Source organism: Phalacrocorax aristotelis, chromosome 1 (assembly GCF_949628215.1).
Source record: "Phalacrocorax aristotelis chromosome 1, bGulAri2.1, whole genome shotgun sequence".
NCBI classification, from domain to species: Eukaryota; Metazoa; Chordata; class Aves; order Suliformes; family Phalacrocoracidae; genus Phalacrocorax; species Phalacrocorax aristotelis.
Window position 1 is genome coordinate 98488022 of NC_134276.1, and position 138397 is coordinate 98626418.

General features: G+C 44.4%; 2 protein-coding genes across 2 annotated transcripts; one reads left to right on the forward strand and one right to left on the reverse strand.

Annotated features, from left to right (window-relative positions):
- Positions 1-24402: 24402 nt before the first annotated feature.
- LOC142052989 (uncharacterized) lies at positions 24403-32853 on the forward strand. The gene is made up of 4 exons (XM_075084000.1): positions 24403-24580; positions 25559-25705; positions 27096-27245; positions 32714-32853. Exons 1-4 carry the CDS (start codon positions 24403-24405, stop codon positions 32851-32853), a joined length of 615 nt encoding a protein of 204 aa, XP_074940101.1.
- Positions 32854-44440: 11587 nt separating this feature from the next.
- ABCG1 (ATP binding cassette subfamily G member 1) lies at positions 44441-97044 on the reverse strand. Its single transcript, XM_075099298.1, has 15 exons — positions 96928-97044; positions 93505-93748; positions 61648-61765; positions 60763-60895; positions 59292-59342; positions 55378-55523; positions 54593-54716; positions 53402-53516; positions 52576-52724; positions 52293-52394; positions 50174-50342; positions 49348-49448; positions 48718-48876; positions 47194-47312; positions 44441-45793 (listed from the first exon to the last, which is right to left on the reverse strand). The coding sequence occupies exons 1-15, from the start codon at positions 96967-96969 to the stop codon at positions 45565-45567; spliced, it is 2001 nt and encodes a 666-aa protein (XP_074955399.1). The 5' UTR covers positions 96970-97044; the 3' UTR covers positions 44441-45564.
- Between the last annotated feature and the right edge of the window lie 41353 nt (positions 97045-138397).

Below are 138397 nucleotides of genomic sequence, written 5' to 3' on the forward strand. Positions count from 1 at the left end.
AATGGAAGCTAAGCTTCTCCAGAAACTGATTACTTCATCGCACTGTGTCTGCAGCAAGAGTGAAGGGAAAGATGGTCACCTATTTAAGGTTTCCTTCACCTCCTCCTCCTGCTTCTCCCGCAGCAGGAGGCTGCCGTCAGGCTCTGCATCCCTGCCCCTCTGTGGCTGTGTGTCCCCACATCCACCCACACTACAATAATCCCTGCTTTTTATAGTGCCTCCTCTGCAATACCCCTAGATCCTCTCCACCTCTAAAGACCTCTTTCTTGCCTCACAAGCCCTTTGCTTTCTCCACCCCTCTGTATCCCTAAATACCCATCTTCCCTCCCCTGGCTGCCCCTCACGTCCGCTGCCCAAGGCATTTGGCTGGGCAGGAGGCAGGACAAGCACCAGCCAGCCGGTCAGCCCAGCAGCCGACCCGCTGATGCCAAACCAAAGCCTGAAACCCCCCTGCTTTTCCTTCAGTGACAACAGTCATACAGATCTCTTTCCTCCTTCCAGCTGCAAATTTGCACAAAACTTGTCAGAAGTTGGTATGACTGTTTCCATAGTTTCTCCTCCAGCTTCTCTCTCAAATTCTTTAAAATATCCAACACATTCAGGAGTCGTTAGGGGACTGGGAAGCCAGGCAGGAGGAGGGCAGATGTGCTGCCTGCTTGCAAAAAACAAGCAAAAGCCTACAGGTATCCCGCTACCTTCAAGCTTTCATTGGCTTCCAAAGGTGGGAAGGCCTTCCTTCCAAAGGCCCCTCCTCCTCCACAACCCCTCACCCCCCTGGGGTGAAGCCTCCTGTCATGCTGCCCCTGCACTCCCATGACAGCCCCATTCTGTCCTTGAGCATCTTTGTGCTTTTGCCGCCATCCCCTCACTGGTGCCGCACGGGGCAGAGCCCTGTGCCCTGCTCCAGGGAGAGGGGCCGCACGCATCCCCCGTAGTGGCTGTGACGTCTGCGCATCAAGCACCCCTCCTTCCTAGGGCAACTGCAGCCCTGCTGGCCACCTTGTCCTTCAGCCTCGGGGAATTGAACATCTGGGGTGTTTGTCTTCTTGGGTGAAGCTGAGAAAATAATGAGTCCTCAAAAAAGCATATAGGCTTGAAAATAAGCATAAGTCAGCAAACAAGCAAAACAAAAAAAAGCCTTGGAAAAGTTCAAGAGCTTTATGGTGTGGTTCATTTCCAGCATCCCTCCAGGATGTTGCTACTACCCCCAGTTCACAGCCACCTTCAGCCCAGGAGCACCCCAAAGGGTGTGTTTGGTGAGATTGGACTCCACAGATAAAATCAAGCCCAGGTCAGTGGCTACAGAGGCAGAGCACATCTCACTGCCTTGGGCAGCTATGATGACCCCCACGGCAGCACCCCAGCCTCTGTCAGAGGGTCTCGGAGCCATTGCTCTCCCCGCCAGCAGCAGGCAGAGCAAACTGGGAGCATCCCAGTTTACACATTGCCAAATGCAGAGCCTTTTTCACTGGCAGCCCTGCCTGCTGTGTACTGCCAGGTACACTGCCTGTGATGCTACACTGGGACCAGCATTTGCCACCTTTCTTAATCTGAGAGTCATTTTAAACAAAGCTATGGACCATCTTGCACCATGCAGCCAAAATGATTTATTTTTTTTTAATTTACAAGTAGAGATGCTTCTTTAGTTATGCTAGTTTCCTTTTTCTGTTCACCCACCTGTACACATCGGCATGTGTTCATACTTATAAAGATATTCTTTTTTCTTTATTTTTGGCAGCTGCTGTGCAGATCACCTTCTGGTCACTAACAGAGTGGGACAGGAGGCTCAGAAATGCCACTCCAGATGATTAATTAATTCCCCTTCGTGTTGCAGTAGGACAGCAAGCAAATGCTGACCACTGGCTCCTGTGGGACTTGAAGCTGCTCATCCCTGCCTGAGACGTGTAAGCTGGAGGGGAGAGCGGTGACTGCTGTTCCCGGCAGCCTTCTGAGCACTACCAGCATCCCTTCGAGAGACACCAGGGATGCCTGTCGACATCCTTCCCATCTCTCCTTATGGAGACCTGCATGTCACAGGGGATTTGTCACTCACTAGAATTGCATAAATGATACACACACTGAAGTGTGAAGACTGTGGCTGAGCAAGGACAGACCTGGGACCATCCCAGGGGAAGGGCAGCACCCATCTGGAGCTCAGGGAGAGCCCCCAGCCTGCACCACTGGTTTTCCTCCAGGAATGGCTCCTGCAGCCCTGCAAGGGCTGCCTGCACCCAGCACAACTCCTCCACCTACGCTGCGTGGCAGGCAGCAGTGTCACCCCTTTTACTGCACTGACTTCCCCAGCTCTGCAGTGTTGGCTGAGCCTTTATCGGTCCTTATGCGTAGCATTTGCAACTGCAATGAGTGTAATATTTTAAAGGCCTTTCTTCATGCCCTGTTGAAGTTCCCAGGAAGGAACAGAAACCACAGACATATGTGGGAACCTGACTTTTTCCAGACTGTTTTGCTGATGTTGTTTTTGCAGCATGAAGGGGAAGTGCAGCTCCACCTGACCCATAGTCCCAATTTTCCCCAGCGCTACAGACAACCTGCGTATGCTAGCCAGCCAGGCAGTAAGAGCTGGAAGTGGAGGGGCTGCACAACAGCTCCCCCCATTCACCTGGAAGTATGTATCTACCAGACACTGTTAAAAGAAAGGAGAGGTAATAACAAGCACCTCTACAAATCCATTTGCATTTGGCTCTGTACTTATGTATGTTCCTCACTAAAGAAGAAACCCCATTTCTTGCTTTTTTTCTCGGCCCTTGCAGACCCTGTTCATTTTGTCCCTGGATGGAACATTATTTGAAGGCTCTTCTTTGCCTGCGTAATTTAAGAAGTAAATAAAAAATATTGCTATACACACACATAAAAGCACTGACTTGGTGATTCACCATGTTGAACAGAACTTATTTAGCGACTGGCAGAACACACACCCAGTGATAAATGAGAGCTGGGCTAGCGCTGGTGAGAATGACCAGTTTGATGGTTGAACTCCACTACCACACAGACCTGACACTGAAGTGGGTATCTTTGCCAGCCTTTGCCCAGGATCAGCAACCTGCCTGTTTATGGGACATCAAATGTGCTAACAACATGTTAATCAAGAGTGGCTAAACAAAACTGCCAGAAAGCTCTTCTTTAGGCAAATGTAAATTGGAGTATTTGGACAAACACAACTGATATAAAATAAAAGCCTCAAAAGCAGCTTTTTTCTGTGGACACACATCCTGCCTAAAGTCTGCAGATGGAGGACAGCCATGCAGAAGACATTGTTCTGGCTCCTCACCACCTCACCTAAGGCCATGGGGCTTAGCATCTCCCCAGAGAGTAAGTGCAGGAGTTTGTATATCAGCATTCAGCAGTTGTAGTGGGTGTAAAATCAAGCCATCTGAGCCTATCCTGTGCTGCTAAATAACATTTTTCATAGGGAGCTTGCTTCATTATCAAGAAATACTAAACATTGAGTATTATGCTCATAGGTGTAAAGCTATGTGCAAAGGTAAAACATAGTTCAGTACAGGATCATGAAAGACATGATGGACACAGCAAATTATGACACTTTCAGTGTCATTCCTGTCAGAATGAGAGAAGGGAGAGATTGGGGCACCAATGATTATATTCTTTCAGCTGTGGTAGCACAGTCACACACAGATCTGCTTTTCCAGCACTGCTGCTTTTTGATCAGCCCAAAACTAACATTTTTCTGAATCTGATCAGGAATTACTGCACCTTTTTTTTTTCCTCTTTCTTGAGTTGGTGAAAAGCAGATTTAATTTTGGATTTAAACCACGCTGCAGCTCAGAGGGAGCACCCCCATTCTACTAGCAGAGAATCAGGGAGTGAAGTTATGTAGCTGCTTTCAAACTGTGGATCGGTGCCTCTCACTCCATGGTGTACGTGACATCAGGAAAAATAAAGTGGCATTGAGAACATCCCTACAGGATTACATTACAAAAGTTCTAATCAATTTTCATTTCCTAAGTTAAATGAACTCGAAAAATGAGCCAATATTCAGAAGTAAAAGAGATTTTCTAAATGTTTAGTTAATCTAGCATTAATAATATAAGAAAGATGCATTTAAATAAGTTTCTTTGGCATCATTCTTCAAAATCCTTGCTGTACAAATCTCAGAAATGTTCCTTATGCAGGTGCTTTCAGGTCTTCTGGCAAAGGAGGAGTATAAGAGCCGCAGGGTCAGCCAGAGAGTCTCTCAGGTGTCTGCAATATGACATGTAAGGGCAGTACTCTACGAAATACAAAAAAAGTATTCCTGCTGGGGGTGTTAGTGCCCACCCAGGCAGAGTGTGACAAGAGTCATGACTCAGACTTTCTGGTTTGGCCTCTGGTCCCTAGGGCATCCTCAGCGAGGTGGCTGTAGCAGAGCATTTCCAGCAGATGGAGGGGAAAAGGCTTGGCTTTGCCTCAGAGGGGGCTGAAGGCAGGTACCCCGCTGACCAAGACCACCGTTGCTGCCACACTGAAGCTGAGATGTTTTGCATGAACCCTCTTTGCTTTTCACATGGACCATCCCTGACACATTGCCTGCAGTGTCAGTGCAATTGCTCTTATATTACTGCTAAGTCATTCTCTGCTTCATGTTTACACCTAAGCAGCTTTTAATACCTGAGGTTTACAACCTGCAACTGACATCAGGAGTCTGTTTCCAGAGGGAAGCAGAGCAGCAGTGTCACCCCCCTCACAGTCTCCTCAGGGTGACTTTTAGAGGAGTACCAGTTTGCACAGCAACGTTACGGCCGTACGCACAGATAGGTGCTATGGACTAATGTGAAGAGAGAGCAACCATTAAACTGTGAAGATTAACATATTCCACTTGTGATAGCAGGCCATGACCATAACCTACTTCACTAAGCAGCCCGTTGCTTAGAGGATTGACCTGTGTTGGGCCTATTTATAGTGGAAGGCAATACACCCCTGAGTTCACAGCTATTTTTGATATTTGACCAGGCAGATCAAATATCAAATGCAGCCCTGGAGTGGCTGCATTGATTAGTTAGGAGAAATTATTTAGGTATCTCTATGCTTTTATATAAATGTATATATGTATGCATATGTTTGTGTGGCATATAGATATATATACATGTTGTTTAGCTTATACTTCGCTTTAGATAGACTGTAACCAATTTGGTGTGCACCCAAAAGCGGGGGAAAACCATGGGGTCAGAGTCATCACAATGCTTACGACAGATGTGTTGCTTTGACCCAAATATCCTAGATGTGCCCTGGTGCTTCAGACCTGCCTCCAGGTGGTCAGTATCCACCAGAAACACTGCCAGTTCTCCTTAGTTTTTAATGACAGGCCTTTCTGTCCATGGCTTTCTCCTGGACCTGTGCTATGCTGAGGGCTCAGCACTAGCGCATCTGCATTTTAAGGTCCATGCTGGACCTTGCAGAATGGAGCTCAGAGTCAACTAACATCACTCCAGCTGGAGCTCTGTTGCTCTCTGGTTGATAGCACAATGCCACAGGCTGAAGGAAAGCAGTATGCAGTAGAGGGACATGGTTTAGTGGCTGACTTGGCAGTGTTAAGTTTACAGCTGGGCTCAATGACCTTAAGGGTCTTTTCCAACCCAAATGATTCTATGTTCCTATGATATAGATATATGGCTGGCTATCTGTCAATGTGCAGAGCAGCAAGGGCAGGTATGACCCTGACATGAACAGGGGCTGAGAGGCTGCTCCTTCCCCTCCCTTGTGCTGACGCTGGGGCCCTGTGACATGCAACCTTCAGCTCCTGCCAAAGAGACAGCCTGTGGTGTGGTGCAGCCTCGGTGCCTGATCTACCATGGCTATGGCATGGGAGGAGGCAGTTGGGAATACAGGGGAGGCAAATGCCACTGCATGCCGATAAAAAAGATCTCGTCCTCCAAGTGAGCACAACTGGGGAGCAAGAACATGTGCTATGGGGAACTCAAGGTTATCTGTGTATTGGCCCAAGCCAAAGGGAACCAATTCTATCTTGAGGCCTTTAAGTGCACGAGCTAAGTATAATTAATTGATTTCTTTCTCTTGCAGCAAGCTGGAGCGCTGTGGGGCAGCTCAGGCATGGGTGTGCTCAGCTGGTGGTGGAAGGAGGGAGAAGACGGGGGAAACAGGAGGATGACCTTTTGGGACCTTTGGTGCGTGGGTTATGGGAACTGTTTAAACAAGCAGCATTGGGTCACCAGTGTGCAGCAACCATGACAGGGAAGAGAGGCTGAGGGCTGGATTGCGTTGCTTACACCTGTGTGTTGGGTGCCCTTATAGCAAACCTCCTGTGTCCTGTGTGATACAGACCAGCACCCAGGAGTGTCGTAGGTGCCATGGGTTAGTGCAGCTGGCACTAGGGGTGCAGGCAACCAAATAAAGCCCTGATGAAAAACTCACAGGGACTCTGGCACGCTCAAAACCACAAGCAAGCACCATCAGGGTCATTCCCCCAGTGCAACCCACAGAGTGGGGTTTCTGCTTAAGACCCTCCCACCAGGGTCTGCACTTAGGCAGCTGGGGCAGGAGGCTCCTATCAAAAGACAGGCAACTGGTCTCCCTTGCAGAGAGGAGCTGAAGCCCCTCTAGGTAGGTGAGGAGCTGGGGAGAGCTGGGTTGACAGCAGCAGGACTGAGAGGGACTCAGGGCAGGTAGGATCCCCATTGCCAGCACCTGCAAGCAGCTAGCAGCCTTTCTGGAGGGGACCACAACCATCACCATCCCACCTCTTCCTCCCTCTGCACACCCATATGCCAGAAGAGGGAGTGCAAAGCCCATTCACAAAGCAGGGCACAGTGCTTTGGAAGATCAGCGCTTCCTAGGTTAAAATGTGCTCAATTTAAAAAGAAAAAATAAAGACGCCTATTTCCAGTAATTAGTCCCTTCTTATTTTCTGTCTCAATATTGCTGAAGAAGAAAAAGCAAGAGGAAAATATGGGTTTTGCTATTATCTGCCCTTCCTGTGCAACCCTGAGGGCTGGCAGGGCAGAGTGTCTCTCCAGAGCTGTAACAGCTCTCCCAGGTCAGGGACGACCAGGGATGCAGGCACGCAGGGACAGGCAGGGAGGGTCCAGCCATGGCTGGTGCAGCTTCAGCCCTTCCTGTGGCTCAGTTAAAGCTGAACTTCTGCCGCTTGACCCGTGATCACTTGTGTTTTAATGGGAATTGGGGAAAAAAGGTTGAGACACCACAAGGAGCAAATTGATCTGCTGACAGCCACAGAGTTTGGGAGCCTGTGGTCCTGGCTGTGCTCTCTTGCAGGCAGCAAGGTGTTGGCACCAGCCAAAGGCTGGAGCAGCAGAGCTGTGTGCTGGCTGAAGGGTTAAACCTGCTGAATACAAACACCGTGACCCTGTCTCTCTCCATCTCCTGCAAGGATCTTGCATTTCAGAGGGGTTTGCTCCTGTGATTTCAACTCCAGATAATTAATGCTACCCTAGATCTAGTGGAAGAGGATTTGCTAACTTTTAGGCCCAAGAGGCTTTGAATGGAGGACCAGAGAGAAAAAACATCCTCTAAGTTTAACTGCATGGGATGGTGGTGGGGTAAAGGAACTGCTGAAAGGATCTGCTTTCCTGCTACTCCTTTCTTGCAGAGGGGGCTTGTCCTCAGAGCAAGCTGGGCTAGGCAGGACCTCGGGCGGAAAGGCTGACACCTGAAGCTCAGGGAAGAGGGCTGATCCAACATATGCGACCTTGTTTCTTCAGGAACGAGCACTGACACAACATGAATACAGGGGCTTGAGACACTCGTACTGCCTCCTGGTTTGTGAAGGCAGAAGAAAAGTGACTGGCTATCTAAGTCTGGGGCTGCTGTCACATCTCCCTGGATGCTAGACCAGGGTGCATCAGGTTAAAAGCCACCAGCCCAAGCAGGAGCAAGCCAGCAACATTAGCATAAGCCTAGGCTGGGCTGTTTTCCCTGGTGGCAAGGTGCAGTCACATCAAGCCCTATGAAGCCATTGCTGGCCCACACTGAGCTTCAGGTGATGCAGCTGGAGGTGTAACCTGTAGTGCAACCAGGAACCTGAAGCTGTTAAAGCAAGTATTCACTATGGTATGTATATTTTTGATTGTAAAATGTCTATAAAGGTAAAAGGATACTAAGAAGAAATTATTTCCTTCTCCTAAATCTATTCCTCCTTCCAGCTGTGTCATGGGAGGATAATGAGTTAATGACAGGAATGGCCTAAATACTAGTGTAACAAAGCACAGGATTTAAAGCACATCTGCTTTGTAGAGGTCTATATGCCCATGGCCACTTTGATTTAACCAACTAAGAAAAGAAAGAAAGAAAACAAAGGAGAGAGAGAAATAGACAATATTTAAGGGTTTATTTTCTCCCTATCAGTCCTACAGGGAGATGACTCACATTTCTATATCATGGAAGAACATAAAGATGACAGATAGAGCATATAAAGCTGCTTGTCCTCATCCACCCGTTTTGCTACGACAGGAGCACAGGAATTGATCTCTTCAAGAACACATGTACACTTGTTTTCTTTCTTTCTGTTAAAAGCTGAAGAGAATGAGGTCAGGCCAGTAGCAGAAAGTCCTGTTGGCACTAGGATGACCCACCTAATGTGAATGGGACCCAAACCTTCATTCCAAGTTGAAGCCCTGACCCTGGGACCATTAAAGCCAGCAAAGCTCACCTTCCTGGCTCCCTCCATGGCCAGACAGGCTTTTTCAGAAAGGGAGGAAGCGTCATTGACAACATTACCCTCTGCAGGACCTCCCAGCTGTCCTGATGGCCTCTCCCACTTGAAGTCCATTTGAAAGTTATTTTTTCAGGGGCATTTTAGCTGAGGGTATCTCACCAAGGTCACTACTTTGCAAGGTCACTACAGACCACCTGCAGGTCTGTGTTTCCCAAGGGCCAACAATAGGGGTCATTTCACAGAATCACAGAATCACAGAATCACAGAATCACAGAATCCCAGGTTGGAAGGGACCTCAGGGATCATCTAGTCCAACCTTTCTGGGAAGAACAGAGTCTAAACAAGATGGCCCAGCACCCTGTCCGGATAACTCTTGAAAGTGTCCAATGTGGCCAAGTCAACCACTTCCCTGGGGAGATTATGCCAATGGTTGACTGTCCTCAGTGTGAAAAATTTCCCTCTAGTATCCAATCGGAATGTCCCCAAAAGCAACTTGTGTCCATTCTCCCTTGCCCTCTCCATGTGACTCCGTGTAAAAAGGGAGTCTCCATCTTCTTTGTAGCTACCCCTTAAGTACTGGTACATGGTGATGAGATCCCCTCTGAGCCTTCTTTTCTCAAGGCTGAACAAACCCAGCTCTCCCAGCCTTTCCTCCCATGGCAAGCTTCCCAGTCCTTTGATCATCTTGGTGGCCCTTCTCTGGACCCCTTCCAGCCTGTCCACATCCTTTTTGTACAGTGGGGACCAGAACTGTACACAGTACTCCAGGTGTGGCCTGACAAGTGCTAAGTAGAGTGGGATGATGAATTCTTTGTCTCTGCTGGTGATGCCCTTTTTGATGCAACCCAGCATCCTGTTGGCCTTCTTGGTGGCAGCAGCACACTGTTCGCTCATGTTGAGCTTTCTGTCCACTAGGACCCCCAGGTCCCTTTCCACAGAGCTGCTCTCCAGCCAGGTGGATCCCAGTCTGTGCTGCACTCCTGGATTATGTTTTCCCAGGTGCATGACCTTACACTTCTCCTTGTTGAACTTCATAAGGTTCTTGCTGGCCCACTCCTCCAGCCTATCCAGATCTCCCTGCAGAGCAGCTCTCCCTTCTGGAGCGTCTACTTCCCCGCTCAACTTGGTGTCATCAGCAAACTTCATCAGGCTACACTTGATGCCGGTATCCAGATCACTTATAAAGATGTTGGATAACATTGGGCCCAATATCGATCCCTGGGGGACTCCACTAGTGACAGGTTGCCAGTTTGAGAAAGAGCTATTTGTTTGAACACTTAAAATTTCTGAAACTAGTGTAATACCAAAAAATTCACCAAATTAGCCCTTAAAGTAGCAATCATTTTGTTACAACATGCAGTTACAACATTGGAACAGGCTGCCCAGGGAGGTGGTTGAGTCTCCGTCCCTGGAGGTATTTAAAAGAAGGGTAGACGTGGTGCTTGAGGATATGGTTTAGTGGTGGACTTGGCAGTGATAGGTCAGCGGTTGGACTCAACGATCTTAAGGGTCTTTTCCAACCTTAATGATTCTGTGATTCTGTGATTCTATGATTCTACAATGGCTAAGTTTAGTTACAGCATGGGAAGAAAACCTCAGACTGAAAATTTCTGATCAGCATTTTGGCTTCCATAACTGGGCAAGGAACAATCTAATCAGAGTTTGTATAAAGCTACACTTAGGAATGGCAAACAAAGCATTTACTAAATAATAGTTATTCTGAATAGATCCCAACACGAATATCAGGGGCTGTATAGGTGGCAACAAATAATTTTAATTAAATTATTGGCAGAACTTTTTCTTACTTAAGTAATTTCACTAATTAAAAGTATTTTAAAGGGGCAAAGGGACCGAGCCAAGGATTTACCTCCAGTCCAGGCTAGAGGAGAGAATGAGGGAAAAAACCCAACCCCAAAACCTTCAGGTAAGGGCACCTAGCCAGGGCTCCCAAATTCTAAGGTTTCGTTCCGACTCATATAGTTCCCCTCAGTTTGTCCCCTTGCAGGTGGCCCTCCTTAATGCAAACAATTAAATGTGCATTATATGAAAGTGGCTGTTGCTATTGCCTAATGAGAAGGACATTTGGCAGGAAGGTAAAGGCACCTGACTTGTTCAGAAATCAGGCCCTTTCTTACAGAGGCCCCATGTTCTCCACATTCCTAAAGCTCTCCTTTGTTATCAAGGAGATGAATAAAGAGGTTTTGAACCTCTCTGAATAAAGTCCAGCTAGCCTGAAACTAAAACCCAGAAACAGTGTTTGTAGAACAAAATAACAGTGGGTTCCAGCAACCAGAAACTCATCATCCAGTTTATGTGCAATTAAGCCTTGCTGGCCCTCCCATCAGCAATGGGTGCTGCCATTGCAATACCCTCAGCTGCAAAGTGCTGTGCTCCCATGCGCTCATAACCAGCTCAGGATGTGACACAGCTGGTCTCTAGGGGTGTGGGAGGGGGGCATTTTCCACCAACTGTTTTCAGTGGGGCAGGACAGGTGAGAGGGCTGGCCTGCTTTCCACTGCCTGCCTGGCATGAACATCCCTGTAATGAATGGGTGGGCAAGAACCTGTTCCTGCTTTGGGAAAACTGGTTTTACTTTGGGGAAAAAGCAGTCTTCGATCTCCAGCTGGTGAAATGAGAATTGCCATGGGCTCAGCCTGAAGTCTGCCAGGTTTGCATGAGGTTCATGAATGGCAAAGCCTGCCCTCTGTGCACATGTGGTTTTGAAGATGTTGTTGCTGAAAAAGGCCATCCAGAAGCTTCAATGACCATTACAACAGGTCATTCACTCTCACCAGCACTTCTTGTCTAGCCTGGATGTGGTTAACGTGCCTTCATCTATGAACAAAGTGCAGCGGAGGACTCTAATGCCAGATACCACAGGTCCTGGGGACCAACAGGAAAAGAGTTGGGGACAGCCAATTCCAGCAGTGTTGTCTTCCTTCAGCCCAGGGTGCAGGTCACCCCCAGCATCCCTATCGTGTGGGGTAGCCCCAGGGAAGCAGCAGCCCCTGAACTCCCAAAATGCCTCCTATAGAGCTACAGCCAAGCCAGGCTCAGGTGTATGCTGTCATGAAGCAGCTACCTGTTGGCGACTGCCAGGGTGGCCAAGTGTCACTGGAGGTAACAGAGTGTCCAGGACAGTCTGGTGCTGTGGTTCTGTATTTGTCTTTACCCTTCAAGAGGGATCTGTGAAGTTACCAGATAGTGATGCCTGGTGGGATGGTTTACTGTCCTTTTGGTTAACCAAACCCACAGATGCAACCCCTTCCTTAAGAAAAGGTAAAAGCCCACAGGACATCTCTGATTCCTTCATTGAAACCTCTCCTGAAGTGGCATTTGTTAGCACTCACACCAGCATACGCCCAGCCCTCTCCATTCCTCAGCCTCTCCACACACCAGCATCCAGCTGTCTGAAACAGCGCCCAGCATACTGCCTATTTCCTTTTTCTCTCTCTTCTTATTTGTAGTCCCTTCATCATTAGTTCCCTCAGGACTATCAATAACATATTTTTCTGAAATGGAGAGTTTCACTGCTATAAATTCTCCACAGCCCATTGAATAGAGACTTTTTAATTAGGTTTTAGAATTTTTCCATTAGCAGAGAGACATTGAGAATTCAGGTCTCACTTCTGAAAAGTAAAACATGATAGACAGGGAAGCTGCTTGATTTACTGCAATATTAACATTTCCTTCCCTGTATTTATGGGCATGGATCAATTGATGTCTTACTACTGTGGACAGAAATGTGTTTGACAATTTACTTTATTGTGCTACAAATGAGAGGTTTAATCCAGTGATCCAGCAAGAGAGCCCCCCTGGGCTACTCTACTGTCTGCGTGACATATACAGAAAATGTGAACAATATCTTTTATCATAAAAATTTGATTGCTTGCCTATTTGCATCCAAAAGGCTGTATGTTACCAGTATTAAAGGGTTTTTCTGGCTTTAGCTCTCATTCTGCCTCACAGATCTGAGATAGGTCCTTATATGAAAGGGGAAAATTTTGAGTGGGTGCCACCTCCTCGACAAGTGTGAAAGAGCTGCTTTTGGCCCTAAACACCAGCCTCTATGGTCATAACAAGAAGGCAAACATTCATTTTGAGTATACTCCCAGCTGCTGGGTATTCCTGACTCAGGGAATTCTTGAACCAGCTGTGATATTTTTGGTTTTTTAAAAGCCAGTGGATGGATTTTTCCTTCCAGGAACCGTTGCAAATGGCTTTTTGTTGAGCTGACAGAGACCTCTCTTGCTTGTTGCCTGTCACATCCCAAAACACATTCAGGTCAGGAAGAAGTGTCACGGTGGTGTTTTGCCACTGCAGTCCTTGCAGGCATCAAGTTTCTATTTCAATCTACTCATCCTAACAAAACTTTATGTTGAAAAAAGTCCCAGCCAACTCTAACAAGCAATGTTTTGATCCTGCTGGGTACATTTGATCTAGTTCTTCCACCGCAGCTATAGTCCAGTGTGTTGCATCATCTTTTGTCAGGTCACACTGGGTAAGCAGGATGCAGCAAGGGCAGCCTCAGGTGCCATTTCATCTACTGTGGCATCCTTCATCCCAGCTGAGACCTCCAACTTGCTCGCCTAGGCCTGAGCTAAAGACCTTTGTGGCTTCTGCAATGCTCTCACCTCCAGTAACATATTATAAAAAACACAGTAAAGAAAAATGGTCTTATTAAGATTTTATAGTTTCAAGAGAAGGAAAATATTTTTTCCTTTTCTGATTCTTGCCAAAACTTTACAGTTCACTTTGTATGCTCAGTCTCCTTAAAATCCTTAAAAGGAAGGTTTCAAAGAAATTGTATAGCCAGCCTTTTTTCTTTCAAAATTTCTAGATTTGTTTCTATTTTCTACTTTTTTCTTTCATTATTTTGTTAACTGCTTTGAAGAATTTAACTATATAGAGAGACAGTTTTCTTCTGAAGTGGGTCTCCCATTAATCCTCACATACTGTTGCTAACATTAGGGCTTAATATTTCTCTTTCTATTTTTAACCACATTTAACTCATACAGAAAAAACACTTCCTGGCCAGTATTTCTTGCACTCACTGTCATCAATGAAGAAAGCAATAACTGAAACTTGTTAAAAACAGCAATTGTCTTGACTCACTCCGCTACCACAGTAAGTAATTTTTGCTAGCAGCTCAGATGAGACAGTCCACTTTCTGCCCTCTAATATTTTTTACAGATCCTGCCACACTGCACCTCCCTCTGAGCCTTCTCCAGTCTTCAGTGTTATTTGGAGAGGGCAGTTTAGGCACTGTCTGTTTACTACCCTATTTTGAAACTCTAGGGTAAAACTCTGAAATGACCTTTTCCTCCCACATGATTTCTTAGGCTCACTTATTATTTCCTAGTTTTCCTGGTTCTCCTGTTTCTCCTGTTTCAAGAACTTCTCATTTGTATTTATCTCTTCAGCTATTTGTGCCAGAAGTAACCTTACAGCCCTTTGCCTGCATTGCCTGGTTTTCAAGGTTTGATCACCCACTGTTCCCATAGTAGCAAATAAGAACTACAGATTTTTTTTTCTCATGTGTCCTGAATAATGTTGAGCCCTTGACACATAAGGTGAAAACCACAGTTCACAATCTGCTCTAAGAAGCTGCAAGAAAACTAAAAGGGGAACATTGGCCTTTAGCTTGCAGGATTAATGGCTACTAACCCCTGCGTGCTCCTATTTCTGTTACCACCCGCTCTGACATTAATGAATGAATTATGCTGAAATGATACAATACAGGCAATATTTATCAACTCTTCCATGCCATTGCCCTCAGAACATCAGTGTTTGGAGCTGCCAACCAGTCTTGGTGCCTGTCACAGGCACAGGTGAGAGGTGTTGGCCTGCTCATACCCTTTTTTGGCTGCACTGCAGGCGATGCATTTCCCTGCACCTGTGAGCATCCCTCCCCACTTCACAAGCAGCTCTAGATTTGGGTCTTTCTTCCAGAAGTTGCAACCAATGCATGGGGGGTGGGTTTGCTTTGGGTTTTGGTGAGTTTCAGAAGCATCTGTGAAACTCCACCCGCAACAGCATTTTCCGTTCTCCAAACTGGGACATTTTTACCAGATTCAGAATTAAAAATAAACTACTACTACTACTACTACTACTACTACTACTACTACTACTACTACTACTATTATTATTATTATTATTATTATCTCAAAACATTCACCAGGTGATTAAACTCATCAATTTGGGAGAGCTTGAAAAGATGCTTCTAAAAAATGATGAAAATCAAAAGACACAATCATAAGATCGGCCAGACTAAGCTAGGCTAAATCCATCCTCAGCCCCATTCCCCATGCCATGCATGGCCAGTCACAGTTGCTTACAGGAAAACTTCAAGAAGGAGTACAGAGAATATAGTCACACACTGTATTATTCACGAAATCACAGAATCGCAGAACGGTAGGGGTTGGAAGGGACCTCTGGAGATCATCTCATCCAATCCCCTGATTGAGCAGGGACACCCAGAGCAGGGGGCACAGGAACGCATCCAGGCAGGTTTTGAATGTCTCCAGGGAAGGAGACTCCACAGCCTCCCTGGGCAGCCTGTGCCACTGCTCTGGCACCCTCACAGGAAACAAGTTTTTTCTCATGTTTAGCTGGAACTTCCTGTGTGCCAACTTGTGCCCATCGCCCGTTGTCCTGTCATTGGGCACCACTGAAAAGAGTCTGGTCCCATCCTCTTGACACCCACCCTTCAGATATTTATAAATATTGATAAGATCCCCCTTCAGTCTTTTATCCACGCTGAACAAACCCAAGCCTCTCAGCCTTTCCTCATAAGGGACATGACCCTTATCATCTTGGTAGCTCTCTGCTGGGCTTGCTCAAGCAGTTCCCTGTCCTTCTTAAACTGGGGGGCCCAGAACTGGGCACAGCACTCCAAACGTAGTCTCACTAGGGCTGAGTAGAGGGAGAGGATAACCTCTCTCGACCTGCTGGCCACACTCCTTTTCATGCATCCCAGGATACTGTTGGCCTTCTTGGCCACAAGGGCACATTGTTGTCTCATGGCCAGCTTGTTGTCCACCAGCACTCCCAGGTCCTTCTCAACAGAGCTGCTTTCCAGCAGGTCAGCCCCCAGCCTGTACTGGTGCATGGGGTTGTTCCTCCCCAGGTGCAGGACCTCACACTTGCTTGTGTTGAATTTCATCAGGTTCCCCTCGGCCCAGCTCTCCAGCCTGCCCAGGTCTCGCTGGATGGCAGCACAGCCTTCTGGTGTATCAGCCACTCCTCCCAGCTGGGTGTCATCAGCAAACTTGCTGAGGTTACACTCTATCCCTGCGTCCAGGTATTGACCAGGACTGGACCCAGCACAGACCCCTGGGGAATGCAGCTAGTTACAGGCCTCCAAACAGACTCTGCCCCATTGATTATGACCCTCTGAGCTCTGTTGTTCAGCCGGTTCTCAATCCACCGTTCTCATTTACAATCCCTGCCTCATCATTTAATTGAATGTCTTCTGGTTGTTATATTCCGAGAAATGATTAGTAACATTAGCTAAAGTCCAGCCAGCCAGTTTCTTGTCCTCAAGAGCAGCAAGAGTAGTCATATGGGCAGTGACACTTTCACAGAATACTCTTGCAGCCTCCAGTGATTTGCAGCTTAGCCATTTCCTGAGATAGACCTATAGTTTGGGGATTTAATAGCCCCAAACAATTTTCTTCAATTAGCTCATCCAGTTGTTTTTCAGATCTGTGTGAAGTTTTAGCACCCACAACGTCCTGCAGAAGGGAACCCCACAGCTGAACTTCATCGTACCCATATGCTCAGTGAAGAACCATCTTCCTTCATGTGCTTCTAACGTGCCGCTCAGACTTGTTTTAGAGGAGACAATGAGCTCTGCCTCCTGTGACCTGTGTAGCCCTCGGAGACTGGAGAGACCTAGTGTATGTGGTCATTCCTGGTGTGGATGCTCTCCCACACCACCGTCCCCACCACAGGACCTCCTACAGGCTGGAAATTGAGAACAAGGCATGGAAAAAGTGGACACTGCATAAGATGGCTAACAGTGTGAATCTGTGTGATTCTTTATCCCTTCCCTAATAATTGTTAACCTGCCATTTGTTTTTCTCATGGTTGCTAAGCACTGAGCTGGTGTTTTCATAAAACTGTCTGTTATCCTCCATGTGCTCATGTCATACTTATATTGCTTTTGCACATACCTGAGCGATCATAATCAGCTCAGGGCCCATAATTTTATTTGAAAAGGTAGGATGGCTCCTTTCCCAGGTGTGCATCACTTCATATTTATGGACATTAAACATCACCTGCCATCTTATTCTGCAGTCATTCAATTCTGCACAATCCATCTGAGCAATTGGCTCATGTCTTTGCCACCACAGAAATATTGTGTTGTCAACAACTTTTACCTTCTCGCCTCTTCTTCCAGATGGTTTATGAGTTTGTTAAGCTGCAAAGGTCCCATTGTAGCTCTCTGCAGGAGCCTCCTCGTGACCTCTCCCCCCAGTGAAAACCATCCGCTGGCTCCCACCCTCTGCTTGTTATCCTGTTATTTATCTAGGAGAAAACTTCCTTACACTCGTCAAAATCTTTTTTCAAGGCTCATTGCTCCCATGAACCAGAGGGCTTTTCTCAGCATGTCTTCTAATTACACCTTCTCCTTCTTAACTTAGGGCAACCAGAACATCACAGAATGATGCAGGCATGAGAGCATCAGGGATTGCAGCAGTATCAAAATTATGTTTGCCGCTCTGTACTCAGTCCCTCTCCTAATAACTGCTATAACTCAATTTGCCTTTTTGACACTTTGAATATTCAGTTGGCATATCCACAGTGATGCAAAGCTCTCTGAGTGACAATAGCTAATTTGCAGCCCATCTTTGTGCTTGTATAATTAGATTACTCTTCCTCCATGCACTTCACTTTGCACTTATCCACTCCGCCTTTCATTTGCCATTTATCACCGAGTCACTCAGTCTTGTAAGACATTTCTGCAACTGTTCAGTTACCTACACTTTTGAAAAAGATGAAAAATATTCTGAATCATAGGCATATTCATCGCCTCATTATTCACCAACCTTTGCTGATCATTTATGAGTATGTTGAACAACAAAAATCCTCTCCTCTCCGTGGTGATAGCTGACCTTTGTCTTCCATCTTACAAGAAGTTATTTATTTACCTCTTTATGGTAGTACAGGTTTTTTTTTCTGTTTTCTTTATTTGACTTTGAAAAAAAAAGTCTTTTTTTTCTTCTAGTACCTTCCTTTAATCTGCCATTTACTTATGCTGGGTCTATATGTGTGCCTGAGGACATCCTTTTCATGTTTTTTTTTTTGGTGGTAAATATTTACTTTGGGTCTTTCATATTGTGACTTTAAATAGCACCCTGCTCTTTGCAAGCATTTCACCCATTTTACTCTGCCTTTAAGTTCCATTTAATAAGTTTCCCTGGTTTATATATTTCCCTTTTTAGAAGGTAATAGATCAGGATTTGGGCTTTTTTTCTTGCTTGTGGCATGGTAAGCTGGAATACATCACAATCACTATAATATAAGAGGCCGTTAAATGGCCACATCTTGAACCAGATCCTCTGCATTTCTCAGGCTGAATTTAAGAGTTTCTTCCCCTCTCTGGGTCAGTGCAAAGCGTAATGGAGTCCAGAAAAGAGATTAAGGCTACATCTTTCCCTGCCTTGCTGGTTATAGCCAGTGTGCCCTTTTCCCCACAGGCTGGTCCGCACCTCGTCTCAGGGACGATAAGCATTTTCTGGCACTGCTCTGATGCTCACAAAAAAAAAAAAGGCAAATGCTGCCAATGCAGGTATCATGTGCTGCTTGGAGAACCCAGAAGCATTAGGAAAAACTATATGCTTGGATTTGCATTTCTAAGCTGGCACTGAGCTGTACAGTTGCAACCAAGCCTTTTTGCAATGTATTGGATGTTGAAATTCAGGCTTTTAGGTCTGGCTCACTCTGAGTTATATATTTGATTAACTTCAGGTAATTAGTGTTTTCATTTTACCTTGTGCAAGTATGTTAGTCACAGAAATGTGACAAAAGCCTGCCTCTGGTTTGTAGAAATGCCATATTCTTTAACAAAATTCCTCTGAAGAAGTTTGTACACACCAGCTTGAAGTTGGTTTTTGACACCTGCATTAGTATATCTCAGGCAGGTATGTTTATCAAAGTGATGGATCTCAATGGTTACTTTGAACTGTTCATTCCCAGAATTAAGATGTAGGGTTTTCTCTGTTTTTTTGAACCCACATCGTTATCTGGTAGATAGGCAGATAACGTCCTGAACTGAGGGCTTTTGTGTGCTAACTCATGTAGTTAAAATATGTGGGAGGCTAACGGTTGTCTCTCTTATTGACACCAGAACTGCCAGGGTTTTCCACTGCTCCCAAGGCATGGATCAACACACCTTACACAACAGGTCATCAGAGACCATACAGTAGCTCTTATCCCTACTACTTTCTTCTTTTTCTTGTTTGTTTGTTTTTCCTTTACAGCTCAAGGCTTCTTTCTCTTTCTGTAGTTCATTCTCCAGACCTGTTCAGATTTCAGTCCCACAGAAGGTAAGTTTAGCAGTTTGGGGGGACAAGAAGTGCAGTGGGACACTGCCTGCTGCAGTAACCTACATCCAACTTAGGCGTACATGGGGGTCACAGAGTTCTGCTCTTTACCTGATTCCTCCTGACTCACTGCCTCCTCTGTTTTCGCTGGTGACGTATATCTGTCCCCACTCTGATGGCTGATGTTTCTATGCAAGAGGTTTCTCTGTAGCATGGCTTGCAAAAGTAAGCCAGGCAGCAACCATGCAACTGGAGTGTTGCAAAACCTTTGGCTGAACTCCAGGGGCTTACATATATAAATGAATGTTTAAATTTTACCAAAAATCCTGGCTGTCCCATATTTCAATGTGCACAGGTTCAAGCTTTAGGGTCTCATGCACTATAGTTAGGCTGTGTTTTCCCAGATGTGGTATTTCTAAGCTTCCCTTTGAAGCATTGCTTGGCTGATTACTTCTGAAATGGGGGCCACCCTGAAAGAAAAAGGGAAAGTTCCAGTCCATGCCCAACAAGGGTGACCCAAGCGAGTGGCACAGACCATACTGCTTTGTCCAGACACCTCCAAGCTGCAGCACAACCACTGCCTGCTGTGTGGGAAACAAAATCTTTGAGCATGTTTTACAACAGACCTATATCTAAAAAAAAACATGGTTAGACACCTCCCACGCACACTCAAAATATTGATCTTTTGAGCTTCAAAAACACGGGGATTTCCTACGTGGGCTAGAGAATAACCTCTGCTAGGGAAGCCCAATACAAATCTGAGACCATGATGCTTGTTACTGGCATTGAGCTGCAAATCTTAGTGGGAAACTCTTCCTGGTATTTTTGCTTCTGTTCAAATGCACACTCCTGCACAATCCCAACAACCTTGCTGACCTCTTGAAAATCCCATTCCCAGACGTGTTTGGCACAGAAATTAATGAGTACAGGCTCAGAACAGGAAGGAACTATAGGAATGAACTGCAACTTCGCTTGCAGTTTCCACTACAAGTTTTTCAGCCTCCAGGTAACTCTAATTTACACCAGGGTTTGGGGAGGACTGGAATTATTTCTGCCATTAGCCCAGGATCCCTGCTGCATGCAGAAAATTGCAGTTCCAAATCCAGCTGCCTATTTCATTTATCTTTATTTAATTTTCTCTAGATTTTAACAGGAGCAGCAAGGAAGCTCATCACTGTACCATGCCTTGCAAAGACAAGTGGTATGTGGGAACATGCCTATTAAAAACACAAGGGTCCGCAGAACAGTAGCTGGAAGAGACCCATGTCCCTTATTCTACAGCATCTCATCCAGAGATGCACGCTGAGATGAATGTTCCCACGCCGGGGTCCCAGACCCTACCCACAGACGCAGCAGCTGCTGGCTGCGTGGGTACCCTGTGTATACGCATGCATGGGCAATTTGCATCGGTGCCTATGCTGTGTGTGGTTTGCCCGCTCACCTCCTCACCCACTCCCCTGGGCACCACTGCCACACCCTGCGTGGGGGGATTACCTCACCTCCTTATTGCAAAATTAAACGCCAGGTCCCAGTCACAGACCTGCTGTGTGAGCCAGTGGCTGGGACCTCCCAGCACAGGGACAGGATGAGCCCAGAGCACAGGCGTAGCACAAAGCCCGCGGCCAGGACTGCAATTCCCTGTATGCAGTCCCCAGGAGGGGTAGGGAACCCTCGGAGCCCCAACCCCTCACTGTCCCCGCCCTTGCTGGTGTCCCTGCTGCCCCCTTTGCACTAGGACAACACCACGTGCTAGCCGTCACTCAGGGGTGCCGTCAGCCTTCGCAGAGGGTCACACAGATCCCACGGGGCTGTCACAGGCATATCAGCTCCTAGACCTGCTCTCCACCTCGATAGAGTCATCACAAGGACCCCATGTCAAGATATGCCTCTCCGCCTCCAGCAGTCAAATGCCAAAACCTCCATACACAAACCACCCATATAACTCGTCAGGGCAGAGCAGACCTATGGCACAGTCCAAGGGGCTCCAGGGAAAGTACAGCCTGAAAAATACACCCTTCAAACATTGTGGTCCTACAGGCCATACCGTGGGGGAGAGCAGGCACCTGCACTACCTGTTCCCCACACCAACTCCTGTGTCCCTGCAAATGGGATGGAGGAAGGGAGATAGAGCAGGGCACCATTGGCTGTTGGAGCAAGGAAAACAGGAAGCCTAACAATAAGGGAGGAGAGTACTGGTCATCGCTATGGTTTCTAAAAACACTCTCATAAAAAAAAGGGTATTGCAGTGAATGAGAGGCATGTGGTAAGGTTCACCTAAGTGGTGGTGTTAGATTCTCCCTGCTCCAAGTCACTCCTCCTCCTGAGTGCCCCTTGCACAGCCGGAAGAAGCAAACTTGCTGAAGACTCCCTCCTCCTTCGTCTCTGAAATTTTCTCTTTTATGATGATTTACTTTAGGGAGCACTCAAAACTTGGGATTTGTTTTGTTGGGCTCACATGCAGTGGTGTCGGCCCAAGGACAGATTTCTCAGGTCAGCATTCATATTGTTACCCCAAAACAAAATTCCCTTTAAGACAAAAAAACTCCCTTTAGGATAAAAAACTAATTTGTGTTGCTGGTTCTTTGTTTTTAAGTGAAAAGAAAAGAAAAAAATACCCACATCTTTTAAGTACCCACATCCTTTAAAAGTTCTGCAATATCAGAATACAAAGTTGCAGCCTGTTATTCACCCACAGCAAGAAGGTCATGGCCAGCCATGGTAATTTCTCATTTCCTTGCTGGGAAAGATGTGAGAACACCACAGCTCGGCTAAAAGCCCTCTGGGACCAGAGGAGGGTGGTGAGGGAGAACACAAAGGATGGAGAGGAGGAAGGAGCCCTTCCAAGCCCCTTCTGGCCATGGGCACTTGCTGAGCCTGAGAACCCTATGCTGAGTTACCAAGAAGTCTGGCTAGGTGCTGGCCTCAGGAAAGGAAACACATTTGCAGGAAAACCCCAGATAATTTTCAAGGCTTTGCTGTACAAACATATTAAAGATATTAAAGTAATCCACTGGCAGAAAGCAAGAAGCTTATTTCTTTTGGTGTGTTTGTTTTAAGATGCCAATCAAACGCTCTTTCCGCAGCAAAAACTCAGGGGTAGATTTGCCTTTGTGCACACAGTTGGGATCAGGCCCAAGAGGTGACAGCTGGCGGATAAGGACTTAATTAATGTCCAGTAAGAGGCAGGCAGGAGGGACAAATGTCATTGGCAGTTTCACCCAATTCATCTGGTGGGCCGATAATTTACTGAGAACTTCTATGGAGGTCTGAAAGCACCATGGTCCCCCTCTCAGGTTCACTGCTTTCCTTTCATGCATGGGCAATCTCAACCCCTGCACTGTGAGAAGAAAGCTGGTGGAAAAGCTGCTAATGACTTCACTGGACCACACATCACGATTTGGGAGTACTGTTGATGTTGCACGTAAGGAGAAAAATGGATTTTTAAGTTGTAAATCTTATGTTTTCTCCCAGTGATGGAGGTAAAAGGCATGATAGGAACTGCTAAGAGCTCGAACACAGTCCTCTTCTGCCTGAAGCTTGGTGTCTTGTGAAATGAAGGATACACAAAATGTTTGGCTTTTGAATCATGACTTTCAATGAGAAGTGCCATGAATATATTGAATAGTGATAGGCATAAATAAAGTATTCAAAAAGTTAAACAGTAGGAAAATGAGCTCCATTATTTTTCCCCTTGTAGACCAAAACCCTTCCTACAGGGTTCAAAATATATTTCAACAAATAAGTTACCTTCAAAACACGACCAGAGAATTTAAAAGTTCTCGCTTCAAACTTTGCCAAAGAAAGAGGCACAAAACAAACTCATATATAAAAATCAAAGGCATGAAGGCTTAATTCTGTCAAAGATTTTTAAAAAATGCATTGAATCCCTTTTCTGGTGAGGAACAGAAAGAATTCCCTGGTAGTTTTCCCATCAGAAAAGGGACGCTGCAGAGCACCACAGGGGCTGCAGCTGGCACTGCCCGCTCTGCAGGTCCCTCCTTTGGGGAGAGTGAAGAGCTGGTCCCACCATCCACTGCTTGTGTCCCCCTCCCTGGCACTGCTCTGCTTGTGTTCAAGCATTTGGAAGTAGCTGGAAGTTAAGCAATGTTACAGTAAATGGTAGAAAAAGATCCAAAAGAGAGATTAAAACCTTACCAGTTCATACCAAGTCCCAAGGCCCGTTGTCCTGACACAGGGCAAAAGGCTGCAATGACCGGCCACCTTTGAAACCAGGAGAAAAGCAGTCGGGAAATGAATAGGTCAAATGTGGTGCTTCGGAAGTTTGGTTTTGGCAAACCATGTGCCTGTGGTGTTGGACAGGTTGCAAAGCAATACTCTGCTCTGGGGACCAGGCAGAGGGGATGAGGGCAGCCCCCACTGTGGCCTCCCCTGGGGCAGGACCCGCGGGCTGGGAAGGGTCTGCTCCAGGACCCTGACCTTCCTCTCTGTGCAGGACCTCGAGTCCAAAATGTTGGCTGAGGCACTTGGGTCTGAACCCCAGACAAGCACAATGCTTGTGGGTCAGGCTGAGATCATACATAAACTCTCCTTTCCTCTTTTGAGACTCTTTATGCTGTTGCCTCTCTTGGTCTGGGGGTTTTTTTGTGTGGTTTTTTGTTTTGTTTTGTTTTGTTCCCTGACCTTACCCTCTTTTCCTATTCCAAACTGGTTTAAATTGCCTCATGTGTGTAAACAAACAGTGGCCTCAGCTGGCCTCAATATTTCATGGTCACACCTTCCACTTTCTCTGTTTATGTACTTCCTCAGGCCTGTAGCAGTAGTTCTTGGTTCCCCAGCATCTTTTGCCGTGTGGTCTCCTGAAGCTCAGAGGTATCACACCTCCAGCCCTCCTGCCTTACCCATTTCAGAGTAAGCATAACGAAAACCTTAAGGCCAGGAGAAAACTCAGGCAGGAAAGATACATTTAGTTAGGAAACATATGTATATATTTTTCAGTAGTGGCAAACATCTGAAATACTCTAATGGCAATCACATCAGGTGGGGCTGCCAGAGGCACCCAGCAGCATCCAATTAATAGATTACAGGATTATGTAGTAGATATGTATCTATAGGTATGTAATAGATATGTGTTCAACAGATCATGGGAGCCTAGAAATTTATCTCAGGGATATTAAAATATGCATGGCAACATTTCCTAATTAAACAAAAACCCCACAACCTCTGGGTGAAGCATCGGATGGAACAATGTTATCAGACCTTGCTGGGCAAACACAAGGAGTGTATAAAATGAGCTGCTCCAAGAGAGAGCAGCACCTCTCCTCCACCTTTCTTCCAAGAGCAATGGATCTCAAAGTGATCAGCGTGCTCTCCATCATCCTCGTTGCAGGCCTCAGCATCTTGGCAGAGGGAAAGACATTACCGAGTAAGTACATTTGTCTGCTGTTGCTTTCACAGGTATGTATGTGGGTCTGAACCTTCTGACCATAACTGCAGCAAGACCGTGTCTCCCGTTTACATATCTGACAGCGAACATCTTGCTCTGGTACTATTACCAAAGTTGGAGTCTATTTTTCAATTTTTTTCAGAGAAATCTGTGGCAAAATAAAAAAGGCTGCAGGTGAGCTCTTGTGTTGGTGGAATAACCAGGAACCTGCTACAAATATAGGGGGACAGATATGTCCAGGAGCCTGTTAGAACAGAACCAGGACAGGAACAGGAGATAGCTTTGTCTAGCCTTCTGACATTTATTTTATGCTACTTTGCCATATGAATACAATTTCAAAGAAGTCTATCTGCCTTCTCAATAAAAAACAAGGTATTTAGGCAACTTAAGATTTGGAAAGCAATGGCAGACACCAAGGAGATCTCCAGATTTTCTTGGCTGTAGATGATTGTGCAGGAGACTTCAAATTTTAAAAGCATATCTGCAACTATTTGCATGCCATCCTATGTTTTTATAGTCACCTGACTATAATGCAAAGATTTTGTACGTTTATACCTGTTCAAGTATCCACTGGACCTTTAACTCTTTCTTTCTTCACATGGGATGGGCAAAGCAACAAACATTTACTAGCATGACATGTGAAGTTAAGAGTTTTTACCATTTGATGTGGTGTATTTGGAGTCCAGAGACATCACTGTGCTGGGCTCTCTTGGCTGCAAGTGAGACCACAGATTCTCAAAGGGTGGAGTACAACCCTTACTGAAATCGGTGGGACTTTGGAAGCAGCTTTTAAACCATACAAGTTCTGCTCTTAGCAAGTGACAGAAAAGGTACGCTTGCAAAGACGGATAGAGCCTAGGCAAAGATCATTGTTCCCCATGGACACCTGATAAATGCGCCTCCACTAAAAAGCGTGCAAACTGACATCAAGGAACTTGCTACTTCTGTCCTGAACAGCAAGATGCCAGTGTAAAGTGGCCCCCAGGGAGCGGAAGGACTGCGGCCACCCAGGAATGTCGGCAGTGGAGTGCAGGAAAGCTGGGTGCTGCTTTGACGCTTCAGTCTCAGGCCTTCCCCGGTGCTTTGCTCCTAAAGCAAAGAAAGGTAATATCTCTGCTAGAAACACCAATTTACCTAGTGTTTGATTATGCAGAAATGTGTACAACAGGGAGCTCTGCTTTTCTTCTTAGGCCAACAAAGTGAGCACAAACCTCTATTAGAAGACCACTGGCACTAAAATGCAAAGTCAAGCCTTGCTTACCCATCAGTCTTCTATCTCATCCTCTTCACACAAGATATTTCCTCTTCCTTCAGGCTTCTAGTTATCAAATAACCTGTGCTGATTATTTAAAATCTGCCAGTATCGCTGCCAGTTGTGGTCTTGTTCATCAGTGGAGCAAAGGATCCTCAGCACTTGTTTAAATGGGTTTTCTGTGTTGCTCGGGTGGACTTTAGCACTGCATGTGAAAGAAATCAGAAAGTCCTGAGTAGATGGGTCCATCTGTAGTTGTTTGACACCTGTACAAAAGATAACAGACATGCCATAACTTGTAGGCTTTTTGCTCTTTTTTCCAGCCTGTTTTGATCATCGCTACTTCCTTCCAGTTTCCCAGCATAATTCCACTTGGTAGTTCTTATTTTCTCTCCCATTTTTCCTCCCAGTCTTCATGCAATTAAATTTCCAAAACAACCCAGGGGAAATCCCTTTCTCCATTAGATTTTTACTTCTAAAGCTTCTAAACTCATGCTTCTATTTTTCATCTTTGTTTTCTCAGAGAAGGTAAGAGCTTCCCTACCAGTCCTTCAAGGACTGGGTGTGTAATGTACGTAACTGCTGAATGTAAGCTACATTTGTTGGGCTGACTGTGCGGCTCCTTCTTAGGAGAACTTCAAGGCAATCTCAGCAGCTGCACAGGTGAAATGAAAGGAAGTGAGGGCGCAAAGGCAACATTACCCAAGAAAAGAACTTGATATGAATCAAGATTGATTGACAGGGCTCAGGATTGTCAGAGGAAAAAAAAATTTTTGCTTTTGAACCCTATTTGCATTTCATTAAAATCTTGAAAAACAAATGGCAGCAGCTTACAGTGTCATTTTCATAGAACTGCTTTTCTGAGCAGGACTGTTTCAGGACAGGAAAACTGGGTTGGTCAGGCCAGGTGGTATAACCGCTTTATCTGTGATTTTCCTTTTAATTGTCTGGATGAACTGTGCTTTCTTCCTAAATGACCTACCTCCTTTCCATAACTCAAGCTGGCATGCAGAGGAGGCTGCAATTCCTCACCCCTTGGTATTTAGTTTTGCCTAACAGGCATGGTAAGGATTTGGGTGAACTTGCTGCCTGAAATCAGCGTGGAGAAGGCCATCGTGGCTGTCATGCCTTCTCACTGACCTCACCTTTGTGGCCTGCCTTTTATTTGTGAATTATGCCGCCATGTAAACGGAGCATAAAGTAACACAGCCTCCTTCCTTCCCTTGTTTTTGCTTTACACAGTTAGGAAAGTATGTCCCAACAATCCTGACAGCAGGAGGAACTGTGGCTTCCCCGGCATCACGGCTAAGGAGTGTGAAAGGAAGGGGTGCTGCTTCAGGGCATATCCTGCTGGTGTCCCCTGGTGCTTCTACCACCGCGTGGTGGAGCAAGGTAATGTCCTGCACGAGAGACATCATCCCTCGGTCCCTGTGGACACACCACGGCTCGTGGCAGGGTCCATGCTGGACCTGTGCTTGGCATGCTGTGCCAGCCCAGTGTGGCAAGAGGCCGTGCTTGAGGGATTGAGCAGGACAGGGTGTCCCTGCCTTCCCATTGTGGGTGCAGAGCTCAGCCCTCACCTGGGGCATAAGCTGGGAAGAGGTGGCTAAACCCTTTAAAAAAAAAGCTTCTTGCACAGAGAGGTGAGCGTTGGCAACACATCTGAGCCAGGGACTTGTTGGCAATGTGGCTGCACAGGTAGTCTGGGCTCAGGTGCGAGCTCAAGTCCTCAGCTAATGTGAAGGTAGAGGTGCAGCTACCAAACTCACATCTACTTTATCACAGGAGGTAAAAGGCTTTGCTTTAGAAATGTGGAATGAACCTTACAGAAATATCTGATCCCCTACTTCCATTTTTTTTAATTAGGATTGACCTTTCAGCATATCTAACGTAGATAATTGCCTCAGCCAATTCCCACACACCCCACAGTGTGTTTTGTGCCGGAAAAAATTCACCATAATTTGGTTGTACTGATCTGAATCGTAGTTAGGAAACACATGTACGGATGGCGGCAGGGTGGGCAGTAATTGCTAAAAAATTGCCTTTTTGATGTCCTGCATCTAGGCAAAACTCTTCCTAGCATCTTGTATAAATTGTGGAGAAAACATGTCCCTTAATCAGCTTCTCCTCTTTCCCTCCCCAGCTTGTTAAAGGAGAAACTGCCACCGAGAACCTTGTGATCTTTGGACCTATTCCAATGGGAAACAACAGCCGGAGGCCCCAACTCAGACTTTATAGTCTGTAACAGCTATGATTTCTGTTTTTTATCTTTAATTGAGTCCTTTCTGATGAAAGCTACTTGCAGCTTTTATTCTTTCAGTAGGCTAGTACCGTGCAGGTTTTCACTGTAATAAAAGAACTAAGACACAAATTCGTGAGTTCTCTGCTGCCTTTATTTTAAAGCTGTGTGCTTCTGTTTCCCAGGAAATTCAGCATCTTAGCAACCCACTGCTGAGAGAGTAGTCTCTAACACTTCCAAAAAGAACATAGCACTTGGCTTTTTATGTTAGTTACACTTCACACTTGCAAGTGACTGCTTGCATTTGTTAGCTGATATGTAGCTTCACACAGGCCACTTGTCCTTCCGAATACTGAAAATATTCAGTGTGTCCCTTTATATAGCTACAGCTATGGGTTTGGACTTTTTTTTTCCCCCTCTCAGGACATAAGGAAGGGTACCTTTGTTAGCTGACCACCAAGCTGGTCTGACTCAGACACCGCCTGTTGTCTGCATCACCATGTCTCTGGTGCTGCCAATCCCTTGTTGCTGCTACCAGCGGGGCATGGAGCAGCTTGGGAAGGCACGTACCCACCTGGCACCCTAGCTGGTACCCTACCTAACCCAGCATGGGCCCCGGCTGCTGATAAAAACACAGCGGAATCACTGGGCACTGTCACTGTTAACCAGCATCCCCACAGGTGAGTCCCGTGGGTCATGCTCAGGAAAAGGCTCTGCAATGCTAAAAGCAAGGAACAGGTCCCCCTGGCCCTGACCTATGCCTGAAATATAGCCTGCTGTGTCTTACCGGACACAGGAGAAGCTCCTGGTCCCCAGGCAAGTGTTACTGCTTTCTCCTGGGTGTTTTTAATGATCAGCACTGCAGCTTGAATGCTTCCCAGCTTCAGCTGAGTGGGAGCACAGAAAAGAGCCTCTAAGAGCACCGCTGGGAATAAAATGGGTAACACAAGAGTGCCACGGCAGCCAGCTGTATTCAGGGCTTAGCAGTTGTGCAGGGTTGTGCTGCAGGGAGAGAGAAAATGGTGGAGACACATGCCTCCTTAGAGACTTCTCCAAGTACACCTTTGTGATGAGTAAGTTTATCCAAGAAGGTAAAAATCAGTCATTCACAAAATTTCATTATCTCACACTTACAATAGGCTCAATAATATGATTTGAATACGGTAGAATATTGGTTGCAATATGAGCAATAAACTGACAAGTCTACTGAGGGTGTTTTAAGGTCTTTGCTAAGGAAGGTTTGGCACTGTGGTCCAGGTGAATTTGGAAGGCCTAAGCACAGCATAATCATGATAATACTGCAGTGCAAAATCTGGTGCACAGCTAGGTACATTCACCAGTTAACAGGGCCTTCAAAGGGTCTTGTTGGGAGAAAGAATGAAAATGCAGCCACACTGAAAAGGGTAACCTGAACAAGTGCTGCGGGAAATCATATGCAGGGACTGAAATTAGGCTGCCAGAGCCAGGTTTCTTCTGGGGCAGAGCTCTCACTGAGCCACACATACTCACCAAAAGGCTTTTCCTTCTGCAGAGACATGTGCCAACGTGTGCAACACAGAGTGTAAGGGGGAATGTGGGTATTTCAGAGGGACAGTCTCAGATGGATAACTGCTTACTGCTCTTGTTGCACCCTCTCAGATCTCTCCACTGGGCTGTGACAGGGAGGCAGGTTCAGGCCAGTGATCCTGCTGAGCTTCCCCCACCACTGCATACTGGGGTTGTATTTGGCTTTGCAAGAAAAATTATGATCAGAAAGGTCTTAGTAAGGGTGTGTGTGTGTGTGTGTGTGTGTGTGTGTACTGTGGCATCCTCTGCTGCAAAACCTGGTTGGGAAACTTGGCCTGGCAAGGCACAGCAGCTGAAACTCCTGGGAACTGCTTGAGCCCCTCTGTTGATATGGTCTGCATGTTGCCATGGAGAAGAACAGCTGTGATGGTGCAGGAAAGCCATGCTGACAGCAGGAAAACCCCAAAGGAATGAAGCTGAACTTGCTTACTTGCTGTCCCTGGGCATGGTGTCCCCTGCAAAAACCATTAACTGGCGTGTGCTGACCAGCAAACCATTCCCAACAGCATGCTAAGCCAAGGCACTGGATCATGCAGTTGCTCTGTACATTTGAGGTTATAGATCAGAGTTAGTTGCTCATAGCACAAAGAACTATGACCTAAGGATCTGTCATCATCAGTAAGTCCTAAGGGACAATGGCTATTCTGGGAATTTACATTAAGTAAATGTTTGAGGTCTCTCTATGTACTGTTATCCCCACCCACCCAAATGCACTTGGAAAAAAGTGCCTAGAATTCTTAAAATTAGCATCTTAGGTGAGAAAACAAGTTCGCAAAAACAGGATCAAGGTCACAGCTGCTGAGGATTTGAAGATGGCAGGCAGAGCCAGGGTAGAGCAAAGTGAGACCCCAAAACAGGAATGCACACCAAAGAGTGGTGTGCAGGACCTGCAGAGATGTGGCTGCAGAAGGAGGGACCTTCCTCTCCTCACCTTCAGGGTCATGCTGTGGGCTCCACAGACCTGAGTCAGTCATCACGGGCCCCATTCAGAGCCCTGGGAGAGGAAAAGACACTTCTGGGCTGAAAATCATTTGGCTAGCTCAGATGTCCCCTGTAGGGTGAACTGAACTGCCCAGAGAAGCCTCCTCCCTGCCAAGCTCCAGGTGGTGTCTAGAGAAGCAGCTGTATGTATCTGCTCTCATTCCTTGGGTTTTCCCATCAGTGCCTGTGGATGCTGGAGAGAGACACTCAAGGGACGGTGGGGGAGAGAGAGATGGGGAACACCACTGCCCTGGCACAGATTTCTGACTTGATGCTAGCTTTCCTAGCTGACCTGGTGGCAGAGGCCCAAGAAAGACAAATCACTGCACGGGAATAGAGGTGTCCTGCCTGCTGGCAACTGACTGCCTTTTGGAGCTCTCAGTCTGGCCAGCAGATAGACACAAGTAGATATGCACAGCTCATTCATTTATTTTGCATCAATAGATTGACAAGCTTCACTAGTTAACATGACTGAAATAGCTTCACATTATTAGATTGCATAATCTGTCCTTTCCTGTCCCTTCATCTTTTTTGTTTCATTCTTTTTGCCTGTATGTAGCTCTATCCAGCACTAGGAAGAGAAATTAAAACAGAAACTTTAAAACCATTTTTAGTGTTTCAGGCTGGTTACTTTACCCAATTAATCTGTGTAATGGAAAGAAATGTGAGTGCACCCACAATGCCTTGAGACTGATGGGTGGCCACACTGGGTCATTTCAGATGTCCATCTCGCCCTCTGTCCGTCAGGGACCAAAAGGGCTGTCAAGGGAGAAGCGCAGGATAAGTATAAAATGAGGCTTCTAACAAAATGCAGGACCATCACAAATGCAAATCAGTTTTAACAAACAAATATAAGAAGCCCAAATGAAGACTTACCCTTTGTATCTCTGCTTGCACACCCACATCACTGTACAGGGAGTGCTGAATAAGTAAACAAAGTTCTGAATATTTTTCTGTACAGGGACTGCTGAATAAGTAGACAAAGCTCCGAATATTTTTCTGGGGAAAAAAGTAGGTCAGCTACATGATTTCCATCAGCAAAGGTGCTGCCATAACAGGAATCAATTCTCTGTGACTCTCTCTGTGCTGATGAGGCTATTACGTGGGTAGTGAATGACGTTTAAAATCACGAATGCCTGATAGTCCTAAACTGTCTGTAATCATGACGGCTGTGTGAAACCAATGCTTCAGCTTCTAATAAAGCCTGAACAGAAAATGCTTGACACTGCAGATTGATTGCCTGTGTGGTTCTTCAGTGAGTGAGGATATTCTACTGTTTTTTAAAGCAATTGCAGCTAAGGAAAAGGTCTCAGAAATCATTCATTTTGAAGCAGTGAAGGAAAGCTGTATTTGGCTGACATGGAGAATTAACGGGAGAAAACTAGGACAGACAAGCAGCTCAGAGCAGATGGGTGCTAGCAACAAAGAACAAACCTGAAGCAATGTGGAAAAGGGATATAACTGAAAACACCTCAAAAATGTGTGTTTTAATGTGCTCACTTACTTTAGATCCCATTCCCAAACATCTCTGGAAAGGGTATGCTGCCTGCTACAGCTAGTATCACACATCTCCTCTGGCAAAGCTCCCGTTCAAAAGGAAGGTTTCAGACAAGGTGCTAAACCGAAGTGAAAAAAGAATACCAAAACTGAAATATTCCTCTGCTGAGAGCAGCTAAATCACATAGTTCTGCCACAAGCCTCTAATGAGCTACTGGTTTTACTAAAGCTTGAAAACTTGACCATGATGCCATTAAACAGCTTAGAAAGCAGAAGGTAAAAGACAAGAAGCAAATCTGATTCCCTGTGTTAAAACCAGGCAGAATGATGATCTCAAGACCCAGATTCAGTTTCCATGAGGTTTCCCTCGCTGACAGGCTGAGTCCAAAAAGGGGGGCTCGCTGCTCCGAGGTGTGGGTTGCAAAACTTCCCTTATGAGCAAAGTTCAGGTCAGAGTTTCAGCTCCCAGGTGAGAGTTTCCCAAGCAGCTCTCTGCTAGAAACAAAATCCTCTTTGGGCAGAACGGTCCATTATTACTCTGTAGACTTTTTTTACCCCATCTAACCTTCTTCTAAAGGATATGAAAGCTGCCAGTGTCAGTATACAAAACAGCAAGCTACGCGACTACCTGCAGCATGCACGGTCCCTGTCCCAGTACACTCCACCAGCTACACAATGGGAAGACGAGACTACAAATGTGTCCTCAGTACTAGATGACAGTGGCCAAACAGATAGATTTTGCTTTAAAATATGTGTGCTGTAATGCATAATACATTCAAGTGCTAGAACTAAATAGTAGCACTCACAGATGCTATCGAAGAGGATGCTGTTTTGTTCAAGTGTTTGCAGTCATTTGGTGCTACTGAATGGTAAAATTTCTGTGTGCCTATCCGAGGTGAGCAGGGTAAGAAAACAAAGTGTTCTGCAGGAGTCTAGTATACCTATTCATCTCAGCTATAATAACTTCTTGTGCTGTGAGAACCCTTTGTGGTACCTGGAAATTCCCCTCACAGAAGACACTAGACAAAGACAGGTTCTTCCAGGGTCTTGCTCTTACCTGTCTCCAAGTTAAGTCTCCCAGGCTTCCTTCAACATGCACTTCTGTCTCTGAGTGTAACAAAAGGTTGTTTTGGAAAACAGAAGCTTAAGTTTTGAGGGATTTAGTACTGAAATACCACAATTAAAATGAAACTCTGGAAGTCTTGAATCAAAACATTTCACTACAGCTGAGCCAAACACCTTCATTGCTGAACTTGTTGCAGAAACTCGAAGAAATTCCCCAGGTTCAAAGCCCATGATAGTTAGTTGGCTCTGACTAAACACAGGAGTGAAGTGAGTTGTTTGAAAGCAGGTATCATCAGTTTGATGATTTTGGTCTGTGGTGTTTCCAGGAAGCTTCATGAAAGGTTAATTTGTTAAGTAAAAAACAGCCAGGACACATGCTCCATCCTGCCACAAAGTAGGATTTCCCCTGCTTGTTACCCTTTTTCAGACTTGGCATCATGCCCCATCCAAGGGATGCTTCACTGTCCTGGTTTCAGTTGGGATAGAGTTAATTTTCTTCCTAGTGGCTGCTATAGTGCTGTGTTTTGGATTTAGTATGGTGGTTCAGTTGTTGCTGAGCAGTGCTTACACTAGTCAAGGACTTTTCAGCTTCTCATGCCCTGCCAGCGAGAAGCTGGGAGGGGGCACAGCTAGAAAACAGCTGACCCAAACTGTTCAAAGGGATATTCCATACTATATGACACCATGCTCAGCCTATAAACCGAGGGAAGTTGTCCAGGGGGTCGCAGCTGCTGCTCGAGGACTGGCTGGGCATTGGTCAGCGGGTGGTGAGCAGCTGCATTGTACATCACTTGTTTTGTACATTCGATGATTATTATTATTATTCCCCTCATTTTCTGTCCTATTAAACTGTCTTTATCTCAACCCATGAATTTTACTTTTTTCCCCAATTCTCTTCCCCATCCCATTGTGGGGAGGGTATGAGCAAAGGGCTGCATGGTGGTCAGCTGCCTGCTGGGTTAAATCACAACAGGCTTCTTTAGAAAGTTGCTTCAGAAAGAACGGCTCCTGAGGTACGGAGATGACGGCAGTGCTGAGTACAATCACCACAACAAATAGTTTTATCATACCATAAGCCAGTGTTACACACTACACAGCAAAGCGGTAACTTTAATCCAAGTCCCAGAGGTGACAAACAGCACATAACTACTGATACAGTATATACAGCAAGTGTTAGGTAACACAGCTCTGAGAACAAGCAGAACGGCTCTGAGAGCAAATGAATCAACATTGAGACCAGTGACTATTAAACTAATATAGTGAATGCTTATCACAAACTTGTTTTAACACATTCTGCTCAGATCTGTTGTTATCTCAAACCCTTTGTGCCCCACGTTGGGTGCCAAGAAGAACTGTTATGGTTTAACCTGGCAGGCAGCGAAACACCGCACAGCCATTCGCTCACACCCTCCCCACAGTGAGATCAGGGAGAGAATTGGGGGGGGAAAAAAAAGTAAAATTCATGGGTTGAGATAAAGGCAGTTTAATAGGACAGAAAAGGAAGGGAAAATAATAATAATGATGATGATAGAATATACAAAACAAGTGATGCACATTGCAATTGCTCACTACCCGCCGACCAATGCCCAGCCAGTCCTCGAGCAGCAGCCGCCACCCCCTGGCCAACTTCCCCCGGTTTATATACTGAGCACGACACCCTATGGTGTGGAATATACCTTTGGCCGGTTTGGGTCAGCTGTCCCTCCCAGCTTCTTGCTGGCAGGGTGAGTGGCTGGAAAGTCCTTGACTAGTGTAAGCACCGCTCAGCAACAATGAAACCATCAGTGTGTTATCAACATTATTCTCATACTAAATCCAAAACACAGCACTATGCCAGCAGCTAGGAAAAAAACCCCAACCCTCTATCCCAGCCAAAACCAGGATATTCACCAAGACTTAGGATACAGGTTTCAGCAAACAGAAGGAGCAAAATCAAAAGCTTTACTGTAGCTTTTGTTTCTTCTCTAACTACTTTGGGGCTGCTTTCTGATTCTTACACAGAAGAAACACAAAAAGCACCTGTAACACTCCTGACAAACCCATGAAATCTCCTTAGTATTTGACTCTACAGATGCCAGCAGGGATGAGCAAGGAGGTCCTAGGAACTGGTGGAGCTTTAGTCAACCTGCCCAGCAGAGCAGATGAACTGAGAGTGGGACAAGAGAGTGACCATGTGGTAGAAAGAAGTGGGAAGCAGTGCAACTCTAAGGGATGTTTGTGCATTCAAGAGGCTGACAATGGATCAGCTTCATGTTTTGGTAATATTTTCCATCTGTGAATCAGATCAAGTATTGACTCTCTTCTCAGCCTTCCTATGTGTGCGTGGGCACAGGCACAAAGCTGAAATGTCAGGTATCCAGCAATGCCATTGCACAAGTTTACCATTGCACAAAAATTTCATAGATCTTGAAAAAATCTTCAAGGCACAGAAAAAAATGAAAGAAACCAAACGAGGCTATGAAATTTGAAATAAATTGATGCAATTACTGCCAATTCAACTAATCCAGCCCTTGACAGCTTTTCTGCCCTAAACAGAGCTTGCAACATACACTTCCCCGCCCAGCCCTTTATTAAGGCTCTCCCAAGATAAGACGTCAGTGCTAGCGACAGACAGCACGACGGCTGCTCACCGCTCACCTGGGCGCTGCACAGACCCTGCTACCCTCCCATGCTGAAAGAGGCCATCATTCTTAGCACAACAGCTTCCCTGGCCTCCAGTGCCTTTCAGCCTGCATTACGAAGCAGGTTTTAAATGGATAGCTACTAGAAAATATAATGTAGTGGCCTTTACTTTCCAATGCTCTTTATTTTATGAATCCATTTGGAGTAGTGGATGGTAACTGCATGTGAGGCATATTAATTGTTGCAGCATTGCTAATTTGAAGTTTATGGTTGGCTTATTTCATAGCATTAACTGTAATATAAAAAGCTTAAAGTAATTTACATTGCCACTCAGGCTATAAAGGACTCTTGTTCCTCCTCTTCCCTTCCTGTCTATGGACAGTTGGCATGGGAGGCATCTAGTTTTTGGGACCTTAATTCCTTCAATCTAGTATTATTTGCAGGTCTATAAAACAGAACATGAAGTATTATCTCTTAGATAATCTGATTAGAAAACTGTCTTGACATTAGTTTTGAAAATGCAATCCTATTGCATCTGTAAGTTAATTTATCCTTTAAGCATCACTGCTCACGTTATCTGGGACTGGACACTTAACTAACTTGTACAAGTTATGGCTGTTGTTCTTGGACTGCGGTGACCAACGCAGGTATTTTGTTGCTGTAGTGGTCAGGAGGGACGGCACAATAACAGCGATGTTGTCTAGACTTGACCTTAAGTCCAATACACAAACAGACAGCTTAACAGCATGAAAAGCCACCCAGCCAAACAAAGTGTATGGCAAAGTAAGGGATACCTTCACTGAAACCCCTCTTCTGACACTGCTGTTCTTGGGGCCTTACACAGGTCGAGTTTTCTGCCCAAGAGTTTTCCTGCCGGTGCAATAGGAAGCAGCAGTCCCAGCGCCTCATGGACTATATTTTGGGAGACTGTTCGGCATGGTAGAAGCAGTAAGCATGTCACTTCTCGGACAATGCGGATCTTCAGGAGAAACACGAGAGGAGAAATACTGGCTTTTTAAACTAGCTGAAGAGACCTCTCACGATGACAGAAATGCACAGAAGGCTGCAGAGGAACGCAGCACGAGTGTTGTGGCTGAACAAGGGGCAACAGTGTTTTGTAACATGGGGAACGGACAGGTGCGACTGGCAGAATAAAACATGGTTTCTCTTTGGCTGGGAACAAGGGAGGAAGAAATCTCTCCATTCCAGAGTGCCGAGGGAAAGAGGGAAAGATCTTTTACTGCCTCCTGTAACACAAGAGCATGGGGAACACCTGCTGACACTTGCAGGTCGCATGGTCAAGATGAACAACAGGTTAAGTCTGGGGAAGAAAAATCCATCCATCAAAGGCAAGAAAATAGAAAGATAATCTCACTGGCTCAGGAAGTCCTCAAATTGTGTAGGGTTTGTCAGGGAAGCACCCCCTGATGTGTGCCCTGTTCTGGCACTCCCCCCTGTGCGGTGCTGTTGTTTGCTGTCAGGTACTGGACAATACAGACCTTTGCCCTGAGCCACTGTGACTGCACTTATGTTTTTAAAACTTTTTACTGGATGGATTATTTCTGTAACCTACCTGTATTGGGAGTTACCTGAAACCACCACAATGTACATCTGAAACAGGCAATTTGATGTCCTTGCTGGCTGCTAGAACCTAGGTGCAGGCAGTGAAAACGTATCACTACCAACACACCTGTCACTTCCCTTTGAGAGAGAACAGGGACAAAAGCATCTGTCTGAAAATAATAACACTTTATTTGATTTTTTTTTTTTTTACATTATCATAAATGTTCTCTATTCTCAGAAAACAAAGCCCTAGTTTGGAAAATAATGCACATACAAATCTCTTCTTACTGGTATTAAGTATACAGAAATATACAAAGATGTCTCTATTATTGTAATACATCATCAGAATGCCCCACATCCCACATTTTTACTCAGGTCCACTGTACCAGTAAAGGTAAACTACAAAGGTAACAAGCAACCTGAAAAAGACATGGTTTATATAATATAATTTTATATATACGTGTGTATATATATATCTACAACAGTGCAAATATATCACAGCGTGCAGGCAGCAATAGTCTCTAGAGAAGCATAATAAAATTGATTCATAGTAATGCAAATGCATTACAGAAACAAGAGACAACATATTAGATATACAGAATATGCACACTTTAGCACGCTGATTTAGAATGATACCTTGCATTGACTCTTGCTTTAAAAACAAAAGAACAAATGTTATATAATTCAATAACAGATTCAAGGGCAGTATCTCACAATTAAGTAACTGACTTAGATAAAATATTTCACAAATCTTTACTGACACAGGTAAAGGCTTTGCTATGCTGCAGGACTTGTCTTCTTTTTAGATATATCAACGTAATCTTTTTCTTAAATTTCGTTTTACTGTAATTTAAGACATTTTTTCCGTATTTTTTTGAATTGCTCAACATCTAATTCACATTTGTTAAGGTTGGTACAATTATCGTTGAGGCCAGGAAAGCTGGTGTTTGGAAGTAATAGAAAGGAGTTTGCATAATGATTATTCTAAATGGGCTACTAAAATAAGCTACAATGGGGTGTAGAAAAAAAGACATCACAGATGCCACTGAAGTAGAACACCCCGTCAACTTTAAAAGGACTTCCATGTTGCCTTGCAATCTGCTTGAAAAGACATTTTAGATTTTTTTTCTTCTTGAAAGAGTAAAGTAAACCCACAGATCCAGCACATTAGGTATTCAGTAGCCTGAAGAAGTCTAAAAGTCATCCCTCCACTTCTACCTACCTCTCACTGGTCCCAAGCAGCTCATTTTTACACCCCACGTGGACAGCAACCAACAAATATCTAGCAGTAAGCACACAAGCAATTGGTAAGCATGGGCTGAGCTGCACGGAGGCCCCCGAAAGAAAATGGGTCAAAAAAAATCGTGATTTATCTTGAAGGCAGAAACAACGCAGAGAATGCAGGCTGGCGGGCTAAGCCACAGGGATTTCTTGTGCCAAAGGATACGTATTTTCACTGGTCACCCTTTGTTACAGTGGTGTCAGCGGGTCTCAACAGAAATCTGTATCTCCTAAAGGAAGGTTCTACAGCCGACAACTCCATAAAGTTATGATTCATTCTAAGATTTCAAAATAAGAAAAACACTGAAGGCATATTTCATATTCTACAGTACCACTACTCCTTCACAAACTCTACATGAAATGTGCACAGAAACAGAAATACGCTAACATATGCGCAGAATTAAAAGGAAACTTCTTGTGCTTGCAGGCTCAACCTGCAACTTTTGGACATGTAATATGCAGAATGATATCTAGGGTTATAAAAACCACTCAGTGAGATGCTTTACAACAATCTCTTTATATATTATGAAAACAGGTATTTAAGAACAGGGCAGTAGGAGTATCTGATCCCTGAAAATGCTACTGCCCCTGTCCACAAACAGCAGAGCTCACGATTAACTTCAGTGACACCACTTAATTTATGCACTCACTAGTGTTGTGTGGCAGGATTAATAGGACCTGTGTCACTGGCACAGCAAAGATCAGCCTGTCACAAACTGCTATAGAGGACATGACACGGTGCTACAGTACCCACAATGCAAGACTAGTTTTAACAAGTTTCCATTTTAGCAAGGAATTGCTTGAACTTCCAGCTCCAAAGGTCTAAGTGCCAAAACATTTAAACTCTGAAGCGTCCATGTAGAGGGGCTCGCCTCCTCTAACCTGATGTGTCCAGAGCAGGTAGGCAGACTATCTAAGGTACCTTCCTCAGCTCCCTCAATCCCCAGTGCAAGAGTTACGTACCTCCCTGAGGGCAAACCATACTTTTTTGTCACATTACCTAATGCCAAATCTTCTGCCAGTGCCCGAAACACATGCCTAAGAGACCACAAAGGAAATAGTAACTTCAGGGGGAACGATTGCCTCTGTAACTGCCTGCCTAGTCCCCATTAACTAGAGAAGGAGCTTGAGAAACCAGAAGAAACGCATCAAGTACAGCTCAGTACGTCCAGTAAACTAAATCAGACTGCTAACATTTCAATTTATCCACTTCAGGTCTGTTGCAAAAACTGGAACCACACTGGCAAAATAAGGATCCAGTCCTGCTCCAGCTGACATTTACCCGAACACCCCTGGGAACAGGTGTGACCTTCAAATGTGGCAAATACTATAACAAAACTCACCACATAGGCCACAATTCAAGTCACTAGGAAAAATACCTACCTCACAAACTATGGAAGTACCTTGGGTCCATTTGTCCTGGAGATGGCTGTTTCTTTATGACAGAGAAAAGCAGATGATTAACTTAGACTGGGCCTCTTGTTTTTAGACAGCTATGGTTCTGTGAGATAAACCATGTCCAAAAACACTAGCCAGCTGATGAAAATGAAAAAGAATTTAATTTCATTGGCCAAATCATGGTATCCATAGTTAAAAGCAACGTGCATGTAATTTCCTCTTACTCCACACCTGGATCCTAAGAAGTAGGCCAATGCTGCAGCTGGCCACCTGCTCCCGGAGCTCTACCCATGCATTCAGAAGGAAGATCTGCCTTGCTGCTCCTCCTGCAGCTGATGTCCTTTTCAACACTGTTCATACTAACTCACAAAGCCTGGCCCAAAACAAATACAGGTCAAGAGACCGGTTCTGTCTGGGAAAGTGTTCGAGCTTGTGCTTACATCCCGCTCAACCCAAGAGAGCTGATGCACTTCAAAACCCTCCATGAATGAGGATACACCAGAGTAGAGCCAGTGCAAGGCAGGGACAGAAAATGCAGTGCTCAACCCCCATGAAGAAGACTCCAAGCCAGCTTCTGCTTCACTATGAGCAAGGAGCATCAGAGCAGATCCCACAGGTATCAGAAACTCCCCACAGAACTACCTTGACCCCAGTGAGGAGCTGATAGCCAACCCTGCAGTGCTGGGGCGCTCTCCTGCATTACGCAGGACAAACGCGTGTGACCCTCTCTCCCATACAGCCACCAAATGAGACTGGACCTGAAGGTCAGTGAGCAAAGGCAATGTGGAAGAAGGTGCATCAGGCTGCAGAAAGAGGTATGGCATGCCATTTGCACCCTCCTCACACACATTTTCTGAGGAGCTGTGTTTGGAAATATCATCGTTGCACCTCAAGCCTCTCCCTCTGCTCTTTGTTTTTGTTCCCGAATACGATCGTCACAGAGCAGAAGACAAAAGAATAGAAAATCATATTCCAATAAAAGTTAACATGGAAAAATAATTAACTAAGATCCCTTCCTGCTTAGTTTGGAAAGAAAAAATAAATGCTGACATTGTTCGAATGTAAAGCAGTCCTGGATTGGCATTTCTAGTCCAGAAAAACAATAGAAAGTAACTTTTCTTTACCAAAACCATGCAGATAACAAAAGGAATTATGCAAAGCAACAGTAAATACACAGAAAAATATACACTCATCTCCATGCTTGATTTTCATTCTCCTTTTCCCCTCAGAAGAAGCATTTTGTGATTCAAAAAGTTTAATTCAAGAGCACTGTAAAGTTGTAATCTCCTAGAGAGTAACCCAAAGCAAATGGATTTTTCAGTATAGCCTCCAAGTCTCTTTGGACAGCCAACATCTCAGTCTTCCTGTGCAATACAGCCCTCACCCAGCAAAGCACTTAAGCCTGGACTTCATTTTAAAGACATTAGTCATTCCTTTTATTCACAAGGCAATGCAGATGTGAGAAGTTACTAAGATACTTAAGCACTTTGTTGGAACAGGGCTTCAAAGGATCCCATTAGAGTCGAAAACATCCATCTAGTGTGGAGTAAATAGCACACAGGGGACCTCTGCGAGGATCACTGCGGTGGTACAGGTCAGTAGGTATCACACTGCTTTCTAGAAATAAATGTTTAATGAAACATTCATTTCTGTTGACAACATGGACTTTAAAACAAAGGATTATATTGAAATGCCAGCCATCAGATACATCTAGTACTTGGACTCAGGTGTTCATTATCTCCCACTTACTGTCCCTACTATGTATGCATATATATTCCTCTCCTTTAATGGAAAAAAGGTATCTTGGGCTCCAAATATTAAGGAGTGGGCAGAATTTCAGCACCAGATATTCTTCTGTTATTCCTTTTGATCCAGAAAGATGAAATTTTCTCAATTTTTTATGTGAGTAGACTCTGCCTTCCAAATCTTTAATTGTAAATAATAATGTTTTAAGTTGTTTTTTAAAAATTTCAGGGTTTTTCAGATTATATGCAAGTTGCCGCAAAGAAAAATAACAAAAAACCATTTGAAGCACATGAAGTCTTAACTGATGCACAGTAACCAAAGCAACATGCACAAAACAAGTCCAAATAAAACAAGGAGGCCAACAGAACACTGAAGTCTTCCTGCAATCCCAACAGAAATCATACATTCTGTCTTCAAGAGACATTTAAAAACCCTTTCGCCTCTTACACAACTTTTAGCTGGATTGTGACTGGTTTGAAGGGTAAAAATGGCATTGATTTCAACCAGTTTACGGTTATTTATTGATGGCCATATAAATTGAGGATTTGAAGTCTTTAGAATCTTGCTGGCCTCATTCTTCCACATGAAGCCTTCAGAGCTTCACAATGTGCTTGCTTAAGACTACAGCACTTGCATGCTTAGTCCATTAACCTGGGAATGAACTTTATATCAGCCTGTTAGAATTTATTGCCACATAAACAGAAAAAAGCTAAGTTGAGACTGCGTTAAAAATCTTTGCAGTATATGAGAACATAATTGGGATGGACTGTAAATACTTCTGTCGCACAGTAGTGGCAAAAGAGATAATTAATTTTAGAGCTAAGGAGGGAAAGAATGATTATCTCATTTATGTGTAGTGCTGAGTTTCAACAGGATTAATTTATTTCTTTGCTGGGATACTACAGTCTGAAAGTGTTCCTTAGAATAGTAACTTTCAGATAAATGCTGCCAGCAGATGGATGGGAAAAAGCATATCTAACGAAAAACGGAGCGACAAAAAATATTCTATAGCATGCACTTCCTTAGGAACACCCGTGGAGGACCAGACTTTTGGCTACCATAATACAATAAAAGTTACAGTACAGGAGGACATGTTGCAGACTAAAGAGGTAAAATAAGAAGGTCTACAAACAGAGGAATAGGCACAGATAACAAGACAGTATCCAAGAAGACAGCATTGCCATCGTGTAAGTTAACAGTGTTGAAATGCCAGCAGAGATACTTAATTTGGTAAACTGCAAGTGATTTTCAATGTGGTATTTGGTAAATGGTGTCAGTAAACACAAAACATGAACCCTGAAAGTATTTAATGCCATGGATGTCACTCTCATACTCAGCTAGCCTACAGCTGGACCAGCAGTATGCAACAGAAGAGTAATTTAGCAAAGGTAGTCTTTTGCGTGCTTGCAAACAGCATCTGAATTGCCTGTAATAGTCACAAATATTTTGACAGTCTTGAAATAATCAAGGCACCTTGTGCCAAGAGATTTCAGCTTGTGACTTACTTAAAAACTCTTCACAGTTATGAGTATTATTTAAAATAGCCAAAATTCTTAATTTCTCATATCTGACAGCCATATAGGCGCATACATGCTTGTGAGTATGCCTGGAGAAGCTGCAGAGCTATATAAAAGCTCTACTGGCTCCAGGACATTTTGTGAAAAACCAGCAACAAAACTATACAAAGAGGCTGCGTAAGGATTTTTTTTTTCCTTCTACAGCAAAGATTAACCTTGCTTTCACAGGTCAATCTTTCTTTCAGGAAAAGTTCAATTAACCTTCCTAAAACATGTGACTTGACTTAAAGTCTTCCAGAACAGAGTCTTAATTCAAGCATCCTGAGCTTAACACATACACGCAATCTACGTCTGTATTGGCATATTAAACAGAGCCTGGACACTGGCCAGGAAAACTGGGAAACCACTGTCTTCAGTGCTACATGGCAGAGATGCAGGCCACCACAGCTGGAGCTTTTCCAGACAACGTTTGGGCTCTGTTTAGAAGTTAGTACAGTACAGGGACCATTCCTTTTAGCCTCAGTTGTCTGAGGACTCACAGAGCTGGCCCTGGCACTGTTTAGTCTACTAGTATAGATGTAGCCATGGAGACCTCGAAAACAGCCTGTGAACTGTGACTGCTGGTGACCAGCAGATGCGCAAGGTGAAGAGGGCTTCATCTACTCTACTGCCATGAGCTGCTGAGCTCCTGAATGGTCTGCTGACATCGAGCCGCTTCCAACCCACAAGACTTAAGTATCCTGATAGGAATAATGTATTTGAAGAGCTCGGAGGTCTGACTCGGAGGTCTGTGACACTAAGGTGAACGCACAGTAATGGCAGAAGGTAGTGGAATTCACACAGAAGTTCACCAAGGTGTCCAACACGAGTATGGGCCCCACAAGTTCATTCTGGGTTGAAAATCCAAACCCATGAGAACCAGTGACAAAATTCACATCCACTTGGAATGAGAACTCCCCCTGCCAGGTTTACAAAGGTGAGATATGCAAAACAAATGCATGCTTCTTTTAACGGTTTCATTGGTGTTTAGATCAATTAGCTATTAATTCCCACGTTGCGCATGTAGGCTTCGGGATGAGAACAGAGCTGCTCGGCATAGTTAGACCTGCATAATTAGACAAGGCCGTTTGTATATTTTGAGGAGAGCCCCTACACACAGTGTGTTGCAGATACAATAAACACTGCCATACAAGGCAGTCACAAGTGTTTTAACACAATACTCCAAGCTTTGAGCTGTGGATAGCTCTTGCGCTCCATCAGGCTTTACCAATCGCTCAGGCTTTAGGGATAGATTCTGCTTGCACAACTTAAGAAAAAATGAGCGTTGGGAGTGCTTTGATTTTTTCATTCACAGGAGGTAGGTCGAACAGATAATGAGCAGAGCATTTTAAATATCACATATATTGAGGATTTAAAAGACACTGCAAAAAAACATTTTTTCCATCATTCAGCAACAGCTTGAACACGTCTGACTGCCTGTACTATCTATTGTTGCCTCCAGATATGGACTACAGGTTGAGTGCAGACTCAGAATCTGCCTTTTCCTCCCATCATTACAATTTTCAGATATGAGACCAGCTCGACAAGTAAAGCACCAGAATTCTAAATTTAGACAGAAACAAAAATAATCACTTGAATCACTTTACGTTTGTTTTAAAAAAGTATCCGTATTAAAAAGATATCTTTACCTTATTAATTAATACACTTATAGACTTTTGGCCAGAAGGGGTAAATCTGTGGAAAAGAATAGCAAAATAATACATAGAAAACTGCAAAGATGAAACTCTGAATTTAAAAAGATGAGAGAATCCTAATTTGTTTGCATTCCCCATTTTGCATCTCATTACCTTGTCACCTATAGATGACACTGTACTATTCTGGCTACCAGGACTAGTATTACCTTATCACGAAATTGTTTTTCATAAGGAAAGTTCCTGCAGCCAGGTTTTTAATTACAGTTACATTGACTCAGTATTGATATTCTCTGGTGTAAAATTCCCTTCTATTTCTTCTTCCTAGTTAAAGCTAGAAAGTGTAATGAAAACACGACCCAACCCAACTAGACTGATTGGCTTAACACTATATGTCCACTATCCCATTGTGATTCTCTATGGGATAGGTCATAACAGCATCTAGCTGGGCACTGGAGACTGGCCTGCCACAGTGAGACAATGTCAAGTGCCCTCTATAGCATGTCTAAAGATCTTCCTACTGCATCATTTTAGCTGGTTTTCCTTTACCTCTCTGCTCGGATTTTGTATCTGAGAACAAAATAGGCAATTAGGCGCAGAGAGAAGAAGAAAATTCCAAGAACAATAAAGTCCAGGTAAAGTTTGGCATTTTCTACATCCAGTTCTCTCAGAATGGCCTCTGACTTCTGGAAATGGCAAGTATCATCTTTGTCACAATGCAGATCTTCTCGATCCAGTCCATAGATGGAGAGAATAACTCCTTCGAACCCGTATCTGGAAAGAAGGAGGATGGATTACAAGGAAAGATCCTGATGATCTGTTTAGAAGCACTCCACAAGCAGTACAATCCCTATGAGAGCTCAGCTGGAAACACTGAGGGGTTCAATATCATTCTGACACTTGTCTCAGGGTAAGTTCTACCCCTGTTACAATCAAGCAAATGACATGTCACTGGCATTTTACATAACACTGAACAAAGGCAGAAGTTTTGCCTTTAACTGCTTCCAGTTAGTGTATAGTGCTATTTCTCCAAAGAAAAATGTTGAAATACAATGCAGACTAATTTCATACTCAGAAAGTCCCCTTTTAAAGGTGACATCATTAACTCCGTTTTTTTAAACTAAGCAATGGGGATACAACTATGATTTGAAGTCACAAATAGATTCAAACTGGCATAAACCTAGAATCTCTTCTCTTTCCTTCCACGTGCTATAGTTTCACTGACAATGCACAGTTCCCATGACTTCCCTGGCACTGGGTGCACTTAGGATTTTACTCTGGGAGCAGATACACCATCATGGATCCCATGCATACAATAGCGCCCTTTGGCTTCAGGAGACCCCACTCAGGCTAGACAACGGCTTAAGGCCTCACCTTGAATTCCAGCTACTAATTTAGGGGTTGCGGTCTCTCAATCTTTGATAGGTCTCTGTGTAAGAACTCACTTGCCAAATGAGAAGATATTTTAGCTTGGGTTTTCTCAGTATTAATGCAGCTTTGGCAGGCTGGGGAAAAGGGGGATGGGAAAATTCCCCTCACCTAATTTCAGTGATAACATTTAAGTGTCTAGTCTAAACTATCTCTCCATGCTAGCCTCCGAAGGTTTCCTGATGGCCATCATCCCATCTTAAGATAGCTGTCTCAGACAACAAGAGTGACAGACGTAGATTGGATAAAAGGTGCCTATGGTTCTTAAAACACAAGCCTAGATTAGAGATGACACAAATCCCATGCCTTTTATGGCAGTGTTACTACAAAACTTCAAAACAGGTCTTTATCCAATAAGTCTACCTAGGACACAGCAGTGATTTATTTGGATTTTCTTCCAAAATGAGGGGCTGGCATCAATTTCTCAGTTGGACATACCGTTCCTATTATTTCAGAAATCCACTACCGCAAAATCCAGGAAGATTTGCATGCTGTGCAGTTCCACCAAATTCAAGGGGACTGACATGGACTCGTGCCTGACAATCTGTACTGAATGTTCCTATCTATTTCACATCATATACAATATGAAATGCAGTGAGATAATCTGGTATACATCGTATGTATATTTATACAGAATGTGCTGTGAACACAGCTTCTTCGGAACCCAAAATAACCAACCAACCAAATAAGCAAAGGCAAACAAACACCATTTCCAGCTGAGAGGTTAATGGCCTCCCTAGCAGTACCTGACATAGGAAATGTAGGACATCCACTGGAGGTATGTTGGGATGGTATCAAAACTGACAAAAAACCCAGAGAACAGAAGCACCGGGATGGCAGTAACTGGGCCCACAAAAGTGGCCACCTGTGAAGAGAAGGAATAGACAGTCTCTTGTCAGATAGTCAGAGAAAAAAATAAGAATTAACTTGCTCTTTCATCTGATGTCCTGACCTCCAGGCGAGGAAACGAGCCTTTAGAAGAGCAGACTTTCCTTATCGCAAATCCCCTGTTCTGTGCCAAACCCAAACAGGCAGTGCAAACTTACGCTTTAGGCAGTGGGGAGCAATGTAATTCAATTCCTTCTTATAATGCTACTCCCCAAAATTATCACAGTTCCAAATACTAGGAAATCACTGACTTGTTTTTTAATGAGATTTCTTCTGAGGGGGAGGTTAGCTGCTGTTAGTGGAGAAAAAGAGGCCTCTCTCCTCTTCCTAAACCCTCTGCTAGTTGACAACACTGCTGTGCTGGGATGTGTCTTTTGAAGGACTTGAACCCACCAAGAAGTTTACAGACCAAGATGGGCACTAAGATTCTCTTGCTTCTCTGGGTATGAGACCCCTCTTTCTAAATATTATCCTTTCTCACTCACTCCCCACTGAGGACACACAGAATCCCCTCTTCATTAACCCCACATGAATAGCAGCTTCAACTAGTCCTAAAACGTTGTGAAGAAAAGGAACACCTCCAGCTGAGTGGCTTTGGTGGGGAAGATAGATCTTTACCCAACTCCAGCCTGTCCTCTCTACATCCCCTCCAGGGAAAAGGGCCACATAGGTATCTCTGGGGAGAGCAGGAGCACAGGGATCACACAACAGAGCTATGCTGGTCTCCGCAGGATGGCACAGAGAGGGAATCAAGTCATCTACTGCAGAAGTCTTGATAGCATCAATACATATTAATGTCAATACCATCTGTTACCACAAGCACCAGAAAACAGTTCTGCTGTGGAACAGTCACCTCAGCACATCTCCTGCCAGGAAGCAGAACGGAGTTACACGGCCAGCTTCCAGCATGACAGTGACGCCAACAGCCGCTTCTCTCTGTCTCTCTGCAGAAGTTTAGTTTCTGGGCAAGCCTCTTCCTACCTTGCCTCCTGCAACCTTTTTGTATGTGTATGGAAGAACTCTCTCCTGAGCTACTGATCCTCATGGTCTACTTCCACTTCGCAGATGCACAGAAATGCATCAGTCCTGCAGTTTCTAGGACCTGCTCAGCCTGGGATGAATAGCATGTGACAAACCACTCAAGCAGGGGCAGGCACAGGACCATTCAGAAGGGGAAGGAACTTCAGAGCCTCACATCCAGTATATGTATATGCTGTTTAAGTTGATGCTAGTGGGAAACACCAAGTAGCTGTATCAGACCAAGACAACTTTTTGCCTGTCAACTCTCAACAAATGTCTTGGGGACACAGCAGCAGTCAGACTAAGCAGTCAGTGTTAGGAGACAACAGGATTCCCGTGAGACCACAAAACACCATCAGTACCTGGAGGGATGTAGAGGCTGCACCTATGAGAAGACCCAGTGACTGAGCCACCAGGGATGTCATGGTTCCCAAGGCTGCGAAGAGGACAAATCGGAGTGCATCAGATGGCTGTGAAGTCATCCAGTACACAATGCTGCAGTAAGCCACGGGAAACATGATCTGCAAGGAGACACACTTGGAGTTAGTCCATTAAAGCCAAACATTCACTGTTACTCTGAATAATTTAAAAACAAGGGGAGTTCTAGTTAATCCACAGCTCTCAGCCTTTCTATTACATGACAGGCATGGCTGAAGAGAACAGAGACATCTGCCACAGACTGTGATATGTATCATACTACTATGGCATTAGAAAACAGACCCCACTCACTTCCAACCTTTTTCAATTCCCCTTCTGCAAAAAAAAAGAAAAGATGGTAATCTATTTATTAAAAAAATATTGGGTAAGGCCTCAACTTTTGTGAAGTCCTGCTGATCTAGGGTGCTTCTGATTGGGACCTGAAGCTTCAGCACACACATATGGTCAGCTTCTCCACTATTCAGATTGATAAAATACCAGTACTAATCTTCTCGGCAAGTGGAGTTGCTATGAACTTAAATGGTTCTTGTTTTATTGAAAAGTAGAGCATATACCTGAAAAGGGACATCTGCCATGGTTTTGGCGAGATAGTAGGCTTTCAGGCTGTACCAGTAGTTCAGGTGCTCCCTAAGAAATACTCCCATCTCAAGAGGAACTACAGAGAACACAAATTAGTAAGTCAGGTTGTCAGTGTGCAATACTGTTGCACAACATAACATAGTTTATACAGATCTAATCCTGCACAGCTGCAGTCCCATAGTGGGACTGGAACTCTGAGGCCTTTGACAGACCAGCAATAGGCTCAATGATTTGCAATTAAATGTAAGAGTTCAGCCCTGAGAGTTACACACATGTCTAGACTATCTACTCAGATGACCTGAACTTCCCTTAAAGTGGTGTCAAAACTTAAGGAACCTGGTTATTCCTTTTGGTCCAACAGGGAATCCAAAGTAACAGCACTCCCAGAGGAAGTATGGAATAGTCCATACTCCAGGAGTTTGCTTCTGACACCACACCTCTTATGCAGGAGGCATGACTTGGAAGTCCTAGAGAAATTATTACATCCTGCCTAAGACCAACCAGAAGCTCATGACATGGCTGAGATGCACTGGCACAAGGTAAAATCCAGTCCAGGATTGTAGAGCGAACTGTCCGGGTTGAGAAACACTGGCAAAACTAGGGGGAGAGAGGTGCCACAGGACAACCCTATCTCTGTTTGCCTCTACACAGTTTAGTGAGTACAAGCTTTATCCCCACACCTGCCTTAGAAGTAGCAGCACAAGTCAAACGTTATCTTACATGAAACAGACCCATTACAACACCCTCCCAGCTTACAGCAATCTCCTTGTCCATTGATGAAACAGTATGACTGGTACTCACATGTAAGAACAGTTGGCATGAGTGCAGCAAACATCAGAAACAACATGGAAAAAAAGAGGAAGCCAGAGTTGCTGAGGACTTTCTTAGCTTCATTGCCAATGCCTAAGTAGAGTAAGCCGATGAGCAGCCCAATGCCAATGTGTGAGGTGATACGCAAGTGTGTCAGAACCTACAAGCAAGGGAAGAGTAGTATGTCTGATCAGAAATTTTTGGCTCAAAAATAATGGCAATGTGACTGAAATCAGATATACAGATTGCAGAAAAGGAGTACTTATGTCCAGAAGAACTTACGTAGAAATGCCTTTTTCCTACTGGCAAACGGCTTCAGCTAAGGAAAACTTACTGTAATGAGCTTCCCAATGTCAACCAGACACACAGCTATTACAGCACAGAAAATTTCTTCCTGTAAACACAGGCACAAACTGCAAATGCTGCAACCTGAACTCTTAGTGTCTGACAATGCCATGGAGCCATTGGCCCTCATTCATCAGGAGAAAGAGACTTTCTCTCTGACTAAAAGATATGTTTCCCAGAGCAGAAGAGAGGCAGAAAAGGTATTTCAGGCTTGTACAGACCAAACTAACTTAATCAGGCGTAAATTAGCCTTCTGTGCCTTCTCTGCCATGCAGTATTCCTACAAGAGGTATGGAAGAACAAAGAAGTAATAAAATTTGGAACAACTGCAGGTCTTTACAGTTGAGCAAGAAAAAAAAAATCTTAAATATCTTCCCAACCAGAGCAGTGAGGAAAACACCTGATTGTTTTTACTATGGCATTCAATATAGTGGTTTCCTTTCGGAAAGGGAAGGATTACTGTGTTATCTGACAGCAGAGCCCTGGCCACAATGGTCCAGTAGGTTTCCTCCAGGCCTGTAGCTCTGTGTGGACATGTCTACACTGGAAACGGTATTGTCCTAAAGAGATACCTGCGTGGGTGAAGGACAAAAGGAGTGTAGCTGCAGCATCTGGAGTTCAGTGAAGCTCAGCCTACCCTGTCACAAGAGTAACTTACTCATGCTGAGCTCCACATGGCTCAACTGCTTCTGGTTTCCAAACTACCTCATTGGAATCTGAATTGTCTGGCTTTCCCCTTTTCTAAGGACAGGTATGTCAAATCAATACATCAACATATATTAATGAATACATTGCCTTCCCCCGACCCCTCATGTAAAGCACTGAAAACCTTTCAACACACAGAAAAAAGCAGCAGACAAACCTTCCTCGGATTTATCAGATCACAAATTTACCACAGAGAAAAGCACTTGGCCAACCTGTACCAATTATAGTGTACACAGGTGAGTTCCTTGGACAGGTGTGCATGTAAGGTCTAGTTGAGGAAGTTCATCTCCTTAACTCACAGCTGTTAATGAAAGGACAATCCTATCTAGAGGGCATTTCAAAAGCATCAGCCAATGTAAATAGTCCTATCTCTTACATTCACAAACTACTCAGATACTCAGAGGAAAGAAAAGCTTCCTTCAGTAAAAAGGAAAAAGGCCCATTGCATTTTGTTAGTGCAAACTAGGCACTGAAAACATTTAAAGAACATACGTGAAAACTGCAGGATTTGGGATTTTGAACAGAGTTGTTTATTTTTAAGAAAAAAGGTGAAAGAGATTTTTTTTTCCTTGGGAATGAAGAGTTTCATTATAATACTTACTCCATCTTTATATTAAATATATGAAAACAGAAATGTTCCCTTTTCAGAGAAGGAAAATTTTTATTTACCCATTCTTCTCTTTCAAAAATAAAGACTTTAAGTATTATCCTTACATCACATTGAAATAATTATCTCTGCCACCCTGAATTTTCTGGAAAAACTAATTTGTGACACACCAGTACAACTTCTCACTTTTCAGTAGGATAAATAACTGCAGAAGGGACCTTCCAGCACAGAGGTTTTTAGGCCAGATGCTTCTGAGTTCCTCTGAAGAACACTGTTGTTCACAACGAAGACGGTACAGTTAATAGCAAGACTGAAAGACCAGTCTCTTTCCTTTGAAATTCTGTGATCTTCATGCGTGGGCCATTAGGCAGGACCTTTAAGGTGTATTACGCTACCTCACAACCAGCAGAACAGACGTTTTGGCTACTAAAGTTATTATAAAGGCAGTCTTACCGAATCCCGCATGATGGTGAGAAAAGTTCTTTTGAAGAGGATACAGAACTGGGTTAGGCAGCTGGCAGAGAAACTGTGGCAGCCTTCTGTGGAGGAGGAATCCTGTGGAAACACATAAAAGAATAAACTTTCTTTGCAGCATCTTGCTTAGTTTTCATTCACAAAAACCCCACTCTCATCAGCTGAATGTGCCCAAAAATCTCTTCCATTGACTGAGGATTTAAATTCTCTTCCTCCCTCTCCAGCCTCAAGCCATGCCCATTAGTTGTGATATACAAAATACCTCTTCTGAAGGCCGGTGCCACAGGAAGGGGTTCAACTCATTCTCACCACCAACATCTCTCTTGTAGTCTGTGTCACATATCCTCTCCCGTATTGCCCTTACCAGCCGGCTGTTCTGGTCTCCATATTCACCAGATGCTACTTCCATAACTACAAAAAACAAAGGTAAGTTACTGGTTTACACTACTGGCTAGTTACAAGCCTTATTGTTAGATCCCCTTGACTCTGTAGCATTGAGAGGAGTTTTCTCTAGAACAGGTTCTAAAAAGCCACATTCAAATTCATATGTATATACGCATAATTTAAATGTATCTTTCTATAAATCTTCAGAAAGTTCATCCTGCATGGTTCCATTTTAGAGGAAAGGCATTGAATATGGGATAGTCTTGGTAATAAAACATGACGAAAGTCTATCTTTGTAGTCCTTACTGCTTCTTTGAAATTAAGAAACAATGGGAAAACCCTCAGTGCTATTAGCTGTACAATGCCACAGTGGCACTGTTCAAGATAAAAAAACCAGAATACTGGAGCCGCTTCCAAAAGCCACTAAGATTAATTACTATGAAACACTAAAGAATGTTTTATCTTTAATTTCCTGGACCTGGACTTCCACTGGAGAGAAATACTCACTAAATTTTACCACTAGATGGCATTCAAATAACTTAGAAAAGATCTGAGTAATTTTGTTTTGAATTTTGGTACATATATGTACACACACATCATGCGTACACATGTACAAAAGTATAAAACACACTGTGGTCCCCATTAACCTGAAGGTGCTAATCAAATACACAATAAATTAAATAAACTATTCAAATTGTCCTTACCGAAATCTGCTGGATTGTGGTAGGTTGGGCAATTCAAACCCAAATCTCTCAAGTAAGGGACTAGGTTTAATACCTTCCCACGGTAAATGCACTGACCTTGACTTAAAACATAGAGCTGGAAAACAAGGAAAAAAAAACAAAAAAAGAAAAAAAAAAGAAAAATGTGAAATAGTATCGACGTATTTGAACCTACTATCTGTATAACAGCAATCCATGAACCTAATGACCTCTTCTTGTCGCTGCAGGAAGAACACCTTGGAAAGATTTGTCACCACTTGGAACTACCTTTGCATGGAATTACAACTAATGGAAAATGAAATGCGGAAGGTTTGAATTCTGCAAACATTCCCTTGAGGACTTAAAGCTTGTTAACACAGAAACAGACTAATACCAGCCTTAGACACATGCTGAAAATATGCAAGAAACTGTAGAGCCGAGCTAATTTCCACACATCATGGATATTTGGGGCTGAGAGATGAGGCTGGTGAATGCAGGAATGGAAGGAGAGGTAGAACAGCACAGCAATGGGAAACAGCTGAATTATTACTTTTAGCCACGCTATTGACTTTAAATAAATCTCCTAGCCAGACAGGCTATCGGCAAGAGTTTGTTCACCTACAGTGTAGTAGGTTTTCTCTTAGCTCTCACGCATCTAATTCACATCTCCTAACAAGATTAAGGTAAATGTAAATCTAACCTAAACACACGTGGTCCACATCTTGTTGTTAGGTTGGAAAAAAGATCTCCAGCTGACTTAATTTCAATTATTATTTCACATGAATAAACTCTTCTGAATTTCACCTGTGTATCTAGGATGAGAATGTGTGCTCACACCACTGCAGACATTGGCACTAAAGCTCTCCTGCTCTTAAATTGCTCTAATTTATTTTACCGACAGCCCTGTGCCCAGGAGCAGTGTTGGGTGAAGGCATGAAAATCACAAGTGCAATAATCATAACTTCCAAAACATACCAGCCAGATTCTTTAAAGAGATTACATGTAAATAATGGAAATGGGCAGAGAAGAAGAAAACAAAAAACATAATCAAGAAGTATATTTTGCTCTTTTTTATTTAATATATTTATTTGATTTGGAACCATAGAATTATTCATGTTTTTACTTAACCAATGTAGCCTTGCAAGAATAAGCTACCTGTACCACACATAAAGAGGAAGAATTTGAGAATAATACCTGATCAAACAACTCGAACAGTTTAGCACTGGGCTGGTGAATCGTGCAGATGATGGACCTGCCACCCTGTGCTAAAGCCTTCATCAGAGAGACAACCTGAAAACATGATGCACTATCCAAGCCGCTGAATAAAAAGAAAGAAGTTTGTTATCCACAGGTCCATATGAACCACTCAAAACTAGCACATGTATTTGCTACTTTGGTGTCGCTATTATCCTCATAAATTTTCTCTGTAGCAGTTTAGTTTTATCATATGACAGCCTTATGCTTGTATTTCTCTGTCAGTCTTTTAATTAAGTTGGAAGCATGCCTGAGATTGAAAAATAGAGTATTCTCAAAGCTGCCTTAAGGGACTTCTACATTTTAGGACTGCAGATTTAAATGCTCCCAACTTTAATGAATAGATACATATTCATAGCTCTCCCAGCCTCCTCCTAGACTGATCACAGAATTTGATTCTAAATATGCTACACATTCATTATTAGTTACACTTTAAAATGTTTATAATCAAGCTACCTTTGCTTGAAAAAGAAAACTCATGCCACAATCTGAAAATATTTTCCTCTCTCCCTTCCCTCCTGTTTCAGTTTGTGTCCCATGGTTTGGCGGTTACAGCAGTGACCCAAGGCACTAAGTACCCAAACCAAATTATTTCTTGTGGCCTTATGCCATAACTTACAAGCCACACAACATGAGCCCTTTCCAAGGTGAATAACCTTTCTGCAGCACTGTTCTACTACACAAAAGCAGTATTTGTCTGTCTTTAACTTTTAGCCTTGAAGTACCTGGTTGGTTCATCAAAAAACATAACAGGAGGATTGTTCACCAATTCCAAAGCAATGGCAAGACGCTTTCTCTGGCCTCCAGAAAGACTCCCAGTCCTCGTATTGGCACATGTCAGCAATCCAAGGGCTGTCAATATTTCCTTTACCTAGAGGAAACAACAATGCGTCATTTAAGTATGCTAACACAAAAGCAAAGCCTCTTCACGGATTTTCATGGAGAGTGTAAACTAGCTCATGACTTTGCTTCACCATCCATACACTGAAGCCTTTTTCCACCCCATGTAGCATTTATTAGATTCAGTGGGGCTTAACAGTCTACCATTTACTATTTTGACCGAAATTCTACTCGTTTGTCCTACATGACCTGTCTCAGTAAGGAAGTCTTGCCTGTGAAAATGGAGTGGAAATCAGTTCCACTACAGCACCCCTTGGACATGGCACCAATATCAAAAGAGCTTTGCAGCATGTGAGGAGTTATTATTCTGTGAAACCAAGAATAGAACTTTCAATAGAACTTCTAGGCTGTATTTACAAGGGACAGGAGAACTGTATAACAAAAATCAGTGGTTTCTATAGAGCAATGACCTGCTCTTATCTGATCTATTCTTCACAGTCTATTCTTTAAAGCGTGGCCATTGATTTTAACTGTTTTCATTCTCCCCATAGCCAATTCAGCTAGTTTGAAGCAAAGGGGAACAACCCCAGCCGTTATGAATTTTTCTGTGTCGGTGGTTGCAGATCTGGCCTAGTAGCCCTACATGAGGAATATAGCTCTTTGGCATCAGTGTAAACATGGACATAAAAATGAGTGAGTCCAAGCTACATTGCTCACACAATAAAAAAATCTACCACTTCAAAAGTAGAAAGAAAGGCCATATATTTAATACTTCACTGAAGTATAGGAAACGGAGCCCTTCATTTTTTAAAGTAATAGTTGCTTGGATGGAGGGAGTGTTCCAGAAAGGGTGGCTAACATGGTAAAAATTGGTTAGACCAACCAGAGCCTGACTTGTCCTGATTTTGACTTCCAGAAGCTACCTCTCTCAGTGAGAAGGGATGGAAAAAGAACAACACCCACTAACCCTCCTTCTCAGGGAGAAGAGCCTACCTCCTTCCCTTTACCTCCAGGAAGGACGGTACAGGACATGGACAGTACAAGCTAGGCTACCTAGAAACATAAACTATGGCTCACTGGAGGATTTTTCACTTGTCCCTGTTTGAAGTCAGCATCTGTAATCTTGCTAACAGAAGTGCATGAATTCATAAAATTTCTCTATGGTAAACATTTACCTTAAAATTTACAACAATAAAATGAATTATCTAGTCCAGCACAGGCCAGTAACACTGACCAGAAAATGACTCCCCTTCTAATATATCTTGAATAAATGCATACAGCACAGGTTTTCCCTCAAAGAGCTGTTTGTAATTACAGTGACAGTGTGAACAAGTGGATTAACCTGCTTGGCTAACTTACTAAACTGTAATGAATTAAGACTTTCAAAGTACAAATAAAATTAACAGCTGTTTCTAAAAAAAATGTACTTTCCAATAAAAATCAGTTTTAGCTTATTAAAAAAAATCATCTGAGAGAATCAAAGCAATCTTAAGCTACCAAACATATGTTGATTCCTCTAAGTTTCCTTCTCTGGAGCTCCTTCTGATTTTAAAGGACTCTCTGAGACTGAAGAAATGCCAAATGTTCCAGTTTGGAAGTAAATACAGACAAAAGACAGCCACAAAAATGGCTGCTCTACCTTTCAAGTTACCATAGGTTTCATGTCTCAGGCAAAGGGTATACTTTTCACCAGGTGGGTCAGAAACAGTTTCACCTTCTCCTTTATAAACCTCTGCTTAAGAATCACGTAACAGCTACTGTCAGACATGTCTTTTACTAGAATAAGACTCCTCTGAAATGACTAAGTCCAACAAGCCAAGTTCAGGCCTCCATCAAGTAAAAAAAAGAGAATTAAACTGGCATCTGGGGAAGAGCAGGAAGCCTCTCATGTTTCTGAGACAGCAGGCCACAACCATCTCATGTCTATGCTCTACTCCCACTCCTGCAGCCCCTCATCTCCTCCTTCCTCCTGCACAACTTCGTTTCAGTTGAGTCCTGCAAGGTGGCTTCTTCCAGTCACCTGCATGATATCCTAATTTGCCCATGGAGGGTCTCCTCAGTGCATGGCTTTGGGAGAACAAAATGCACCAAAATGAAAACCTCACCCTTCTATTTATGTAAAAGAACATTGAAAAATCATGGAAAGCCCAAAACTTGAATTTTACAGGAATAAATATAACTAAAACATTGGGAGCTTCCTATACCAAAAGTAACTCCCTTTTCATTGGTGGGACAACCAAGTTGCTAAGCCACTAGGAGACTTGTCCAGAGTAACATATATGTCCCTAACAAAGGCAGAAGGAGCAGCCAGCCTTCCTGGAAGGTAAATCTCAGTGTTAGCTGTGGGGCCATGTTACCACAAGAGCTCCATTAGCCCTCAACACAACCCCCACATAACAGAGGCTTCCTCCTTGACAGGGCAGTGTATGAGAGATCATACTGTCTCCTTGTTGGTGCTGCCTTATGCTGGACTGAAACACAGCATGAGGCCAGCCAAAACACTTTCTGAGCTACCACTTCACTCTTCAAGACTCTCTCAACAAGCTGAACCATCTCCGCTTTCACCAGTGCTGTGATATTTTTGTTTATGTTTAGCTCCACACATCCTCCCTGGGCACATATGGTTTTGAAACACACTGTGCAGCAACGAACTGTTCTTCTCCTAGGCTTTGGCATGCTCTGGTAACTCCATCCAAGCACAGACGCCTGAGCTGACTGTCCTTATGAATATACAGGCCCAGACATTTTAAGTGCAGGCACATTTCCAGACCTTTAAAGTGTAACGGCGGTAGCCAAATTCAATTGAGAAAGCCGCTTCATGCACAAGCTAACACGTCAGAAGCCATTTTGTCTGGTCAATCACCTCCAAGGTATTTTCTTTAGAAGGACAGCCCTGTGTCAGAACAAATCACAGGGAGGAATCATGGCATCAGATGGGTGAGAGGAGCACACTTCTAGTGCAATTGCAGCTGGGTTATAGGTCTCCACGGGCAAAAACAGACCAGGACTTCTCTCCCGCTCAGGAAGTCATATGTCAGCCGCAGGCAGAAGCAGTAAATGTGCAAGAGTAAATTGTGCAACTCATTCCCAGTGTTTTAGAAAAGATACATACATGTTTTAGCCTCGTTTTGTACTTGTCCAAACCTCAGTCACCCAACACAGCTTCAAAATACATTAGTCTGTATCTTAACTGCAACTGCATTAACTTGTCCAGTGCAACAATATGCCCACCAGCATAGCCATAAAGATCAACATTTTCAAACATGAGCACAGAAACTTCTGCAGCAGTTACAAGAACTGCTGAGTTTTTCATTAGTCCTTGAAAAAATGAAAGCCTACACTCACCACTGCCAGACATGACTGATTTATCTTGCCACACACAAGATGCCTGAGCCCTCAGATACGCATGTAAGAGAATCTAAGGTACTAAGGTACATTAAAAGGAATCCTACAAAACCTGTGAATTTATTTCAGTAGATATTTTACAATTATCTACTCAGTCTCATACTGAAAGCAACTTTCATAGAGTCAGTAGTAAGCGTTCCCTCATAATGATACCTGCCAGCTTTGAGGTTATGGTTTATTCTATTCATTACAAGTCCAATGTAATTCACAGAATCACAGAATGGCAGGGGTTGGAAGGGACCTCTGGAGATCATCTTGTCCAACCCCCCTGCTTGAGCAGGCACACCTAGAGCAAGGGGCACAGGTTAGATAAAACTGTCTGCTTTACAGAACTCACTTCATGAACTTCTTTGGCATCCCCAAAAACGCTCAGTTTGATGGACAGTATACATACCATTTCTCTTCTGCCTTCATCTTTCTCTTGAAGTTTCAGATGAGCAGATACCTGGAATGCAATACAATGGAATGTGATTTTGAACTGGTCTGAATCACAACGACCAGCTACAGTAGATGTCTCAGGCACAACACCCCAATGTACCATTTAAACAACTTCTTTCAACCTGGTCAGGAAAGTTTAAGTTGAACTATAATGTTCAAATCACAAGCATCATATATGCCTGTGCAGTAGGTTACTGAGTATCACCTGACTTAAGCAATCACTCAAGTATCTGACAAAAAGCACATTAGAAAGAAAGGCCATTCTGCAAGTCAAAGAGCTTAAGAGGAAGATGGGAGAGTCATGTTTTTTGCATAGCCTCTAACTTCCCAGGCAATGTTGGAACCACAGTTTATTTGTGCTTCATCCATATCATAAGGATAACCAAACTCTGCCGTTCTCCAGGACGTGAACGAATGAGTACAGAAATAAATCTCGTGAAAGATGTCATCTGACCTAAGAGGCAGCTCCACAAAACATTATCATTAACCTTTATTAGAAGCAATTAAACTGTTAAGTAATTATTTTTGTCAGAGCCTTGGTTGATTAATTTAGACAGCAAGTATCATCTGGGCCCAATTCTACAGAATTGGTCCTATGGGATTCTGACTACAATGTTCTAATAAACAAAAGGGAAGAGAAACTTCCTCACACAGAGGAGCCTTTGCAGAAAATTAGCCACATAAAAACTACATTGATTTCTTTTGGCCTTAAAATTTGTGAATTGATGCAAGCCTACATTATGAGCTACATTAGCCGTATTTTGATAACAGCCTCTGAGAAAAACTGGCTCATTTCTCAAACTGAGCAACAGGCACTTGTAAGCTGATTGGTCAACCAGGCAATTAGTAAACTTCTTGATGCTATGAAAACCAGTAAGAAGAATTTATATTGCCTGTAGTCTTGGGATTATTCTATCCCTGTTGTTTTCCTGTGAAGAACTGGAAGAGATTTTATACACTGCCTTTATTGAAGAAAAGGCACAAACGAGTAGAAGTAGCAGAGAGACCATGCTCAAGTCAAAATAACATTTTGCAGTCACAACATGGAAGATGGGGAGAAAGAGACAGACAAGGTTACTCATCCACCACCCAAGAGAAAAAGATGGTCCCCACAAAGGCTCATTCTGTGCAGAATTTCAGGTTCAGTTCTCTAGGAGGTCTAAGAAGTAGAGCCTTAGATCTTCTTCCAAATCATAATGCTGGTCACAAATTGAAAACCATAAAGCTAAACAAGCTCAGACAACCCCTAGAAGGATGAGCCTGAAATGGAATTCAGGGCATCATCAAAGTCCAAGCACTTTCACTATGTGAGATCAAATAGAGATAATGGCTCGTGGCATTACCAGGAGTAAGAACATGTGCACAATACACCAAGATTTTTACATTTCCTCCCGCCCAAATCAATTATAGCAAGAAGCAAAGCTCACCATCATAGCCTCCTGGACAGTCAGATGAGGAAGCAGCATGTCATCTTGCATGATGTAGCAGGAGACTTTGCGAAAAGAGCGTAGGTCACGAGGCTGTCCATTGATGAGAATTTCTCCCTTCATTCCTGTCTCTCTGAAATGAACCAAGAAAATAACCAGGGCTGAATCTTGCCTTCACTTGTGCTGCCACAGGCCTCAGTACGTGGAAGTCTTAGGTATTATTGCCAACTAAGGAATAGAACTGATATAGTGGATAGAAATCAATTTATTTCATTGTTATGCTCTTTTTCGTAAGAGGCTTCAGGTAATGTTGCTGAAGAAGTTAGTACAAAATGTGTGCTGTCTTATATGAATGTCTGAAAAAATACCAAGCTATTCAAGTGATTTTTTTCTGAGGTTTCTCTATCCTGTTCCTTATGTCCTAATGACAACAACACAAAGACACTTTGTATTGGGCCATACAACAGGGGATTCAGGAGGATGAACCACAGTCACTTTGCACATTGTAGTTTGGTCAAGAAGACATCAACATTATGAAAGTGGTGACTAAAAAGGGTCATTTTTTTTCAGGTATTTATTAAATGTGATTTTAAAAGTATCATGAAGATAAAACACAGATTTGTTACACAGCTAGAAAGGAGAAATTTTTTTTGTGTTTTGGGCTTTAAATCACTCCCTATTTTTGGATCAGACTTGTTTACAGATAAATCCTAAGTGACCAGAACAGGACAAACAGAAAAAAATATAAGCAATAAGAATCTAATTCAAAATCTGTGAAATACCCATTTTCTACAAACACTGGGGTAAGATTTCTTCTGCTGCTGTCTCCAAAGAGCCAGGAGGCTAGGTGTTCTTGTCTTACTTGGGATTTTCATTGTTACTCACCTGTATCCTGCCAGAATGTTCATGAGCGTTGACTTCCCAGCTCCTGAAGGACCCATAATTGCAACAAGTTCTCCACTGCTGAACTTCCCTGAAATTCCTTTCAAAAGGGTCTTATAACCTGAAAGAAGAAAGAAAAGTTCATTGAACCCTTCACAATCACATCTGAGGCACAATGAAAGTTCATTTTGAATACACAATGATGACAAATAGGCATTAGTAGGTACCTAGTGAGAGGCTGATGGTAAGATCAACACACTGCAATAACTCTCAAAAGCCAAATTCTGACTGGGAGCAGAAGCTTCCCCTTGCTACACCAGTATTATGGTGGGATACCCATGATTCACTCTAGGAAAATTTTCGAACAGGGCTAAGAAGCCTTGCTGCCATTTTCTAAGTGTCTGAGTCTCAGAGTATCTTACTAGGATGCTGGCATCTCCATTAAAATATCTAATACTCCACAGTTAACGTAACTCCACAGCCTTTGAGCAGACTGCCCCCCAATCACTGCAGCTTCAATGCCAAAATTATGCCCCCTCAACAAAACAACAACTTCTTGGAGAGTGATAGACATGATGTCAAAGGCAAAGACCTACGGCATTTGTTCATTCCCTGCTAAAAGAGGTATGACAAGAAACACAGCAAAAGGAGACATACAGGAAAAGACAAGCCTGTTTCATTCTCTTACCATAAGGACTCTCTTATTGCAAGAACTCTAAAGGCTTGTCTAGGCAGGGAGACTGACCACAACAGCTCTGTAAAAATAATTCCTAGTGAAACACTTATTCCAGATTAAGAACACGCAGCTTTTTCCCTCATTTAGATTAACCCACTTCACAAGATCATGCCACAATAATTATGTCCTCAGGCAAAGCTGTTCTACAAAAACCATACCACCAACTTCAAATATCTCACCTTATTCCTAAGTAAATTACCTTTGTCAATAAACTTTAGTTGGTTCTTTAAACTCCGTGTTACTCTCAGTGTAAGTAAACTGCCCTCCAATGAGAATTCCAGATTCGGACTTAGTTGCATCCATCTTGTCCTGCATGATTCCCATTTTAAGGCATAAGCACTGGGTGGGGAGGGCGGAGAGAGCCCTGACTAAGAATTAAACTTTTCAGGATATCTCTCCTTTTTATTTTATTCCTTGCTTGCTTTATTTTATTTAGCAGTGCTTTTATTTAAAACTTTTAATAGTAAAAAAATGTTAAGCAAAATGTCAAAAAACAATCTCATATGTTGAAAATGTTTCTGTTAATTAAATTAAAACCAAACCAGAAGGGTAGAAGATCCATTTACATGCAGTGTTGGGATTTGGCAACCCATTTTGCCATATTGGTGCACGTGCGGGCAGCACTTATATTCCACATGTAAGCTATCCCAGTCCTGTGATTATCATTAGAATAGGTGGTAACTGGAACACTGAAATGCTGTAAAAAAAAATAAATCACATTGTCTGCATGCTCCTAGAAAATGAATGGTGGATTATCTTCTGATTTATCTTTCTTCCTAACTCCATAATTCTTGTTTTTCTTTCACCACCACTTAGCATTCTCTTTAAATTTTCTTTTCTCTAGTCTCAGTTCACACTCTTTCAATGCCAGAGAGAGCAAACTTTTGCACCAAACCCATTAATGTCATGCTGCCATGGGGTCTCCCAAATCCACAGCAAATACTCTTCTCTGTGCATTCTCCAGCCCAGGAGGAAAGCAGCAGCCACAAAAAATCCCTAGAAATATTTGATCCTACCATTTTCATGGAAAGTGTCCTAGAAAATGTAACTGACCAAATATATCAAAATAATAGTTTTCTCGAGTGCGTTTTTTTTTAAACAGGCCAGTAATTTTTCACTCTAAAATCTTCTCCTGGACCTGAATGAAATAACTTGTTTGGAAGCTACAAGGTATCATGGGTATGAAAACCGCAGTGTATTCACATTGCCTGTTTATGGCACAAGTCCTAAGAACAAAAGCAAAGACAATCTATCAAAAAGAACAGCTATTTCAGAGAGATAAATCCGTGGCACCCTGACAAGGTCAACAAGCTTGGCCCTCACACCAATGTCACCATCCAAATCACTGTTTGAAGGAGAAGTGCACGGAAAAGATTAAGACCTTTCAACATGACAGCATTTACTAAATGGCATCTATAGAGACAAAGTCCTTCATACTATCCCTTAAGTGTAACGAGAACCAGTTACATCCCAAGCCTATTAAATTTGTAAGGGACTCAAACATTAGACTTTACCACCAATTATTTGCATTACGTACACACTCACCACACACGCACGTTATATGCAGCTAGGAACTCTTTCCCACACTGGTCAAAAGCTGGCCAAGTTGGCCTGTCATTAACTTCCACTGGGATAGCATTTCTTTCACCAGGTGCCACATGCAGTGCATGGGGTAAAATACTTATTGGTGTCTGTCTCTATTCCCTGTCTGCCCCGCAAAGCAATTCAACTTGACAGAACACCACATGGCAACTCCATTGCAACAAATTCTATTGTATGGGCTTGTTCTGACCCAGATTTCCAGGGTAAGGAGCTTGTCAGAGCTTCGTAATAGTCAGCTCATCATGAGTTTCAAGATCAGGAGAGTAATATTGCACAAACTTATAGGGGAGCATAAAGAATATGTGCTGCCATGAATACTGAGGGAGGTACAACTTAGAAGACACACTCATTGTCTGAAAACATGTATCAACATAAATACCATTACTTAAAACTGAAGCCTTTCCTCTCACTAGGTATGACTGTGAGATTTAGCATTACATCCATTAAAGTCACTTATCCAAACATAATTTCACAAATTATAATCAGTTTACCTTTAATTGCAGTATTTCTCCCCTCGTTACCTGCGTTTGTTTCTGCCCCTCTGATGGAGATTTCCATTTTAAGCATCCTGCACACAATGTTAAATCAGAGCGGGATGCATCTCTGCAACTCATTTGCAAAACAGTAGAGGAACATGATTTAAGAAGAAATAGAGAAAAAACCTATGAATTTTAGATCAGGGTCCCAATCATTGGCATTTTACGTTGCTACAAGCTCAAAACCATCTCTTCTTTTGACTGGAAGCACATAAGAAGCCTTTCTATTACAAAGGTTAATTTAGCAAGCCCACAAAAAGATTTGACACTGTAGCAGTAGCGTGGTGCCCAGTACAATCCTTTATAGGGAATTAAAGTCTGTAAGTAACTACAGTCTTCTCTTTCAGAGTATTGAGGCTAATCTTTAACTGAATCAGTTGACCTAAAACTTCTATATTGGGCCACATGTCTTCCACGAGAAACAGATTATGCATTTGAAGGGGACTGTATTCTTACAGTACAGGGACTATTTCATATCCATCTGCTGTGTGTTGGGAATTTCTGACCACCTTCAATCCCACTTTACCTGGCCCAGCTTGTTTTCTTTAGACCATGATCCATGCAGCAAGGAGTTTTGGTAACCAAGAGTTTAATGAAAGGCTGAACCTCAAAGTGAACTCGCCCCAAGATGGATGCATATTATATGGGCCATTCAGTTCAAGCACCACAGTGGCTGTCTCCTTTTGGACTGGACTTATATCAAGACCAAGTTTAGCATCGTGACTTTCAGTTATTTCTCTTAAAACTGTTTTGATTTCCAATGGAAAATAGCTTAGATCCTTTCAGTTTTCTAATGTCTTCTTCTGGAGTTACTGTGACTTCACCCTTAAAAATATATTTAGGGGCCAATACCCATGGGAATCCAGATACCAGTTTTCAGGAACTGCTTAAAATGTGGATTTGCCAAAAGGACATTAATACACCATCCCCAACCGTTAGAACAAGCACTCAGCAACTTTCTCAGTCCAACACACTAAAAATAGAATATAAAAAGTAAGAAATCAAAAATGAAAGAGAAAATTGAAGTGACGCTAAATTTTTTGGTCTTAATTTCACCTCACATTACATTACAGAGTTCAACTGCTTTTCCTGAGAAGCAAAATATGTTTCGTTTTCTGTGGTAGGATTTCCCATTGAAAGCGAACTGCAGGCACAGAGATGCTAGACCAGATTTGCAGCCAGAAACACGTGAGTGGCCTGAAGAGACCCCCATTTAAGAGGCGGATTTCCCTCACAAAGCCCACAACAGCCCCTCGTTTAATGAGCTGATTGGGGGTGACCTCTTGTACTGATGAAGATACTAGGGGAGCTCTCACTGTTCAAGTCACCAAATTTTTGCTAATGGATTCAGCAAGGGAGAAATGTTTTGATGGTTTTATCTGCTTCCTTGTGGATTCTACAAGGATTTCTGGGGAGATTTGGTTTTTCATTCTCACAGAAATTATGATTTATCTGGAAAGAAGCAAGCCACCCCCTCCCCATACTTGGGGTAGCAGTGCATGCTTTAGAATGTGCCTGAATCAGCACCGAAAAATCATAACTAAAACTCCTACCCTTACAGCAAATTTCCTCAGGTAAATACCATCTCTAGGTTTTTGACTAAAATGCTTAATTCATTTGCATTTCATTGCCAGTAATATACTCATTGGTTACTCAGGGAAGAGTCACACAGACTCCTAGAAGTTTCGAGGCATTGTAGCCTAATTCTGCATCCATCAACAGGCAGGAAGAGCCCATCTTGGGTCCCAGGTGAGCAAAGCAGGCTTTCCCTGCTTGCTGCAATTAGAGCAGGATTTGCCCTTCCCAATATATCTGAACTGTTTCTCTTTAATCACAAGCTCTTCTGAAGGTAGGAAATAGCTGTTGGTACCCTGCAAGTACCACTGGCCTGAAACTGCTCAAAGGTTTCTCACGAAATTCACTATAGCACATAGGTAACATAGGAAATTTCAACTCAAACAGCTCAAGTTTTGCATAACTGACTGAAAATTGAGCCACAAAATAATCAGCGTTTGGCACTTAAATGTCAAAACCAAAGGCATCATAACTTGCTCTTTCCAGACTCCCTGCCTGCAGCCAGACAGAGCGTACCATTTCTTTATTAAAAAAGGGCTATATTTCTATGTCTTTTTGTGGTGCTTTTTTAGATGGGATCTGATATACTCCAGCTGGAAATACAGAAGACCCCTCTGGCAAGTACTGTATTACTAACCTGCCTTGCGTTAATACCTTCAACAAGCAACATACTTTTTACATAGCAATTTAAATTTAAATACACAAATTTTGTCCTTTACAGCACCAGCAGTCAAACTGCTAAATCATGAAGAGAAACTGCAGCAATTTCTTGGCACTGTATACTGACCCTTCTCCATTAAAGAAACTCCATTGTGTTTTCCTATTCTAAAATGTATAGGCTTAACCCTCATCTCATTTCCTCTTGTTTAATCAAAAAACCCAAGCCAAAGCCCAGGGGATTCTCCAACACAAAACCCAATAAGGGAAGTGGAATCACGATGCCAAATCCACACGTTTCCCCCAGGCAGGAGTAGAGAGTCCTCCCTTTATGGAAAAATGCTCCTAGCAAATCCATGACTTTGCTGCTGCCCCCAAGAGCTCCCATACCCACATCTTAAAGGGTAGAGACCACTTCCTGAATTACCTACTGTGCAACAATGCAAATAAGGGAAAAACAGATTAAACAGGTCATATACCGTATTAAATGGAAATTTAGTGACTTATGGACAAAAGAAAGAGCTTGCGGAAGTCCATCCAGACGTGGAAAACATCTTCATGGTATCTGGCAGACATTTCATTTGTAGACTTTTTAGATTTATATCATAAAACTGAACAGCTGGGGAATGCTGGCAGAAACTCTACAGAGAAGCACAAGATGAGAAACACACACAGGCACAGATAACAGCCCAAGGCCAGATTTACACTAGAAACATTTGTAGATGTAATAAAACATTAGCTAGGAAACATATTTCTTTATCATTTTTACACCAGTAAAATAGCTTTTCCCATATACCTAGATGTAAATATACCAACAGGAAGTCCTCTCACCCAATACTGCTCTATTACTCACTTTCTGCATCTCAACGCTTGTTCTCACCCCTGAGAAGCCACCATCATATCAAAATGTCTACATATTTACTGGTAGAGATCATGCTGGCCTGATTCGTCTAACAAACTTTTATCCCAGTGGGGCAGAGGTAAGCAAGGAGTGGCAGCACAGAGATTTACCTTACGTTCTGCAAGAAAGATACCCCATATTACTGTCCCATGGAGTCTCTCTGTCTCCTCATGCTTTACTTCCTCTGTCCAACCCCTGCACTGAGTGAGCATCTTCCTAAACCACAGAAGCAAGTATGCACTTACAGAAGACCAGCAGGTTGGTGCTGCAGAGCACTGAGGGCAGTGACAGTAAATATCTTGCATCTACTGTGCTACTTTGTGTAGCATACAGCACAACCACATAGTCTATTTGCACATGAAAAGCAGTGCAGGTTCCTCTTCTTTGCACATAAGTAACTTAACTGTGCATGTAAATTAGTTCCCCATGATTTACAGTTCCATTTTACAACTTGGCAGTCACACAGCCATCCAGTTTGCGTATGTAAACATGACAGCTGTACACATACCAGGAGATGCATGGAGTGCCTAGTAGCTATTGCAAGGTGGTGGCCCAGTTTGTGGTTTTGGGACTATTTGGAGCATACAGTTTCAGAAGCAGCTTACAGCAATAGAAGATGATGTGGTTACTGAAGTGGGCAGTGCCCTTCTGTCGTTTCTTCCCAGGACACCTTCCTATCAGCTTCCCTAAGCTGGCTTTCAAGTGCACCTACAAAACCAGTGAGGACAGCAAGCCCAACCACCTGGAAACCATTCCTGGAAAATTAAGAACACAGAGGGTTTGTTTCCAGCTGCATGGGCTGCAGGAATGTCACTGCCAGGACAGGACAGCACAGTTCACGAGCAGGATGGGGAGGTGAGACAGCCCTGTCAAGCAGCTGCAGACCTTCCAGCAGTTTGTGCCACCCAGGAATCCATCTCCTGTGACATCTTTCCATTCTGAAACACAAATAGGACTTACAGTTAAATGAAATTATCCCTTATGCACAATTCATGCTGGGCCATTCAAACCATTTCATTCCAAACTGGATCGCTTGTTTGCTTTGTTTTAGTATAAATCAAAAATTAAATCACTTCTGAATTATAAGATGAAGATACTTCGGGCTTTTCACCTAAATCAAAGGTAGTTCAAAGCCAGGGCATTTCCATAAATTGGCATATTATCAGGGAGGTGCTTTCCATACATTTCTAATTCTGCTATTAACCAGCCAGGGCACTGTGTTCCCCACTCACTACATGAGTACAGAATGCTTTCCTCTCAGTGCTATGGACGGGGTTTGTAAATTCTCAGACGAGAGGGATTATCTGTATCAGTTGATAATTATTTAAACAATTTGAATTTTAAAAACGTCTTGATGGGGATTATTTAAATGGGCATTTCTTTCCCAAGCTCCCCACTGAATTCAAACAGGCTTAAATTAATTACAGGTACCAATATTTGGGAAGAAAAAGAGGCATCATTTAACTTCCAGAAAATGTGTGGGACAGAAACAGCTTTCCTGACAAACAGAGTGAAAAAATATGTTGTTTTAATAATGGGAACTTTCCTAATTGTGTATTGGCCTGAATGGTACCTCTATAAAGCCTGGGGGTGGAAAAGTCACACTAGAAATAATAAATATGTTTAAGGTAAATGTCTACCAAATAAAACCCACATGTAAACTCACAGGTCATTGGTTCATGGCTTCTACCATCATTTGTGCATCACAAGTGAATAAACCTTTTTATGAATCATTTTTCCACTTTAGCTTTAGAATCCACACATCCATGTATTTCTATTCTATTCACACATCTCTCGGGGACATAGAACAATAGGATTTTCCATTGTCTAAGCCCTGAGCCCTGCTTTAGGACAATTAAGACAATCTACAATTGTAATGCATTCTTGTACCTTGCCTCAGAGAAACGACCTTCATTATGTAAATGTCTATAAAACAGCATGCCAGGCACCAAAACATCAGGACAGAGAGGGCAGAAAAGCTAAGTGAGCGCTTGAAGTAACCAAATCAAATTCCTTTGCCTCAAAGTCCTTTCCAGCTTAGAAATGAGAAATCCATTCCTCTCAACCTAAAAATATAAGTCTTTCATGCTTTACCAAAAAAAAAAAAAAGTAAAAAAAAAAAGAAAAAAGAAGAAATCCTCCTGGGCAGGAAAGCTCGCTCTTTGTGGTGGACTAAAGTGCATTTCTTAATATAGTCCACAACCAGGCCTTCTTAAACATATTGCTCTTGATCCACAGCTGCATTCCCACTTAGCAATCATGGGATGGATTATTCATAACTCAGATGGAGAGCTCAGCCCATGCTCACAGGGAGCATTCAATCTACCTAATTTTATCACAGAATCCCAGGTTGGAAGGGACCTCAGGGATCATCTAGTCCAACCTTTCTAGGAAGAGCACAGTCTAGACAAGATGGCCCAGCACCATGTCCAGGCGACTCCTGAAGGTGTCCAACGTGGCCAAGCCAACCACTTCCCTGGGGAGATTATTCCAACAGTTGACGGTCCTCACTGTAAAAAATTTCCCTCTCGTGTCCCATAGGAATCTCCCCAAAAGCAACTTGTGTCCGTTCCCCTTGGTCCTCTCCATGTGACTCCTTGTAAAAAGGGAGTCTCCATCTTCTTTGTAGCTACCCCTTAAGTACTGGTACATGGTGATGAGATCCCCTCTAAGCCTCCTTCTCTCAAGGCTGAACAAACCCAGTTCTCCCAGCCTATCCTCATATGGCAGGCTTCCCAAGCCCTCTGCACATACATATGAAAGTTTGACGTTTATCCTAAATTCATTGTTTAGGACCCATAAATTACCAATAGAGAGAAACAGGCATACCTAACAGGTAATTAATTCTACCTATTTTGCACTCCTATTCTGGGAAGGTATTAAAAAACCCTCTGGAAATGGATCTTTCTCCTAACTACAGTGGGAGTTCAGGACAATTAGCTTAGACTAGACACCAAACCACTAGATGCTGTGACAAATCTCATCCTTTGCCAACAAAATCATGGCTGATTACAGTACCAGTCACAAATAAAATGGCTATCAAGACATTTTTTGTGGTTTTTAAAAGTCATCCTTCCCATGTTCAGGATGTACAGACATTGTGTTTTTACTTTAGCATTAGTATTTAGCACTTACTTTGCACTCTGATAACTGGGGACAGTTCAACACACTCTGAATTTTTGCTTCAAGCTACCAGCACTGTACTGGTAGCACTTGGTTCAAACTTAACCAGAACATCTCAAAGCCTAAAAATCAAAATGTGCTTTGGAAGACTACATGTTAATCAAAAGCTAAACATTTGAGAACAAACTTTAAAGCAATTTTTGAACTTTGTTTGTGTGGGTGCCTAATATTTGACTTCTATCACTGCCCTTCCTTAGCGCTAAACAGTATCAGCTAACTTCCTTCTTGTGGCAAGTCAGTAAAACACACAGTAAATTGGAGCCTAAAGAGAGATCATGAGCCCCCGAGCCAAGATTTATGACATGAAATCCCTAGTTACTGTAGGCCATGTTGTATAATAAAAGAGAATGTGTTGATAACAATCCAGATGCGAAACTGTGTTCTAGACGAGGGAGAATCTTAAGCCAAGCTGTAGATTATAAAGAATCTGAAAATTCCCTTTAATTTCATTGTTCTCTCAGATCCAGGGACTAGATATTAAGCTTATGCAAGACATTGGATCTGACAGTCCACACTGTGCACTCAAACAAAAAAAGCCCTGACTTAACTGAAGTTTTCACTCTTTTGAAATGTCTAAATAAGAGTTGTGTGCACCGTGCTCTTTCTCTATAACGCAGGCTGCTCATTGCATTATTTTAGTATCTGAATACTGCTTTTCTTCAGCACAGCTAATTATATATGACAGTTTGTTAGACTGCAAGCTCTGCAACCCCCTAATTTTGATTTTGAAGGTTTAATAGACTATACAACCTCGCTCATCTTGTCTGGCTATATGACATCTCCTGGCCAGACAATGCTTCTCTATAAACAAAATGGGTTTTACATACACAGAACCCATACCACCAAGTAACACGAGACTGGAGCGCTTGCAGGTGGCACAGAATTTACCAACTTTCTTGAAACGTGCATTCCTCCAACAGTACAGAGGGGCAGAACAGCAGTCAGTAGCATCGTGGTCACACCTCCTTGCTCCTGCAGCTATTGATTACACCTCCCCCACCACACTGTGAGATTAATGAATTTTGTGCCAGGCCTCTTTAAGTCTACATTCTTCACAGCTACAACCAGGCAGAGCTGAAGTACGTAAGTAACCTGTCAATGCAACCTGAGCCAGTAACAGGGCGTGGTAACTACTAGACACCCTTCTTGTTAAAGAAATATCTCATATTGGTTGATACTAATCCCACTTGGAACAGCTGCTCTGAGCCTTTCCTTTTATTCACCTTTTCTGTATAACTCCCTTTATCTGGTCCTACAGCAAGGTTACAGCCTTCTACTGAAGCTTACAGGATGATTACGATTATAGGTGGGTCCTGCCCATTAATTTTGATCAGATATGTCCAGGGCAAGATTTGGTTCTTGTAGGTTTCTCTGTTGAATGTTTCTGCCTGAGACAGTTAAAGCTGTTCATCTTCTATACACATGCACGTGAAGCCACACGCCTGCAACTGAGGATAGAGAATAACAAATGGGTCAATGAACGAAAGTAACCTTCAAACATGAATGCAAATAAATCTGTACTTGCAGCAAGACCTGATGGCTTCAGAAGAAGTATTTACACGTTAAAGCATTTGGAGATCTGGGGCGTAGCTTGTACTTTGCCTGCACAGAAAATAGCTACCCTAATTTATCTTCAACCCTTAGGAAACATGAAAGGGAAGGAAAAAACCCATGTATGAATGACACACAGCTTCATCTTTCTTCTGAATCTAGTGGAAATGTGTTTTCAAAGCAATATCCATAGCCTAATCCTTGTCTGATAATTGCTTTTTGCTGCCTTTTTTTTAATTGCCTTTGTTTCTGTTACTTAAGTGCGCAAGAAAGGTCTTTCCTGACAAAAGAAGAGCCAACACAATTTGAAATGTAAGGCTGGCACATTCCCTCAAACGACAAACTGAAGTCACGAGCCTGATACATACATTTAGAGATGAAAGCTGTTTACGTATGCCAATCAGGCAGAAAGCGATCTCTCATAATTGCAGTACCTTTATACCTCAAAGTACGAATAGTATTATTCACAGTCTTACAAACAGATAAAACCAGAACCCTTCCCAGCACCCCTTCCCTTTTGAAAAACATCTTCAAGTAGGCAATATTCTGAAATGGCCCAGCAGCTGTTACGAACTGAACTGCCCCATCTGCCTTCATTTCTAAGTGCAGATCCAGCTGGGTCACTCTGCAGACAAAAAGCAGACAGAAACCCTTCCTCCCTCAAAGAAGACTACTATGGGTCTCCTGTGCTGACTGATGTTCAGAGTTGCCACATTTTTTACTCTTGCTCCTTCCCTTCCCCCTCCCAGCCTCTCCCCACCCACATGCACGCACAGAGCAAGAAAGCGGGAAGGCAAAAAAGAGCGGAAGTAAAATTTTGGCTCTCTCCTCCTGCCGACATACTTGTGTAAGGACTAGAGAAGAAGCCCCTGGGGCTTTCTAGAGTTACAGCAGAAGCAGCTGAAGTTATGTAGCACCTCTTTCCTCCAAGCTAGGCCTCATGCCAATATCTAGTCTGAAGAGCTTGGTGCGTGAAGAAAAGCTTTCCCTAATACTTCTGCATACATCTTTATCACAAACTCTAGATTAAAGTGGAACCTGATGAAACGTCTCCTGCAAACCACATAGGAAAAAACATACCTTTTCCCGGATTGTTAGAAACAAGAGTTGTTGTTTAAAACACAGACTTCTGTGATGTTTTACATGCCCATAGAAGAACATTTTGACCCTAGCCCTTACAGACATGGGAAGCCACATTTCTTGGATTCTGAAAGATGTTTTCAATCCTGGTCACTGCAATTTAAAAGCTGCCACAGTGTTTGACCTTTAAAAAAAAAAATCACAGTTCACACATCAGTCTCAATAACTCAAAATATTACATTTGACTCCAAACAAAAAGCAGATTTTCACAGCAGTCTTATTCAACTGCAATAGCGCTGACAGTTTGTTGCAGGAACTTTCCCTGAAGAACAGGCAACGGCCAAGCACCTCGGCCATCTGACCTCCTGAACAACTACTGCACATCCTTCTCCTGCCCCCTCCCACCTTCTCAGACCAATTCTGCACTGCAAATTGCAAGAAGCACTTCCACCTCCTCACATCCCCACTGCTCCCATCCCATTCTCTCCCACAAGCAGGCTGAGGAATGCTTGGAGCCAGGATAACCCTTTGAAACACACTCAGAGGCAAGTATCAGAGGTGTTTTCAAAAGTAAATTTTAAACACAGTCTTTAATTCTACTGTATACACCCAGTAGTAGAGACACAGATAGAAACTTCAGCGATTGGCCTCCAAAACTGCAAGAGTGCAGTGAATGAGGACAGGAGTCACGTTCGGAAGAACTCCTGAGGCTAAAGAAGCTCTTACGGCAGCGGGACATCCCTGTGGCCAGCCATACGGACAGCTGAAGCATGTGTCCTGGGAGACTTTTATTTTCAGAAATGGCCATACTAATTCTGCTCACTTCTCCTCAGCACACTCAAGACTTTCATGAAATAGAAACACAGGGTAATATATTTACTTTATTCTAGCGCTAATCTAGTAACAGATATAACCTATGATCCTGAATGTAAAAATAAAGGAAAACCTAAAGTGTGTGCGGAAATAAACACTGGATTACCTCCAGTTCTCACATTTTACTTAGAACAACTGTGTTTTTATCTCTCTTCGTGAATATTTACGCTAATGAAGTTGCCCAAATTAAAATACTTTTCGTTGTCAGCAAACTAAATATAAAATCCTCTAAACACCACTGAACTAATTATCATCTTCTGTAGCATGTCAGTGCTGAATATGTTGCAAACAAAACCCACTACACAGGGCATTGCTGCTTCTGGAATGAAAATGAGTTAGAATGAGCGCCTTTCAGCAGTCTGATTTCTGCTTTTTTCACAATTCGGAACTGCAGAAGTTGGCAGCCTTGCGGGGACATACATCCATTGAACTACCATAAACTACTAAATTTCCATCTGTTTTAAAAAGCTCCAGCTGACCTACATTTTATATTATGGATTAGCTGAAGCTGATAGAGTAGCACAAACAAAGCTTGAATCTTGCAGCTAATCATACATCCGAAGCAATTAAATATTTTATCAATAATATGTCCCACGTAAAGATGCAAGTTTTCAAGAGGAAAACTCTTAGACATTTCACACACAAAATTGAAATAATCATTTGACAGATGCACTTAGATTGCAGTGTAAGTATCATCAAATCAATTTACTTTTATTTCACACACTAAGAAATTCAAATGTACACATTAAAATTATCTGAAGTTTAAAAAAAGGCTAAGGAACTTTAATTCACGATTTAAGGGCATGCTAAAATAACGCATCAGAATCATTCGGCATTTTGGAAAGCCTGTCTTTTCTAAATTATCTACAAAGTGATTAGTAAAGCAAGTTGGGAAGCAATAACTCATTTCACAAAAGCATGACTTCCACCTCAAGTTTCCATTCTGTTCTTACTCTGAGGCTACCTATTAACACACCAGTATACAAAGGAAAGAAAAGGGAGGTAAGAGTTCAGGCTATCTATACGTTTTTCCTTGCAAATACTGTCACTTTAAGTGACATAATCAACAGACACATTTAGAACAATATCCACATCACCTCAAAACACATGCTTTGTTCCTAAAAACCACAGGCACTCTCTGGACTCAGTTCCTGTAAAACACGACGACACCACTGAAATCAATGCAGCAGCACAGGTTTGTGCTAGTCCAGTAGCTGACACAGGCTGAGGGATCAAAAGCAGAGATTCATCACAATTAAGACACACAGCAATGCTGCAGGATTCAAAGACTGGAAGGTGGAAATCTTCCATGTAGGAATACTGATATATCAGGAACTCGAAGTCTCAAGATGGGATTTCTTTTAACCAGCTGCAAACATCTGCAATGTAAACACTTGCATGTGAGCCATTTTACTGGGTCTGACTGGGATGGAGTTATTTTCTTCAGAGCAGCCCCTACGGCGCTAGAACAGTATCAATAACACACTGTGTTTTGGCTATTGCTGGGCAGTGCTTGCACAGACTCAAGGCCTTCTTTTTTTAGAGTAGGCTGGGGTGCATAAGAAGCTGGGAGGGGACACAGCTGTGACAGCTGACCAAAGGGATATCCCATACCATACAACACTGTGTTCAGCAATAAAAGCTGAGGGAAAGGGGGGTGAAGGAGGGATGTTTGAGGTTACAGCATCTGTCTTCCCAAGTGACCCTTCCAGGTGCCGAGGCCCTGCTTTTCAGACAGTGGCACATCTGCCTGCCAATGGGCGGCACTGAATAAATTCCTTATTTAGCTTTGCTTATGCGTGCAGCTCTGCTTCGCTTATTAAACTACCCCGATCTCAATCTACAAGTTTTCATCTTTTGCTATTCTGACTCTCTCCCCTGTTCTGTGTGGGTGCTCAGCTGCTGGCCAGGGCCACTCCACCGCAGCTATTTCTCCTAGTAAAAGTGGAGAGTCGCTTGTTCGGCTCGTTTTGGATGAAATGAACAGTAACCTCCACTCCACTGACTGTCAGTGAAACCTTCTGTCTATAAAGAGAGCCTAGGCTGCTGTCTAACTTGGACACAGCCTCTCACAGAGTAGAAACCTACATGGACTCAGATGCGTCCGACTGTCAAGAATATCTCTCACTGCTATGAGGTGACCAAGAAAAAACATGGTCTACTATCTAGTAGGTATAACTGGGCATGCAATCCATGTTTATAAAAATATCTGACATACCTAAATATAATTTAAAATCTCATTGTAAGATGAGCAGCTTCACTGCACACAGTGATAAAGCAATTGCAGTCTGCTGGGCTACAGACAGTTCTCCTACGGGCAGTGCATTCAGTGCCACACAGGAGATGCACGGGTTCAAAGTTTTCATGCAATTTTTTCTAAATGTACAGGAAAGTAATGACAGGTGTAGCCTGTGTGCAAATGGGAAAATAAGCACATCTCTAATATTGTTAGTTTTCATTTCAATGCTAGCTAAATGCTTTTGATCATTATGTGCAAGTGGTGAATGCACCACCTGTGTCTTTTTTGTCTTTGTGCCAACAGGTGAGATTACATCATGCTGACAGCAATCCAGGTAAATGGCACAAGTACAGAACATTGCTCTGTCATCAGATCACAACATTTTCACAATATTACTATTTTTTTAGATTTCTGTATATACGTGTTAAAACTGAGTCACCACTCCACTTCCAATGAAGACCTGAGTAAAACCCAACAAACTGCTTTTAAGCTCGGCTGTCTGCCCCCAACAGATGAGTTTCCACTTCTCTATTTGGAGTATTTGTAAGAGTTCTTCTGTATTTTACAGTTGCTATTACTGTTAGCACAGTGGCCTCCACATGCCCTGGTCAGACTCATGGTCCCATGTTCTTAGTCAACTGACATAAAATATTAAGATCAAGATCTTGGAGCAGGGACAGAATCTGATCCACTCTGTTCTTCCCCCACACCCTCCATTTATTTGCTGATGATAAATTGTTCCAATACAATGGAAGGGTCTGCTACAGTATGTTTTCCCACAGGAACATAAAGCACTGCTTTAAGACCCTTACATGTCAGCAAAGTGAAGGTCACACCAGGATTAGTTTCACAAGGAGTGGTAAAGTAAAAACTTAAACCCACAGTTTGGCTTTGCCCACAAAAATCCCACCACCTGCTGTATTAGAAGAATTCTTGGGGAAAATGCACAAGACATGCTCTTCTAGAAGGATGTTTGCTGAACCTGAACCAGAAAGTCATTTTGGAACTGATGCAGAACCAAAATCAGAGAATCAGTCATGAGTCCCAAAGCATATAAACCCCAAGAACAGGACCTATGAATTGTGCAGCATCAGACCCAGCTGCAGTATCTCCATATATTTAAACTATCTCGGCCATTTTCTGCAGTAAGGCAGAGCAACTTCTAGGTGACAAGAGTCCTTGTTCAGGGAAAGGACCTTTACTGGCAACTGGGAAGAATTCCCCGCTCCCTCCCACTCCCTCTCCATCCAGCTTATCTGAATCACGGCTCCAACTCCCTGATAAAGGCTACCTGTGCCTGTAATAAGATAGCATGGGTGATTTGAAACCAGCAGACCCTCTCCTCAGGGCCTGGCCCACTGAATTCCAGCAGAGTTGTTCTGCCTCTGCCCCAGCAGCCCAGGGATAGCAAAGACAAGGGTCACCCATGGGGATCATCCGAGAGTCAGTCGTTCAAGGGGGCAGTCTCTTTAAAGGCAATGCGCCTAAGAACATGCAGCTGCCTTTGGGAAGGTTTACATGTGTCACTTTTTCCATCTTGCAAAGCCTCAAAGAAAATGGTGTAGGCGGACGGCTAAAGATTGCTCTTCTCAAAGGCTTCCTCCTGAAATGGGTGCCTACGCTCTAATACTGACTAAGCCGCAGGGCTTTGCTTCTGATCTAATTAGATAATGATACCGTGATACAAAAGGAGAGGTTAATCTTGACTGTATCTCCAATCTCCTTTCCTTGTGTACAGTTGTAAACACCCTGGAAGCATCCAGAGCCACTTCTTCCTATGTGTTTTAGTGTCAGCGCTTGCAAAGAATGGCTACAAGTGTGGATAATCAGAGGAGCTGGAGAAGAGGGGACAGGAGATACAATCTTTTAAAACATACCGGACAATTCACACAAATCCTGAGGTATATTAGTGCCAGCATGGCTAGCATAAAAGATGATGACAACAACACAGCTCTTGCCACCCCTATCCCACTCCCCTCATCCCCGTGAAGAAGAGACCACAGAGCACTTCTGCTCACACCTCTCAGGTATGTCAGGTGTAAGGGGTATACAGTTTGGATCCTCTCGAGGCTTACCACCAGACAATATCCTTACTATAACTTTCCCCTTCCCACATCAGAGGTGCTCAGGGAAGCCAAATGCAGCCACAATGGAACATGGACACCCACCCTGTACACACTGCTGTTTCCGGGAAGTGCCCTCCATTTGCAGATCTTGGGCACTGCTATTTGCCTTCCCTCGTGCAGTCAAGGGACATTTCTAGCTCCCAAGAAAATCAGCCAGAAGAACATCTCTACCATATTCCTCTTCTTTACACCACACTCTCAGTGGCTCTTGCAAATCAAAGCACATGGTCCCACCAGTTTACATAAAACCTTGGTATTTTCCTTCTGCACCCCAAGATACACACTCTTTCCAGTTTTCTGTCACCAGCAAACCATTATTCAAACAAACAGAAATAGTACACATTTATCTGGCATGTAAGCATACTCTCCTTTACACCCAGCAGAACTGAGTTGCACTGATGCTCAGCTAATAAAGAAGGAAATTCAGACAATGATGTTAGCGATTACAAACATTCAAAATTGCTCAAATATGTATGAATTGGACCCACCATTGATATACACGAGAGCTCCACATATTCTTCCTTACAACTTCTAAAGAAAACAAGAACAAAGCACAAGCAATCTGATTACAGGAAAAATGACTGAGAGCAGAAAATTACTCAATTCATGTAATGCAATAAGTCCCTGTTGAAAAGCATCAGCAAAATGCTGTCTTTTCTTTATACCACTCTTTACACCACTGGCATTCAGGCGGATAAAACAGCTTCCATTTAACAGACATTTTTCCTGCTATTTTAACTTGTTATGCCAATAAGCAAGTAGCAACAGACTTGAACCACTTCTAAGAAACCAATATTCTTTTGCTTTTCATTTAAAAAAACCAGTTGTTACTGCTTTTCTATAATTATATCCTCTTGTCACTACAAAGAAGGAATATACACCTCTATAAAAATGTTTTCTTCAAAATATTTGTTATAGTGATACACAGTTTTTGTACATAAATAAATATACTACCTGAGTGTATGAGCATATGTGCATATATACATATATATGAAAACAGAGATAATATCTGTGTGTATATATATACACTCACACACTTACATTTATACATGTCTATACAAATATATTACATGTATATATACACATTATATATTATCTATAACATTATTATATATTATATATGTATATATATAAAGACTACACACATACATTATACACGTAGATTACTAAAAAGAAAATTTAGAAATCCTGGTAAGAAGCAATACATAACTCTGAAAAGGGGGGCCTCTGTTGCTTTCAGACATGCCTACACTGGATGATGTCTGCTGACACACTTCCACCGCTGTATGAACATGCCTTGCACGCACTCATTTGTGATGCTGAATATCTGGACAGGAGTTGGAATCCAAGTCAGGACTCTGGGTAATGTGAAGGAGTGGGGGAGAAAGATGGCCTTTGTTTTATTACCCTGGTAGTCAAAAGTCTAGTTTCACCCAAACAGCATGTTGGTTGACATCCAACACTGACCTTTCACATGAACTGCATTAACTTCTCTATTTTTCAGAATGCAGTTTTAGCAGTAACCGATACTAATGAGTGAAAAAGTGTCTTTTAGGCATTAGGCCATATTCTTCCGTCAGCAGGTTTTACTCATTTCAGTTAATTTATATTTGGTCCAAAATGTTCTGTCATAAGACAACACTCCTGGCCAACTGTCGATAGGTAAACTCTACCCATTATGGCGATGATTTCAAGGTTCGTTTCACCATGTACTTCTAAAGCGATATAGTGTGAACGCCTCAGATGAGTTGTGGGTTGGCTTCCAGGTTAGTTTTATTTATTGCAGAACGTGTTACTTTTTGCCCCAACTCACTTTGCTTGGGGAGTTTATTTTTACTACCTGTCAGTAAGAATCAAATGCTGAATGTTCAAATGCCTCAGTCATGCCCTGTATGGGAAGGTCTGCTTTATTTTTATTTGTTTGGCTGGTTTGATAATGTGTACATGGTGTATTTGGAGTATATGGGATTCAGGAAACTGATGCTAATATTTCTGTTTTTCTGTTTGGAGACTAAAGAGTCAATATTTTAAGTGTTATTATGCATATTCTGAAGCTTCATCTTTCTTTTGGTGTCCCCAGGTGTCATACTATTACTGGACAAGACACAGTCATTCTCTATAAATACCTAGTCTTATATTAATCCCAGGGTTCATGGACTTGTGACTGCTTCAGGTAACGTATATCTCCAAAGGATCACGTTGTCTTTCTCCTTGACAAAAAATCAAATAGCTAACCTTCTTCAGGCATGTCTGCCTAGCTCCTCTGACTGTTTTTGATATAGTAACTTGCACACACAGTCATAATTCAGCCTTTAAGACAACAGAACCTGATTTATTATAATCACAAGAGGCAGCAACTTGATTCCTTGTTTGCAGTTTCTTACAGCTTTCCTGAAACTTTCACATGCGAGGGTAAAAATGTGCCTGTGTGGGTTCTACCTCAATGATGATTTACATCACAGGGAGAGTTTCCACGGGCATAAACAAGCAACTGGCCAGCCATGTTATTTCATTTACTTTTAAATAGAAAGCTTAGAAAAATCAGATAAGCCAAGAAGGTCTAAAAATGGTCTTTGCTTAGTTACATGACAAAAAGCCAGTCACACTGAGCAGAGACCAAGCTGAATGTCAGAAGACCAACCCTACTAACCCACTCAGTGGCTGAATCAGCCACTCTGAAGAGGCTCAAAGGAAAAGCACAGCACCACTGCTCCTGGAGGAAAGCCCACCAAGACGCATCAACAGGAAAACTCTCTCCCTGGAATGCTGTGCAAGAAAGAGGGTGCGATGGCCTGCTGGGGAATAGGACTTACCATGTCATGCAGGGGGAACGGAAGTTTGGGATGGTATAAAACCAGCCATGGGGTGGCTATGGGAATTACAGAAAGCAAGAAACACTTATCAGAGGATGTTTAGGGGAATTGCCCAAGGCAGGGAAAGGGATGGATCAAGGACTGAGGAGGAGCAAGCCTGAGAAAACAGACAGAAAAGGGGATTAAAGAGGCCAGGTGCATGTGAACAGGCAGATGGTTAGTAGATCTGTCTGACCAAGCCCTGCCCCTGATCACTGCAGTCCAACCTGTACTCCTCCTAAACACTATTCCCAACTACCTACTGTGTGAATGCACTCTCTACTGTGAGCCTGTGTGCACGAGCGCTAGTATCACGATGGACTCACCGGTGAGTAGCAGAAGTTTGTGTGTCAGCCACTGGAGTAAGAGGTTGCAAACCTGAGGGCTTGTAGGTCCAGGTACCAACAACTGGAGGAGACAGGAGCCTGGGCCAGTGATTGGACTGACAGAGTGACCAAAAGCCACTGGTGGAGAGACCTGCCTCGTGTGTGTTTGCAACCCACAAGCAGCCAGCGGGGCGGAACAGCAGCGAGCCATCGGTGGTGGTCAGGTTTGCACAAGTGCCGCCTGTGTTTAGGCAGGTGCCGTAAAGGCACTTCTGTCCTTGTGCTGGTCTGTATGGCTGGCTGAGTGTACTTCATGTACAGACACGTGTGCATGTGTGCCTAATGGGAACGCGTGCCCTGCCTCATTACTAACTGGACCTGTAAGTACAGAACTGAGGCTGCCACGTACCAACTGGGCTCGGGCTGGAGGAATCCCCTTGGGTCCTGAAGTGCCACCTGATTTGGCTACTGCCAACAGTCTTGTTTTACAATCACCACAATTAGAAACTCTTGCAAACTTCTTGTGAAGAACTCACAGTTCTGATTACAAAACAGATCTGACCCAACTGGTTTTCAGAAAAGCCTCTAATCCAGCATCTGCAAGCTTAGTTTTTATTTACGGTCAATTTGCTCCTCTAGGACAAATTCTCCAAGACTCAGGGTCAAAACCAAAACCCAAGAGAGTAACTTTTCATGGCCAGCTGTGCACAGATGCACCCCCCTGCATTCTTCCCTGTCTTTCTGACTCTCACACTTCTCTGGTGGCAGCATATGACCACCACTTCTCTGAGTGGAGAAGGAAGAGGAACTAACTCAGTCCCAGACAGCGACCCACAGGCTTCAGCTTTATAAGTCTCAAATAGTTAGACAGTTGGGCCTCAATATTCCTATTCAGTAAGCTGGCTGAAGTTCATGGCTTTTTGACCCAGAAGAAATAACTGCCCTTCCTCTAATAGCAAATATTCACTTTCAGTCCTCTTCCTTTTAATTGTGTACTCATTTACTAATTCTAGCCCTGTCATGCTGGTGCTATTAGGAGTGTTTAATTTCCAAAGCACTTGAGGTAATAACTGGATCATGTCTAAAAAAATTATACTAACCATGGTCTATCAGTGCAGCCTCATCCACTTGACTGCTTCTGCAAGCATAAACCATGCAACAGGGCAGAATTTAACCCCATTGCTTAATAAGAGCATTAAAACCTTCAGATTTTTTTTTTCTTCAAATTTCATGTTAACTAGGTACACCACTTCATTTGAAATTAATTTCTTCTCTTGTCTGGCATAAAAGCCTACCCTCTGAAGATCAGTAAGAGACAGAGCAGAGGTCTCATTCTCATTTACCCAGGAACCTGGGTAACTGTTCTATCTTCTCCTCTCTCCTGTAGCAGATGTACTGCAATTATAAACAACATTTGTTATTATTCTAAACATGCAAAGCAGGAAGAAATATAATTCTTACACAAAAGATGTAGGCTGTAGATACTAGATGAGAGGCAGATGGTAAAGTATATCTTGTAAAGCCAAGGTCTCTGCCATTTATTTTACTTTGGAACAAATACGTTACAAAAACCGAACAAACAAGCAGTTAACTCAGTTTGACTATTATGTAATTCCACATACTTCTTTCTGATAAGAATTTGGACGGCTTCATCCCTATCCTCTCTGAAGAGAATTAAGTCTTCAGAGTGCATCTGTTTCTCCCCCTGAAATCAGCAAAGACTAAATGAACTGTAAACGAGAATACAAGCCCAACAGCGACAAGAAAGTCCAATCGGGAAATGCAGTTACAAAGGTTCCTGCAGTGTGACTCAAGACATATTGCAGCATGCATATCCAGCCATACCATTTCCTAGATAGAATTAATTTGTCCTCATTCCAGAGACACTTACACAGCACTGGTCCTTCTATATTTTATACTACCACTTACATTCTATATCAAATATTCATTGTGAAATCTTCTTTTCTAAGAGACGAAGTATCCAAAGGCCAAAATAAACTTGAACGTCTGCACTAAAGTACATAATTCACAAGGGAGCCATTTTCAAATATCTCAATCATCCCCATGGGATATTTCAACGGGCCTCCTGATAATTATTTCAGGAACAAATTAAATATGTAAGAACATCTACTTGTAGGACGCAGGACGCTTTTTGACTCAAATAGTTACTGAAAACAACTGAAATTGCTTGGCCTTCTATGTATGTGCTGTGACACTTTTCCATCATACCTAACATGTTTTGGGGATGAACAAGTTAAAAAATTGGTTGAAAAGGGCAGTGATTCTTCCATACATATTTTCTTATACTATAAATTCTTTTTACGTATTTGAAAGTTGGTAAAAATGTGATAAACCTGGATGGATTTGGGGACCCTCAGTCTTTCCATTTCCTAATTAACACAGGCTTTGATATCAAGAAGATGATGCCTGCTACAGCTTGGTCCTGGGCTTGATGAGAAGGACTCTGCCAGCCCTAGGCACTAAAGCTGTGCTTGTAAATTACCTCTGTACTGTCTAAGTAAGGGTCAGTGGTTTTGCTGTCCTCTGTACCAATGGGGTTAAATAAAAATTGCTAGCTTCTAGGCTCAAAGCCAGCAGAGTGGGCAGGCAATCTGAACCACTAACGTCTCAAGCTTTTTACTGTCCCAATGCTTTTGACAGAGAAAAAAGACACATCTTGTGCATAAGTCTCTGATACAAAATTGTGTAATATAAACTGTATGTGATGTCTTTTGTAAGTAGTACCTAAGAAAGAGGGCCACTTTGTCATCTTACATGGATGCCATGTTTTAACAAGATCTTTAATAAAAGTTCTTAAATAAATGAATCTGACAAGAAGGTGGATGGCCGGTTCTCATATAGATGAGAAAGCAGATCAAACAACAGGAAATAGAAGAGTAGTTGTCAGTGGCCAACAAACAAAGAACGCTTACCCGAGTCTCAGGTAATTTTTGTCAGGCTATGTGCTGTTTCAAACCTGAATGGTTTGAAAAGGGAGGCAAATAGTGAGGTGACAGTGTGAACAGCAAAAGCCTCCTTAAGTTCACAGAGCAAGTGAATAATTTTACAGAAGAAAAATCCATCGAGAACTAGTGAACACAAAGATACTACACCTAGCTCAGGAAACCTCCAAGCTGCAACCTGCAAGAACCTAGGGAAACATTACTACGCACTGGCCTGCACTTGAACTCTCACCCAAGCATTCAGCTCCACCTGCTGTCAGAGAAGGGACACCAGGCTAGGTGAACCTTCTCTGACTTCATATAATGGCAAGCTGACCTAAACTCCCAGCTTATTTTCATCAAAAATTCAGCCTCATGTTAGACATATATATCCTTACACATGTCAAGTGTGTGAAAGTGACAGAGGTTCTGTGGATAAGGTATGGCCTTTCTGGCTAATGCATTTAGGTTTTTCCTCAAGGAGATTAATCTTGAGACCAATACCCACCCTCCAGTTTGCAATGCTTTAATTTTAAATCCGAATCAGTTCATTCCCATGTGCTAAACTATCAAGTATATTTTGCTGGGACTCTCCTTGCACCATTGTTTGGAGGAAGTCTTGAGATGTTAATTTTAATAGTAAGACCAAACACTGTTTTCTAACAGAGGACGAAGGTAACCATCAGTTTAACGGGTACAGTTGTGAATTATAATGCAGTTGAGTATTCCTTGTGAGGGTCTTCCACCTTTTGAGTAGTATCATGCTCCCTGAAATATGTCTTCCCAAAGCCAGCCAGTTTACCTACTAGAACAATGCAACAGGGAAGTGTGCAGCGATTAATTTCTTAGAGAATACACAGCTGAACTCTGCCATATTAAATCCCCTGAGAACAAAAGACCTGCCTTAGTAAGCAGGTAATCTTAGACCCTATGGGTTTCCAGAAGGCACCTTCCAAAATGGCATGTAAATGCCCAAGTGAAAATGGGCTCTAACAGCTTTTTTACTCTTGATCTAGCTTCTGTTCTCGGTTGCTTTTGTGATTTCTCTTTCCTTTTACTGAGGTTATGGAGAACCCTTATCAACCATCTGCTGGCTGAAGCCTTCAACTGCAAAATGACTCTTCATCTTCCTTCAGACTTCAGACATATCTTCAGGCTATGGACCAAATTCTACTCTGAAATGTGAAAAAGTACACCCATATGATGGCACATGCTGTCTCTACCTCCTCAACACCTCAAGCAAGACATGACTGCGTATGGGCAGAGGACAGCAAAGCATTTCATCAAAACCCACTCAGTGTACAGAAAGTTGTAGTGGAGGGCTGTCAGGGTGAGTTACAGCCAGCCCCCGACACATGCTTACTGTGAGATGGAAACAGAGGAGACCATAGCTCAAACTCCCAACAACTCATCATCACCACTGCCATCGCCACTTCCCTGACACATAAATTCTGAAATGTTTTAATTGGCATCTCTCTAAAACTTCCTTCCTCGGCCATAAGCTTTCACAACAGCAACTGATAAAATTTATTGTATTAAAACATTAGCTAAAATGAAAAACAGTCAGGTTGTTGTAATGTTTATTTAATAAACAATACGGCAAAGAGAAAGAAGAAAAGTATGTTCTACTCGCTCAAAGACTCTGACCAAAACTCACCGAGTCAAACTCAGACGCATTGCGAAAAAAAGCTCCAGGTACACAAAAAAAAAATCCTAAACCAAACCCAGAACAATAACAATGGTTTCCGCATGGAAGAAAATAAGTAATGCTGAAATAAGGTCATACGCAGCTGGGAAACAGTAGAAGGTTCAGACAAAGGGGCTGACCAAGACTTGTCCCCAATAACCTCTGTTTTATACAACCCATGCAAGAGGATGCTAGAAAGAGTGACATATCACTTAATAAAATGCTGTGGACTATTCCAGTAACAGTGACTACTCGGTATATTCTTACCACCTTGAGACAGCTTAAGTGTTAAAAGAAAAACTGCATGGATTTTTATCAAGGTTAAAAAATGCATTTTGAAATCCTCTGCTAAAAATCATATTTCATTTTAATTTCACTAACACTTTAAGTCACTGAAAAAGAATCCACAAAATGTTTGCTTGAAGAGCTTTTTACTAATACCACAGTTCCTTTCAACCAGCTTAACTTGTTTATTCTTTCTAACGCATGGATCTTAATTTGCATATATCCTGCTCTCCAAGATGAAAACACGCTCTCAGACAAAGCAGGCAAAAATGGCTGAAAACAATACAACCCATCTGTCAGAGAAAGGCGGAAAAAAACCAAACCAACAAACCACCCCAAACCCTCTCTCGGAAAGTGGGTTTTGCTCTCTACTGTTCTGCATCTTTTCCTCCCGTCTTAGCAACAGCGCCTAGAGCAGCCAACCAGGGCCCGGGCGGCGGGGCGAGAGCATCACCGCCGGGTTACTGCAGTGCATTGCCCGCCAGTAACCGCGCCAGGCGAGACCCAGACCGTGCATGCGGCACCTCTACCGCAGTGCACCTGCTGGCGATGAGGACGGGCTTTTTCCGACTCCTCCAGCAAGGATTAGCAAATAATTTAGGGCAAATCCTCCCCTCCTCGCCCCCCACCCCGCACTTCATTTGGGTCTTCAGATATCTCTGGGGGGGTGGAGGGGGTGAAATCTTTTAAATGAAGTCATGGAAGGATGCAGCAAAAAAAGCCTAGCTGAATAAAAAGAAACAGGTCTGTCCAAGCGCACGTACCAGAACTAATTCGTAGAGAGCACCAAAGCAAATCAGTGAAATCCAGCCTGTTTAAATCTCTGCTGACAACCCATCTGACAGTGGGTTAAGTTTCCATCTTATGCAGAGATCAGTATTAACATAATATACAGACCTCTTCGCTGAAATGTAGTTATCTAGCTGTTCTGATGACACTATCTCAGACTGTGACGGCCACTTTTCGCCTTTCATGAATATCAAGCAACCTGCCAAAGACTCCGTGCTTCCCCATCAGACATCCAGAATAAGCAGAGTCCTTCATTCCCCTCTTTCCAATCCTGCCGTTAAATGTGCTAAATCTCCAAGCTGTGAAACAACAACCTTGTGAGATAAGACAGCACCTCTTTGGGTGATTGTTTCCACAGGGTCTGAGCTATTAGAACAAACCCAAAATAACAGAAATATCGTATTTTCTGCTGAGCATATATTTCTGTATTGCTACTAAACTGCTCCATAAAAATACCCAACCACATTTTGACCGGCTGGAGCCCGTTCCCTCGGAGGTTATTAAAGACCAAATCCTACCAGAACTTACACTTGAACACAGCACAAATGAGTCATTACAGCCCTAAAAATAACAACGGAGAAATTTCCAACTAAAATGTTGCCTAATTAACCATGAATACTGACAAGTATGAGGAAAAAGAAAAGTAATCCCTGAGTTGTTGCAGAGTTTTGAAAGCCAATTTATTACTACTTTCTTCCTGGATGCACTCAAGTTATGTAGGAACGGTATTTCCATCCTACATTATAACAAAAACACCCTGAAACAATAGGACAAATGTCTTTGGTGGGTATATAGAATGTATATATCTTTTCAAAGTAAAGCTGAATGAACCTGACCAAGATAGAAGGCTCCAAAGTATGTTTCATGCCCTCTTCGTATTTGGGACTATCCATAACTTAACCCCCAAACCACTCATTCTATTCAGAATACGTTATGGCACTTGTAACAAAAATGGCAGAAAGCTAAGCCACTGACTTTCCTCTGAAATCCTCTTGCAAACAGTTTTCAGGCAGTCCTAGAATTAAAATGTACGTGTCTATAATTTTTCTATAAACTGGTAAAACCAATATATGCTTCTGTGGTGTGTGGTTTGCACTTCAAACTGCAGTTTAAACAGACAGTTCAGAAGCCAAGATCTACTTTCAGATTTCTTTCTCAACCCTCAGATAAACAGGTTTGTGACAAGACACTAATTTCAGACAGTTTGTTCTGAAGCTCTGTGGATTTTGCTTTTCCTCATCTAAGAAGCCCATACTGGATCTAATGGAGGACTCTGCTCCTTTTCTTCCCCTCCAAGCCAGCCAGCTTCCCCTTCCTAAAAGAAAGGAGAAGGCAACCTTGGACTAAACAGTCCTATGATTTCCTTGTGTGTTGAAGTTTCTTTCTTCTGTCTTTGCCAGTTTATCTTTATCTTACAACACACTACCTCTGCTCCAGCAGTCTTGCAGCTCTCTTACGTGAATCTGGAACATTGCTGACCACAGGAGACCCCTGGAACATGCTTGAACAAAGGCAGGATTCAAAGACTAAGACACATTTTCCATTCTGGAAGATCCTTACCCTCACAAGATCTGGATTAAGTCACTTATCAATATCTTTCCTTCAAAACTAAAGAAATAGTTGATTCTACCAGTTGACTAATTCCCTAAATGCTTTATGGGGAAAATGACAGAGACATGTGAGACTTTCTGAAACTTCTACCTCTGTAACCTCTTCCAAATTCCCATACTGGTAAGAATGCCTACTGAATAGAATGGGTCAGATGAGCTTTGATCAAGGACTCACCTACAAGATTCCTGTCCTGATAATACCACTGACTTCAAGAGGAATTACACCATGAATGAATCAGGTCCAGATTCATACCAATCTTTGCTATAAATTTGCTAAAACCTCATTAAAACAAGTGGAACAGCATTTATCATATAAATCTGAGAATGAAAATACCCTCCCTTATTTTTAAAGAGAAAATGACATTTAATAGATAAATTAGGCATTTTAAGGCTGAGACACAAATTAATGAAAAATTCTAATTTGAAGTCTACGATGACTTATTTAGCTTCTTTGCTGTTGACAAGCAATGCAAAATCACTTTCTTTGTGCTTTTAATAAAAAGAAAATGATGCTACATACCATTGAACAATACAACTAAGTACAGAACACAATGGCAGCATTACTAATTATTCCTCCTTTTGTTAATTTAGAGCCTAACCTTAACATTACTTTGCAAGATCATTTTTACTGAAGGGAGTACATTTTTTTGTTGTTGCTCTTTAGCTGAATTCCTCTCCAATGTGCTGGCACAAATTTTCTTTGCAAGGAAACTATACTTCTCCTTTTGTGATCCAACACTCATAAAAGGTTTTAACTAATTCATTACAGTTATAGAGAAAGATGTAGAAATAGAAGAATTTTTTTCCAAGCTCCATTTCAGAATAGAAACACCATTAATTTAAAAGGCACATTTTCATAACAGGATCCCTTATCGCTTATTGCCATGACCGTCACCCAAGAACAATGTGAACTGAGACACATCTCCCATTTTATACTTTTTTTTCAGCTTGCGCATACGAGTTTGCTGTTTTTTAAAAAACAGTTGCATTTCCTACACTGGACTTTGTACCTTCAGAAATGTGTTTTCTGCTACTCTTCTCATAAAAATGTGATTTTAAAAATTTCACATCACGGCAGTGACAGATCCCTTTAGGACAGGGAACCCACAAGGACTGTAGAGCTAAAACATCCACCAGTGTTTCCAGGAACAATATTGCCCTTTTGTTGAGCAGGGTCAAATTAAAACATATTGCAAAGTCCCAGTTGCCCACTGGAGGAGAAGCCAGTAAGAGGCATTCAGAACAGTTTTACGTGTAATATATCAATCTACAAGCCCACTGGTTTTAAATAGAGATGTCCCAAATTGCACACAAACAATCAGAACCACTAAAACAATTCAAGGAATCTGACAGTTTGGTCCTTACCTTCATTTGAGACAATTCAGACAATTCAGTTTTCAATTTCCCTAATGGAAAACATTTCTATTAAAAACAATGCATTGGGTTAGTCTCTGGAGTAGGGAACATGGCTGGGAGGAAAGTTTGTTTACAGAAGGTTTCTGTAACCTCGCTAGCAATTCACTGAATCATGGAAGTGTTGCTTGGAAAGGACCTTTGGAGGTCACCTAGTCCAGCCTTCTGCTCAAAGCAAGACAACCACCAACACAACATCATGTCAGCTGTGTCTCTGCCCAGCCAAATGTTTCTACACCCCCTGGCATGGAGAAAGCACACCATCTCTGGGTGACCTGTCCCAGTGCTGCACCAACCTCCTGGTGAACGGATATCTCCTAATGTTCACCACAAGCCACCCAAACCACAGTATATGGCCATTGGCTCTTGTGTATCAGCTAGCACCACTGACAGGAGCTTGGCTCCACTGTCTTTGTAACTGCCCTCTAGGTAGCTCCACACCAGAATGAGATCATCGCCCAGCCTCCGCTTCACTAGACTGAATGAGCCCAGCTTCCTCAGCCTCTCTTTGTAGGTACCCTGACCAATTTCTTACCCTTCTGACAGACCCTTTCTAGCTTCCCAATATCTCTGTTGATCTGGAGGGCCTAAAACTGGATACAGCATTCCAGTTGTGCTCTGACTGATGTTAAGAAGGATAACAACTTGCCTCCGTCTGGCCAGGTCCTCCAAAGGTAGCTTATTATGTGGTTTACCTTACTGGCACTGAGTGTACACTTTGGCTCACATTCAGCTTGGCATCGACTATAAAACCCCCCAAGTCTTTTAGATCCTTGGCTAGAAGGAGAGTGCCAAGACCTGCTGTCAGACAGCGTGCCTCACAGCCCCTCAGAGGCTGTCCTTAGTGGTCTGACGAAAGACGTATGGTACAAGACCAGGTGAAAAGGGGAGAACATGAACTCACAGATAGCCAGAGATGTTTAATCTCTTCTTTCAAAACTAAGTGTAGTGACAGAGTCATAGCCAGCCGTGCCCTAGAGCCAAATGCCGCAACCGGTCCTTTTCAATAGGAGGACATTTTGTCAGAATGTGCCATTTTGTTCAAGCCAAGTCACTCAGACATGTCAGCAAATGTGGACAAACATTTTTGGTTTAGGATCCCTCGATCATTTTTGGCCAATAAGAAAGAGATCCAGTCAAAAACCTCAAGTTTTTATACCTTACATGAGATGCTTTGGCATAGTTCCATTTCTTGGGAGGAAAAAACTTCAAATTTGAGTTTGTTCTGATAAAACAAAAAAATAATTTTAAATGTATAAAAGTTGCCGCCAAACCAAGTTGTTCTCCTATGGACAGTATGGCTACATGCAGTTTTCATAAAGAATTAAAAGAAGGCAGGTGTGTGCACATAGAGGTTTAGTGTTGAAAAGCCCGCTAAAGCCTCAAGTGTGCACATCCTTCAACAAATGAGTTAACTGTATGCACAGGCTGTCCACATACAGTAGCACTTCCATGGCCATAGATCAAGTATTTTTCATACCACACGCTTCTAGACTATTAAAGCCTTGGTGTTGTGATAATGACACAATTTCCAGACAGCAGCAATGTACTATGTGAAACAATTTCAAGTGGAACCTTTAAGCCAGTGGATTTACAAATTCAGAGAATGTGCAGGTATCAAGTACGGCTCAGGTGAGCGGCGCATTGGCAGCGGCTTATCTTTTAACAGGAACTAAAGCACACAACCATACCAACTTAACTTTACAAACAGAGAATTCCTCGAGGAAGAGAAATTATGCCATTTAGCACACAAAATTCTCCTGAAGATCTCAATATTTTCTCTTAGCCTTACTTCTTTTCGCCAGCAGGAGTTCACTGCACAGCCTAGTTTTCCTTTCAGAGACGGCTAGTCACACACACACACACACAAAACCCCAAAAAGTCTCTAGGAATCACATGGCTACGCAAGCACATGTAGGTATAAGAACAAGTGCAAAGCAGATGCAAAGGACAGAGCAACCTTACACGCACCTGTCAGACCTGCAATAGACTAAGAGCATAGGAAGAAGAGCACTGAATACGCCCTCCTTACTCCCATCAGTAAATCAGCACCACAAGAATTGTCTCAGCTTTAACTGGATTGTGAGAGGGAAGTGGTAACACTTCACTTCCTTGATATGGATCATTTTGCTCTGCCCTGTGTAGTAAGCTGTGCACTCTTTGCTGTGTATTAGCAAAGCAGCTAGTAAGAGCATCCTGGTCCTTGACTAAGCCTCAGGATTCCGTCCTAGCAATAGCCAGTGACTTCATCAGTTGAAAGAAATGGTAAGCTTAGAGAGACCCATCGCAGAACACCAAGAGACATGGATGGGCTGACATTCCTATAGCTCACGGCATTTCTTTCCAAACACAGCATTTTAAGAATATAATTTTTATCCTGGTTTCAAATGCCTCCTGAAATTCTGAGGTGCTTGCTGTTCTGGCAGAGTACAGAAAAAATAACCATTTCACAAAACAGCCAATCGCAAAAGTAAAAACAAAGCATTCTCTTCCCCCCCGCCCCATCTTTAAACTACTGCATGCTCTACCCACCCTCAACAATAAATTGTAGACATGCAAGATCACAGGACAGATATTTGACAGCACAGCAATACTATATTTACTTCAGATACTTCAGAATTGGGAGGCAAAAATAAGCAGTTGTATGAACTACTGCATCTACAGTTTCTTGGAGTGCAAGGGGCCGTACACCCCACTGCATCAGGCTCTGGGAAAGTTTCCCAGTGCCAGCTGGTGGGCAATGGGTATATCAAGAAGCCAAGCAAAAAGGAACTGTGAAAACATGCTCCTTTTATTCATTTTGCTTCGCCATCCACGACAGACTCATTCCACCTATCATGACCACCGACATGGGCAATAATGTCTTGGCTAACGTACACACATTAAGTTTTCCTCACCTTTCTTCCTCCACCATGGCCCTTCTTGGATAGAGTATGACAGTTCTTTAAACTCTATATTCACAGCTGGTCTGCGGGGTAGGTAGGAGAAACGATGAGCTTCTGTCAGAGGATTGTCTACCTTTTTCAAATGTCCATTCATCAGTCTAACGTCTTGGTTATCTGTGCCATTTGAGACCACTTCGTCCACTGAAACACACACTGACTTTGGCTCAGCCATGGTACAAGCAGAATTGTTGCCGTTCTAGAGGGAAGAAGTTGGAGATAAGACAAAGTTCACACACTTTTGTTTAGCAACAGGTTTCAAAACCTTCTGCATTAGCAGAATTATTATCTAAATAACACAAGAATCCAGCACAGTTATGCACTGAAAGTTGAAAAGAAGAAAAAAAAAGTCTTTTGTTTGTTATGCCAGTGTCTTGACAGAAGAGGTAAAAGAGCTGAAGAGCTCTTGCACTTGCAGCACACAAAGGGCAGTTCCTTTAGCACCAGTTTCCCCTCAAAGGCTATATACACAGCACACTAATATCTTCAGAACAGAGTAGCTCTTGCACCAGATAAATACAACATTTGTAAGTTCAGTCCCCATTGTATTTGGTTTCTCATGCACTCAAAGAATTTGGTTCTAGTTACTCTGATTCCAGGGCTTGTATTGGGACAGAGCTGAAGGGGGAAGGGAGCTAGCTGAACTATTATTTGTACAGACATTTCAAAAGACAACCACTCAGAAAGGCTAAGAGCTCTTATTCCTTTGGGTCAGAACGTACTTCCGTAAACGTGAAACTGCACAAGTTATGTTTCTGCAAATTCTGAAATTTACTGTTTTGTGCCTTATTTGCTCCTGCACTGATAGTTCTGGAGACTCTGCAACCTGGAACAGTACAACTTCTTCCCTAGGGATCTGTTAGGAAAGCACAGCGCTTTCCACCCAAAATTCTTGCACGCTTTCCTTGCCTGACTGTGATCCCTAATGGAAATCTTATCAGATACAGAAACATATTAAATGCTGCTCCAGCACTTGTACCATTGACACTGGAAGGTCAGTGCTTCGTGCTTACAGCCATGCCTCTTTCTACACTTTGCCCATCGTAGCACTCAGTGCAACTCCACTTGGCATTTTTTGGACTGAATCTCTTTTCCCTCCTCTCTTGACCATGCCAATGGCCTGCCACATCTGCCTTTCTCTTCTTTTTTATTATGCACACAAAATCTGAACTTTTTCCATTCATTTTACCTGCATGGGCACCTTGCACCAATACCAACAGGATGAGTATAAAGCCAAAAGTAAAACAATCATTAATCTTCTTCAGCTATGCAGAATTTTGCACAGTTCAGGGGCTTTTCGTTGTCATCTGTTGTTTGGAGTACGTCATAAGCAGGGCCAAAGACCTGCACAGATGTCTACTAGAAAATTTAGTATTTTTAATGCAGTTCTGTATTGGAAAAGGCTTCCTGTAGCTGGCTTACGTGCTAGGCTTTGCATGCTGTCACATCTGCCCAACAATGTACATGTCCCCAAAGGTATCTCTTAGAAAGCGTATGTGCTGCGCTACTTTTCAAGGCATCTGTGTCAAACACTCTCAAATAAAGAGCTGTAGGTCATGCCACTGTCTCCCCGTACTTGTCCTCCAATGCAACTGAGAGGTCATATTGCTTCCTTTTCACAGCACCATTTTCACCCTCTCTGTCACGGTTAGTGGTCTTCCCATTTATGCTGTAAAAGCAGTGCTGCTCAGATCAGTTACTTGTCATGAATGCTGATGAAAACATTTAAAAAAAAAAGAACCAAAAAACCCCAGTCCTACATAACCACTATATAGCTAGTGTCTTCAGGTTCTTCAAGCACAAACCCGAAGTTCCAGATGCAAAAATCAGCTCTGCCTACCACCTTTTCTCAAGAAAGCAATTTTAATCCTGCTCTCCTTACTCAGAGGTCAGGTATCCGGTAACACTTACTCCCAGTTTCTTAAATAGTTTACTGTAATGGCATGTAATCTGAACATAACGAGAGTAATGTGAAACATCTTAGAACTGGACAATTAAAGTAGGGGAACCTCCCTGTTCCCTAAAAAATAAGAGGTGAGTTAACAATCTTTCCTGAATGTTTTCAAAGCTTACTTTGGCACTCATAAGCTGTTTGGTTCAGAGGAACCACTGAGCACCTTGTCTGAGGGACTACCCAAAAACTAAGACTCAATGAGCAGGTCACCTTGAGTATTCAGGGGACGGTCAGAGCTTCTCCAGTTTAGATCAATTCAAAAAGAAACATCCCTTGGACAAGGTCCTTGTCTCTGCCAGCTTAATCATCTGTGAGTATGAAGCCAGAGACTTTTGTTCCCGGGACATTAAACAAACCATTTCAATCACCCGGTGGACTCAAATGCCTGTTTTCAGCAGACAGTGACAGAGTCCTGCCAGCCCTCAGTCACACACACCCCTGCCTGACTCCTCTGGGGACCACCTGGTACGGGCGAGGATCCCCCTCCAAGAGCCTGAGGTGGCGGAAATGGCTCCCAGTTGCGGTATCATCTCTGCTTGCGAAGAGGTGGGCGACTCCCGTGGTTACGACAGGCACAGGACCTACCCGAATCCTCTGTAACTGCTCCTCAAACACACCTGAACTCCATCTGTGTATCCGCTAACACCAACAACCCGTTCGCGTCTCCACCGACATACCCACCTGTACGTACAGCCGCGCGGTTCAAACTGGCGTCCGTTTCAACCCGCCCCGGGTACCAGACACTGAGAGCGTACGCTCTCAAAGACCGCGCTCACATCTTATTTGGTTTCATACAGCTTTATTTCCCACACAGTTTTATTTCTCCCGCAAGCAGCCGGGCCGCTTCCCGGCGCCCGCCGGGCACGGCAGCAAACGCCCGCCCGTTCCCAGCGGCAGGACGGTCGCACAGGCTCTGCCCGCTCCTTCCCCAGCCGCCCCCCCGCCGCTGCCGCCCGTGTGCCGCTCGCCCCGAGTGTTATGCAAAGGTGACGGTCCCTTCGCAAATCTGTTTTGAAAAGGACGGGGCGCAGCGGCGCAGGGAGCATGCTCGGAGCAGCCGCTAATCCCCCAGCCTTAGCTCCAGCCCAGAGGTAACCAGCGGTCAAACGCCGCCGTGCGCCGCCGTCCCCTCGCGCACCCCGCCGCCCACCGGGGGCTGCACCGCACCCCGTACCCGGCACCCCCCGGCGGGACGCGGCCCTGGGATTGCCGCCCGGCCCCGCTTTCCCTTCAGGGAGAGCGAAAAGGTGCCCCGCGGAGCTTTCCCTCTGTCCCCGTCGTCCGTCCATCTCCACCCCCGCCCCGCCCAGCCCAGCCCAGCCCCGCACCTCTCCCACCCCGGCCGTGCAGCCCTCTCCCCACGGCCGCCCCTCGCCGCGGCCCCGCGGAGGGAGGCAGGGAGGGGAGGGCAGGGCGCGCCTTACCAAAGCGGTGCCCAGGGAGAAAGCCGCCATCAGACATGCCATGTGCCTCGCCGCCCGGCCCGGCTGCTGGCGGCGGAGCCCTCGAATGCTGCCTCTCCGCCCAGAGTGCCTGCGGGAGGCGGGCGGGCGGGGAGGGAGGGAGAGAGAGAGAGAGAGAGAGAGAGAGAGAGAGAGGGAGGGAGCGGCCTCCCGCCGCGCTGGGGCCGCCTCCGCCCCGGCCCGGCCCGCCGCGGCAGGCACGGCCCCCGCGGCCGCGGTGCTGGGGTGGTGGGGGGCGGGCGCCGGAGGGCCGCAGCCCGCCGTGGGGAGGTGTGGGGAGCGTGCCCCCGCTGCGGGCATCAGCCCGACCAGCAGGTGACCGTGGCTTTCCCTCTGCCGAAACTGGCGGCGGACGCTTCCGCAGGGGATGGGACATCCCTGCGGAGAGCTGCTGGGCACTGCCTCCCCGCTCCTAACCGGCACATCTTGGGCCCGGCTTCCCAACGAGCTGCCGAAGTGGAGGCAGGATGGCGTTCCCCGAGGAGACGGGGAGTCGAAGGACCATCCAATTGCTCCTTGTGCCATCCTGCCCACATGAGGGGGAGAACGGAGCTTCAGGCCCTGGGAACCGCACGCCATTGGTTTATAAGCTGAGCAAGCCATTGTGGTTCAGAAATGGAGGGAAAGAAATGTCACTGAGTTTCCATCTTGGTTCTTTTTTTTCCTCAAATCAAAGAGCTGCATTTCAGTGAGGTCCTGCAAAGACGGGGAGTGAACCACACTTGTGCCCATGAAGTGCAATGGGTTGTGTCGACATGCCGTTAGGGTTGTGTTGGCACTGCTGACTTTAATCTAGATCTGTGACTAGGTTTTGAGTTAGGTTCGTTAGCCATGCTACCCGGTGGCAGAAAGCTCTGCCCCACCACTTCACCAGGAAGCCAGATACTGGCAGGCCTACCAACAGTCTGAAGTGTTATGTACCCGCTGGGCCTGTTTTTGGCATGTGGTGAGGCTCCCTCTCTCTTCATCTGGGAGCAGCAGGAAGAAGGGATAAATCATAGCAGGGGTCTGAGAATTGGATTCCAAGCATCTACCAAACATTATATTATCTCTGAGGAATCTTCTAACCAGGGGCTTGCCTTGCCATAATGCTTGGTGCTCACGTAGCATTGTACAGACACAGAGATAATCTTCACAAAGCCCTTGGAAGGTAGGTAAGTATTTTATCCTTGCTGAGCTGTGGAGGGGTGTTTGCCGCAGGCGGCACAGCGCTGCAGGAGGGGAACTGCCACACAGAACATCTGCACTGGGTCAGACGGGAGCCTGGCTCCTGCAGCGCGCTCCCTTCTGGCAGCGGCTGGGAGATGGATGCTCAAAAAAGAGCTTAAGCACAGGCCTGACTTTTATCGGATGTCTCCCTGATACTCTCCCAGCCTACAGCTGTTTTTGGCTCAAGGACCTCCTGACGTAGTTGTTGCTCCTGAATGTGCTAATAACTCTCTCTTCCATGCGAGAAAACTTCCCCTTGGAAACATAAGAACTTTTATCATCCACTACATCCTATTGCCAAGGAACAGAGTGTGGAGGCTCACTGAGATTTACCTTGGATTCAGCCTGTAGATGTTGCAGAAAATTGTTTACTTATAACTCATGTATTGAGGAAGAAATGCCTACCTGCTGTGGAATACCAGACCAAACGTGGATGAGCCAATCCAGAAGTGCTCAAGGAAGGTTTAAACTGTGTTTGAGAAGAAATTTGCAATACAATTATCTCCTAATAATGGAAATAAAGAGAAATTCTAAAGTATCTTCCAGTGATGGTTCAGGGTTTTAATTAACTTGATTTGGAGCACATATCTATAACAACTAAAATTTACTCAAGCTTGTCTCCTTTATTTTCCCTTAGAAACATTGAGAAGGCTGCATTATCTCCCTACAGGATCTGAAAAGGGCTGTGAAATACTGCTCTATATCTTTAAGGCATTTATGGGGTGAAACAAACTGCTAAAATCCATGATGTCTTTAAACGATGATGTGGAACAAGATACAGAGAGAGAGCAAGAGATACCCTGATCTTAGTGGATGTGTGTTACAGACCCAGCGCAATGCTTACTGTCCTCTGTTTCAACTTAAAGGCTCAGGAGGAAGCAAAGAAAACAACATAAAGGCTGTAACACAACTTAAACGTACAGTACTGAAATCTGCTGCGCAAACAAAAGTTTTACCTCCATCAGTAAGCAGCTTATGGTACTAAGGGCTGACCTTTCACCAACCAGTCCTTTGTAGGAAGGCACGCACTGCCTGTCGGCTGCAGGGCTGCCCATGCTGCCTGCCTGGGCTTGGCCGCGTTGCCAGCAAGGGTGTGTTACTGCCCCTCATTCACAGGCCAGCAGCGTGCAAGGAGGAGCATTGCGCCGAGTTCATGCAACAGTCTATGCCCCTGATCAATAAAGGGATAGCTTCTCTATCAATATTATGGCTGAAGTTGCGTGCCTCAGCCATGTATTTGCCATACTGCTTTTAACAGTGTATGTGAAAACTACCCTTCACTGTATGAAGTGGCACAGAGGCGCAGGTGTTAGGCATGACATGAAGACAAGTAATGGCTCGACCCTGCAGCCTCGAGCACCCCTGCCATCACCTTCTGCGAGAGTTCTTCCTGAGCAAGAGTACATGATCAGATCCTGAGGGCTTGTTTTTTCCATGGTGGCCACAGTATCATTATCTAAGGGAGCTTCTACTAAAACACTGAGACATAAAACAGGTTTCTCAAAAACCAACTTCTATTTGGTATCTATTTTGATACCACATGGGAAAAAAATTATTACATAAGATGAAGCATGCTAAAAATAGCAGTCTCCTGCATTCCTACATTCCCTCATTAACTCTTCCATTAACTTCACAGGTGATCCCCTGGTCCCTGCAGAGAAAAAGATCAAGACCACAACTCTGTGGAAAAAAAAAAAAAAAAGAGAGAGAAATATAAAACTGTGTTAAAAAAAACCAGGACACAAAAAAAAAAAAAAAAGAGGGAAGCTACAAATGAAGGTGAGGACAAGCAGGCAGGGACAAAACTCTGGCTCCTAAAATAGATGAGGAAATAGTAGTAGCTTCCAAGCTTTACAGCAGGGTAAGCATTACAGAAAGTAGACTGGTGCAGCCCACAGGAAAGAAAAAGGACATCGCAGGCAGAAATGCACTGGGAAGGACAGGGCAAAGTGGAAACGCGCCAACAGCAGGAGGGGGCAGATTTACAGCACGGCCATGGGAGGCATTTTAGTGCAGTACTGAGAGCTTGGTGTCTCTGTACAAGAACTAGTTCATGTATAGAAGCAGTGTAGCCTGGGGAAATGCAGAAGCCAGCATGGACTTAACTGCTGAGATACAACATGTAGGAAAAGTTCAACCAGTAAGTGTGGAAGAGGCAGATGAGAAAAGTAAGGTATTAACTAGAAAAGGCAAAATATTTTAGATAGAGTTTTCATTAAAAGAAAAAAAAAAAGCCTCAGCTTTAGCTATCTGCAACTTGCTGTTAATTTAAGCTGGTCTGGGCAGGGCTTAAGGAATTCTATGGAAAAGATTTAAGAAGCTTTTAAGAAAAATGTCCTTTTCTTAAAAAATGTTTATCAAAGAAAAACATTTGGAGTTTCCATTTCAGAATTATGTTTCTAAGTCTACCTAAAACATCAAAGGAGCTGAGAGCACAAAGAAACATATCCAACTACAAAACGCTTACGCAATTATCGACCTAAATAAAAACCCAACAACAAAAATTTATCCCAGACGGAGTGTCACTTTGCCATTTGAAAATATACAGTGTTTTGGATGGTTCCAGATGTATGGTTTCTCTCTTCTTATGCCCTACCCCCATTATTTCCATAGGTTTAGTGAAATAAGTGGAAAGAATATCAGTAGGTTTGAACAGCCTAAATAAAGATGAAGTTGAAAAAAAACTTGTGTTCCGATCCTGAGAAAGGCTGGGAGCCTGGGTTTCTGGCAGCTAGTAACTGTGAGTCTGCATTGTGCTTTAAAGAAAAAGGGCAGAGGAAAGGAAAGCATAGTGGAGAAAAAAAAAATCGGTATCTTTCTGGAAGGGAATTATTTTATCTAGAGAGATATTCTTCTCTGTTTAAGTTCCCATGTATTCAGACTTGAAAGACATCAACATACACATTACTTTCAGGTGATACACCAAACAAACCACTAGTGACATATCCATTTTTCCTTTACTACTAGGAAGTTAGCAGCAGCTTTGCACCCAGTCTCCAACTAGAAAAGCTATTGCAGTACTTTTTGGCAGTGGGCTGGAAATCTGAAGAAGCATCTTACTAAAATGCAATAAATCCCTGGCTTAGATCACATTTTTCTTCTCCCTTCCTGTTGTTCCCCTTTCCCATTTATTGGAACAACAGTCATAACCCGTCTCATTTTTGTCATGTCTTTTTGTACGTGACATTAATACTTCCCAATCTATAGTGGAAGTATTCACATAACACTATTTGAGAAGAATGTGATCAGTCAGTTCAAACAGATCTGTCTTCAGATCTATGTAATATTGAAGAACATAATCAGTCATTCCTTTCAGGTTAGATATACTCTGTATAATGGGTGGGATTCATCTCTAATTTTAGCTGTCTAGAAAATTGGTATCTAAGCTAGCCATGCAGACTCTCTTTCCATCAGTGGAGAGAAAGGGGAATTCTTAAAAGAAATTTCAGTCTGTCCTTCTTAAATATTTACCTTGATTTGAGATGGATTCTGGATCCACCTTGGCTTCCCAATCAACTGGGGAGGGCTCCAGACACCTAACTTTGAATAGCCATGGCCAGTGTTACAGAGACAGATACCACCTAAGCTGTGTTCTTATGCCACTTTTGTTTTCAACTAACGTTTCCAGGAATGACACAAGAGGTTTCACATGTTTGTTTTAGATGAGATTTTATCAGTATTTTTATATCTGGGTACTTGAATGTCCCTCTTCTGAGATCCAAAGGCATGAAATTCAAGAGTAAAACACCAACCTATCTCTGACCAGTTTTAGCTGGAATTAATTTCTGTGGCTACTCTCCGTTGTACTCCTGGGAATCAGTAGGGTGTACCGTGCTCACTTTGATGCAAGGGGGTTATTTGAGTGTTTTGGCTCAAGCCAACTGAGGGGGATAAGACTGGAAATAAAAGTAGTGGTAGATGCAATGGTTTAGCTCAGCTCTGCCAGAGATAGTGGTCTATTAGTCTGTATCTAAGTAGCTCTCAGTTGCCATAGCCAGTTGATCCCAAGACATGCTAGGAGAGAGCAAGAAAACACATCATCAGTCTTCCTGCTTGAACAAATAGAGTTATTTTGTCAGAGACTGAGCATAATTTATATGAACTCACTACTTTCAGTTGAAGTCAACATAGCACTCTCACAGCAAATTCACTTTCCCTCAGTTATCATAAGAGGAGAAATAGCAAATTTTTCTGTCACCCATATATCATGCTGGAAGCAGACAAGGGCTCTAGGGAAAAGGTCCCCAGCACAGGGGCTATTTCAGACATATTTCTGCATTCCTACAGTGCGGTCCTCCTCAAATCGTGCTGCTCTCATTATAACCAGACATGTGGACACATTGCTCAGACTAATGGCTGGAAATCAGAGGTAAGAGCAGCTGGGTTTTAGGCATCATGTGTCTCCCTAGACTGCACCTTCCCAGACTGTAGCCTCAGGGTCTGGACACAAGGGAGCGAGTGATAGCACTCATGCAGCGATAGCCAAGGGGAAAAACTTCAGCTACCCTGTTGTGAGCAGATTAGGTGAAGAAAATATTCTTGCAGTCTCATTAAAAGACTGCAGTCTCAATTCATGAGGCAACTTGAAAATTAGACATGGCACCAGTCTTCTGAAATCCTTTGCCAGCTTGGGCTCACTGTACAGTGCCAAGGGAGAGAGTCAAGCACCTGGGAAAGGGATACACAAGACATCAGCAGGAAAAGTTAAGCAGAAGGAAATGCCAAGGAAAGACTCATACCTGGAGGACTTGGACTTTGTCCCTGAAAGCTGTTTCCAAAGGGGATTCTCAGCCATGACACCAACTCATATTTTTCTCAAAGAAAGCTGCAAACAGCACCTATCCCATTACACCAAATAGCCCTGTCACTGATTACTCATCCTGGTGCTGAAAAGTACATTTTAAATTCAGTCTCTGCTCAGTTTCAGGAAAGGTTTTGAACACGCCTGTTGGGACAGGACAAGGTCTGCGTCACTGAAATTAAGTATTCTGGGGCAAAGTGTTGGTGTCTCTCTCCTTGCAGTTGTTCTGCTTTGAAAATACAACTAAACACCAACTGGGGAAGGGATGTGAATAGCACCTTCCCCTTTGTTTCTGTGTGAAGTGGAACAACTTCATGAAGTCCAGAGTTTCACCCCAGGATATACAGCTCTGCTACAAATGACGAGAGACTCTGAATAAAACCCTGTGCTCCAGGTTAGGTGAAGCAATTACTGTGCCTGCCAGAAAAGCACTCTAACTATCCACATCAGAAGGAAAACCAGTCCATTTCCCAATTCTGTCTGCCTCTGGTAGTTTTGTACCTGGCTGGCAGCAGAAGCGCAGAACGTTTGGGATTTTAAACTCTTTCTCAGAGATGTGAGACTCGGCAGAGAAACCTTGATTATTCTGTACAGCCGTGCCATCTGGCACATCTCAAAGATCATTTTATAAATTACATGAACCACCCTTGGTGCTCCCTGCATATATATACATTTAGTTCCTGCAACACTTAAATCCCTGGGAGATAATGACCATGATTCCCAGGCAACAAAACCAGTCTGTTGGAGTCTCAGTCTCATCAAGTTGCATGTTCTGCTTTAGCTCAGGGGAAGAAAGGTACAATACCCCTCAAAACTCTGTAGTTTCCAATGAGGCATTGGAAGAGTTGTCCCACTCACTCCATCTGGTAGCTGACATGAGACTGACAGGGGAACAAAGCACCAACACATTTTTATCAGCCAACTACCGGACTACATGCAGAAACTAGTGTAGCAGGAGCTGGTAAGCGTAGTGCCTGCTTCTTTGCTTGTTCCATGTACTTGGTAATGCTTTTGCCCAAAAATATATCTAGAAACAAGAAATAAGTGTGATGCAGTCTGCAAAAGGTGCCTGGTCACTGGGAAGCCTCCCAAGGAAGCTGTCATTACCCATGAGGGAGCCAAACTGTAGGCCCTGAACTACAGCCAAATTTATCATGGTTATCAGAATGACAGTCTGCCAGTTTGGAGAGATGAGCTCCTTGGAGTCTCTGGCACAACTAATAGAGGCTTGAGAGTGGTGCACTTGGAACCCTGCAAATAATGTGGCGTCATCACAAACCTCACAGCCATAGCATTCAGTAGTGCCTGACTTCTTTGGTCAGTCCACAAGCCTGATGTGAAAGCCTTTCACGACGAGCCTTTCCAAATTCATACATGTTTGGCCATTGATAGACTGATACAGGTCAGACTAAGAGGCCATATCTGCTAGTCTGGTCCCTTGTATGTCACCAGTCCTTCAAGTCATGCTCAGTTACTCTTTGTAGGAGTTGGTAACGTTCAGCTCTCTTCTGGACAGGTATTCTGGCTTTATTTGAAGGTGCCAGACCAAAGAAGGGCAAGGTCACCTTTGATAGCTTATTCCAGCAGTTTGTAATTTGCTGTAAAATAATTTGTGAAGTATTTATGTGTCTACTCCAGTTTTCAACTATTTGTTTACATGTGTAATTAACCAGCTTAAAAAGCCCTTCACAGTTTGGTACTTTTCACTCCCCCAGTCCCAGGAAGGTAGATACTTAGACATAATAATCAAGTTGTATCCAATCTTCTTTTTGATAAGATAAACACACCTAACCCTTTAGGGCTCTCTATAAGGCAGTTTCTCCTGCCATCTAAACATTTGTGGCTCTTTTTAATACCTTTTCAGCCTTTCTTTTGAGCAGCTTATGCCAAAACTTCATTTAGCTTTCCAGTGTTGAGCCCTCTAATGCCATGTTCAGAGTTAACATTACCTTACTTCTGCCCTGCTTATGCACTGTTAATCCAAGCATCCCATTAACATTTTTTGGCCACAGCATAACTGTGGGAGCTGATGCTGATTTGCTTATCCCTGGATTGCCAAATCCTTTTCTGAGTCCATTCCTGCTGGGATATAGCATCCTATTCAGTAGGCGTAGCCTTCATTACTTATTCCTAAAAGTGTATCTGTGCAGTAGACTACTTAAATACATTTTGCTGCAGTGGGTCAAGCTTATCAAGAAGTCAAGATCATTGCCTGCAACAGTTCTAGCCTCTTTGTTTACCATTCTGCATAAGTCACACACCTTAATCAGCAGAGGAGTTATATTTACTTCCGAATCACTGATGCAAACATTTAATCACTTCAAGCTTAACACTGTCTCCAGTGCAATCTTAATCAAAACATGCCCACTAGAAGCTTCCCCCATGATAACTGCCTTGATGTGTTAGTTTACCAGTCGCTAAACTATTTATCTTATGATATTTTACAGTATTGGACAGATTGTCACAGGATACTAAGTCAAACCTCACAAGAATGTAGCTATATTATGTGTAAGCATACATATATTTTCATAAATCAGGATAGTACCTCCTCACAGAAAAGGGCTGACCTGGCTAGGGTGGACTCAGAAAACGACAGTCCTCTCAGTGCGTGGCATTACACATCTTGCTTGGTATTATAGTTCATTGTTAAAGCCATTGTGTTATTTTGCCTTGAGCTGGTGTCACAGACCCCAACCTAATCCAGCCATTGCTCTGGCCTTTTCTGAATTCTGATGCAACATTTTTAGGAATAATGATTTTTCTCCAGGACTCCAAATTTTACTCAACATGATCAAAGTTCTCTGTAGTGCTATTTTTAGGAATCACAGCTATGAAGTATCCAGGCCAATGATTTACATGTTTAGTGCCTGCAAGTGCTATGTAGCATCATCTTCCATCCTAAGGGCCTGAAAAGTACTTCTCTGTCTTCATTGATTTACTCACACCATGCAGCTCCTTTCCAAATTTTGTTAAATTACTCTGCTACTTTCTGCAAGGCTATGCGTCATGTCAGGTTCATAGTTGGCCTCTCCCATATACAGAGCACTACTGGGACTCTTCCCTTGTTGCCTTGCTTCTAAACAGGCAGACTGGCATCAGTGGTCACTCAGCAACCACTGGCTTCCAGTCCAGCGAGACAGAAAGTACCTAGCTACTCTACGTTGGGCACAATGCTTTTAAATGTTACCAAATTGATACTTTTAAAACCTGTAGCTCACAACTGACAGCTGCAGAATACAGCTCGTCTCCCGCGTTAAAATCTTTCTGAAGTATTTCCACCAAGGTGCACTCTGTGTAGTCATGGAGAGTAAGCATGCCTCTGTCTTTTTTTTCTATTTTGAAACATTCACATCTACTTTCCATGTCATCTGTGCATGCACTGTGGACATCTGGGGTTTCCAGATGTAGAGCACCCTTGGTGAGAAGCTCCTTGCAACAATGCATGCATATGCTCATGGTATAACATCTGCTCAGTGGCAGCAGGCTGTGTCATTAAGGGCAAGAACACGCACCACCTGGCCATCCTGAACTGACATAACAATTCCTCAAATTTGGCTCAAATAATTTTTCTGAGTAGAAGAGGACAGGCCTGACGGACATTGCAACTTATCCCCACGGTGGATGAAAATGCCTCAGCATCATTTTATTCAAGATATACTTCCAGTTTAGCGGCAGCCTACTAGTTTTTGCTGGGAAAGGACAGTCAAGAGGAGGAGAGGGTTAGGGAAAGAAGGAACCTTCGAGCAAGTCATGGATGGAAGTTTTCACTGCCCAGCTTCCTGCCAGCCTAGCTGGCGCAGTGGTTTGAAGGCCATCACCTGCAACCTCCCTGGCCAGAGGCTGAGCAAGCTGACAGGAAAACAAGCAGGATCCTGCAGAGCCATTTGACTTTGGCAGTTTTCCAGCATAATGCTTTTGGTCTAAAAAAATGGCAACTAGCTCTGTACTCTGAGTCTGTGTCAGAGGTAATTCCAAAACTGAATAGCCATTTTACTCTCTTTTAGGCCCCTCAACTCCTCCAGGTCTTTTAAGAGTCAACTACAAAAATAAATAAATCCCTAAATGTGGTGTTTGTAACCTTAATGAAAGAAAGACTAATTAAAGTCACCATGAAATAATTACAGGCTGCATTGTACAATGTAGAGAATGAAAAGGGAGACTGTTCCCAGCTACCCATGGAGAGATCATTTAATAAAAGAGAATGAGACAGAGACAATTGCAATACAAGCTGTAGGACAAAGCAGGAAACTCCATTTCCTCATATTTAAGACATCAATCAGTTCTGACATTGCACAGGCAGAATAAAATCAGATTACCCTATATAGTGACCTGAGAGCTTCCTTTGGTAGGTTTTTTTTGGCAGTGACAACCTAGACCATGTTTTCCTGTAAGTGAACTGTAAATATACATTGCACACATTTGTACCATCGTGTTGCAAAAGGTGTTAAGGACAATCCAGCAAATACAGAGTTGTTATAGCAAAGCAGGAAACGATTACTAGCATGAGACTGAACAACTGAAGCAAAAGGGAGTTTTCAAGCATGGCATAAGCTACAAATTCACTCCCTCTTTAACTAAGTTTTTCAGCACTTTTTGCTAGAAATGAGGAAATTGCTCACAGAGCAGTGTGACCACACTCACTATTAATAACAGGCCAACCACAAGGCTTCATGCTCATAAAAATATAAAAGAAGAGGAGGAGGGGTTTATCTGGTTTCCATCATGCTATTAGATGAGACATCCGCTGCCGCCAGCTTGCTTGTTGCAGGCAGGCAGGTTGCTAACAGCGAGAATGAGAACAGGAGTCTCCTGTCAGGCTTGCACAGTAATAACATGTCCCTGCTTCCTTGCTGCTCTGAGGGCCCCATGCAGTAGGCACAAGGAGTTTGCAAGGCTGGGCTGTGATCTGTCATGATGGAGTGAAGCAGTCACAACTCTCCTTAACTAGTTTCCTTAGCTTTACTAGTATGCAATGACAAGTTAAGATTAAAGGAATTTTCAGCTTGTCCCTGCTTTAACCCTTTTTTTCTGTCTTCCTCACTCCTCCTGTATAATCTGCAGACACGCATACCTCTGTTAGGTCCTGGGTTGCCCAGTCTTTGCTGATACACCTGATCTGGCTGCAGCTTTACATGCAGGCTGCGTAGGTGGGAGGCAGCAGCACTGGGATGGAGACAAGGGCAGGTGCAATAGTGCGCTGGTGCCACTGCACATCTTCTCTAACATGTGCGTGTTGAGGTCCAGATGCATTCTTACAGGCATGGTGAGAGGGACATGGGATGGAAAGACACGAGGGACGTATGTCCTATCCCACATATCTTCCTCCAGGTCCGAAGTCCTGTTAGTGAGACCTCTATCCCAGTTATACTTGAAGCGAAGAGGGGAGGAAAGACACCAGTCATGAAAGGTGCTGTGCAAGTAGAACCGATAGGCCATTATTGGCAAAATCCTGGAAAAGGGAGAAAAATTCTTGTGCCAACTGTGTGCCTGAAGAGCCGCAGGCTCCCAGTTAGGTGCTGCTGCTGAACTTCCCACACTTGCAAAAATTGCTGTTCTTTCTCCATGGCCCAATATAATGCCCTGCTCAGGCCTATAATGCCACAGATCTGCTGACCCACCTCACCAGGTGTTGGCACGATAAAGCTGGTACCTTCTTCCAAGGCATGAATGTTGGGGAGGGGGGTTACTTCTGAGCACCTACAGCTGTCTTACAATGTAGGTGTCTATGAGTTAGTGTTGCTCTAGGTTCCCTTCAGAGTCAATGGAGAGAAACAGATATTTCTGGGTGATTTCATCTCATCTGAAGTAGATATCTAAAACAGGGCAGATGAATCATAACCTGAAGGTGCTCGGTTTTCTCTGTTGACAACAGAGGCCAGCCCAAGGCAAGACAAATGGCCTCATCCTGGTCACAACATCACACAGCAAATACAGCTGCATCTCTGGGAAGGGACAAAGCCGTGGTTCTTGCAGGGAGGGCTCCTTCTTCCAGGACAGCCCTGCTGGGTGGCAGCCACAAGTCCCCACCTCTGGCCGAGGGTGACCTGCTCTTCCTGAGTCCATTTCTTCTGGAATGACAGAAAGGGGAGCCGAGAGATTATATTGCCCAGCTCTTTGGCCCTGTGGGGCTGTTCACTAGTGCATGACTGTAAGTTTATAGCATATTATTTGCCCTACAGGCTGAGCGCTACAGTAATGACAAGCCTGAGGCAAGCGGATATCCTCTGTTGCCATGCAGAAGCATCATGCACCAATCATGCATTCTTATTTCCTTGTTCCAGGGGTGACTTCAGTGTGTACTAGTCACAGATTTAGGCACTGTTCAGCAGAACTGAAGGAAAAGGATCTTTTCTTTAAACACTAATTAGGATTTGACAACTAGTGGCACAATATTCAGGCACTTGTATACGACACTCAAAAGCAAGCAAGCTCACTGATAGCTGGCACTCTGCAGCTATCCATTTCATTAGACAAAAGGAATGATTAGGCATGTGAAATGACCTTAGTGATAGTTAAGGAAAATGACAGTCGGAATATAACATTTTTTAATTAGCTGAGAGCTAATATTTAATTACACTTTTGGTTCATAGGGTGTTTTTTACACAGATAATTTGGCTGTGCTCATAAAATTATATCTTTTTAAATATTAATTTACTTAAGTTGCTGATTCAGCGAATCCAATGTAAAAATCTCCACGAGGAACAGCTGAGAAGTTCAAGAGTCCGTATGCTGTATAAGCCTTCTGAATGTGAGAAGAGAAATCAAATTAAGATTTGAATGTGCTTGATGTACAATTAACCTTTTAATCAGAAGAATAGGATGTTTATTGTTGCAGTGAACTGAATAAAAGCTTAGGAGCTACTATCAATACTGGACCACAGTGACAACAGTTAGTGATTTGCATTGCTGCAACAGCAGTGGCGAATTCCAACAAACACATCAGTCCCTTGCCTCAGGCTGCAAGTGACTGCTCCTTGCTCCCTGACCGCTGCATTGGCTTAATGCGTTACCGACATGGCGCCCTCCGTTCTTGACTCATCTTGCACCAACCCAGAACTTACAAAAGCAAGTAGAAGAGGAGTGTGTGGAGTAAACAAATCAAAACCTTTTTCTTCGGGGGTTTTTACAGAGATCAGGGCTATGCTTTAAACTGGTATTTAGGTGCTCAAAGGCACAGGTAGGATCATACTGAGATTCCCACAGGCACCTTTGTCACTTCCTTTTTTGACTGTAATTCCCCCCATGAGATTAACCACATGTGTAACGAGAGCTTCATGGCTCTTCATACCTGTGACAGCACAGCCAGAGTGTGATGCCAGGGCAGAGCCAAGGTGACCTGCAGGCAGCAGAAGCTTCTGTTGCCTGTCCAGCATCTCTTTGCTGCATGTCAGCTCTTCAGACTGATGAAATTATTCATTCCCCTACTTTTATGCTATCTCACATGCTGGAAAAGAAGACGCTTTGATGGCTTTAAGATAGGACTGAAGTGCACTTAAACATTGCAAAGGCCACTGAAAGGGAAGTGAGTTTCCAGGCTGCCCTGTCCCACAGACTGAGCCAAATATTTAGGAATCAGTGAAGATTTTAGTGCAAACAGGGTTGGAACAGCTGATACAGGTACTGGGAGCACCATCTGGTGGCTACTGCTGCACGGTGCAGCATTTTCTTGAAAATTCACCTTCAGGAATGGTGAGTTTTCTGTCCATGTCTAATCAAGGTATTAACAAGATTTTTGGAAGCTCAGATGTAGTGTTATACTCACTCAGTTGCATCATTAAAAAAACACCCCTTTCTTTATGAAGTCAGAAGTGTAGGGGAGGGAATAATGCTGCTAAAGTAGCTTTGGAGTACACACACACCCCCTCCCACACACACACCCTTTTCTAACAAACCCCATAGACTTTTTTGCTCGACTGTGCACATCTGCTGTGGAATCACACAGGTGCACTGACTCACTGCAACAGCTTGAACCAATCTGGAAGAGCACAGAACTGCAGAAAAGTAAGCTGAACCAGTCTTCAGTGACTTAAGTGGTCATGTAGTGAATGCCTTGAACCCCTGGCAGGACCAAGTCATCCTAAAAGCATCCTGAGTTGTTTATAATCCTGCCTAAGCTGCATTAACATTGCTGCCAGCACAGGATCATGGAGAGCTTAGAATAGGACATTTACAATGCCAGTACCAAAAGCTTGTATTTCTCTGAATTAAAATATCTATTATTGCTACAATTTCTAGTGCAATTTTACATCTATTCAGCCATGTGGAGATCAGGTATCCCCCAGACAGCAAGAATAATTGAAGAGAGATGTGACCTACAGTACAAAAGACCTTCAGTTGCTCAGGGCAAACTTTTAACTGGGGCCATGAGACAGCCAAGTGGATGTGAGCCGGCCAAATCCTGGTTTCTCACTGCAACCACAAGTTGAACACAGCCCTAAATTTCTCAAATGTTTGGAAACTGAGTCCTTAAAAGAACCAGTTAAAACTGGAAACAGTTGGCAGATGGCCACGTTTATACAGCAAAAATGTTTAAATCCAACCTCTTTTCAGCAGCAGTGCTGTCTGGCTCTGCTCGTAAAGTGGAAACTGGGTTTCCACCAGGCAGATGCACCAGCTTGATCCAGTTAATGGTAGCTAAACAGGTAGATTATTGATTTGGGTCCCCAGAATGCAATGTCCTGGGACAACACAGCTCTCATAAAGATGAGTAAAAATGATGCAAGTCTGCTTGGATTACCAATGGTAAATTTCTAGTGCTAGATTATTTCCACCCTGTTACACTTTAAAGGAGATGTCAGCAGGTTTTTTATTACAAAGTCAATCATAAGGACTAGCTGTAGTCCCTAGTCAAGCCAGGCAATATTGTGTGCAGGTAACATGGGCCTGAGGGACTGGCTGTCTGATGTCTCTGCGGCTTGTGCGTGCTTCCTGGCACCAGCTGCCAAGGCCCTACTCATACCCAGATCCTGCAGTTCATTTTTCCAGGCCATGCTGAGTGCATGTGTGTACTCCTTAGTCTATAGGTCAATATATTCTTAGGATATCCTGAAGTCCTACAGCATTTTCTTGCTCTTTAGGAAGAGGTAAGCCAGCAGGCAAACTTCAGTACAATCACTGTGCTATTGGCTTAGATCATCTGCAGCTTTGCCCCCTCTTGTTGCTATTTTGTCTAACTTGAGTGTCTTTAGATCCTTTAGTGTTTCACTTTCGTGTCTGTTTCAGCACATGATAGAGTCATCTCTCTGCAGAGGGAACTTCTGATCTGGTGGCTTCCCTGTGTTCATCAGCCAGTTCCTTCTGTTCCTCTGGCACCTGACTCAGAGGCTGGAGGAGAGCAGGAGAGAGAATACATTCCTGGTGTTTCCCAGGCCTCTCTTGTTCAGTCTGAGAGTATGTCCTGTTGCTTTGCTCCTCCCTTTTAAAGAGATGTAGTTCCCACTCTCCATCATGAGTCTACAATGACAAGGGCACTAAGGGAAATTCCTAGTATAGCCCACATAACCCCAGTTGGATAGAAAATGGTGACTGTACAACCTGCTCTTCCACAGCATGGCTAGAGCCTGTCCTGAACTGCCTGTGCCATGGGAATGCAGTGCAACAGCTGAGTATGGTCCTGGTTTTGTATAAGAACAACCCCCCATTGGAAAGAACAGGTATTGTATAATTTTAATTAGCATGAATCTAGACTCCTTTAATATTTAACCTAAGCTTAGGGATGGGATATCTTGGCCATCAGTGATCATCCATTTAATCAAGGACAAGCGTTCCTTTTAGAAGAAAATTATGGAAAGTTGGCAAGACAAAATAGCCTTACATGGTCACCTTGCATAATATGCAACCATATATGGGTAAAAAGGCTAGGGTACTTCATCTGTAAAGACCACCAAAGGCCCACAAAAAGAGAAAGGCATGTGCAGAAGAATCTGAAGTGGAGCCAAGAGGAGTGACTTAATGCCATTACGTAACCTATGTAGATTAGAATGAATATGTATTAGATAGGTAGAATATGGGTGGATTTATTGTATAAATATAATGAGGTAGCTGGCTTTGGGGTGCTTGATTTGTGGAAAACCACCAATTACCCAGGCTTGCACAACCCTGAAATAAATTAGCAATGTCTCTCCTGAGTGTGTGATTATTGACTCATTGCATGCCAGGCAATGAATCCTTTTCCAGACAACAGTTTCATAGCACCATCATTTTCATCACAACATCTAATAACATACTCATGAAGCTGGAGCAAAGCTTTTGGTTATTGACTGGATTAAAAGATTGTGGAAAAGGGAAATTATTTAAAAATCAACAGAAGACTTGAGTCTCATCTCATCAGTTCCAGGGCCATCACATGACATGACAGCAGCCAGCAGCTGGCTGGGGCCTCAGTCTCACCAGGGAGTCAGCTGGCAGATTGCTGTTGGTTTCAGTAAGAACAGAACACAATATTTCCTAAGACCATGGCCTAGATCACAACATGCATGAAGGGAACGGTAACTTAAGTGACTAGCACTTAGAAGCTAGCTAAAAATTTGAACAGTAGAGGCTAATACCACTCACCATAGGATGAGACCCACGAAAGAGAGAAATTGCCTGTTATCTGAAAGTTGTTGGAGCTGGAAAACTGGGTTAGGTGGGTCCTGTCTTCTGAGATGACATAGCAATTCTCTACAGAGCAAGCTGAAATATTTCTCTAGATACTTATACTACTGACACTCATGGGAAAAATAGTATGTCATGAGCCCCTTCAGAGGCTAGAAGGCTAACACCGCCAAGGAGAACATCCAAATCTTGGAATTGTTGCAAAACAGGGTAGAATATTAAAAGACATGGTGAACCTTATCTGATATACTCATTTGAATGCCAGCTCAAAGACTCAGAGGACGCATCCTGCAGAGGTTCACATGAGCAAAATATATTATCATTATCTGGCTACATGCCTCCTGCCTCTACAAAAAATGGGTGATGCTATTAAGCTATGGTTGGTGTGCACAGGTCAGTGCTCTACTTTCAGACTAACATATATTTCATGCTGTCCTACAATATATGCTTTCTAACATTTTTAAATTTCTACTTATTGTTTTAGTTTATTATCTTCCACATTTATGAACTTCAGCAATTTACCTCTAATTTTTACTGTTTTGTAGAGAATCCCCCTGGGCTGGAGATCCCATGAGTCCCAGAGGTGATTTGTCCCAGAACCTTGCTCCCCCCTGCACCAGTATCTGCAGAATTTCTTGTCTTTGAAAACACTTTTCTCTCCTCCTGCGTGATAGACCATATAACTGGTGAGAGACCGACCACCTATATCAAAGTAATGTGATAAAATATATACAGAGTGCTGAGGTGCTTACATCAGGCTTCAGTGAAACATGAGGCAGGAGAGCTCCTGGTTGCTTCTCAGATGGGAACAGCAACCGTAGCGTCCGATGGCCCAATATAGTGCTACAGCCCAGAAGATGACGACCCCAGCAACCCTTGTTGGCTCAGGCCTCTCACAGCCAGGCTGCCCAGCAGGCTCTGCAGCAGCCCTGCTGAGCGATCCCCAGCATGGGAGATGCATTTGAAAAGTCTGGGGTACTGTTTAACTCCCAAGCTAATGTTCAGCCAGGTATTGTTTAGTTTACATTTCTAAGAAGATAAAAGTTGTGTGACTGAGCTGACAATCGGTCTACCAGCCCATCTGTCCATTCAGCTGTTGACCTTCCAAAAAACTTTTGCAAATGTTGGCCAAGGGCAACTAAACTTGAAACGATGTAGATGCCTCCAACGAGAGGCTCAGAGATCTCAAGTATACTGAGGCCGTTGAAGTATGGTGAAAATCTGAGGCTTTTAATATTGCTTGCACTAAGGGAAAGCTCAACTGCTGCCCAGACTGTGCCATCTCTTGTACAGCCAAACAGGTGTAGAGGGTGAGAGGGAAGAGGCAAGACTGGAGGCGCAGTGGGAAAAAAGCTGCCACTGTGGAATAACCATCGACTGGGGTCAGGGGAGATCATGGAGAGGGGAAGGTGCACTACTGCAGTGGTGGGGTATAGAGCATGCAGGATGCCAGCCCCTAAGACACCAGACCTGTGTAGTTCTGCCGTTCAGACACTGTGCTGGTTTTGGCTGCGAAGGGGTTAATTCTCCTCACTGTGGGGGTCGGCTACCTTTCCAGCTTCCCGCGCTCTGCCGCGTGGCGTGGCAGGGGGGGCTGGGAGGGGCGGGGCCATGGTGGGGGCGGCTGACCCCGACTGGCCAATGGCAGGTTCATTCCATACCATGTGACACCATGACCAGTATATTGAGGGGGGGCAGTGGCAGCGCGGCGTCGGGTCGGCGGGCGGCTGCGGCGCGAGCGGTTTGTTTCGGCGGTTCGTTCCCCCTCTCCCCTCCCTTCCCCCCTCCCCCGGGGCTTTGCGCCTCTCGTTGTTCTCCTTTACATTGTATTTCTGTTGTTGTTTCTTTTAATTTTAATTATTAAACTGTTCTTATCCCAACCCACGAGCGTTACCCTTCTGATTCACTCCCCCATCTACCAGTGGGGCAGTGAGCGAGCGGCTGTGTGGGGCTGAGCTGCCGCTAAACCACGACAGACACCAGCTCATCTGTACCTCTTGAAGCTGAGGTTTTTCTGGGGAATAATGTCAGTCGATTCCAGGGAAAAAAATGTGAGTCTGAAACAGGCAAGGTGCCTTTCCTTAGTCATACAGAGCCTGACCCACAAAGATGTGATCTAGGGGCTGCATAAATCCCACTGATACCAGCGGGAGCCAGCTACCCATAGACCTTTGAGTATCTTACCATCAGCCATTTATTTCCCTGACCCACACGCTGGGACTGCATCTCCCTGAGTAGGGAATATGCACGGCCTGTCTGAATGCTACTTGGAAGCAAGGAGACGACCCCCTGTGGAAAGGGGAGCTCTGGCTACTCCTGCTCTCATTTTCAGAGAGTTCTCAGAGTTCAGACGCCACAGTATGGAGGTAGGGGGATTTTTATTGGAGTAGGGAAAAAACAAGGCTGGGTCCATTAGATCTGGCTTTTATTGTTTAATCTATCCAAACAAGATCGTGCCTCTGTGTAATTGTATACTGGATCAAGGTTAGCTCTGTTGCTGATAGTACTAGCCATCTTCCCCTCCTGCAGCTAGAAGAGGATCCAAATTACATGACAAAATAAGAACAGCAGATGCCTTCAGAATCAAAATTGTAAAAATAGAGATTTTATTTGTAAAGCATTTTTGAGAAAATCATTTAAAATATCATTTTTATTCAGAGAGTTTAAATATATTTTGCATGAGCAAGTCCCAGGATGCCATAGTACAAGCCTGCTGTACATGGTCTTTAATTCAACATTATTTGCAAGGACATGAGACAGGTTTACTAACAATGAGAGTTTGCTATTCAAAGTAGATGCCTCAAAAAAAAGAAGAAAACAGTATTAACATAAGCAAGAGCACTCCTATGTATTTTTATCACACAGCTAACTGGAGAACTTGTATTTACTGACAGAATACATTATCAAGTGACTGCTCAGTGAATATAGCACCAGAGCTACCTAAGTTTAAAACCCATATAAAATAAGTTTAATAAATATTAATCATGCTGACTTTCTATGTGTGAGATGGAGTGTGACTCCATACCCCAGACCTGAGCAAGGAGAGCAGCCAAGCTGATACTACATGGAAGGAAAGGGAGATCAAGTCATGCAAGACTCCTCTTTCATAGGTCCTTGGAAAAAAAAAGATTCCAGACAGGACCATAAGCCACCAGCACACTTTGTGTGCAAAGGTACCCTAGGTATTCACACAGCCTTCCTTTCTCAACCAGCACAGCCCGTTGGCCTCGCACTGTGACACTGCTGCTAAGCCAAGGACAGAAGAGCAAGGCTGGATGCGACTTCCCTCATCAAAGTGATGATACAGCCTGAACTAAATCAGCCTTTCTGCAGTAAGGCCAGTGCATGAGGTGGCTTCACCCTTCTGCTTAACCAGGGTCCTTGGCAAGGTTCCTCCAGAAGCCATACCGTAGCCCAGGAAAGGAGGTATAAAAAAAATTAACACTGATTGCACCAAGAAGACAGCAGAGTTGCTTGTGCACCACTGCTCTGCTGAGGTCCCACAACATGCTACAGTTCTGGACACCTCCTTACTTTAACGCATGCCAACTAACCATAATGTAATCCGCAAAAAAAAAAGGGCCTGAACTGTTTTGGGGGCATAAACCAGGGCCTCAGCATCACAGGATATTCAGTGCTTAGACATGAATGCAGAGCATTGGCATACAGACAAAATACACAGACACAGGGAGAACTGGTTTCAGAAGAAGTACATAAATCCTGCTGAAAATATGTACAGCAATATACTGCCCTTTATCATTTGTTCAACAACATCTTCCAAACAAAAAATATACCACAGGAGAAACAGACTGTAACTTCACTGGGACTGCAGGTAAGAGTGGTGAAAACAGATGAAGGCCATTTCTTTTAATTGCTGTAAAGCACAGACCTGGTCTAATGCCACTGGATCCTTCAGGTTGCTTTTAGCAGACTCTACTTTGGGATTATCAAGAGCAAGGCAAATGGCACTATAGGACACATCCATGCCCAACCAGCCATTTTTGACAGGCAAAACCAAATGAGTAAAATGCTTCAGCCCAAATTAACCTTTTGTTTCCCTTCCCCCATCTATAACATGTTAAGGCTACACAGTTACTGATTTCCTTTTAAACCACACCTGTATTTAGCATGCTATGCATTTGTCACATAAAGGCATTTGTTTCTTCATAGCCCAACAAATAAAGAAATGAACCTTGAATTCAGAAGTGTCCAGATCAAATTCCTGCTCCACCAGAAACTCCTATAGCAAGTCCATACAGCCCAGATCTATCCCACTTCCCTTCAGACTCCTAACTAACCTGCACATGCTAGAGCACTAATTGCCCTGGGCTCATCCTGCAGTCACTGGAAAGAGGTCTCTTCATATTGGTGATAAAAATCTCAGGTGAGGTGAATCACCCTTGGCCAAGTGCATAAAGCGCAGCAAGATGACTCTGGGCTCAGCCGTGTCATCAGGTGACCTGCCGTAGGTGCTAAGATCTGTCACTTCTTTTGCTGTGTCATCTAAATATAAGAAAGGATTGAGTAGTTCAGGTCTTATCTCTCTTTATTGTCTATGGTACAGAGTGATTGCAATACCTGTAGTAGATAGTCTGAACAGAAGGTTTTCTGTGCCTCACCCTTCCACGTGTACAATGGAGAAAATTCCCACTCCATACTTGAAAGCAATGTTAAAAAGATGATTCACTGGAGGTTCTGAGGAGCTCAGGAATTTGGTGATGGATATTGGGAAGGAGAGGGTAGAGTTATCTTAAGTTAAAATAAACAATTAACATAGAATTTTAAGACAAATATATTAATTTTCCCCTTACCCAAAATGTGTAAATGAAAGGGATGGCTTATATTATAAGTGCTTGTAGACAAAATTTCCCAGGAGTCCTTTGGGTTCAAACAAATATTTACCCGTTCTTTTCTTCATATAGATGTAAACCAACGTTACCAGAAGAGTCAGCACTAATACAACTCCAAGTAAAACTCCAAGGACAATCACTGCCACTTTCCAGGTGGAACTTTCTCCAGAAGATGACTGAGCAGACAGAGCTGGAAATTTAGAACATATTTTAGAAATGTTAGCTAGAAACAGTAAAAAGTAGGTGTAAGAAAGCTTGGAGCCCTAAGCAACAGCTGCATTTTACTGCTTGGCAGCTTTTGAATAATATTAAAAATGTTTTTATATGTAGTAAAGATTTGTTAAGTAGAAAATTTTATGGACCCCTCTCTGAAGGTCCTTCTGGTCCAGGTGACGTCCATATCAAGCAGCTCCGAGGATTTGCTTGGTGGCAAGTATCTGGAAGGTTCCGGGACAAGAAAATTCCAGTCTCTACCTCAACAAAGACTCATTCCAAGGTGTGAAAAAGGGCCATGAAATGGAGCTGTACATAATTTCACCCTCACAGTCCTGCTTATACTTGCACAAGCAACTTTGTTGAATTAATTGGGACCTGGTCTGCCAGCTGTACACACACCTACCCATGTCTTGCTCCACAAGACAGTCCACTGAAACCAAAGTCTCTAAACTGATAGGCCAAAACCAGAAAACTTCCTGATTGCCAGGTAAAGGCAATGAAAGGCGGTAGGTAGCACATGTAAGCATACCTCATCCCTGTGGTAAAGGTGTGTGTAGTAACCGTGGAAGAGCACATAGACTAAATTATAGTGCTAGGCAGCATTTTACAAAGAGATGGTAATAACTGGGGCAGAAGGAGCATCTATGTTGCACAAAAATCCCCCAGCTCATAGCAGCTCAAGGCAACAAACACTACCATAACCATGACAGGTATGTATTTTGGATTAATACCTTTCTGCACAATTTCTGCTTTCCCTCTCAGCCTCTCTGCATCTCTGCAGTACCTTGTGTTGCTAAATCCACACCGCCTCTGGCCAGGGTTGCAGCAGCCAAAGGTTTCTGAGGGTTGTCCAACAGAAGAGGTGAACCCTTCCTTCACATCTCTATCCGGAGAGAAGTATTGCAGATGCCACTACAGAAGTCTTCTCATCCCCTCCTTTACTGAAAGCCAATCTTTTAGAATCAGTGTGGAGGGTACAAAAGCGATACACACTGCAACAAGAAGCTCACCTAGCCCTCCTTCTATGTGAAGACAACCCATCCTTTGAGTCTGGAACTGGGTATGTGCAGTGGTTCTTTAAAACAAATCCATAATCTAGATGATATCTGGTCTATGTGTTCTGTGAATGCTCAAACAGGTTATCTGAAATACTTGAATCTCTTAAAAGAAAAAAGTTAATTTATCAGCTTTTGTGAAGAGCAGGAGATCTGACCCTTTAATCCCCACACCATCACAGGGAAGCTGTTTCAACATCACTTACATTGTACAGTTACTTCAGTTTGGTCACCGAACTTGGCCTTTAATATTTCACTTAAGTATGCCTGCATAACATTCTCATCGATGGGCTCTTGATTTCGCAGTAGAGAAGTAAAATAAGCAATCACACTCCCAGGTCTGAATCCAAGCATAATTATATCAAAGTGGTCATTGTTCAGTCTCATGCGCATTTCTCTAACAACCTGTGTAAATTGAAATTGGTATTTGTTCCACGTGTCAGTCAATTGAGGCAGAGCAGGAATGCACACATCATACACCCATCAGGATATTAATTTTCTGCACTCATTCTTTCAGGGTAATCTCTTTGGAATAACAAATAATTAAATAGTAACAGTATTTTTTGTCTATACCACCAAAAACCTTATGAAGGAAGATTCTGGAACAACATACAGTCTGTGATTGAAAATATGAAATCAAAGTTTGACTTCCAAAGCAGTAATCTGTTTAGTTATCAATGGCTAATGCATTGAAAGTAGTTCCACTCCTCCACAGGCTACGAACCCTTATGGGTTCCTGACTGTATAACATTTGGAATCTACAAAGTGCACTTGATATTTCTAAAGTTATCTTCACTGTCGCCTAGCTTTTTTAACATGTACAACTAAAACTTAAGTGTGGTCAGGCACACACTACCAAGCACAGAACTTGATATTAGAGGTTTAGAACAGCTAAAATGTTTTTATCACCAGGTTAACAAGATTATTATATTACAGAATAAATATGCAAAGAGTAACAAGGGTCTGATTTGTCTCTCAATCATTCAGGCATAAACTAAGTGTAATCCTATTACACCAATTGGAATGATTTCAGGTTTACACTGATGTCTCCAAAGTACAGTCTTGCCCAGTGCTTTTGTGTAGCTATAAGGCAGGAACAAGTGGTCCTCCCTTCTAAATAAGACTGGTTGAAACATTTCTGCTAGGACTGGTCTTCATGGAAAATCAGGGTTTTTTATTCAACCCACTAAGAAAAAGGTATATTCTTGCTATGGAAAAATATGGTATTTTATCTGAAAAGTCGGAAAGATTACTATTTTTCATAGACAATAACAAACTCTGTTTTGAATCACTGCCCAGTTTTCTACCTCCATCTTTCTCTATGGAACAGACCCCCACCCCAAACTACGTGTCACATTGAGTTCTCTGGCCAGAGACTCCAAAAATGCTTCTTTTCCTCACCACAATGAGCAGTCTAGAGAGGAAACCTGGCCTACACAGGTGAAAGTGTAAAATTTCAAAACTACAACTACAGAATGGTAGATAGTACTGTGAAATTTAAAATAAACACTTCAATATTCAAATATAAAAAAAATCCAACACAGAAATTTACTACACTTTCAGTCATGTTAGTACAGCCTCTCCTTGGTTTTGCCATTTTTTAAAGAAAAGGGTGGTAACAGTCATGCTGGCATGTTGTGCAGGGCCTGAGTGAAACCTTATTAAAAGGCAGTAAAGGGGCTCCAGTTGCATTCAGTCAGGTTGGATGAAGCCTTTTAAATTCACTAAAGTAAATTTTCTCTCCATGAAATGGAGATGCTAGCAGTCATAAGACAGGTTACAAGGAGTTGGCGTTGTGAGAACAAATTAATTACTGCTTATGAAATCCATGGAGGCTCTTAGCTGAAAGGTATGATAATCACACTAAAAATAATTTTCTGTGTTAGTTATTTAAAAACGGTCTACCCCAAAACTACAGTAGTTTTACCTTTCCAACAGGTTTGTTTGTATCAGGATTCCTGAGAGGTGTGTAAATTATTACTCATTTTCTTTAACATCCTACTAAAGACAGCTGAGCAGCAGACTGCTCCTTCTGCATGTCATCTTTATGAGGCTCATCCACTGTCTCTAAACTTCCATGTTCGCTCTTCAGTTCCTCCCTGATCTGGTTCCCTTGATACCTCTCCAGCCCAGCAACCACTGCCATGAAGCAAATTCACAATGATCTGGACTAACAGTATACACTTGCAAAGGTCCCATATTTCCAAGTATGTGTTGAAATGTTATTTTAGCGAACTAATCTTTTTCTGTCTCCACAGACATCTGCTTAGTAAGGTGGGAGAAAATAAACAGAATGGAATGTTCCTTGTGTTATAAAAATATAATTTTAAAGTGCCTTTCACTAAACATCTTACGTTTGAGTATGAGTTAGGGAACATACCCCTCTTCATTGGACAACATGCTTGCTTTCCTTCAGTCAAGGAAGTTCTTGTGCTTCCTATGCTGTTTTCTTCTGTCACAATCTTGATCTAAGAATGATTCTAGGGGACTGATGTTGCTAATTGCAAAACTTTTCTCAGTTCATTCATAATGACAAAGGAGATTACAGCAACTTACTTCTGTTTTGATACTTTCAGACATTGATTTGTAGCCTTCACTGTTAGAGTCATAAAGCTTATGATTAAATGTCTGGCTTTTTAGCAAAACACTGCAGGCAAATGCTTGGTAATCTGGAAAGAAAAAAAAGTGAAGCAATTAGGTGAATCCCAGGATGTCACTGCACACTTGCTTTTTGAACTTCACTATCTCATTTATTTATAATACTAATTGATAAAAGCATAAACTAATCAAATAATAAGAAAGTGTATCATGTAAGTACCTAATGCACCGGCTTCTGAACCTTCAAGAGTTGAATCTCTTCCTTTTCAAATTTGTCAGCCACCACAATTCTAACAACTTGTTAGTCATTCCTATATTATTCAAGGTGCATCCTACTCCCTAATTCAACAGCTACTCTTCCATTGATTTCAGCAGAAGCAAGGTCGCTCTATTAGATTCTGCAACACTGAGTATGTTTCAATCCTCCCGAGTAGGTGGATGAACCCTAAGCCAAAAGAAGTATGCTTTACATAGAAAAGTCCAGACTAAAAATAAAGCTGGAAGCTGACACTGATGTTTGATGAAGGCAGCTTCCTTACCAAAGAAGTGTGAACTTCAGACACTATGTGAAGCGACATAATAAAGCAGATGGCAAAATACTCATGAAAGGTACTATATTGTGAAATGGTACCCCATAGTTATGAATAAACAAATTTTAAAACTCTGTAAAACTTACAGGAGCATACAATATATTTTAAGTCAGGACAGCCAGTATTTTGTGGTAAACAAAACTCAGTTCTGTTGAAACAGGAAACAGGATCTGTAAAATAAATTTAAAAAAATAAAGATAAGTACCTCTGTACATGTGTGATTGTAGCTAGCAAGAAAATGACGGGGTGAAAAAAATCCCGCTTTGCACTCCACCTAGTGCATCGTACTTTCAAATTGAAATAGGTGAAAGCATTTAATCATGGCCAAGGAATCACCTAAGCAGCAGTTCCTTTTGCCCAGTGAGAACTTAGAACTGCAGCTTCTAAAAATGGAACATATCAGAAGAGAGGCAGGTGGTGGGTGGGTAGGTGGTATTTGAGAACTCTAATTTCATATGGGAGTTAAAGATATAGGTTGTGCTGTCACGTGCTTGTACTACTCAGGTAAACTAGATAGAGTTTGCTGAAGTAGAAGTCCCCTGCAATTTCATTTGAAAACTATATACACCACGGAGTCTCAAAACCTCAGTATGCTTCTTTGGACTGGCTAATCTGAAGTAATTATAATGGGTCAAAATAGTAGTAAAGGGTGGTGCAGCAGTTTTTATATGGTCAGCTCATTAGGTATAGCTCTAGTTCTCCTCATAGAATTGTACATAGTCTTTAACTCCACATAAAATCCAGATGACTTGGTTTTGATTGCTCTTTTTAATTAGCTCACAAACACTTTTCTGGTAGGGCAGATGGCTTCATATTACAAAAGGTAACAAATATACTTTTTTGGAAAACAGGGAAACTAACAAATGAAAGCCACTGGACTGGAGTATTGAAAGATTTGAATGGAAACTATGATGAGAATTCCTTGGCTCTGTGGTCCTAAAGCCTAAGGCAGGGAGTAAGTCCATAAGAAGGAACCCTACATTTAACTGCTAGAATAATTGCCCTAGAAGGGTTTTGAGAATGATTAGACAATTCACTACAGAACTGAAAAAAAAAAAAGGTTGCAACAAAGGGTTACGTTTTAGAGGTCAAAAAGTGCTGTGAGAAAGTAACGATTGCCAAAAGTCAAGTTAGATCTTTCAAAGGATATTAAAAGAAATTACAAAAATTTTCTCAGCCACAGAGAAAGTATGATAAAGTGCAGTACAGTTTTATCAAAAGTGGGTCATGCCAAAATAACCTAGTAGCTTCCGTTTACAAGCTGAATTTCAGATGTCTTCCAATGATAAAAAAGCAATATTATATAGTGCTAAATAGTACTTTTTCAGTGGAAAAAGATTTGACTAAAGGAATTGGCTAATGGGGAGATGGCAAAGGGTAACTTTAAAAGAAGAAACCTTGATTTATAGGGATATTACATGTGGTGGTCCTTGAGAATCGGTCTAGGTGTAGAACTTGTTTAACATTTCCATTACAGATCTTGCCAGAAAATGCAGGAGTTTTCTCATCGAATTTGCTGATGGCACAAAGTTAATAGGTATCATTAACACAGGGGAGAATTGAGATATCTTCCAGAAAGAATTGGATGAAGGTAAGGCTGGAGTAGCAGCCATGGGATGACATTTCCTGAAAGCTGTGCATTTAGGGATTAATAATAAAAATGTCTTCTCTAACCTGGCAGCACAAGCATTGAAGAGAAAAGGACTTCAGTACCTGAACTGATCACAGCTGTGATGTAGCTATGAAAAAAGCATGTGTAGTTGTATGACGCATCATTCAATACATTTTCAGTAGAGACAGGAATGCTAATGATAGGGTAAGCACAATGGTCCACGCTTGCCTGGATGGCTGTGTGTAATCCCAGTTACCCATATTCAAGAAAGGTGATTTCTATTTCAAAAAAATGAAGGGAAGAGTGATGGGAGCCTCCAAGGCAGAAAAGAATTCTTCTTAGGAAAAGAAACTAGGGAAAAATGGCTCGTGTAGTCTAGCAAACGAAGGCTGAGAGCACTGTCTGTAGGAAGAGTTTATGTCAGGGATAGAGCACACAATATGAGGAAAGGAAGAGAGGGGAACTATTTAACTTAGAGGGCGATGTTGGCACAAAAGCAAATGGATATGGATTTGCCATGGATACTGTTAGGCTGGCAACTTGACAGTATTTTCAGAACATCAGAGAATTGCAATTCTGGAACTGCTTTGCATTTGGAATAGCTGAGGAAAAATGCCTAGGGCTTTTCTTATAAATGAGTTGATAAGAACCCTCTATAGTTTTTACCTTGTAACCACATAGGTATACCTAACAGACCACTTGTAGACCTTCTTAAGAGGTAGGTGTGGATCTCAGGCCCAGCACTAGTCTAGGGGCACTACACAGCTTTTCTGTGGGCAGAGGTGGGCAGAGGAAGATCCTTCAAGAAAAGCAAGTTCCTGTCTGCCTGCAACATTTTTTGCAGAGGTACCCATAACATGACTATCAGTGCACAGATATTTCAGCTAAGAAGGTCCTGTTGAGTGCCCTGGATGCTCAAATGTTGGATCCAGGTTATACGTACAGTCCCTAAATGGCTCGTAAGAAAGGCAATGTCACCTGGGAGGCCCTGTACATGATGTGAAAAGTTTAGCTTTGGCTGAGGGAAAGGATGTAAGCATCCAGGAGTATATACTTCCTGAAATATAATTTCCAGGTGTACCTGAGATTTTGAGAAAAAATATAGCATCTGATCTACTTTTTATGATTTGATACAGTGATACAATTAAACAGTCTGTCTTAATGTCTATATCCTAGGATGAAACTAAAAAGATAACAATGACAATTAAGGACTGCCTGCATTCACAAAAGCATGTACAACTAAACTTCACATTACCAGAATATTTAGTGCTAACTTTTGTACAGAATTGTCAGGTTCAACAATACGGCATGGTCAGAAATTTTACAGAATAAGCACTTACTCTTGCAAACTCCTGTTTAATCCAAGTAGTTCTATCCAAGTAAGAGGATGAGTCACATAAATAAAGATGCCTTACAGGAATAATAGTCTATGAAATCAAATCCAAATCATATTGTAAAAAGATATTCTGAGAGTAAATTCATTAAAATGTAGTGACAGGATAATTAAGGAAATACCTGTTCGGACACTGACTGAAGTCCAGCTATTCTCAGCACAAGATAATACTGCCACAGATATTGTGTATACATGACCAGGAAGTAGATGTTTAAACATGGTTTTTGTCTCTTTTGTAGTTGTTTTATTTATCTCCTGGTGTCCATCCATGAGGGAAATGGTGTAGAGGCTGCCTTTCCTGCCACCAGTCCATCTGAACTGGATTTCTTCCCCAGTCACACTCTCGATTTCAATGGACACTGGCACTGCAAAGTGAAAAAGTTTCATGCAGCTGAGGGCAGTTCATTTCACTTCTGCAATTCTACACATTTAATACTGAAGCAAAAAAAACCCACAAATTAAATCAATATTTATATCTATGAATTTTCTTAGGGCTGATTTCAGCCTTTCACCCCATTCTCCCACAAGAAGAGAAATAAGCTGTTTGCTCTATAGATGTATATCATACATTAATGTATTTTATTAGATGGCTCTGAAACACAAATGGGTACCGTTCTACTTGCTTCTAGTCTTTCTTACCACAGGCAAGGCAGCTGCTCTGATGAGTGTTCTGAAGTGGACTGCTATCTGACTCATACCGATATCATCAGGAGGGTGGATTACCAAAAAGCCACTAGGAAACCCTAAGTTTAGGCCAGTGGATAGGTATTTAATAAATGTGCTTCATAATAACATTAAGAAAAGTCACCTATCACAGTAGTTTATCACTGGAGGTAGTCACCCAGTGGAACCTTACTGGGTCCAAGAGGGCTTTACCGAGGTGTAGAAACTGCCTTGATTGATATTTGTGTAATTATATTTTTTCAGTGGTTTTCTCAGGCTTCCCTTTCTGAAGTTATATCCAGAGATTTTACTTCACCACTGATATGACTGATGAACAAGAATACAGGAATATTGCATCTGATTTTAATAACTCATCTTGGATAATTTTTATGCTAGTATTCATTATTAAATATTTACTCACTGCAAGGTCCTGATGCAAATGTGGTAGAGAAAATGGAATTAGCTGTGGCTCCTGTAAATCTCACTGCAGCACTTTTGGGAGGAACTGTAGTCATCGATTCTGTAAAGTAGCAATAGCAAGTTGGAGGCAGTGAGTAGAATTTCTCTTAAAGTTTCACCAAGTTTATGCTGTTTATTTCTATAAACAACTTTCAGAAAACAAGCCCAGAAACTATGCTTCCATTCTTTGCCTAAACAGTTAACTATGGTACCCATTCTCACATACAATCCAAACCATCAGAGGCCAGTGTAAGTAATCATAATGAACCACTACCTGAGGGAGAGTCAGGGGAGGGAAAAAAGCCCTTATATGCAATTTTTAAAGCTTTTTTTTTTTTTTTTTTAAATTACAGAAGGCAGTTACGTGAAGGCAGATTCTGCTTTTGCTGACAAACTCTCCCTGGAATTTGGGGACTGTTGTCTGTGAATCCCTTGTTGCATTGACAGGAATAACTTCCTCCTTCAGCAGTGCAGGTAGCATGTTGGAAACAGCCATTTAATCCTGGCTGACAACTATTTCTTGCTACAGTGAAGCAAAACAAAACAGGAAAAGAACAAGGTTTTAAGTAAGCATTGGAAAAAGAGATAAACAGAATACTATTTGCAATTGCCTTTCCCCACCTAAATTCCATTTCACTGGATGTTACCATCAGTGAAATATACACTACTACCTGAATTCACAGTGGCAGACAAATTCGTACCTTCTATAACAGTCTTTTCAAGATCAGCTTTCAATAGTGTACTCATGTTAAGGGCTTCTATAAAAGCATCTGAAATCTCTGTTTTTGTTATATCTTCTCCTACATCCAACACAATGCTGAAGACTACAATCACACTGCCATTCTTGATGCTGTTAATTACGATACGCATTTTTTTTTCCTTTATTAATTCTAGGATCTTCTGTGGCAGATGTTTTTTTATCTGCAAGGTAAAAAGTTTAAGTTATTATCTGTTTTTCTCCTTTAACATAAAGAATTGTTAGAGCAAAATACTGGCCAAAATTCATTTAGAAGCATCTCTGAAAGTAAGAGAATATGTATAACTCCCAGACAGAATTTAATTTAAACCAGGGCCTCAAAGGACCACAGTATAAATGAGAAGTGTGGCCTCAATAAGTACTGCTTTGTTTCTAACCATCACAGTCTTTCCTATCAACACAAGATTATTCATACTCATATCCTCATGATTATTTACATTAGGAAGAGCTCAACAGAAAAAAAATTTTGGTTTAGAATTCCGAAGCAAAATACCTCCGCAATGAACTTAGTTTCAAATTCCTTAAATGCTTTACTTGATTTGTTCTGATATTCAGATTTGAAAACTTCATTGGTAATCCTAGTGGTTCCATTGAAGACTTCAGCAGCTGTGGAGATATTAAAGACAGAATAACCAGCCAAAGGAGAGGTATTGTTTAAAAATGGTTCGTCAGCTGAGTACCTCTAAGGATAACAGCAGACCAGAGGTGAATGTAGGTTAACTCCCTGCACCACAACTGGCCACAATAGAATGCATAAATACTCTATACCACACAATGACCGCTGTGTTCCTCCCCATTTACTTGATGTGTCTCTGAAAGAAGAGGACAAGCTGTTAGATGACGTAAGGGGGGAGGGCCACCATACCCTTGGGTTATGTGCCTCACAACAAGGCAGCTTTGAACACCAGTCCCTGCAATAGGCCTGCCTTTGACCTGTGGTGCATTGACTCTGCTCCTTCAAACATGCACTTCATATACCAGGCACAGTTGCTTCCAGAATCACAGATGCTGTCCCATGGGATGACAGGGCAAGGCTCCAGGTAATAGATAATAGAATAGGTATTTCACTTGTGAACTTAACTATGCTGAAATATTGTACTGAAGAAGAAGCTGGGATTCACAGAGTGAGCAAGCAGTAGGAGGTGCAGGACTCTCAGATTTCGTAGGCTAAGTGGCTACAAGAGGATTGGGTATTTAAACATGCCGTCTGCTAAGTGACTGGGAACCCAAAAGTGGGCACAACTTGCCTGTGGAGGGAGATGTAGGAGCAGGACAGGCTTGGGAAGTAGAGTATGGAGCTGGGAGAGACTGGCATGTTGAACCACTGTGGTTCTAGTTCAGTAAAGTTTTGAATTTGGCAGGAGGACAAGGGAGTCTTTGTATCTTAGCCCTGTGAGATTGCAGGCTGTCTTTTGGTGTCTGAAAGTTTGGCCTCCCTTCACCTATTCATTTCAGTGTATAGCTTATTCATGTCTGGGTAGGTGCTCGATGAAAAAGGTCTTCCTCTTCAGGCCATGTATGTGTTAGTCTGCTAATGGAAAACAGAAAACGTTCCTGTGGAAATACCTGTCCGAACTGTCAAGGAGGTACTGATGTTCTTAGAGCAAGTTGAAACATCCACGGATACTTGGTATTCATGATCAGAAAGCAGATTTTCAAATGCAGTACGTGTTTCATTTAGGCTTCTCTCCATCTCAATAGAGCCTCCCCGTAGATGCACTCTGTAAGGACTGTCTCTTGTGCCGCCTTGTGGTTTCCAACTGAACTGTATCACTGTACTGGTGACGTTCTGCAGCTGTATGGAGAAAGTGATAGGAGCTAAAAAGCAAAAAGGAGATTCCTGTAAGACTTCTAGTTATAGCCTGTGTGTCTTCAAGAAATAAACTATTAATGCAAAACTGATTGTCTAAGGGAAAAGAAGTTTCTGCAATGTTCTTAGAAAAGTGTGATTATCATGCAAGTGCATATATCCTATTGAATTCCATAAGAGTACAACCCCAACTCAGAGTAGGATTAACCCCTTAGATTTGTATTCAAACTAGAACACTAGTATGCTCTGAAAATGAAAATCATATTCCCAATTATGTTAATGCAGATCAGAAAAAAGAAAGCATTGTCCTCTTTTCCATATAATTTTAAAGTTTCCCCATTAAAAAATGAACTATGATCCATTACTGCATTGTGATTGTAGTAGGCAGAGAGCCACTTGGCAAACACTAAAGATTCACTACAGGATAGTTACTACCGAAATCAATAAGAGAAGAGTTAGAATAAATGAATACAGAAATATTGTCCAAATGGCAAAATTACCTATAATATTCCATAAAAGGGAAATACGAAACATAAATAAAAAAAACAAGAATTAAACTTACCACTACATATTAATTCATGTCGGCAAACTAACTAAAAAGCATTTTCCCTATATTCAATACCAAAATACATAAGAACAGTGTATGAAGCTCTGCACCAAACGCAAATTAGAACGTCAAATTTTAAAAAAATTTAAGTTAATGAAGCACGCAATATTATATGCTTAAATTCACAAATAAAACACAAAGTAAAAAGCTACAGATTGACTGAAGTAGAAAAAAATATATATGATATTTGATCAAAGTAAGAATTAAAAAAATTGAATTTAGACATATGTAAAAAAACACTCACAGCAAGTTACAGTAAAAGAAGAATTCAGATATGCTGATGTCCTAAAATATGTAAAAGGGGCTGTCGCCAATGATGTGGCAGGGAGAGAGTGGGAGGTCTTGGCGCTGGGCTCAGGCGTCGTGCCGCCCTGCTGGTTCCTGGTGGGCCCTTGTCTTTCACTGGGAGCACTGGTGGCGTGGGTAGCCGCAGAGGCTGTGTTCGTGGCAGGCACGGGGCTCCCCGTGGAAGATGAAGTGTACCCCGTCTCCGTCGTGTCCTGCCCTGGCCTGAGGGGTCTGGAGGTGTGTCGCGTTGCCTGCGTCCCCACACTGCCAGCCAGCGTGGCCGAAAGGCTGGCCTCGGTGTTCCCTGAGGCAGGGGACGTGCTGTAGGTGGGCGCCGATGGCTGGGGTCTGGGCGCGCTGGGAGCTGGGCTTTGCTTCGCAGTCTCTGCCGTCAGCGTGCCTGAGCCAACGCTCTCAACTCCAGCCATGGAGGAAGGAGCGGAGGACGCGAGGGCCGTGGGTGGGTGGGATGTGGTGGCCACGCCCGCTTCGGGGGTGCCACTGGTGGTGCTTTGGTGCAGGTTGTGAGTTGCAGGTGGGGCGCCTGCAGGAGAGGGGGAGGAGGAGGAGGAGTGGCTGGTTGCTGCTGTGCCGGGCCTGAGGGACATGGAGGCAGCGCTGCCACTGGCTGGGCCCACGCCGATGGCAGTGGCGCCGGGCCTTGTGGTTGGGAAGGTGGGGCTTGTGACCTCGCTGCCGGCAGGCACCCCGCGTGAGCTCTCTTCCCGAGTTGGTGTCGTGGGTGCAGTCTCCGTCCTCCCTTCTCCACCCACCATCCTCGTGGTGTAGGTAGTCGGCAAGGATGTGGCAGGGAGAGAGTGGGAGGTCTTGGCGCTGGGCTCAGGCGTCGTGCCGCCCTGCTGGTTCCTGGTGGGCCCTTGTCTTTCACTGGGAGCACTGGTGGCGTGGGTAGCCGCAGAGGCTGTGTTCGTGGCAGGCACGGGGCTCCCCGTGGAAGATGAAGTGTACCCCGTCTCCGTCGTGTCCTGCCCCGGCCTGAGGGGTCTGGAGGTGTGTCGCGTTGCCTGCGTCCCCACACTGCCAGCCAGCGTGGCCGAAAGGCTGGCCTCGGTGTTCCCTGAGGCAGGGGACGTGCTGTAGGTGGGCGCCGATGGCTGGGGTCTGGGCGCGCTGGGAGCTGGACTTTGCTTCGCAGTCTCTGCCGTCAGCGTGCCTGAGCCAACGCTCTCAACGCCAGCCGTGGAGGAAGGAGCGGAGGACGCGAGGGCCGTGGGTGGGTGGGATGTGGTGGCCACGCCCGCTTCGGGGGTGCCACTGGTGGTGCTTTGGTGCAGGTTGTGAGTTGCAGGTGGGGCGCCTGCAGGAGAGGGAGAGGAGGAGGAGGAGTGGCTGGTTGCTGCTGTGCCGGGCCTGAGGGACATGGAGGCAGCACTGCCACTGGCTGGGCCCACGCCGATGGCAGTGGCGCCGGGCCTTGTGGTTGGGAAGGTGGGGCTTGTGACCTCGCTGCCGGCAGGCACCCCGCGTGAGCTCTCTTCCCGAGTTGGTGTCGTGGGTGCAGTCTCCGTCCTCCCTTCTCCACCCACCATCCTCGTGGTGTAGGTAGTCGGCAAGGATGTGGCAGGGAGAGAGTGGGAGGTCTTGGCGCTGGGCTCAGGCGTCGTGCCGCCCTGCTGGTTCCTGGTGGGCCCTTGTCTTTCACTGGGAGCACTGGTGGCGTGGGTAGCCGCAGAGGCTGTGTTCGTGGCAGGCACGGGGCTCCCCGTGGAAGATGAAGTGTACCCCGTCTCCGTCGTGTCCTGCCCCGGCCTGAGGGGTCTGGAGGTGTGTCGCGTTGCCTGCGTCCCCACACTGCCAGCCAGCGTGGCCGAAAGGCTGGCCTCGGTGTTCCCTGAGGCAGGGGATGTGCTGTAGGTGGGCGCCGATGGCTGGGGTCTGGGCGCGCTGGGAGCTGGGCTTTGCTTCGCAGTCTCTGCCGTCAGCGTGCCTGAGCCAACGCTCTCAACGCCAGCCGTGGAGGAAGGAGCGGAGGACGCGAGGGCCGTGGGTGGGTGGGATGTGGTGGCCACGCCCGCTTCGGGGGTGCCACTGGTGGTGCTTTGGTGCAGGTTGTGAGTTGCAGGTGAGGCGCCTGCAGGAGAGGGGGAGGAGGAGGAGGAGTGGCTGGTTGCTGCTGTGTCGGTCCTGAGGGACATGGAGGCAGCGCTGCCACTGGCTGGGCCCACGCCGATGGCAGTGGCGCCGGGCCTTGTGGTTGGGAAGGTGGGGCTTGTGACCTCGCTGCCGGCAGGCACCCCGCGTGAGCTCTCTTCCCGAGTTGGTGTCGTGGGTGCAGTCTCCGTCCTCCCTTCTCCACCCACCATCCTCGTGGTGTAGGTAGTCGGCAAGGATGTGGCAGGGAGAGAGTGGGAGGTCTTGGCGCTGGGCTCAGGCGTCGTGCCGCCCTGCTGGTTCCTGGTGGGCCCTTGTCTTTCACTGGGAGCACTGGTGGCGTGGGTAGCCGCAGAGGCTGTGTTCGTGGCAGGCACGGGGCTCCCCGTGGAAGATGAAGTGTACCCCGTCTCCGTCGTGTCCTGCCCCGGCCTGAGGGGTCTGGAGGTGTGTCGCGTTGCCTGTGTCCCCACACTGCCAGCCAGCGTGGCTGAAAGGCTGGCCTCGGTGTTCCCTGAGGCAGGGGACGTGCTGTAGGTGGGCGCCGATGTCTGGGGTCTGGGCGCGCTGGGAGCTGGGCTTTGCTTCGCGGTCTCTGCCGTCAGCGTGCCTGAGCCAACGCTCTCAACGCCAGCCGTGGAGGAAGGAGCGGAGGACGCGAGGGCCGTGGGTGGGTGGGATGTGGTGGCCACGCCCGCTTCGGGGGTGCCACTGGTGGTGCTTTGGTGCAGGTTGTGAGTTGCAGGTGGGGCGCCTGCAGGAGAGGGGGAGGAGGAGGAGGAGTGGCTGGTTGCTGCTGTGCCGGTCCTGAGGGACATGGAGGCAGCGCTGCCACTGGCTGGGCCCACGCCGATGGCAGTGGCGCCGGGCCTTGTGGTTGGGAAGGTGGGGCTTGTGACCTCGCTGCCGGCAGGCACCCCGCGTGAGCTCTCTTCCCGAGTTGGTGTCGTGGGTGCAGTCTCCGTCCTCCCTTCTCCACCCACCATGCTCGAGGTGGAGGGGGTTGGCAAGGATGTGGCAGGGAGAGAGTGGGAGGTCTTGGCGCTGGGCTCAGGCGTCGTGCCGCCCTGCTGGTTCCTGGTGGGCCCTTGTCTTTCACTGGGAGCACTGGTGGCGTGGGTAGCCGCAGAGGCTGTGTTCGTGGCAGGCACGGGGCTCCCCGTGGAAGATGAAGTGTACCCCGTCTCCGTCGTGTCCTGCCCCGGCCTGAGGGGTCTGGAGGTGTGTCGCGTTGCCTGCGTCCCCACACTGCCAGCCAGCGTGGCCGAAAGGCTGGCCTCGGTGTTCCCTGAGGCAGGGGATGTGCTGTAGGTGGGCGCCGATGGCTGGGGTCTGGGCGCGCTGGGAGCTGGGCTTTGCTTCGCAGTCTCTGCCGTCAGCGTGCCTGAGCCAACGCTCTCAACGCCAGCCATGGAGGAAGGAGCGGAGGACGCGAGGGCCGTGGGTGGGTGGGATGTGGTGGCCACGCCCGCTTCGGGGGTTCCACTGGTGGTGCTTTGGTGCAGGTTGTGAGTTGCAGGTGAGGCGCCTGCAGGAGAGGGGGAGGAGGAGGAGGAGTGGCTGGTTGCTGCTGTGCCGGGCCTGAGGGACATGGAGGCAGCGCTGCCACTGGCTGGGCCCACGCCGATGGCAGTGGCGCCGGGCCTTGTGGTTGGGAAGGTGGGGCTTGTGACCTCGCTGCCGGCAGGCACCCCGCGTGAGCTCTCTTCCCGAGTTGGTGTCGTGGGTGCAGTCTCCGTCCTCCCTTCTCCACCCACCATCCTCGAGGTGGAGGGGGTTGGCAAGGATGTGGCAGGGAGAGAGTGGGAGGTCTTGGCGCTGGGCTCAGGCGTCGTGCCGCCCTGCTGGTTCCTGGTGGGCCCTTGTCTTTCACTGGGAGCACTGGTGGCGTGGGTAGCCGCAGAGGCTGTGTTCGTGGCAGGCACGGGGCTCCCCGTGGAAGATGAAGTGTACCCCGTCTCCGTCGTGTCCTGCCCCGGCCTGAGGGGTCTGGAGGTGTGTCGCGTTGCCTGCGTCCCCACACTGCCAGCCAGCGTGGCCGAAAGGCTGGCCTCGGTGTTCCCTGAGGCAGGGGACGTGCTGTAGGTGGGCGCCGATGGCTGGGGTCTGGGCGCGCTGGGAGCTGGGCTTTGCTTCGCAGTCTCTGCCGTCAGCGTGCCTGAGCCAACGCTCTCAACGCCAGCCATGGAGGAAGGAGCGGAGGACGCGAGGGCCGTGGGTGGGTGGGATGTGGTGGCCACGCCCGCTTCGGGGGTGCCACTGGTGGTGCTTTGGTGCAGGTTGTGAGTTGCAGGTGGGGCGCCTGCAGGAGAGGGGGAGGAGGAGGAGGAGTGGCTGGTTGCTGCTGTGCCGGGCCTGAGGGACATGGAGGCAGCGCTGCCACTGGCTGGGCCCACGCCGATGGCAGTGGCGCCGGGCCTTGTGTTTGGGAAGGTGGGGCTTGTGACCTCGCTGCCGGCAGGCACCCCGCGTGAGCTCTCTTCCCGAGTTGGTGTCGTGGGTGTAGTCTCCGTCCTCCCTTTGCCACCCACCATCCTCGTGGTGGAGGGAGTCGGCAAGGATGTGGCAGGGAGAGAGTGGGAGGTCTTGGCGCTGGGCTCAGGCGTCGTGCCGCCCTGCTGGTTCCTGGTGGGCCCTTGTCTTTCACTGGGAGCACTGGTGGCGTGGGTAGCCGCAGAGGCTGTGTTCGTGGCAGGCACGGGGCTCCCCGTGGAAGATGAAGTGTACCCCGTCTCCGTCGTGTCCTGCCCCGGCCTGAGGGGTCTGGAGGTGTGTCGCGTTGCCTGCGTCCCCACACTGCCAGCCAGCGTGGCCGAAAGGCTGGCCTCGGTGTTCCCTGAGGCAGGGGACGTGCTGTAGGTGGGCGCCGATGGCTGGGGTCTGGGCGCGCTGGGAGCTGGGCTTTGCTTCGCAGTCTCTGCCGTCAGCATGCCTGAGCCAACGCTCTCAACGCCAGCTGTGGAGGAAGGAGCGGAGGACGTGAGGGCCGTGGGTGGGTGGGATGTGGTGGCCACGCCCGCTTCGGGGGTGCCTCTGGTGGTGCTTTGGTGCAGGTTGTGAGTTGCAGGTGAGGCGCCTGCAGGAGAGGGGGAGGAGGAGGAGGAGTGGCTGGTTGCTGCTGTGCCGGTCCTGAGGGACATGGAGGCAGCGCTGCCACTGGCTGGGCCCACGCCGATGGCAGTGGCGCCGGGCCTTGTGGTTGGGAAGGTGGGGCTTGTGACCTCGCTGCCGGCAGGCACCCCGCGTGAGCTCTCTTCCCGAGTTGGTGTCGTGGGTGCAGTCTCCGTCCTCCCTTCTCCACCCACCATCCTCGTGGTGTAGGTAGTCGGCAAGGATGTGGCAGGGAGAGAGTGGGAGGTCTTGGCGCTGGGCTCAGGCGTCGTGCCGCCCTGCTGGTTCCTGGTGGGCCCTTGTCTTTCACTGGGAGCACTGGTGGCGTGGGTAGCCGCAGAGGCTGTGTTCGTGGCAGGCACGGGGCTCCCCGTGGAAGATGAAGTGTACCCCGTCTCCGTCGTGTCCTGCCCCGGCCTGAGGGGTCTGGAGGTGTGTCGCGTTGCCTGCGTCCCCACACTGCCAGCCAGCGTGGCCGAAAGGCTGGCCTCGGTGTTCCCTGAGGCAGGGGATGTGCTGTAGGTGGGCGCCGATGGCTGGGGTCTGGGCGCGCTGGGAGCTGGGCTTTGCTTCGCAGTCTCTGCCGTCAGCGTGCCTGAGCCAACGCTCTCAACGCCAGCCGTGGAGGAAGGAGCGGAGGACGCGAGGGCCGTGGGTGGGTGGGATGTGGTGGCCACGCCCGCTTCGGGGGTGCCACTGGTGGTGCTTTGGTGCAGGTTGTGAGTTGCAGGTGAGGCGCCTGCAGGAGAGGGGGAGGAGGAGGAGGAGTGGCTGGTTGCTGCTGTGTCGGTCCTGAGGGACATGGAGGCAGCGCTGCCACTGGCTGGGCCCACGCCGATGGCAGTGGCGCCGGGCCTTGTGGTTGGGAAGGTGGGGCTTGTGACCTCGCTGCCGGCAGGCACCCCGCGTGAGCTCTCTTCCCGAGTTGGTGTCGTGGGTGCAGTCTCCGTCCTCCCTTCTCCACCCACCATCCTCGTGGTGTAGGTAGTCGGCAAGGATGTGGCAGGGAGAGAGTGGGAGGTCTTGGCGCTGGGCTCAGGCGTCGTGCCGCCCTGCTGGTTCCTGGTGGGCCCTTGTCTTTCACTGGGAGCACTGGTGGCGTGGGTAGCCGCAGAGGCTGTGTTCGTGGCAGGCACGGGGCTCCCCGTGGAAGATGAAGTGTACCCCGTCTCCGTCGTGTCCTGCCCCGGCCTGAGGGGTCTGGAGGTGTGTCGCGTTGCCTGTGTCCCCACACTGCCAGCCAGCGTGGCTGAAAGGCTGGCCTCGGTGTTCCCTGAGGCAGGGGACGTGCTGTAGGTGGGCGCCGATGTCTGGGGTCTGGGCGCGCTGGGAGCTGGGCTTTGCTTCGCGGTCTCTGCCGTCAGCGTGCCTGAGCCAACGCTCTCAACGCCAGCCGTGGAGGAAGGAGCGGAGGACGCGAGGGCCGTGGGTGGGTGGGATGTGGTGGCCACGCCCGCTTCGGGGGTGCCACTGGTGGTGCTTTGGTGCAGGTTGTGAGTTGCAGGTGGGGCGCCTGCAGGAGAGGGGGAGGAGGAGGAGGAGTGGCTGGTTGCTGCTGTGCCGGTCCTGAGGGACATGGAGGCAGCGCTGCCACTGGCTGGGCCCACGCCGATGGCAGTGGCGCCGGGCCTTGTGGTTGGGAAGGTGGGGCTTGTGACCTCGCTGCCGGCAGGCACCCCGCGTGAGCTCTCTTCCCGAGTTGGTGTCGTGGGTGCAGTCTCCGTCCTCCCTTCTCCACCCACCATGCTCGAGGTGGAGGGGGTTGGCAAGGATGTGGCAGGGAGAGAGTGGGAGGTCTTGGCGCTGGGCTCAGGCGTCGTGCCGCCCTGCTGGTTCCTGGTGGGCCCTTGTCTTTCACTGGGAGCACTGGTGGCGTGGGTAGCCGCAGAGGCTGTGTTCGTGGCAGGCACGGGGCTCCCCGTGGAAGATGAAGTGTACCCCGTCTCCGTCGTGTCCTGCCCCGGCCTGAGGGGTCTGGAGGTGTGTCGCGTTGCCTGCGTCCCCACACTGCCAGCCAGCGTGGCCGAAAGGCTGGCCTCGGTGTTCCCTGAGGCAGGGGATGTGCTGTAGGTGGGCGCCGATGGCTGGGGTCTGGGCGCGCTGGGAGCTGGGCTTTGCTTCGCAGTCTCTGCCGTCAGCGTGCCTGAGCCAACGCTCTCAACGCCAGCCATGGAGGAAGGAGCGGAGGACGCGAGGGCCGTGGGTGGGTGGGATGTGGTGGCCACGCCCGCTTCGGGGGTTCCACTGGTGGTGCTTTGGTGCAGGTTGTGAGTTGCAGGTGAGGCGCCTGCAGGAGAGGGGGAGGAGGAGGAGGAGTGGCTGGTTGCTGCTGTGCCGGGCCTGAGGGACATGGAGGCAGCGCTGCCACTGGCTGGGCCCACGCCGATGGCAGTGGCGCCGGGCCTTGTGGTTGGGAAGGTGGGGCTTGTGACCTCGCTGCCGGCAGGCACCCCGCGTGAGCTCTCTTCCCGAGTTGGTGTCGTGGGTGCAGTCTCCGTCCTCCCTTCTCCACCCACCATCCTCGAGGTGGAGGGGGTTGGCAAGGATGTGGCAGGGAGAGAGTGGGAGGTCTTGGCGCTGGGCTCAGGCGTCGTGCCGCCCTGCTGGTTCCTGGTGGGCCCTTGTCTTTCACTGGGAGCACTGGTGGCGTGGGTAGCCGCAGAGGCTGTGTTCGTGGCAGGCACGGGGCTCCCCGTGGAAGATG

Excerpts from the sequence above, each read along its gene's own strand:
- LOC142052989 (XM_075084000.1), top strand. The coding sequence starts at position 24,403 with ATGTTATCAGACCTTGCTGGGCAAACACAAGGAGTGTATAAAATGAGC. Across the intron at positions 25,706-27,095 it reads TGCTCCTAAAGCAAAGAAAG|TTAGGAAAGTATGTCCCAAC; the intron begins GTAATATCTCTG and ends TGCTTTACACAG. Across the intron at positions 27,246-32,713 it reads CCACCGCGTGGTGGAGCAAG|GATATGAAAGCTGCCAGTGT; the intron begins GTAATGTCCTGC and ends CTTCTTCTAAAG.
- ABCG1 (XM_075099298.1), bottom strand. The coding sequence starts at position 96,969 with ATGGCATGTCTGATGGCGGCTTTCTCCCTGGGCACCGCTTTG. Across the intron at positions 59,343-60,762 it reads CTGTCCAGGAGGCTATGATG|GTATCTGCTCATCTGAAACT; the intron begins GTGAGCTTTGCT and ends ATTGCATTCCAG. Across the intron at positions 55,524-59,291 it reads ATGAAGGCAGAAGAGAAATG|GTAAAGGAAATATTGACAGC; the intron begins GTATGTATACTG and ends TGTTTCCTCTAG.